Source organism: Puma concolor, chromosome B2 (assembly GCF_028749965.1).
Source record: "Puma concolor isolate L17-30 chromosome B2, mPumCon1.1.hap2, whole genome shotgun sequence".
Lineage (NCBI taxonomy): Eukaryota > Metazoa > Chordata > Mammalia > Carnivora > Felidae > Puma > Puma concolor.
Window position 1 is genome coordinate 13,546,978 of NC_141671.1, and position 121,896 is coordinate 13,668,873.

The 121,896-nt window shown below is 42.6% G+C and overlaps 1 long non-coding RNA gene across 1 annotated transcript; it reads left to right on the forward strand.

The window, feature by feature from the left end:
• Positions 1 to 51,976: 51,976 nt before the first annotated feature.
• Positions 51,977 to 121,418, forward strand: LOC147580741 (uncharacterized). Its single transcript, XR_015250762.1, has 5 exons — positions 51,977 to 52,161; positions 54,004 to 54,080; positions 83,236 to 83,335; positions 99,510 to 99,612; positions 121,314 to 121,418. It is a non-coding gene; the product is annotated as an uncharacterized LOC147580741 (long non-coding RNA).
• The last annotated feature ends 478 nt before the right edge of the window (positions 121,419 to 121,896 follow it).

Consider the following 121,896-nt stretch of genomic DNA (forward strand, 5'->3'; position numbering starts at 1 on the left):
AAGGTTCCAGAAATATAACACTCCCCCCACTAGAACAGAGGGCAAACACATGTGTGAGGGCAGGAAGAGGCCAGGCTGTTCTGTGACAGGCAGTGTTCCCCACAAGGTACCCACAAGCCAGTGTGTACGTGCCTTGCCCCTGACTGTGGATATCACGTGCTTTTTGGAAACCATTATTTGTATGTCTCACGTCGTCTAGCACATAACCTCTCACCCTCCCCGCAAAGCCATTCTGTACTCAGTGCCCTGAAATCTCACAGATGGTGCCAACCACCTTGTGATTTCCATGACCCTCCAGCTGTCTGCTTTGTTTTATTGGCCATAATAGATGGCCTGAACTTGCTACCCCACCGCAACCCAGACAAGCCCTATCCTTCAAATTTCTTCACGGGCACACTGATGGAGAGCCATTCCTGGTCTCTCTGGCTGGACTCTTTGTAAACTACAAGGCCGAGTTTATAGGCTAAATGTTCAGCAGGAATATTCAGCTCAAGCTGAGCCATTTCCCTGCAGGGGCGATTACAGGGAAAGTGAGCATAGTATCTTTTTTTTTTTTTTCTTTTTAACTTTCTGGTCTCGGCAGTTAACATTTAATGCAATACATCACCGTGAGTCGCTGGGGGAGGCTCTCCCACAGTACTCATTAGCTTATTAAAATGAACACAATTGTTCTGGCTCATCTAAATTGTAGAATGATGACAAAAATAACAACGATAATAAATCATATATCCACCTCAGCCTCTCTTCTGTAATATTTCAGCTTGTCCTCCATGGATCCTGCAGAATAGGGATGAGAACTTGTAACTGGAAGGGACACCTGGCACCCCACCCAAGGAATGCCCTTCTCTCAGCTCAGGATATCTCCCACCTGGGATGCTCTGCCCTGTACCTAAGGAGCAGGAAAAGGTTAGTATTCCCCTCTGCATCCCCCAGTCAAGCACTTGGCCTCTATTTTTTTTTAATTGAAGTAGAGTTGACCCGCAATGCTACATTATTCGCAGGTGTGCAATATAGTAATTCACCTTCTCGATACAACACTCACAAGTATAGCCACCATCTGTCGCCATGCAATGCTATTATAATACCATTGACAATAGTCCCTATGCTGTGCCTTTTATTCCCGTGACTTCTTCATGGCATAACTGTAAGCCTGTCCCTCCCACTCTCCTTGCCCTCCTCCACTCTGGAAACCATCAGTTTTTTCTCTGTATCTATGGGGCCATTTCTGCTTTTTGTTTCCTTTGGCTTTTAGATTCCTCCTCTAAGTGAAATCATATGGTATTTGTTTTCCTCTGATTTATTTCACTTAGCATAATTCCCTCAGGGTCCGTCCATGTTGTCTCATTCTCTTTTATGGCCGAGTAATATTCCACTGTGTATAGACAACATCTTCTTTTTTTTTTTTTTTTTCAATGTTTATTCATTTTTGGGACAGAGAGAGACAGAGCATGAACGGGCGAGGGGCAGAGAGAGAGGGAGACACAGAATCGGAAACAGGCTCCAGGCTCTGAGCCATCAGCCCAGAGCCCGACGCGGGGCTCGAACTCACGGACCGTGAGATCGTGACCTGGTTGAAGTCGGACGCTTAACCGACTGCGCCACCCAGGCGCCCCGACAACATCTTCTTTATCCATCCATCTATTGATGGACACTTGGGTGACTTCCATTGGCCCCTACTTTTGAAAAGCAATATAATCTAAGAAGTAGTTCCCAAATTTTGTTGCACATTGGAATCACCTGGGAACCTTTAAACAACACCAACACCTGGCTCCCACCCAAGTATTTGAGGAGATAATCAAGAGGGTATGACCACCAGCTGATCCTTGAGCTGGACCTGGGCCATCAGAGGCTCCCTAACACATTATCCTGTCCTGGTAACAGTATGCTATGCTTACCACTCCCATGGTGGGGGCTGTTCCAAGGACATAACTTTGAGAGAGTATGATGTTGCTGAGACCATCTGGATGATATATATGACTGAACCCAGTTAAGGCCTGTCTAGAAACTTTAAGGACTCGGCTGGTGGATGTGGAGGTCTACTCGGCAGGACGCCCCAGGCAAGCCTCAAATGTAAGTTTCCTTGCTCATTCAACTGGCCACCTACCAATCTGGAGGGTCTGCCTTTTTCTGTGGTTTCTCCCTGGTCTCCCAGGAAGGGGCTGGTTTCAGACGACACCTGAAAACTCCTAAGTAGGTTTTGAACAAACGTCAACACACTCTGATTTCATCGATCTGAGTGTAACGCTGGACCAGGGGGTTTCAAAGTTCCCAAGTGACTCCAATGTGCAGTCGAGTGGAACCACTGGCCTGGTCGTTCAGATAGCCTTCATGTTGGTGCGCCTGCGTGGCTCAGTCAGCTGAGCGTTCAGCTCTTGATTTCAGTTCAGGTCATGATCTTACAGTTGGTGAGTTTGAGCCCAAGTTGGGCTCCAGGCTGACAGCATGGAGCCTGCTTGGGATTCTCTTTCCTTCTCTCTCTGCCCTTCCCCTGATTGTGCTCTCTCTCTCTCAAAATAAATAAACTTAGAAAAGAAAGAAAGAAGCCTCCATGTCAAGGCTTTACCACTTACAGGTGGACCACTTGGAGCAAGTCACTTATTCTTTCTGTACTTCAGTCTCCTAATCTGTAAAATGGATATGATAATGGCACCTACCTCATAGGTATGATTAAGTGAAAGAATGCATGCCTGTAGTTTACCAAGGTGCCAAGCACTATTAAGTAGGCAGCGTGTGTTGATTATTGACATTCTAATTATCATCATCCTTATGATTTCTCTTGGCCTCTCTAGAGATCATAAAACCAGAGAATCTTGTGTTGGCAAAGACTTGAGGGGTCATCCACGTTCAGGAATTGCTTTTTAAAACTCCCGGGCAAATGATCTGGTTTTGACTTTCAAGCACTTTCTCCACCCAATGGAAATTGTCCTGATATTTAAATTCCCACATAGATGTTCTGAAGGCATGGTGTAGGGGGTAAACAAAGTTGGTAGCATAGTAAAGCTTCATCCATTCGACAAGCATTTAGTGAACATCCATGCTAGGCTGAGTACTGTGCTGGGAACACTATGTGAGAGGCACAAACTCATAGTTCACTTAGTACAAACTCCTCACTCTTGGTCACCCCAGAGCCAGTTAAAGCTGAGAAGCCCAGCTGATCACTTGTAAACTGGTTCTTTTGCTCGGGTTTTTCTGGTGCCTGGAACCCTCAGAGCCCATCCGCTGTCTGGACTTCCTCCTCCCCATCCTCCACCTTCTCCCCCTACCTTGGGATCTGTTTCTTCTCACTGCTCTCCCCTGCCCTGCACCTCTCCTTCCTTTGTCCTCAGATCAACTGTGCCATTCAAAAATCCCAACTCTTGTGCCTTTCCCAATATTATTCCTCTGCCTCTCTTCCATTCGGTACCCATACAACTTGTTAATCGTGACCACCCAACACGTACCTGCCTCTTTCAAAACAACTCTTCTGAATGCTGGTCTACGATTTTAATTCTTGTAAATTAATAATCAACATTTGAGGGGGTTCACTATAATTCTGTTCCCCTTCCTAATAAAATGTCCCAGGGCAGTTGTCTATATTTGGCTCTCCACTTTCTTCTTCATATTCTCCTTCTAAACCTTCTACAATCAAGCTTCCCCCCCTACCACACCACCAAACTCCCACTCACCTGTGCTACTAAGGGGCCCCTGCACTATTGCAATCAATTCTGAAACTAACCACATGGAGTTAGTGCAGACCCCACCAGTTAAGGGCTCAGTCCCCCACATGACGGCTGCAGGTCCAGGGGTCCCCGGGACCCCTTTCTGACCAATTTGCTACAAATTCAGATGTTCCACAGTACTCGGTGTTGATAATTCACTAGGACTCACAGAACTCTAGAAAGCACTATACTTCTGATTCCAGTTTTATTGCAAAGGATCCAAGTCGGACAAGCCAAATGAAGAGACACGTAGAGCCAGGCCTGGGAGGGCCCTGAAAGCAAGCTTGTGAGCCCTCGCCTGTAGAATCAGGGTAGGTCAGCTTCCCAGTGCATCGATGCGTTCTCCAACCAGGAAATTCTGCTGAGCCTCAGTGGTAAGCAGGGTTGATTGAATCACTGGCCACATGATTGAAATCAATCTCCAGCCACTCTCCACTCCCCAAGGTCAGGAGATTGGGTTGGTATCATGTGGCTCAAAGCCCCGACTTCTGATCAATGGTTGGCCTTCCAAGCATGGCCAACCCCCATCCTGAGTCATCCTATTAGACTTGGCTGCACATGGCTCTGTTTTCCACAGGGCAGCCAGAGTGATCTTTCTAAAATGGAGTTCAGACCACACCACCACTCTCCCGCCCTAACTTTCCTATGATTTCACATCATACTTAGAACCCCAAGTCCTTCCACCACTGGACCTGGCCCGCTGCCTCTGTCTCCATCCTCATAGCCTAATACTCTGCCCTGTGCTCTCCCTGCTCCAGGGAGACTCCTCCCTCGTGGACTCTGGGCTCGCTGTTCCTTCTGCCGGGAGCACTTCTGCACCTCGGCAATGTCTCACTCCCTTCCCCCCCTCAAGTCTCCGCAAAGTCACCTCTCCGGAAGTTGACATTCCTTCCTCAAGAGCAGACACCACCCCTAGCATCTGCTATCCTCTTGCCCTCACCACTACTTATTTATTCTACGTGTATTCATTTTTGTTGATGTTTGTATTTAGTATTGGGATGTATATGAGTCCACTCAGGCTGCCATAACAAAAAAATACCACGGACTGGGTGGCTTACACGACACATACTTATTTTCTCACAGTTCTGGAGGCTGAAAGTCTGAGATCAGGGTGCCAGCACGGTCAGGGGCTGGTGAGAACACTTTGTCTTGCAGATGGCTACCTTTTTGCAGGTACTACAAGCAAGTACCTGTTTAGCACCTGTTTTCACTTGCTGAAAGATATCCCAAGAGGATTTTCCCTTTTACAAGGAAGGAAGGAAGGAAGGAAGGAAGGAAGGAAGGAAGGAAGGAAGGAAGGAAGGAAGGAAGGAAGGAAAAGAAAGAAAGAAAGAAAGAAAGAAAGAAAGAAAGAAAGAAAGAAAGAAAGAAAGAAAGAAAACAAAAACAAACAAAAAAGACCCAAAAAAACCCCAAAATTAGTTATTGTACTAATAATGTAGGTCTTCCAATTAAAGTGAAGAGGGGAGCGTCCGACTTCAGCTCAGGTCAGGATCTCACGGTTTGTGAGTTCAAGCCCCATGTTGACGGCTCAGAGCCTGGAGCCAGCTTCGGATTCTGTGTCTCCGTCTCTCACTCTGCCCCTCCCCCACTCATGCTCCTTCTCTGTCTCCGAAAAGTAAATAAAAATGTTAAATAAAAAAAAGTTTTAGAATGAAGAGGCGTAATGGAAATTTTTAAAAACAGGATGCCCTTCACTTTTTTTTTTAATGCCTATTTATTTTTGAGAGAGAGAGAGAGACAGAGCACGAGCAGGGGAGAGAGAGAAGGAGACACAGAATCCGAAGCAGGCTCCAGGCTCCGAACTGTCAGCACAGAGCTCGATGTGGCTCGAACTCACGAACCGTAAGATCATGAACTGAGCTGAAGTCAGACGCTTAACCGACGGAGCCACCTGGGCGTCCCAGGATGTCCTTCACTTTGTGCCACTTCAGCTTATGAACGGCTTTAGAGGAATGCTGTACTTTCAGACAGCAGGGGAGCCCTGATCTAGGCGCCCATGGCACCTTCGAGTTGACACCTGCAATTAACCATCGGGGAGGAGAAGGTTTAATCAGCTGCCAAGAATTCTCTTCCCCTTAGCCCCTCTTTCTTCCTGCATCTAAGCTTCTGCAACTATCTTATAAGCCTGAGAACCAAAGCTCTAAGAATAATGGATTAAGAAGCTAGAAAGGGTCTAGGTTTCTGATGCTTCGTAGAGCCTTCAACCGCCTATTTCCAGATTTCTCATTACGAGACACAAAAATGTCTGAACGCTGACGTCCCTGTTTTTCTTTTAATTTTTCTGCGGTATGCAGCCAAACTAAATTGTTCACGTTTATAGGGCTAGACTTTAGGGGCCCGTAACAATAGCCTGGTGTCCTTCTTCTTTACAACTCCGTGAAGTGATCTTCATGCCGCAGGCTGCATTTCACGTCAGCCTAAATGTTCAAAGTGGTAACCAGACATATATCAGCGCTCAACCTGCCAGACAGGTTCCACTCGCTGCGGCTGTAGCTCTTTTGGGCTCCTTCCGAATATTTGTACAACCACAGAGCACTATCAGCCACAGACAAAACTGAGAGGCCACCCAGGGCCCACATAGAAAGAGAACCCCAAATGACTTGTTCAAAAACAGTACGATAGCAAACAAAGATTTGAGACTCCCGTTCCCTGTGACATCCCCAGATTGTTTTGGAATTTATCAGAAGCACTGGAAGATGTAAACACTGGGAGAGCAAAAGCTAAGGACTTGCCCAGCTGGCCAGGGTCTCCTAGAGACAAACCCAAGCTATTTCAATGCTTGCACACGGCTGTCCCCATTTGGGATTTCTGCCCCCCTGGCCAGGGGACTGAATCAGAACTAAAATTATGCTTTGACCTTGACTCTAAGGTGTAAGCTGTGCTACCCACAGCTACTACACGGGCAGAGAGTGACCCTCCCAGTTCTAGTTCTTAAGACACCCTGGGAGGACTGGCGTGGCTTAGAGTCCAATCCACCCTTAGATCTTGCAGGAGCCAGATCTGCCAGTGCAGGGGAAGGGTGCTGGCCCTTTATGCCACAGTCCCCTCCATTCATTCCTGCTGATTCAGGGCTCAGTCAGAGCAGAGCCCCCAGACTATCGACACATGCATACACGCACACACACGTACATTAGCTATAGGAATCTGACCTTACGCAATTGTAGGTGTTGGTGAAATATGTAAAGCTGTTCCTCTGCATCTGATGCTGGAAATTGCAGCTTGCAGCTCAGAGAGCCTGGAAGGGAGAGACGATGCAGAGTGCTATGGACTGAATGTGTGTATCCCTCAAAATGCGTATGTGGAAACCTAATCCCCAATGCTTCCCCTTTGGAAGGTAATTGTGTCAGGAGGGTGGAGCCCTCGTGAATGTGATTAGTGCCCTTGTAAGAAAGGGCACAAGGAAGATGTGAGGACACAACAAGGAGGTGGCTGGCTATGGGCCAGATAGAAGTTCTCACCAGAACCCAGCAATGCTGGTCCCCTGATCTTGGACTTCCAGCCTCCAGAGCTGTAAGAAATACATGTCTGTAGCTTAAAGCCCCCAGTTGATGGCATTCTGTCATAGTAGCCTGAACAACGACAGTGGGGGACATTGAGGACAAGCCAGGAGCCACAGGACAGCTTGAAACGCAACCTCCATGAGGATGGGGTATCCCACAGGACTCAGAAGCTAGGCCCCTTTTTCATGGAGCCACACACCCACCCGTCCCGGTGTTGGAAAAGCTGAGTGAAGTGTCTGCTGGCCACAGTGAGATGAGCCAGCAGGTAACTGATCATGTGGAGGGGTTGTCGTGGCGTTGACTGCCAAGTACAAAGACGATATGGATGCCCCCCAGTCTTATGTAAAATGTCTCTGGGGCCCACCCTAACTGGAAACATGCAAGGAAGGGAATTCTGGGACAGGTAGTACAGCCCAGCCAACCTAACACATGACGAAGCCACCGCACTTGCTGAGAGCATCTCCTCCCTGCAGGACTATGTGGGTCTCCAGCAGAGGCAACCCCCGTGTCCTTGTGTTCACACATTCCTCTCCCATCTGGCTCCCTCTCGCTTCCTCTCCATTTTCTCCATTATCTCTGAAGGCCATGGTGCCAGATGGTGGGAGTGTCTCAGAAATTGTTAGGATCGAGAAGAGGGACACCGTAGACACCCAACTGGGTTGTGGGGACCCGTGCTCTTCGGTGGGATAGAAACCCAGGGTGCAGACCCCGCACCCAGGGCTCTGTACCCTCCCACTCCAGTCTTGAATAGGTTTGAGCTGCTCTTTGTTTCCTTCCTCTGGAGCCCCCCCAAAATGAAAGATAATAATTTTACTTTCTCATATTTGGACACCTGCTTACTCAGCATTGAACAAATATTCTGGAAATGGAGGTGGTTTCTTCCCTTCTTCCCAAAAGGGGGCAAGTATCTTAATATCACCAGAAAACTTTAACAGATTCAGAGAGAGTGCTGTGTCTCCCCTAAGATGAATCGAAATCCAGATCCTATACACATTTTCCATGGATACAAATCTCAATTGTTCACCACCTCTCTCATTGATCATAATCAAAAGATAAAAGGTACAAATTTTCACAAGAAGGGTTGGCCCTCAAGCAGAAAAACCTGTTTTTCATGGTGATGCTCTGTTAAGGCACAGTTCAGAACAGGGACCTAGAGCTGTTGAATTTGAAACCCCTACCACCCATTAGAATGTTGGGGGACTTGGACACCTTTACAACGACTTCAAATGTTGGAGGGGATGAGTCACCCTATTTATTACATAAGTGCCATTTCTAGCCAGGCAGCTAGCTCTATAACTATACCTACCAGGAAGAGTCGAGGAAGTGGACATGAGTTTTATTACTGACCCTGAACTGGGGAAGTAGAACTTTCTTTTCCCAAGTAATTCAAACTTTTCTGAAGCATGACTGAAGAATGAGTTATTCAACACGTGGATTTTCCTCTCCTGGGGTCAATGAAATACTCATTAGAACAATGGTTCACAGCCTTGACCACAAGTTAGAATAACCTGGAGAGCTTCTCAAACAATACTGATGCCAGAGCTCCCCACTCTCCTGACACTCTGATTCTATCCATTTCACCTGGGGCCCAGGCAATGGAAGGTTTTCAAAGCCCCCCAGATGAGTCTAAAGTGCATCCAGCATGGAGAACCATATGCTTGAGTCTCTCTCCTAGTTAAACAGTTTCCACAGGTTGTCTGGTAGGAGGCAGGTCTGCACTGCCCATGCTTCTATTTATTGAGTGTTTGTCAGGAAGCAGCAGACTGAGGACTTTCATTCAGTTATCTGTCTTCATCGGTCAGCAACCCTGTGGAGTAGATGCCATTTCATCCCCGTTTGGTAAATGAGGCAACTGAAATTTACAAAGGTTAAATAGTCGCCCCAGTTTGTACAGCTGAAAAACACGGAGCTGGATGCAAACTCCAACCTGCTCACCCAAACCAAGGCTGTTACCCTGGATTGTAGCGCCCTCCCCATCACTGGGTAGCCCTCCGGCTCCTAAAATGATGCCCGGTTGTCCAATTCTCACCCCCTTCACAGAAGAGGCAGAAGCAAGGACAGAAGATAAATGGACCTCAAAGGCTATACTTTGGAGGTCAGAGGGAAAGTCTGTAGAGTCTCAGTGCTGGTGGAAACCTCCAAGGAGACTCAGTTCAACCACTTCACTTTAGCGATGAGGAAACGTAAATCCAGAAAGATGAAATCCTTTCCGAGGCTAATAGGCAGGTTGACTTCGGAGCGCCATCTCCCAGTTCCAGGTGAGGTGACTTTTCCCTGCATGATTTAATTTCCTATTGGTCAGCTAGTAGAGAGGAAACACGTGCACGAGCCAGGTGAGCTCGAACTTGGTAAATGTGGGCTGTAAGCCGGGAGCTCAGCAGGAAGGGGCTTGCTTGCTTGTGGCTGGTGAGATTGGGCAGAACGTCATGGCAGAAGAGGCTTTCGACGTGAGCCAAAAATCAGGTAGGCTTTCTGTCTGCTGAGCTGAAAGAAGGAACACGCCATAGGGAGGGAAGAGTGTCAGCAAAGGGGCACCTGGGTGGCTCAGTCGGTTAAGCATCCGGCTCTTGGTTTCCCCTCAGGTCATGATCTCACGGTTCAGGAGTTTGAGCCCCGTGTCAGGCTCTGCACTGACAGTGTGGAGCCTGCTTGGGATTCTCTCCCTCTCAAAATAAATAAATTCACTTACGAAAAAAAAAAGAGGGGTGCCTGGGTGGCTCAGTCGGTTAAGCGTCTGATTTCAGCTCAGATCATGATCTCGTGGTTTGTGAGTTCCAGCCCCCGCGTCGGACTCTGTGCTGACAGCTCCGAGCCTGGATCCTGCTTTGGATTCCGTGTCTCCCTCTCTCTCCGCCCCTCCCCTGCTCACACTCTGTCTCTCTCTCTCTCCCTCAAAAATAAATAAACATTAAAAAATTTTTTTAAATGAAAGAGTGTCAGCAAAGGCAGGAAGAGGGGAGATTTGTTCTGGGAACACAGGGTGTGGTCTGCATCATCTCGAGAAGTTACAAGAGACAAGACCGGGAAGACAAGCCAGGGCACCGTCTGAGGGGGCTGTACTCTGATCCACAGGCAATAGGGCCACAGTCACTGTGTTCTATGAGGAATGACAGCTTCAGAAGCAACAGGGCACGGACCGAAGTGGACGAGGACACGGGTCGGAGACAAGGTAGCGGGAAAGGGGAGGCAGTGGGGGTGCAGGGGGTGGGGGGAGATCAAAAAGCCACGATGGGGAACTGGCTGATCATAAAGGAAAGGAACAGACGTGAGAGACAGACACCAACCCCAGGGGCTGATGGAACTTCCTTATGCTGGGCCTCACCCCATAACAGAACCTAGAATAAAAAGAGAGGGTAGGATGACAAGACCCTTCTGCGGTTCACTGAAAATCTACTTTCCAAGGAGAGAGCTCAGTGGGAGAGAAAAGCCCTGCGAGCATGAGAAGCAGGACAGGTTGGGAGGCCGTGAGGCAAGAGGGAAAGACCGCCGGAGATGAGGTGTGAAGGCCGAGGGGCAGCTGTGACTAAACGATCTGCACGGAGACAGTGAAATTTCTGGGGGGAATGTCATGAACTCGGGTATGTGGAACCTTCTTGAATACAGCATATTCCACACCATCGGTTGAGCTCGCAGAAGGAGACAGAATTCCATTCAGGTGGTTTAGCTGGAGAGACTTTGAGGGAGGTGTGGCCAGAGCTAAAGAAACCTGTCTACAGGGACAAGCAAGCACAGACAGGAGCAACATGGTGGCCTGAGGAGAGGGCTGTGGTCACAGAGAGGACGGTCATGTCACAGCACAAGGATGGGCAGAGGAGAAGCGTGCTGACCTCTGTCTTCTGCCCCACTGCCCCGCCCCTGCATGCTTCCCATTGGCTGAACACAACGGGGATTTGGAAGGCGGGGCAGCCCAGGTGAGGCAGTTCTTAGGGGCTGGCCTTCCCAGGCCCAGAGCAAAGCAGAGCAGGGCAAATGGAGAGGGACTAGCACACCCAGAATGATCGTGTCACTCACAAGGCCCTTTAGCACGCGACATGCCAGACGATTCAAAATGTGCAGTGTTGGGAGCAGGAGAAAGGACACCCAGGGGACAACTTCGGATCAAGCCAGAAAGTCACGTAAGACTGGAAAAGACACTTCCGGATGAGATGCAAAGCTGGGATTTGTTCGCATGATCATAGAAGCACCAGGGCCTTCCTTCCAGAGCCCGGCTCACCTCCCCGGGCACCCTGTGTCTGGCACCAGGAGATCAGTACCCTCCTGATGGCCTCTGCCCCTCGGCAGGCCCGACAGCACCTCCCGGGCCTGCTAGCCTCTCATCCTTGCTTGACAGGGTGCTGAGATTCTATCAAAGCAAAACTGCATTGTCAGTTAAAAATAGCTTTTGTTGAAGACAAAAAGACACCACCACATCCTATGTGCACATTGATCGTCAGAAACATAAAATTAGAACAAAATCTTCCATCAGGCTTCAAATCTTCCAACTTCCAGGGTGCCACCTAGAAGTTGTTTCCTTGATGACAGTAATTCTCGTGAAATTGCCGAAGAGTCTGAGTTTGCTCCCGGGAGGATCTTTCTCTTCCCAGGAGTGGCCTGCCAGCCTGAAGCACTCTCCCATTTGTGAAACAGAGAGAAAGAGATACTTTGGGTCCAGAAAAACCAACTTCACACCCCGCTTTGGCATCCTGTTTCCAAATATCATGGCCTCCAAACTTTCATGCCAGGACTTTGAAGCGCTTTACTGAGTCACTAATTGAAGCTTTCATGTGGCCCGTGCTAAGGAGGAGAGGAGTATACAACACCCGGCAGAGGATGAGGGGATGAGGAAGGTCAGGGAAGCATTGACCTCAGATCTGAGGGATAAATAGAAGTCAATTAAGCAGAGAGGGAGAGGAAAGTATGTGCAAAGGCCCTGTGGTAGAAAGGACCATGGGCAAGTAGGAGAGATTGGAAGAAGTTAGATAGAGAAGGGATAGAGAAGGTTAGGAGGTAGAGAGCTTTGGGACCAAGTTCTCAAGGTCAACGCAGAACCTCACAGCCCATGTTCAGGACTTGCCCTTTGTTGGCTTGTGTCTTTGTTTTCTATCATTCAAGCAATTGGGGGGAGGGGGGAGGGGCACGTCCTGAAAAGCAGAAGGATGGCATTAACAGGCTTGCCTTTCGAGACAGTCTCTCTGGCTACAGTATAAAGAATGGAACACGGGGGCAAGATTGACGTGGAAGACCAGTTAAGAGACCATTGCAATAGTACAGGTCAGACTATAAGTTTTTAGGTCTGGGTGACGGGGGAGAAATAATTATATTAATGACAGAAGGAAGGAACAGAACTCATTTCTATAGAGAGATCACTGAAGGCAAAGGACTAAAGTTTAGGAATATCTTAGGAACATTTAGTTGTAGATACAGATTTAGGAGCTATCTGTTTTACTTCAAAAAATATTTTGATTTCAGAAGTAGTACATGTGTTAAAGAAAACATAATTAAGGGGCACCAGGGTGGCTCATTCAGTTGAGTGTCCAACTCTTGATTTCAACTCAGGTCATGATTTCACGGTTTGTGAGATCGAGCCCTGTGTCGGCTCCTCGCTGACCGTGTGGAGCCTGCTTGGGATTCTCTCTCTCTCCCTCTCTCTCCCTGTCCCTCCCCCAGTTGTGCGTGTTCTTTCTCTCTCTCAAAATAAAGACATAAACTTAAAAAAAAACCTGAAAAAATAAATAAAATTTAAAAACATATTTATGAGCTAAAAAAAAATAAAAATCACCTAGGATCTATAGATAGCCACTGATGTTTTAAGTATATCCTCCTAAGTTTGTGTATTTTTTTTTTTTCCAACGTTTATTTTTGGGACAGAGAGAGACAGAGCATGAACGGGGGAGGGGCAGAGAGAGAGGGAGACACAGAATCGGAAACAGGCTCCAGGCTCTGAACCATCAGCCCAGAGCCTGACGCGGGGCTCGAGCTCACGGACCGCGAGATCGTGACCCGGCTGAAGTCGGACGCTTAACCGACTGCGCCACCCAGGCGCCCCAACGTTTATTTATTTTTGAGACAGAGAGAGACAGAGCATGAACGGGCGAGGGGCAGAGAGAGAGGGAGACACAGAATCGGAAACAGGCTCCAGGCTCTGAACCATCAGCCCAGAGCCTGACGCGGGGCTCGAACTCACGGACCGCGAGATCGTGACCTGGCTGAAGTCGGGCGCTTAACCGACTGCGCCACCCAGGCGCCCCAATTTGTGTATTTTTTTGACAAAAATGGTATAGTTCTATAAATACTATCTTCAAAACTTGCTGTTTTCTCCTAACAGTATCTCATGAGCATCTTCCTAGATCATTATAGCATTTTACAACAAAAAAAATTGTTTTTGGATGAAAAATACATGGCCTCAAACATGTGTTTTTCTTGAATTTGCTCTTATAGGAAGAAAAAAAAGTGTGTTCTTTAATGACATAGAATTCATCAGATTGGAGACTTGTAGATAACTTGTGTACGTGGATGAGAGAGAGGAAGGTCTACGCAAAGCTGGTTCCCCACAGCTTCTCACCCAACGTGTTGATTTCCTCGGGCTCCGTGATCAATTACCACACACTGGGTGCCTTCACACAACAGAAGTTTATTCTCACAGTTCTAGAGGCTGGAAGTCCAAAATCAAGGTGTCCATATTGCCACACTCCCTCCAAAAGCTCGAGGCAGGACTCCTTCCTTAATGCTTCCAGCTTCTGGATGCTGAATCCAATCTCTGCTTCTATGATCACACAGTTTTCCCTGGGTTTTCTCTCCTCCTCTACTAAGAACATTTGCCGTTGGACTTAGGGCCTGTTCTAATCCAGGAGGATCTCGCCTAGAGATGCTTAACATAAAGTACATCTGTAAAGACTCTCTTTTTCAAGTAAATTCACGTTCACGGGTTCCGATGGATGTAGCTTCACCCACCGGGCAACTCACTGCGTCCTCCCATTTCCCGTTTCCTCTTACCCAAAAGTCTCCAACCCAAAACTGGAGAGCCAGCAATCCTATCCCTGCCCCCTTTCCACCAGCCCCAGCCTCACTAGGTCCCAACAGCCACCAATCTGACTTAAAGCTGAGTGTCCCCTTTTCCCCACCAAGCCAGTTGATAAGGGAGACTGTTCTTTTTCCAGACCCCAGGTCTCACTGAATCAGGGAAATAATTTTTCTTCGCTGGGTGTATTTCCCCAAACACTCACTACTAAACTGCATCACTAAATTCTATCACCTTCTTTGTTCAGGACTTTGGGCATCTCTCTGGATAAATGGTATTTTATGAATGTGGGGGAGAAGAGGGAAACTGATCGGTTTATTTTATTTTATTTTATTGATATTTATTTTTGAGGAAGAAAGAGAGAGCACAAGCGGGGGAGGGGCAGAGAGAGAAAGAGACACAGAATCCGAAGCAGGCTTCAGAGTCCACACTCTCCGCTCAGAGCCCGACACGGGGCCCGAACCCACGAACTGCGAGATCATGACCTGAGCCAAAGTCAGACACTTAACCGACTGAGCCATGCTGGTGCCCTTCCCAGTTTAAATACCCTGTAGCGGGGCGCCTGGGTGGCGCAGTCGGTTAAGCGTCCGACTTCAGCCAGGTCACGATCTCGCGGTCCGTGAGTTCGAGCCCCGCGTCGGGCTCTGGGCTGATGGCTCAGAGCCTGGAGCCTGTTTCCGATTCTGTGTCTCCCTCTCTCTCTGCCCCTCCCCCGTTCATGCTCTGTCTCTCTCTGTCCTAAAAATAAATAAACGTTGGGAAAAAAAAATTAAAAAAAAAAAAATAAAATAAATAAATAAATACCCTGTAGTTTCCCAAGTTCTAAATGAACTTGAGACAATGTCCATTTCCACACCAGGGACTCTCTTAAGACTTCCCGTACCAGCTTCCTGAGAATTAGGACTGGTTGATAATTGGTCCCTCTAACCACGAGGACAGAGTCAGGGCTACCTAACACGTGTGTGGGGTGGGGGAGGAGTCTGGCCGGCCTCTTTTCCTCTGAGAGCGCAGGAGAATGATGCACATGGTTCAAAGTAATGGTCACATGAATAATTAAAGAGATTTTTTATGGGCTTCATGACTCAAGAGCTGTATCTTCTCAAGATAGTCAAGAACAAAAAAGTGGCACTTCATGTAACGGCTACAGTAAAGTGCTGTTTTAAAAAGAATAGCCGCAGCTTCTCTCCTCCCAAGAGCTCATAGTACTCTGTGCATGTGTTTAATTTCATGCAATGTCAGAAAAGCACTTTCAGACATCCCTTTATTGTGCATTTGGGGAAACTAAGGCACAGAGGTTCTAAATGAGCGCTGTACTGTGTCTTCGCCACCCGTGGGGCAACGTATCCGTTCTCGCCATCACAAAAGACGTTTAAGACTTAAAATTGTCCTTCAGAAGTTAGCCTGCGGCCGAGAAAAAAATCGGATGCAAGTCTCGTTTTCTGAATCTATGGTTTGTCTTGTAAAGCAGTGGGTTTTAGGCAGTGACTGAACCAGCTTGTTAAACTTCACCCTTCTTTTCTGCCTGCGATCCACTGAGTCAGAATCTGCAGAGGGTAAGAATAGCCTGGTGTTGGCTGAAGCCCCACCCCACCTTTTCCGATGCTCAGTCACAGTTGGGACCCCCGTTACGGGCTTCCTGGGGAACTTTGCTTGGCCGTCTCTAAGCACTAATTCCTGACCTTCCAGCACTACCCAGTGCTGTCTGAACACATTTGGTCTTTGGCATCCACATGTGGGTTGGTGTTGCCTCCTGGTGAATAAAGCTGCACTAAAAAACTGTCCCTTGGGTAGGCTTCCCTAGTCACAAAAATTAACAGGTTATTCCTTTAAACCCAGGGCCTCCCTCAGGCCAACTAGTGAAGCCCCTTCTCTGTGTCCCAACCTCCAGTTAGTATAGGGGATAAAGCATGGAGTCTGACAGCCATATGAACCTGACCAAGCCTGTAACCTCTCCTTGGGTCTGAGCCTCAGTTTCCCCATCTGTACAAAAGACACAGGAGGGGAGCAGGAACCAAATTAAATAGAATATGTTAAATGCCTGGCATAGTATTTAACAAATGCCAAATCTCTTTTCTTCTCTCTAGGAGGTCCTCGTTTCTGTTGCGTAAATTCTGGAAATCCGTGTTCCTTCTTTCTGTTAGAAAGGGCACAGCAAAGCATTCTCTGTGTGTGCACAGTTAAGTTAGAGTTTGTACTTTATAATTTTAACTCCCTGACTTTCCCGGCTTGGCTGAGGAGAACCACTAACCGTAGTTCCTGGTTAAATAAGCAGCTCGGAGGTGACTGGGTGGCTCGGTTGGTTAAGCATCCGCTCAGGTCACGATCTCACAGTTGGTGGGTTCGAGTCCTGCATCGGGCTCTGTGCTGGCGGTGTGGAGCCTGCTTGGGATTCTCTCTCTCTCCCTTCTCCACTCATGTGCTCTGGTCTCTCTGTCTCTCAAAATCTCAAACTTAAAAAAATCAAGGACATCCTAGGCAAATTGGGACACGTTGGCCACCGTAGCAGGGAAAGAATGGGGTGAAGAGGAGACCTTCCCCCTCACTTTCAACAGCACTGGCTGGTCACCCACCAGCCCCTATGGGTGAAGCTGGCTCAGGTAAGACGTGCCCCTGACCACCATCTCAGGTACAAGCACATACTCGCTGCATTTGTATGCCAAAGGGTAGAGATACCCAGGCTCTTTGAACACTACACAATGATTGGGAATGGCAAACAAGACAGCTGGGACTTCCTGCTTCCGGAATGATGGGAATTTGCTCGGAATTATCTTTCAGTCAAGTTTGATGCTCAGGACTAGTCCTGCGGTGGACACAGAAAGGGAGTGTGGATAGACTCCGCCCTTTGCTAGCCTTGGGCAAGTCCTAAGCATCAATTTCCTCACCTGTGCATCAGTGATAATATCTCTTTCATAGAACAGTGGTAAGAATCCTGGAGGTAACAAGCACGAACTTAGAAGACACTGAATTCTTGCCCGTTCTTCTCCCCCATCCCCTTGCCCGTGATGAGATGTATATTTAGGGATGGCGCAACGATGCCTCTAAATGTTCCCTCATGAGTTGAGAGTCTAACTCTCACTGTTAGGATCACAAAACATCAGAGTTGGAATTTTTTTTTTCATGTTTTGATTTCCTCTCCTCTAGGATGAATGTTACTAATGATCCATGAGCCTGTGAGTTATAAAAATCCAGATTCTCTGGGGCACCTGGGTGGCTGTCAGTTAAGCATCTGACTTCAGCTCAGGTCATGATCTCGCGGTTCATGGGTTCGAGCCCCGCATCGGGCTCTGTGCTGACAGCTCGGAGCCTGGATCCTGCTTCAGATTCTGTGTCTCCCTCTCTCTCTGCCCCTCTCCTGTTCTCACTCTCTCTCTCAAAAATAAAATAAACATTTAAAAAAATTTTAATGCAGATTCTCCAATCTAGCCATTTGACAGATAAGGAAACTGAGGCTGAGTGGACAGGTGAGTGCCATGCCTCCTAGACAGCAGATCTAAAGTCCAGTCTTCTGGTCCAGTTGCTTCTCCATCACTTTTCTCCCAGCCTTTTCTTCAAGGATGTGGTCTCTGCAGAGTAAAGAGTCAGGACAGAAAGAAGCAAAGCCTTAAGAAGATACTAGCACATTCCTGATGTTTGATTAAAGGGGTCAAGAGCTGGCTTTGCTGAAGGACTTAGGAAGAATATTTAAGTATCAAGTGTCTCAGGGCGGGTAGGGAGGGACAAGAAAATAGGGCTTAGAAGTGCTAACCAGAAAGAAGAGGGCAAACATTACCCAACTAGTTGGTTTCAGGGTGACCCCAGTCAAGAGACTAGGCTTGACGCTTAATGATAGTGACCCAAACTTGGTTACTTTTTTAGGGGGTACAGTTCTAGCTACTGTGATGCTTACTAAGAAATGGGGCTCCCTGACCTAGAAGTATAGAAACAGAAGCCCCCTTAATATAACGGGGTGCTGGAGCCAGCTTTCCCAAGCTATCAGATGAGGATCTTTCCTACAGGTAATAGCGGGCTCACCCAACTTCATTACATCTGTAATTCTGCCATGATTTCGTTTATACCTCAGGGCTGCCTCTATAATTTAGGCTTGTGCCTTAGGATGGCTCTCCCCTTGATGAATCACGCCGCTAATGTGAAATCACTCTGTAAGCTGGGAAGGAACCGAATACATAATCGAAAAGCCGTACCCAAGTTGCTCAACCCAAGAATCTGACAGTTCAAAAGGTAGAAAGTACTTCTTGCCAAGAATGGATCATAAAGTGGATTAGAGAATAAAGTCTTTTATTGTAGCTCTTGAGTATCCCTGAAGACAGTAATGTTACCCCATCATTTTGCCCAAGAGGGAACTATGGGTATGGTTTCAAGTTACTTTAACTGTAGTTTTTCCCCTAAACGGTAGATAAGAATCAGGGTTCAAAGTGGATTCCCTCCTTCTTACTAATCTGTGAAGAAAAATGAGCCTGTTTATCAAGTTCTCAGGGAGCTGTAGATTTAGCTAGATTTCGTAATACCCTATGACAAAGACAAAGTATTTCTGAGAATAATAGAGGCAATGTAGAATGTGAGACTCTAAAAAGTGTGTTCAATTATGCATTAGATTAAAATGGAAAATAAATTACAGGTGAAATTGCACATAACAAAAGAGATTTCTACACTCTATCCCTGGCCCACTTATTAAAAACCATACCCAATGAGTCAGAAGTCCAATATACCAAAAGTATCATAGGATCCCTTGAAGTTTGTCCAAATGGGTTTAACATGGGGAGGGTGGTGCCTGGGTTGTTCGTCCATTGAGCATCTGACTTCAGCTCAGGTCATGATCTCAGGGCTCATGGGTTTGGACCCCGCGTCAGGCTCTGTGCTGACAGCTCGGAGCCTGGAGCCTGCTTCGGATTCTGTGTCTCCCTCTCTCTCTCTGCCCCTTCCCCACTCATGTTCTGTCTCTCTCTCTCTCTCTCTCTCTCTCTCTCTCTCTCTCTCTCTCAAAAATAAAAAAAAATTAAAAACATTTAAAAATTAAAAGAAATGGGTTTAACATGTAATAAGAAAATATGAATAACAGCAACTTATGTAAATGCTTATCTCCCACCAAGGGAGAGGCCAATCACTTCCATGCATCTTATAGTTGACACAAAAATAAGCATTCAATAAACATTAAGTATCATCACAGCACATATAACCAGTACAAACCTATGAGTTATGTACTCTTATTGTCCCCGTTTTATGGACAAGCAAACTGAAATCAAGACATTAGGTATTTTGCTGAAGCTCCAGAAATTGTATGTGTTGGACCCAGGATATCAGCAAATATCTATCTGACCCAGGAGGCCATCCTTTGGTACCTCCCTGCTGTCCACCTTACCCCTGTTCAACGCCTCTGTCCATTTGGCAAAATCAATTATGCAACTAAAGGTAAGAATCACATAGATTATGTATGTGAATTTTTAGCACTATGTAGTGTTAAGTGAATGGGCTTGGGGACCAACTCTTCTACTCGCCAGTTGTGTGACCTTCCACAAGTTATTTAACCTCTCTGTTTCTGTTTCCTTGTCTGTAAAATGGGGATACTAATACCTTATCATAGGGTTGTTGGAAGGAAAAAGTAATTCCAGATAACTTCTCTGTAAGTGTTACCTATTACTATTACTACATGAACCTATATCTTAAATGTAAATAGCCTCTCAGTGACATACTTATCTACACAATATATGTTAAAAGTATAGTCATGTCTTAGGACATTTTTCCAACTTAGGAAGACACCATCATCCTAGCTGATAGCCATAGATTCCAGGAGACTGATCTTGCCCCAGCTCTATGCACAATGGTTTGAGAGCACCTTAAGCCATCAGGAATAGAGAGAGACTCTATTTGTGAAGTAGTTTTTCCCCTCTGGGCTTATGGACATCAAGGATCATACATTGTGTAAAGATGACTAAAATGACCAGCGTCCTTTTCTCATGGACCAAGTATGAAACTGACATTTCAGTCGTGGCCACAGCTACTGTTTTCAGAAGAGCCAGCTCAGTCAGCTTCTAGTTAGAGAAAGCTCCCCATGTAAGCTCTCCCGTCAGAAAGCATGACCCCCACATCTGACCCCCAATTCTCTAACTCCATTCCACCATTACGTCTTCTTCTCTCCAGCTCCAAAAAGCCTCTTCTCCTGAAGAATCCACTAATAGGATTTAAATATGCTCAGAAGGGTCCAAGCTTTATCAGAACCCACCTTGATTGGTTCATTGGTTGATAGCTTCCGCAGGCATCCAGATGAAAAGTGAGATACTTCTAGGGACTGGACCCAGGAGGGTGAGGGAGCAGGTAATGAAGCCAACCTATTGGATGTTGTCCTTTTGTGGGTATCCAAGTCCCTTAAGGTATCAACAGTATGTCTTGCCTATAAAGAGACAATAAGATTGTGCCTTTATCTACAAGATGATGTGGAAAAACTCAATTCTCTAACTCCCACAGTCTTTACATGCTCTCATCAAGGACCCCAGGAATAGTCTAAGGCTTTCTAGAACAAATGAGGGGACTGATGATTAAACATGTCTGTCATTAAGCCATTAGTGATTCATACATTTAAGTCTAATTAAAAAACGGGCTACTCTGCTTAATGATTGTTGAAAAGAGAAAACTGTTCAGCAATTCCAAAGATTTAACCTCCATCTAGCAGGAAATGTGGCTTTACTAAAGGCTGGGCCACCAAGGACTTTCTCATTAAACACAAGTCCCTCTCAGGCAGGTTGCACTATCTTCCTATTGTTAAGGACTCTACCTTCAAATGCTAGATGTTGATGTTATTCAATTATCTCTAAAAGTGAGGAGGCTTTAGGGGCACCTGGGTGGCTCGGGGGTTACGCATCTGACTTTGGCTCAGGTCATGATCTCACGGTTTGGGAGTTCAAGCCCCACATTGGGCTCCGTGCAGACAGCTCAGAGCCTGGAGTCTGCTTTGGATTCTGTGTCTCCCTCTCTCTCTCTCTGCCCATCCCCAGCTTGCACTGTCTCTCCCTCTCTCAAAAATAAATAAACATTAAAAAAAAAAGGTTTTTTGAAGGGAGGAGGCTCTCTCCATTGTTTTGCAGTTGAAATGAAAAACTTTTCTTGCCCAACAAAATATGTTCAAGTTTCATGCTTACATGTTCATTCTAAAAAACAAAATTGTGTATCTTCTAGTGTGTTGTATTTGTTTTTCTTTTTAACCCACCAAAGTATGTATACTCATTTTAAAATCCAAAGTGTCATGATTAGTTTTCATACACACACACACACACACACACGTGCGCGCGCGCAAAATGTATTGCCTTTTGGGCTTTGTTGTGTTTTGTTTTTGATTTATTGAGAAAGAAACGGATTACAAAATTGTCATGCTAATACCTTTATACATCTTCACTCAATCACCTGCCCTGAAAAATCATATTTGGGTATTCCATGCCTGTTCTTCCTGTTCAGTTGCCTAGTTATGGAGATACAATGATAGTAATCATGCATGGATGATGCATGGATGGCACGGAGGAATACTGTTTATAATTATTTCTTTCCTCTCCTATCCTAATACAAAATCTGGGAAGTATTAGCCTAGACCAAGGACCCAACTTTTTGTGAAGGCCCTAAGAGCCTTGCCCTCTTCTCCTCACTAGGGACCCCAGCAGATGGAGCACACAGGCATGTGCCAGTGACAGCTGGCTCAGGGGTCTCAGATGTACCCCAAAACTCCCCCAACATGAGGAAACACATTTGCCAAATAAGAGCCAGGGTTTCACCTTGAATCCTGGTGCTTCCCCTTGTAGCTGGTGGGACTTGGGAATGTTACCCAGCTCCTTGAGCATCCCTGTCCTCAATTACAGAGTATGGGTTAAAATAAGTACATCATAGATTTGTAATGACAATTGAATGAGACCACATTTGAAAGTGAATGACAGAAGATACTTAACCAATGTTAATTTCCTGCCTCTGATCTGACTATTGATTATGAGTTTCTAACTCCCTCTATAAACTATTCTCCTTTTCAGAATTTTAATCTAGTCTTATCTTTGGCAGCTCTCCCCAAAGGAGTTATGATTTATGAAGGCTCGGAATGAATGCTAATTTAAAAGCTGCTAGCAAGACTGACTTAAGGAACACACAGAGATCAATAAATATTTGATGTGTACTGGGTTGAATAGTGGTCCTCCACAAAAGTATGTGCATGCCCTAATCCCAAGAACCTCTGAATGTGACTATATTTGGAAGAAAAGTCTTTGCAGATGCAATAATGAACTTAAGGATCTTGAAATGAGGAGATTCTCTCACTTCATCCTGAATTATGCAGTCATGTGTCCTTATAAGAATGAGGCAGATGGGCAGATAACACAGACAGAAGAGGAGCAAGTAATATGACCATGGAGGCAGAGATTGGAGTATGTGGCCACAAGTCAAAGAATGTTGACAATCACCAGAAATTAGAGGAGACAAAGGACAGATTCTCCCGAGAGTTCCCAGAGGGAGCACAGCCCTGCTAGATTTGGAACTTCTAGTCTCCAAACTGAAGGAGTAAAAAGTCTCTTGTTTGAAGTCACCAAATGTATGGGACCTTGGTACAGCAGTCCTGGGAACCTACTACATGGTGCTATTCTTATTATTGAATACAGATTTCCTTCCTTTCCATTTTGTGATAAACGTAAAACTGCTCTAACAATAACGTGTGTGTGTGTGTGTGTGTGTGTGTGTGTGTGTGTGTGTGTGTGTGTGGAGAGAGAAAGGGATTGGCTTTAACCATTTAAACCATTACTATTTAATTTTTTTAAATTTTTTTTAACATTTATTTATTTTTGAGACAGAGAGAGAGCATGAATAGGGGAGGGTCAGAGAAAGAGGGAGACACAGAATCTGAAACAGGCTCCAGGCTCTGAGCTGCCAGCACAGAGCCCGACGCGGGGCCCGAACCCACGGACCGCGAGATAATGACCTGAGCCAAAGTCGGACGCTTAACCGACTGAGCCACCCAGGCGCCCCAAACCATTACTGTTTAGCCTTGATACAGAGAAGGCAGAGAAGTCCCTACTCTTGCATTTTTGTAACAAGGTTCTTACCAAAACACTGGCAGTCAAGGCTAATGGAAGAGTTCCTCAGCACATTAAAATCATATTAAGTCATTCCATTTTTAATCACCAAAGGTGTCCCCTGAGTACTATGGAGAAATAAGAGGAGAAACCACATTTAAAGAAAGCATTTGCCTTTATACCCTTGCATGTCAGTGTTGATGGTCCTGGGGAGACCTGATTATCCATGCACTTGATATTATTACCAGAGAGTGACTTCCTATCCCCATCCCACAACCAGCCCAAATCTGGTCAACAAGGATAATGAAGACACTTGATGACTCCATCACTCCCTCTTGCATAACTTACGACACTGATAACCCCCTACATTTAAATAACGAAAGTAGAATGTTGGCTCCACCCTCCGATCTCCTTTTTAAAGTCCGTAGATCACCGTTTGGCATCTTCGGGTTGGATTCATTCAGGATATTGTGTTCTTTTCCCGGCTTCGCAAAGGAGCAAAGTTTCTCTCAAAGGTATAGCTATGTGCTTAGGAAGAAAAGTTTATAAGATTTTCTTCTTAACTCTAATAATTGAAAATCAGCTTTCTCATAAAAAACAATTTCCCTTTTTCCCAGGGGTGTAGTATAACCGGAAGTTCAGAGCACATCAAGAACAAAATATTCAAATTGAACGTAAACATGTATTAAAGGTGATTTGGAACTTTGAGCAGCAGTGGGGTACCTGTGGTACCTGTGCTTTTATTAAGATCAGAGTTTGGGGCGATTGTCTCACATCTCAGTTCAAATGAGGTTAATGGGCTTTCAAATCATCACCAGGCAGGGGAGGTTGGGAGGGGACAGAGCGAGCATCTTTTATGTGATGAATATGAGTTCCTTGGCTTGTTTTATAATTCCTTTGGTAAGTCATATTTCACTTTAAGTCTGTGGGAAGTAAGGGACATGATTCATTTTCAGAAATACCACATAAAAGCCGTGCTGTCGGGGCGCCTCGGTGGCGCAGTCGGTTAAGCGTCCGACTTCAGCCAGGTCACGATCTCGCGGTCCGTGAGTTCGAGCCCCGCGTCAGGCTCTGGGCTGATGGCTCAGAGCGTGGAGCCTGTTTCCGATTCTGTGTCTCCCTCTCTCTCTGCCCCTCGCCCGTTCATGCTCTGTCTCTCTCTGTCCCAAAAATAAATAAACGTTGAAAAAAAAATTAAAAAAAAAAAAAAGCCGTGCTGTCAAGTTAACAATAGATTTACAATCTATTGGAAATGTGTACAACCCCTCCCCGCCCCCCACAATGGAGTCCCAAACCCTTAGACACTTCACTTCCTGGTTCTTCTTCCCCTCTCTGTTTCATAGGCTTATTTTCACGGGCTTTGCAATGAGCATGTGCCAAACAACAAAGGGAGGAGGGACTGAAAGCCTCTGCATCACCTCAGGGAATGTACATTTTTCAAATCAGACTACTTTTTGCCTTACATGGGTGTAGATGAGTTCCGGGTAAGGCTGTAACCTCTGTAGTACTCAGCCAATAAGGAACCAGGGGAGGAACTTGCCTGCTAGGAGATAAATTGTCTGCTGTAACTGTCCCGAGTGTGCCCCGAGTGTGCCTGTCTCTCAGACACCTGCTCTTGCAAGAACGTTGATTAGAGCTTCGCTTCACTGTGCTCCGAGTCTCACATCCCTCCTTTGATTGGGTCGATGGGCTTCTTTCTAACAAGTCAGACTCTCTCCTTTTGCTCATTTTTTCCCACATACTTGGTGCATGCTGTTTTTCTCTTCCATGAGAGTCAAGAAAACATCAGATAGAACTTTTACCTATTTTTAATTATTTCTTCAGGAAAAAAAAACTTATATAGACCTTTCCTGCTTTTAAGTACAAGCCATCCTGGAGACTAAGTGGCTCTTTATGGGACAGAATTACTACTTCACAAATTCCCAGCACTACCGTAGGTACTTCAATAAATATTAACTGGCTACTGAATGAGTATGTTCAAATGTACATATTGAGCATCATAAGTAAAAACCATACAGTGAGTAAGTCATGAAGCAAAGAATAAGTCTTTACCAGGTAGCACGGAAAGAGTACCAAAAAGTGGTCCGTATCTAAAGGCACCTATTACATGTTGGGCACTTTTTAGGCACTGGGAATGCACTGAGCAACACAAACCCTTGTTGGACCCTCGCTCCAGCTAGGGGAAAGGACAATAAACAAAGAAACCAATATATGGCAAGGTTAGGAGCTCCACTTGAGACGCCTGTAGACATTCACCCCAAACCAATTGTAAGTGTTGGTTAACGTCCAGATCAACTGACTCCGGTCCTTTTTGATGCCTTATTTTAAATCCCCCCACCCCAGTTTTAATCTTTCACAGTGCAGCATGTTTTAAATGGAAGAGACCCATGTCTGCAAACCAACGTTTAGAGCCACCATTTTAGGAAGGCCTTCTCCAACTCTATACCACAGCTCAGAGCAGGCACCAAACGCCTAAACCAGTTTCTCAATGTGTGTTCTGCAGACCTAAAAATGGGAGTTGTTCCTTAATCAGTTATTCAACAAAACATTTATTGCATACCATATACCTTTCTAAATACTAGTATTGGGGATACAACAGTCTCTTCTCATGGAGCTTATATCCTGGGGAAGGGGGCAGGCAGATAGTAAGCACACACACACACACACACACACACACACACACACACACACTGATAAATGATGTGAAGACACACAAAGGAGATATATTTTAAATAAGATGGTGAGGATGGGGCGCCTGGGTGGCTCAGTGGGTTGAGCGACCGACTTTGGCTTAGGTCATGATCTCACAGTTTGTGAGTTTGAGCCCCGTGTTGGGCTCTGTGCTGACAGCTCAGAGCCTGGAGCCTGCTTCGGATTCTGTGTCTCTCTCTCTCTCTCTGCCCCTTCCCCACTCATGCTCTGTCTCAGAAATAAATAAACATTAAAAAAATTTTTTTAAATAAGATGGTGAGGAAATGCTTATCTAACGGGTGCTCATTTGAGCAAAGGCCCTAATGAAGTGAGGGAGTGAGCCATGCTGATGTCTGAGGAAGAACATTTTAGGCAGAGGAAACAGCAAGAGCAAAGGCCCTGGGGCAGGAGATCAGGGTGACTGGAACACAATGACCAAAGAAGTAAGTGGTGGGAGATGAGGTCAGAGAGGTAACAGAGGGCCAGATCAGATAGGGTCTCAAAGGCCACTGTAAGAGTTTTGGCTTTTATTGTGACTGCCATTGGAAGATTTTGAGGAGAGGAATGACATAGTCATGTCATGTTTCAGGGTAATGGTATTAAGGAGGGCACTTGTGATGAGCACTGCATGTTGAATGTAAGTGATGACGCACTGAATTCTACCCCTGAAACCAATATTTCACTGTATGTTAACTCACTTAAATTTAAATTTTAAAAAAAGTTCATAAAAAAATAAAAGCTGCTGTATGGAGAGCAGACTAGGGAAAGCAAGGACGGAAGTACATGAGTTAAGTGGCTGATACAACAATCCAGGAAGAAGATGGTGACAGTCAGACTAGGATGGCTGAAATAGAACAGGTGAGCAGTGATCAGATTTGGGATATGTTTTCATGGAGCCAATAGGATGTGCTGAGTTTTTGCATGTGACCAATTAGAAACAAGCAAGGAGCTCCCAAGACTTAGGAACCAAGAAACTGGAGAAGGGAGTTGCCACTAAGATAAGGAAGATGAAAGAAGGCTTGGATAGGCAAACATCAAGGGTCTGTTTCTGAATATGTTAAGTCTGACACGTCTTACACATCCAAGAGGGGCTACCAATCATACAGACAGATTATTCCAGGCCAGAAATGAGGGTTTTTGTCACAGGGAGAGAGTTCTATGGACAAAGGATTTGGAAATGATGGGTTAGACGTAACAGGTCACTTTACTCCAGGACTTCTTAACTTTTAACCCAAACGTGTCTTGTGAATCTCCACGAGATTTTAGCAAATCTATTTAACTTACTAAGTTTTATCACTCTTATTTGGGGGAGCCTCCAGATACACTATTATTGTATAGAATTCCCTTTGCTGAAGACTGAAAATACTAGTTTTTTTTACCAGAACTCTCTCCACCTTGAGCCAAGGTAGCACACCAAGCAATGAGTTTAGAATTTATATCCTTTTTTTTTTTTCAACGTTTTTATTTATTTTTGGGACAGAGAGAGACAGAGCATGAACGGGGGAGGGGCAGAGAGAGAGGGAGACACAGAATCGGAAACAGGCTCCAGGCTCTGAGCCATCAGCCCAGAGCCTGATGCGGGGCTCGAACTTCCAGACCGCGAGATCGGGACCTGGCTGAAGTCGGACGCTTAACCGACTGCGCCACCCAGGTGCCCCTAGAATTTATATCCTTTTAATCAGTACTTGAAGACTTTTGTGCCTCTTTGCACTTCCCCTTGTGAATTAATAGAACCCCATTCCAGAGTGGAACCCCAGTTTGAGTTTGGTTGTTTATTTATTTTAAGTTGCTTATTATTTATTTTGAGAGAAAGAGAGCAAGTGGGGAAGGAGCAGAGAGCGAGGGAGAGACAGAATCCCAAGAAGGCTCTAGATCACCAGCGCAGAGCCCAATGTGGGGCTCGCTCAGACTCACAAACCATGAGACTATGACCCAGGCTGAAATCAAGAGTAGGACACTTAACCGACTGAGCCATCCAGGTGCCCCTTGGGTTTGGTTATCTATCTATCTATCTATCTATCTCTCTATCTATCTATCTATCTATCTATCTATTTATTTATTTTTAATATATGAAATTTATTGTCAAATTGGTTTCCATACAACACCCAGTGCTCATCCCAAAAGGTGCCCTCCTCAATACCCATCACCCACCCTCGCCTCCCTCCCACCCCCATCAACCCTCAGTTTGTTCTCAGTTTTTAAGAGTCTCTTATGCTTTGGCTCTCTTCCACTCTAACCTCTTTTTTTTTTTTTTCTTCCCCTCCCCCATGGGTTTCTGTTAAGTTTCTTAGGATCCACATAAGAGTGAAACCATATGGTATCTGTCTTTCTCTGTATGGCTTATTTCACTTAGCATCACACTCTCCAGTTCCATCCACGTTGCTACAAAAGGCCATATTTCATTCTTTCTCATTGCCACGTAGTATTCCATTGTGTATATAAACCACAATTTCTTTATCCATTCATCAGTTGATGGACATTTAGGCTCTTTCCATAATTTGGCTATTGTTGAGAGTGCTGCTATAAACATTGGGGTACAAGTGCCCCTATGCATCAGTACTCCGGGGTTTAGTTATTTAAATTAAACACTAAGAGGGCCGCCTGGGTGGCTCAGCCAGTTAAACGTCCGACTTCAACTCAGGTCATGATCTCGCAGTTCATGGGTTCGAGCCCCGCATTGGGCTCTGTGCTGACAGCTCAGAGCCTGGAGCCCGCTTCGGATTCTGTGTCTCCCTCTTTCTCTGACCCTCCCCCGTTCATTCCCTGTCTCTCTGTGTCTCAAAAATAAATAAACATTAAAAAATTTTTAAAAATAAATTAAACACTAAGATCTCGATCAGTTCACCCCTTGGGTGAAGTAATAAAGTCAAGCTTCTAAACCTGCAGAGCAAAGGGCTCAAGCTCACAAAGCCCAGGCTGAAACAGTTCAACATGCCTCTCTCCATTCCATTTGTTCAATACAATAGGGTCTTACAGATTCCGGCCATCACCTGAGTCACCACCTGATTTTATTCATGTTGATGGGGTTTGGCTGGGACCTCTTGTCCTATCACCATCTCAGACCTCTTCCCTAATGATCCCATGTTTTCCCATGACTTAAACCACATACACACCAATGACCCCCAAAGCCACATCCCCTGCTCCCAGCTCTCTTGAATCCCAGGATGGTATTTCCTACTGCTATCAGCATCTGTACTGTGGTGTCCTAGGCATATCGCCAACTCAATGTTTCCCAAACTGAGGGAAAACTTTTTCTCAAAACTTGTTCTTCCTCCTGAAATGTTTATTTGGGTTTACAGCACCACTGTGCTCCTGCTGCCCTACAGAGAAACCTGGAGTCATCCTGACCTCAGTCTCACCTCACCTCATCCCTGTCATCCTGACCTCCATCTGCCTCCCACCCCCCTCCCCAGACCCCCAACTTGCAGCCATTCATCAGGTCATGTCATTGCTACTCTCTGAATCCTACCCGGGCTTGTTCCTCTTCACCCTCCACTGACATTCCCTCAGTTCAGGGGCTCATCCTGGTGCTTTTGTTTTTTGTTTTTTAACTTTATTTTTTATTTTTTAAAAATTTACATCCAAATTAGTTAGTATATGGTGAAGCAATGATTTCAGTAGATTCCTTAGTGCCCCTTACTCATTTAGCCCATCCCCCCCTCCCACAACCCTTCCAGCAACCCTCAGTTTGTTCTCTGAATTTAAGCGTCTCTTCTGTTTTGTCCCCCTCCCTGTTTTTATATTATTTTTGTTTCCTTTCCCTTATGTTCATCTGTTTTGTCTCATAAAGTCCTCATATGAGTGAAGTCATATGATTTTTGTCTTTCTCTGACTGACTAATTTCACTTAGCATAATACCCTCCAGCTCCGTCCACGTAGTTGCAAATGGCAAGATTTCATTCTTTTTGATTGCCGAGTAATACTCCATTGTATATAAATACCACATCTTTATCCATTCATCCATCGATGGATATTTGGGCTCTTTCCATACTTTGGCTATTGTCGATAGTGCTGCTATAAACATTGGGGTGCATGTGTCCCTTAGAAACAGCACACCTGTATCCAGTGGATAAATGCCTAGTAGGGCAATTGCTGGGTTGGAGAGTAGTTCTATTTCTAGTTTTTGGAGAAACCTCCATACTGTTTTCCAGAGTGGCTGCACCAGCTTGCATTCCCACCAACAATGCAAAAGAGATCCTCTTTCTCCGCATCCTCGCCAATATCTGTTGTTGCCTTAGTTGTTAATGTTAGCTATTCTGACAGGTGTAAGGTGGTATCTCATTGTGATTTTGGTTTGTATTTCCCTGATGATGAATGATGTTGAGCATTTGTCCATGTGTCGGTTGGTCATCTGGATGTCTTCTTTGGAGAAGTGTCTATTCATGTCTTTTGCCCATTTATTCACTGGATTATTTGTTTTTTGGGTGTTGAGTTTGGTAAGTTCTTTGTAGATTTTGGATACTAACCCTTTATCTGATATGTCATTTGCAAATACCTTCTCCCATTCTGTCGGTTGCCTTTTAGTTTTGCTGATTGTTTCCTTCGCTGTGCAGAAGATTTTTATTTTGATGAGGTCCCAGTAGTTCATTTTTGCTTTTGTTTCCCTTGCCTCTGGAGACGTGTTGAGTAAGAAATTGCTGCGGGCAAGATCAAGAGGCTCATCCTGTTTTACTGGAATTGTCTCATGAGCTTCCAAGTGGTCCTCCTGCCTTCCATATGGGGCCACGACCAACAACCAACAGCCAGAGTTGCCTTGCCCTATGGAAAACTCCTCTGACTAAAAGCCGCCCCAGTGTCTCCTTGCCTCCAGAATAAAGCCCACGAGCTCAGGGCCTTTCATAGGTCAGCCCAACCCGCCTTCCCCACCTCACCTCCCACCACACCCCCAACACACACAGAACAGTTCTTTCTCCACACGACATGAGCTCTCCTACCTCCATACCTTTGCACAAGCTGGAGTCCCACCTCACTTCACCACTACCCAAACTAGCATCCCTTGTTGGACTTCTAGAAAATGAAACCTCCTTTGAGAGACTTCCTTCTGGACCTCTCAAGCAGCCAGATCTCTCTGGTACCTAGAACCTTTATATTAACACAGGTTTTCCTGGGCCTTGGCAGCCTGGAGATACACTGGAAGGCTATGGATCGTCTGGGTGAGAGTCACTTGCTCTTACACCTACCAACAAAAGTTAGGCATTGGGGGTTGAGACAAACACTCTGTAGGTGAATGTTTTTAAGGCTATTAACACTGGTAACAATGACTCCCAACATTCCAGACAAAGAACCAAACCCAGAGAGGACTGAGGAGTAGTACAGCCGAGACTTATGGAGACTAGAGCTGAGAGTTTGTTCAGGAACCAATGGGAAATGGGGATGGAGTTGTCTTGTTGTCCCATCAGCACCTAGAGTTCATGAAGCTCATTCTAGAGCTCAGTCATTCTTTCTATGTGTGTTTCTCTCCAGATCTATCCCTATCTGCAGCTCTACCAACTGCCAAATATCTCCCTCGCCCACATTCACACTCTCAGCAACTGAGATTCCAATTGTCAAGCCCAGCCCACCTTGGAGGCCTCTGGAAGGCTTTTAAAATGATTTCCTCAGGTCAGGTACTCTCACCGAGGCCACACAGTTATGGTCATAGGAGTTGTAAGGGCAGAGGCCTCAGCCGTGACTGGAGCCTTGACAAGTACTCCAATGGCTTGTCAAGTTCAAGTACCTTCATTTTGTTTGGAGAAATCCCTAGGGTGTCTACCATGTATACCTGAACCGCCATGACGGTCTTCTGCTTCTGCATTTTATGCCATTTGCTCTTTTCCCCTGTAACCCAGATGCTCGATCCCTGGCCCCCTGGTCACTGCATAGATAGATGTCACTGCTGTTACACAGGTGGTGTGCCCGTGGCCCCACCTTCACCATCCTGAAGGCAGCTTATAGCCTCACTGTTGTTAGCTTAGTCTGCAACCGTGCTTGTGTCAGAGCACAATTGTCCTCCTCTGCCTCTTGCTAAACCCTCTTGGACCACAAAAGGGAGCTTCCAGCAGCACCTCTTGTGATTCAAGTTTTTTCCTTTAATTTCCTTATTTGCCTCCTCACAGCTCAGCCACGCTGGAGGAACCTGACACATTCAGGAGGTGAGGCCAGGGAACACTTTGACCACCACCCTCAGAATCTTTCTTCCTTGTCATCCCTAGCCAGTATCCCAAACCAGACCGTGCCTTTCCACTCTCTCTCTCTCCTCAAGGTGAGCTCCTCCTCCTTTGAGGACACTACCTACCAAGTGAATTGCTTATAAATCTTAGCACGAGGTTGAAGCATCAGTCAGTTTCTCCGCGGACTCATTGTCTGAGCCCAGGAAGCTCATCAAACTCCCGTGGCCATGACATTAGCCCCCTATGGCACACCTACTCACCACCAACCCCCATTGTGACCCTGACTAAGTGGGTGCTCAGAGCCCAAGGCCTCTCTCTTGCTTCAGGGACATGCAACTCTGATTATCCTAACAGTTGCCATGTTACATTATTATAATTATCTGAGAGAGAAGGAAACCAATATTTACTGATACCTAGTATGACCCAGATTTCTGTATTACATGCTTTATATACATGATACTTTTTAAGCTCAATGCCCACCTTCTGAGAGGGGTATAACTCTCTCTCTTTTACACATAAGGAAATAGCTCTGAGAAGTGACATGTCCTGTCACAAGACCACAGGGCTAACGAGGGCCAGAGCAGGAATTCACACCCAGTGGGTCTGACTGACGGGGGATTCTCCCCTCTCCGCCATGCTGCCTCATTTTTATTCATGTCTACCTCCCCCGCTCTGCCCCCACCTACTGTGAGCTCCTCCTTGGCAGTGACTGTCTATAATTTGTCATTGTATCTCCATTGCATCTGTCACACGCTAAGTAGGGGCTCAAACAACATTTTCCGAGGAAAGATGGAAGGGAAGGAGGAAAGAACGAAGGGAAAGTAAAGGCCCTGGATTTTGCCTCGCACTTAGTAAGCACTTAATAGATGCTTATGAATGAATACCAAAGTTTGAGAGAAGCCCTCGAAACCCTCCCCTGAGGCAACCCAAGTGATCTGATTGGCAGGACTCAATTTATCAGCCTCCTCCAGGCAAGCTAGTGAAACAGAGCAGGAATAATGGGGCTGAAGCTAATGCAATTTCAGATGAATCCATTAGAGCCGAGTCCCTGGACTGCTGGAAACCGGGACGCGGAATTAAAGTGCCCTTTATAATTTATACTCAGACACAAATGGCATGTGGGAAGTGGGAGCCTTGCTTTATATTCTGACGCCTTCTCCTCTGGCCCTGAAGCTAGTTATCAAATGACAAGGGCTTCCATAAGGCAAGAAAGCTGGGGATGATTTAGGAGCAAGCCTCACCCCCGTCCCAGGGCCAGGTGAGCCCACTTCTCAAGCTCCCCACCAGTCTTTCAACTTTATGATGCTATTATTTGAGTAATAGGAGACAAGCGAGAGGAGGCAGCCAGACTGGGGGACCGCCTGTCCGATGAGAAGCTGTCAGGTCCCAGAGACAGCACAGTAAGGCTGGGAGTCTATTTCGTAGTGGCCCTGCGCCCTGTCACTGAGACACTGCAATCAATAAATCACTGCCTGTGAAGGTATTGATGTTTCCACAGCCTCTGTGCATAAGAAGGGTCAGCTGGAAAAGTATGAAATTCACATCCACGAAGCTTTGCTTATTTAGCATTCACAGAGAGATAAAAAGGATATTTCAGGAATTTCTGCTTGAAGCAGAAGGGAGGAGAGAGAGAGAGAGAGAGAGAGAGAGAGAGAGAACATTTTAAATTTATACCATTATCTTATCTCTGGGAAGAAATCAGGAGAATCCAAAAGCTAAAGACTGCCAAGGCAGATCTCCATTGGTCAAGACCTTGTGGGTTTTAGGATTTTAAAGGTTTTAGGGTTTTAAAAATCATAAGGATTTGAGAGCCAGAAGGGATCTTTTGTGCATCTCTCCTATTTTGTAGATGATGGAGCTGAGACCCACTGGGCTCATGCTTGCCACCAGTGAGAAGCAGAGCCCAGGCCACATCCGGGTCACGTGAGACCAGCTGCACCTGAAGAGCCAGGTTTGACCATGCTCGCCAGATTCAGCGTCCTCCATAAGGTAAGTATGATGAGGGGCAACTGGGTGGCTCAATCTATCGAGCATCGAACTTCGGTGCAAATCGTGATCTCATGGATTGTGAGTTCAAGCCCCACTTCGGGTTCGCTGCTCAGAACCCACTTAGGATACTCTGCCCCCGACTCTGTCTTTCCCCCACTCTCTATCTCAAAAATGCATAAACATTTTTAAAAAAGTATAATTATACCTAGTCCTTTTAACTCATCAAATGAGATAACAGATGTCAGATGAAAATGTTTTGCAGGTTATAAGCCCCATAAGGTGCTGTAAACCTCTGGGTAACCATAAGCATCATTACCATTGTTGATATTAAAAACCAGTTACCCCCATTATACCATCAGTGTAGATAACAATGACACATTTCCACTCTTCACAGGTGAGTTTTCAGTTGACATTTCCTTTGTCTTTTTAATTTTTTGAAGTGTTTTATTATTTATTTTTTGAGAGAGAAGGAGACACAGCGTGAGCAGGGGAGGGGCAGAGAGAGAGGGAGACACAGAATCCAAGGCAGGCTCCGGGCTCTGAGCTGTCAGCACAGAACCCGACGCGGGGCTTGAACTCACGAACTGTGAGATCATGACCTGAGCCGAAGTCGGACGCTTAACTGACTGAGCCACCCAGGCGCCCTGACATTTTCTTTTGAAGCCTCTAATAACAATTCCTGTACGTTTTCCTTACAAGCTCCAAGCTCTTTTTTCTCATTATACAAATATACACTTATTACAGATAATTTTCAAAATACCAAAGGACATAAGGAAAAAATTGTCACCCATAGTCCCCAAACCCAAAGATAATAACCATTAATCTTTTGACAGATTTCCTTCCAGTTTTTCCCTCTTGCGTATTTTAACAGAGTTACAATCGTATTGGATAGAATATTCTATTTCTTGATTTTTGTTTTTATTTAAAATATATTTTCCCATATCACTAAAATCTGTTTTTAAAATGTCTTGGGGTATCTGGGTGGCTCAGTCGGTTAAGCGTCTGACTTTGGCTCCGGTCCTGATCCTCGTGGTTCTTGAGTTCGTGCCCCGTGTCAGGCTCTATGCTGACAGCTCAGAGCCCGGAGCCTGCTTTGGATTCTGTGTCTCCCTCTCCCTCTGCCCCTCCCCTGCTTGTTCTCTCTCTCTCTCTCAAGGATAAATTTTAAAAAACATTTAAAAAATTGAAGAAAATTTTAATGTATAAATAAATAAAATGTGTTAATGGTTGTATAACGTCTTATCCTATGAACATACCATGGTCTCCTCAATCATTCCTTCTTATTAGCTACTAGGTTGTTTCCTTCGGAAAAATATACAGAATGCAACAACAAATTATAAATAAAGCTTTTCTGCATCTCCATCTATAAACAACATTTTAGGATAGATTGTTAGGGATCCTGAGAATATAAATTTTCAAGGCTTTGATACATTTGGTGAGTGGCTTTCAAGAAGATTTTATCAATTCGCCTGTGCCCGTCAGGGATGCGGTAAGATGACGACGAACTTGGTGACTTAAAAACAACAGAAATATATTCTCTCACAGCACAGGAGGCAAGAAGTCCCAAATCAGGGTGTCTGCAGGGCCGTGTTTCCTCCGACGTCTCCAGGGCAGAAACGTGTCCTTGAGTCTTCTAGCTTCTGCTGGTTGCTGGCAATATTTGGGGTTCCTTGGTTTTTGGAAGCATAAGTGCAATCTCAGCCCCCGCTTCGCACGGCCTTCCTCTGTGTTCCCAAACCTCTCTGAAAAGGACAATAGTCTCTGGATTTGGGGCCTGCTCTAATTCATTGGCACCTCCTCTTAACTTGCCTGCATCTGCAAAAACCCCATTTCCAAACCAGATCACATTCTTGGAGGATGGGACCTCAACATATCTTCTGGGAGGACACAGTTCAACCCATAACCCACATCACGTGGTCCCCAGCAATATATCGCTTCATATTTTAATTGTTTTATGTCTATCCTGCGGGCAGAGATAGAGTTCTAAACATATTTTCACCCATGTTGAGTATGGTGGAGTGATTACTTTTCAGGGATTTTTTAGGTTAGAGTCTTTAAATTTTTTTTTTAACGTTTTTATTTATTTTGAGACAGAGAGAGACAGAGCATGAACGGGGGAGGATCAGAGAGGGAGACACAGAATCGGAAGCAGGCTCCAGGCTCTGAGCCGTCAGCACAGAGCCCGACACAGGGCTTGAACTCACGGACCGCGAGATCGTGACCTGAGCCGAAGTCGGCCGCTTAACCAACTGAGCCACCCAGGCACCCCAGGTTAGAGTCTTTTTTCCATAAGCATTTGGGGATACTTAGGTTAATTTGCGGAGCAGCACTGATCTGCTTTTGCCGTCTACCTGTATGCCATCTCTGCTGTGGCCCCAGGCCGTCACAGAACCTCAGAGAGGGAGCTTCTACGAGGAGCCATCCTGAAGACGGAGAGGCTCATGAGCTCAGGAGTGAGGCGAACCTGAGTTCAAATCCCAGCTCTGCCACTTGGTCCTGTGTCACCTTGACTGTATACTTTGTCCCTCTAGGCCTCCGTACATGGAAGGGTCGAGCAGTTCCCCAGTACATGGTAACAACTCAGTACATGTTAGCTGTGGTTATTCGCGTTGTCGCTATTGGTCCTATTGTCAACTTGCCGCTGAGACTTCTCACTTCTTGTGTCACGGGTTCCGCCCCCGACCTGGGCATGCCACGTCTGCACACTGTCCCTGGAGTGCAGGCACTTCCTGTCTGCCTGTGACTCTCTGGTACCCAGTCATTCATCGTCTGGGTTCCCAACGCACCTTGCATGCCTGGCTTCTCACCCAAGTGTCTTTTGGTCCCTTGCAGGGCCTTGCTCTTCCTCACCAGACCTTCCCCTCGCGTTGGTGGCTGTCCTGCGCCACAGAAACAAGTCGAGGAGGTTTGGTTTCCCCTTGTGCCCAGTCATATCTCATTACACCAAACCTGACCTGAACATCCTGAACTTGCTTTGCATACGAGCCCTCCGGAGGCCCAGACATCAGATACTGCACAGCGTTTCCCTTTAGCCAACCCTTCTCTTCCAACCACTGTGGTATGCTGTGATTTTCCAAAACTCGACGACCTTTTCTGGACAACACCAGGCCCAGCTTTTTTTCTCTTAGCCTGTCTGATCTCTTCTCTGTTCAAGTCGTGCTTTCAAGAATTGACTTGGGGGGCGCCTGGGTGGCACAGTCGGTTAAGCGGCCGACTTCAGCCAGGTCCCAATCTCGCGGTCCGTGAGTTCGAGCCCCGCGTCAGGCTCTGGGCTGATGGCTCAGAGCCTGGAGCCTGTTTCCGATTCTGTGTCTCCCTCTCTCTCTGCCCCTCCCCCGTTCAAGCTCTGTCTCTCTCTGTCCCAAAAAAAATAAATAAACGTTAAAAAAAAAAAAAAAGAATTGACTTGGCTGAGGTCACGATCTCGCGGTCCGTGAGTTCGAGCCCCGCGTCAGGCTCTGAGCTGATGGCTCAGAGCCTGGAGCCTGTTTCCGATTCTGTGTCTCCCTCTCTCTCTGCCCCTCCCCCGTTCATGCTCTGTCTCTCTCTGTCCCAAAAATAAAATAAAAAAAAATAAACGTTGAAAAAAAAAATTTTTTTTTTAAATAAAAAATAAAAATAAAAAAAAGAATTGACTTGGCCGGGGGCGCCTGGGTGGCTCAGTCGGTTGGGCGTCTGACTTTGGCTCAGGTCATGATCTCACGGTCCGTGAGTTCGAGCCCCGCGTCGGGCTCTGTGCTGATGGCTCAGAGCCTGGAGCCTGTTTCAGATTCTGTGTCTCCCTCTCTCTCTGACTTTCCCCCGTTCATGCTCTGTCTCTCTCTGTTTCAAAAATGAATACATGTTAAAAAAAAAAATTAAAAAAAAAAAAAAAAGAATTAACTTGGCTGGAATCATCTACCTTCCCGGGCTTGAAAGGAGTCCTCAGTACCATATACAATAATTCCTAGATTAAAAAACCAAATGACATTTCCCCCAAATTCAGCAGTTTTCAGCTCCTCAACTACTTTATACTCAATAGATCAATCATGGGGAATGGAATGGGAAGAGAGGGAACAGTCAGTGCTTGGGTGGTCTGGGGCCATGCGATAATGCACACATTCTCTCCCACTTCTGTTCAAAAAGCAAATTACTTTTTCCGCTTAACAAGGTGAGGGAATCACAAAACCCATTTATACATATTTTATCCTGTGTATTTATGTTACTTTGGGGTGCCTGCTTACAGTAGCTATAGTCAAATCCATTAAAGATGACTTTTATTTCTTCTTAAATGTCAGACCCATCTGCTTGACCTCCCTTCATGCATATTCATGGTGTCATTAACAGCTAGACCATGCCCCTCAAGATAGCAAGCATAGAACAATGGGTCCTCCATGACCCGGAAGTGCATGGTAAAATATCACACTTTACATGATGTTCCACACAAGCAAGACTTAGTCCTATGAGTCAGAAATAACTTCTTTGCCCTACAACACTATATGTTCTCCTCAATGTTGCCAAACACCTTCAAGCTGGCAGATCCCAGCACCTTCCTTCTTGTCCTCTCCAGAATAAATCTCTCAATTCAACAAAACAGGCAGCGGTTCAATAAATGGTCAGTTATGCCAAGACTTTGGTTCTGATCGAGGCAGATCTCTAGAGGTAAAATAAAAGATGCCACCTTGGGTCTGATCCAGTTTCTCTAGATGTGTAACTCATTCCTGTGATTTGTTGTCAATGTTGTGTTCTATGTCTGTATGTACACCTACATACACACGCATGCCTACTAAAAGCCCTTAGTATGACATTCCCATCCCCAAATACACAAACTGGTAGTGGTGCTGCTCAAGGACTTGACCTTCTCTTACTTGATCAGGAAGAATAGTGGCACAGGGCTAGGGGTGGGAGAGCTTTCCTCCTGGGTCTTTGAAATCACTCAATCTTTTCAATCATAAGAGGACCTTCTCATGGTAGCAACGGACATTTAAGGGTTTGCATACAAGATGGCGCTGAGCGCAAGTTTGGTTTCAGAAGACAACTCCAGGGGTGCCTGGGTGTCTCAGTCAGTTAAGTGTCCGACTTGGGCTCAGGTCATGATCTCGCGGTTTGTGAGTTTGAGCCCCGCATTGGGCTCTGTGCTCAGAGCCTGGAGCCTGCTTCAGATTCTGTGTCTCCCTCTCTCTCTGCCCCTCCCCCGCTCTCAAAAATAAACATTAAAAATATATTTTAAAAAATAAGACAACTCTAGGTTGGAGTTCTAGAAAACTGGGAACTTGACCATTGTTTCTATAGTTGCTTAGTTCTTAAAGGATAGCATCTCGTGGGAAATCAGATGCCGTGGGATATTCACATGACTGAAAACATGATAAGCTGATGAAGGAATGTGAGGCAGTTGGGAACCAAATCACAATCGCCTTAAATCTGACTGAGGTTAACAGCTAAGATTCGAACATTTAAAGAATATTTCTTTTTATTGCCCGAAAGGAAATCAGTTTGTGCTAAAATGTAAGCAGTAAAGAAAAGTCTTATTCACAGAACTTACAGAACTACTTGAACAAGGTGGATGAAGCTGAGCACTTCACTCTTCACAGGATGTAGAACCTCAGAGCGGATCGACATGGCAAAACCCACCTACGCTTTGGCTTCAGGGGTCTAAGACTGGGTATGAGATCTCTGACTCAGGGCTTCAGTCACACATCAAAGGGCATTTTGTTCCCTCCCAACATGCTGATGGCCTCCTAAGTCAGTCACCTTTCACACCCCTCTCTTGGGACAGTCTGGCCCTTAATCCCAGGACTCTCAAGAGCTGGGGTATTGCGGGGGCAACGTCATTCACTGTCAAGTGGGAAACATTATTTTCTCAAATTCCTGGGCCGCTCAGCAAGGGTGACAACATGAAACACGAGTTTCCCTCTGCTCTGGAATAAATAAAAGCCCATTAGTCTGCAATTCTTAATTAGATTTTTTTTTCTACATCTTATCTCCCTACCAGGAATGGAGACTATTTTAATTGCCCCTTTCCTTGAAACCAGCATCCATTCCTTCATTCTCAAGAGTGTTCCTTATGTCAGAGGACCGTTGTAAGGGTGTATCTTCGTATTGTTCAATAACTAGTGTGCATTGACTTAGCTACCCTGCGTGTAGGACTTTGAAAAATGTGTGGCCAGTCCTAACGGTCAGCCCTTATTTATTCATCTGTTCTTTCAGCCAACATTTCTACAGCTCTCTCTCACTGTTCTATGGCTTACCGATTCAGAGCTACAAATATACCATGGATATCTTCAAAGAGTTCAGACTCATACAGAGAGAGTGGGGGCAGAAAAGTTTAAAATAAGTCAGGAAGATTAGCTACAAGTTAGGCAATATAATTTCAGGAGTTGTAGAAACTTTATGAGAGCCTCGATGAAAGGCCTGAAGTGCCTAAATGTCCGTAAAAATATTTTATGCTACAAAAATAGAGAAAATTCCCTAAAGGTGTTCAGAAGGGGAAAAAAGGACAAGTGGACCAAATAAATACAAAAATCAGATTCTGCAGTGCCATTTAGAAAATAATGGTGCATTATTCTCAATTTTGAGAGGCAAAGCCTATAACCCAAGAATTCTATACTCAATTAGTAAATAAAAACATTGATATGACACTCAGTTACATTTGAATTTCAGATAAACAGTGTATATGTTTTTAGGATAAGTATGCTCCATGTAATATTTGGTACTACTCATCCTAAAAAATATATTCATTGTTTATCTGAAATTCAAATGTAACTGAGATCCTGTACTCCAATATAAAAAACATTTGTATTTCAGACATGAAAGACCTATAAGATCTTACCACACCCCATGGTTTTCTAGAACAATGACTTAAGATAGTCACAAAGTAAAAAATGTAAAATTTTGAAAATGAAAGTCATGATTTAAGGGGGCTAAGGATGAGCAGTGAGTAAACTGCATTTAAGAAATTAATGTAAATATGGTTAAAATTTCTAAACGTTGATTCTAAATTTCTCCTAGGAACCACATATTATTCAAACATAATCATTTAAAAGTAATAGAAATACTCACAATTTGGAGTCTATAATCTTGCATTTTGGATGCAGCCAGTGGCTGGGGACAAATTTTCTGCATCTTCAAGAGCACATTTCACACAGCGTCACAAGGTTAGAAAGATGAATGAGAACACACCTCCTTATTTTGTAGAGTGCTATTGCATGTACCATGCCATTTCATTCACCCCGAGCCCTGGGAGAGCGGAGAGAATTAATAAGGCAGACAAGCACACATGTCTCACCTACACAGTTGGAAAATGAGGCTGTGAGGGGCACGCGTAACTCAGTCAGTTACGTGTCTGACTCTTAATTTCGCTTTAGGTCGTGATCTCACAGTCTGGGGGATCGAGCCCTGTGTCGGGCTCTGTGATGACAGCACAGAGCTTGCTTCAGATTCTCTCTCTCTCTCCCTCTCTCTCTGCCCTTCCCCTGCTTGCACACTCCCTCTCTCTCTGTCACTCTCAAAATAAATAAACAACAACAAAAAAGAAAACGAGGCCCAGAGAGCTTTAATGGATCACCCCATGTTTAGTTACTACTGAGTAAGCAGCAAGCTCTTACCTCCAAGTTCAGAGGGTTATTCCAAGCTGAAATGAGATGCTCTGTTGGAGTTAGTCAAATCTCAAATCCAGTTTATTGTTAACCAAGAGGTATGAGAAGCCAATCCCACTTGATAAATATTTGTTGATTAATTAACATTGTTCTGGTCCATTCAAGTGTTTATTGAGTTAGTTCCATATACCCAGCCATATTCTCTGAGGTATGTAGACATAGTATGAAATATGACCTCTGTCTTCTAGGCTTAAAATCTACTTAGAGAAAAAACCAACACGTGTGGCAACCTCAAAACTTCAGGGAAGAACTGTATTTCTGAGCCAAAGCATTACAAAACAGTACTAACAGAATGATTCTAAATTTTAAAAAGATATATATATATATATATATATATATATATATATATATATATATATATATATATTTAATTTTTTTTTAACATTTATTTTTGAGAGAGACAGAGACAGAGCATGAGTAGAGGAGGGGCAGAGAGAGAGGGAGACACAGAATCCAAAGCAGGCTCCAGGCTCTGAGCTGTCAGCACAGAGCCCCATGTGGGGCTGGAACCCACAGACCACAGGATCATGACCTGAGCCTAAGTCAGATGCTTAACTGACTGAGCTACCCAGGCACCCCTAATTTATATATTTTTAGTTATGTTTAGAAATAAAACCCTGGAAGTAGAATACTGTGAAGTTTTGTTTTATTTTTTGTGATTTTCTGCATTTTCCAAGGTTTTTACAGTGAATAGAAAATTCACATCAATAAGAGGTAAACCATAAGAGACTCTTAAATACAGAGAACGAACTGAGAGTTGCTGGAGGGGAGGACTAGATGGGGGATGGGCATTAAGGAGGGCACCTGTTGGGATGAGCACTGGGTGTCATAGGTCAAAGATGAATCACTAGGTTCTACTCCTGAAGCCAAGACTACACTGTATGTTAACTAACCTGAGAATTTGAAAAAAAAAGAAAAGAAAAGAAAAGATGCATGCATCTTGTTCTGTCTTTAAAGAAGTTATTTTATAAAAGAACAGAACTTCGAAATATGGCATTCTAAAAAAAAGTTTTAAGTAATTCTGGAACTGCATTTGCTGATATGTGGCTGTTGAACCCCTGAAATTTGGCTCATCCCAATTTCCATGGAGTGGAAGTATTTCACTCTGTATTTTGAAGACTTGATATAAGAAAAAAAAGTAAGATGTCTCAACAATTTTTATATTGATCCCATGTTGAAATGATTGTATTTTGGATTTACTGGATTAAATAACATTAATCTCACTTGTTTCTTTTTACTTTTTAAATGTGATCACTGGAAAAAAAATTTTAAGGCTTAAAATGTGTTTGAATAAGTTGATGCTGTATTATTGCTGTTTCTCAGAGAACCTCCACAGATATCAGGGACAAATCCAACAAGGTAGACCAATAACAAAAAATGCATAGAATAACTACCTAACATAGTCAAGGCTAAGAGCTAGTGTCCAACCTTCATTACACAGCAACCCTGTCCCCAAGATTGTACGAGGCCTATCAAGAAAAGCTGTGAATAAACCATGTTGCCATGGTTCCGCCCTCCCCTACTCAGGTCCTCAACAATCACATGAGACTTCAGGAATACCCCACACAGAATTGATTAAACAATACACCACATGGAACTGATTTGTTAAATATCACCCTTCCCCTGAGCCAGCCAGGCCTGGGTTTGTATTTTTGAAATCTTTCTCTACTTGGGGGTACCTGGGTGGCTCATTCGATTGAGCGTCTGACTCTTGATTTTGGCTCAGAGCATGATATCAGGGTTTGTGAGTTCGAGCCCCGAACTGGGCTCTGTGCTGACAGCATGGAACCCGCTAACAATTCTCTCTCTCCCTCTCTTTCTACCCCACCCTCAAAATGAGTAAATAAACTTTTAAAATAAAATAAAATAAAATCTTTGTCTACATGGTATATTGTTTTACACTATGGTGTTTTGGCTTTTAAAAACTACAAAGCAGAATCTAATTTCCATAGTTTCTGGAAGAGACTCTACCTACAAGTTCCAGAGAGTTCAGAGCTGGGTGATGGATGGGTGTTTAAGAGAGGTCCCAGGACATGGTGGAACATACACTGAATCTGGAAGGATGGTGAGTATTTGACAAAGAAATGGGGGAACAAGAGTCTCAGCCCCACTAGTGTCCTGGGCAGGGGACATGGACAGAGCACTAGAGCAGGTGGCTGAGAACACAAATGTGCCTGTCTTACTGCCACTCACACAGAGAGACTTTTAACTTCTTTGTGCCCTGGTTTCCTCATCTATAAAGCAAAGGTGCTGTCGGAAGGAGGAAATGTAATACTTTCTGTAAAGTGCTCAGCACGCACAAAAAAGCACTCCACAGACTAGCATTACTATTTTTATTGCGAATGGAAACAAAAGCTGTTTCAATTAGAGAGGACCAAACTTTTATAGAAAGTTTCGAGGGGCGCCTGGGTGGCTCCGTCAGTCGAGCATCTGACTCTTGATTTCGGCTCTGTTTGCAATTCTAGGGTCATGGGATCGAGCCCCACGTTGGGCTCTGTGCTGAGCGTGGAGCCTGCTTAGGGTTCTCTTTCTCCCTCTCCCTCTACCGATCTCCCCCGCTCACACTTGTTCTCTCGCTCTCTCTCTCTAAAAAAAAAAAAAAAAAAAAAAAAAACAAAGCAAAAGCTTTCGAAAACCATGCAAGAACTAGACCCCGAGAAGTCAGTGCCAGGATGACATGAATCAGGTGAGAGGTGGTGTTTCCCCTTTCCTAAAGCTGCTGTAACAAATGACCTCAAACTGGGTGGCTTAAAACAAGAGTAACTTACTATCTCAAAGTTCTTGGGACTAGAGGTCTGAAATCAAGGTGCCAGGAGGACCACACACCATCCAGAGGCTTTAGGGGAAGATCGGTTCCTTGTCTCTCCACTTCCGGTGGCTTGGCTTGCTCTGGCTTGGGGCTACCTTGGACCAAATGTCGAGGCCAGCATCTTCAAATCTCTCCGTTGCCTTCTGATAGTCTCCTCCTGTGACGTCTGTCGAATCTCCTTCTGTCTCCCTTTGATAGGGGTAGGTGTGATCGCTCTTAGTGCCCACCCAGATAATCCAACCAAATCTCCCGATCACAAAGGATTACGTCCTTTGCCAGTCACAGGTCTGCCTCTTAAAGTAAGCTATTTATCACAGACCTCATATCTCTGGGGGATACTTTTCACCCCACCACAGGTAGTAAGGACCCAGATAGAGCAGTCCTAGAGCTCCCAACCACTGGGATATTAACCCATGGTGTGCTGGGTCCCAGTGAGTGGCCAAGGGCTGGCACGGGCTGGGGGAAGTCACCAGTAGCTATTTGCCAGGTGGGATGGCTTTACCCATACAACCTAGTAGAATATTAAACCTGATGGTGAGATAGAAAAGGAGAGAGAGGCAGCTATGAGCGACTTTTTACAGGCAAAATTGCTGGGCCTCTTTATGAAACATGAAGTTCAACAGACACTGTGTAAAGAGAGATATTGATGAGGGACAGAAGCAGAAACAATGTTCACCTTTAGCCCAGAAGGCTGACCGATAGACTGCCTAGTTCCAATACGGATCAACTACATGCTGGTTTCGACATTCTTTTTTTTTTTTTTAATTTTTTTTTTCAACGTTTTATTTATTTTTGGGACAGAGAGAGACAGAGCATGAACGGGGGAGGGGCAGAGAGAGAGGGAGACACAGAATCGGAAACAGGCTCCAGGCTCTGAGCCATCAGCCCAGAGCCCGACTTGGGGCTCGAACTCACGGACCGCGAGATCGTGACCTGGCTGAAGTCGGACGCTTAACCGACAGCGCCACCCAGGCGCCCCTGGTTTCGACATTCTTAAAGGGTCTCATGACTGCCTGTATATCTCACTGATAGTGAATATCGAACTGAATGATAAACAGAGAAATCTCCTGAAAGTGGTTTTATGGGTAGAAATGTGAAGAAGACATTTGTGACCTAATACTCCCTGCACGTCCCCTCCCCCTTGCATATAACCGCAAGCTTCATACAGCAAAAATGCAGCCACTTCTGCCAAAGGTCCTGTCCCTGTGCTACTTAAGTAAACTTACTAAGTTGCACCACACACGTCTCAAAATTCTTTCTCGACCTTTGGGCTCCACGACCCCACAACAATATTCCTGTCAACGAGAAGAATAAGGGCTTGTTTTCCAAGCCATCCAACATTGAGGCTTCCAGGACGTGTTCCAGCATGTTCTAGGGGTCCCAGTACCTGATATCTCTGGACCAGTGCAGGACCCTGCCTGACAGGCGTTAATGAATTCACTTCTCAGTCTGCAGACCTGGTGAGGATCCTGGTGTGAAGCTGCCAGCAGCTGAAGTGCGTCAAAATAGACTGTTTACCAAGCTCCCGCAAACGTGCAAACATCCCTAAATCCAGAGGACAGCTCTGAACCGGGAGAAAACAGGTTCTTTCCAGAAAGTTAGTGCCCTTGCCAGAAACTACTAATAGAGGGTTGCTTTTCAGTACCTCACGAGCTGATTAGGAGGTCGATGGGTCCTAATTAGAATGTGAGGTTTATTCATCTGTAAACTTGCAAAAGGAATGCTCTGGAGGGAATCTGAATCAGAAAGAATTGTTTCCCGTTGGCTTGGCTTAACAAAAAACAAGACAATTTGCCTGTTTCTCCTGGCAGGCAGGTAGACTGGAAGAGAGATTCTTTCCTGATGATCCTTTTCAAATACTTATTAGACATCAGTACAGGCTTCAGTGATGTAGCAAATCAGCTTCTAGGATTTTCAATGAGACAATTATATGAATGCTCACTAAAAGTGCATAATTTGACCGAAGGGCCAGGATATTGAGAACTAAGGTCGGCAAAGCAACTTAGACTCCATTCTTTGCATGGAATGAGAAATCATGATGGGACCGCATGCCTGGTCAGAAAAATCTCGCGTGAACATCACTGAATAAGCATGACATAGGTGCAATTTGCAGTCGGTCCAAAGGTGGAGTTCGTTTGCTATAAACATGAGGTAGTAATAACAGGTTGTGGTAAGGCCAGGCCTCGTTCCACCCACCCCTGCCCCTACTTGGTCAATGCGAATTTATTTACTTTTGCTGTTATGCAAATATGGGGAGGGGGTTAAAAATGTAATAGACTGACCGTCAAAGAGCAACCAACTCCTGTTCTGTACAGACACCCACTAAATGTCATGCAGATTCAGAAAAACAACCCTTGGCTTCTAGGAGTTAACAAGTTAACAATCAACTTTTCATTGCCTAGGCAAAAATTATTTCCCTTTCATTACATTCATTTGTTACAGATGCTTACATTTGATTTCTCAAGAGAATAGGAATAAGCCTGCAGAAAACGCTTCGACCTATATTTTCCGAATCCCTATCACCAGCTAATCCCAGACGTCCCCCTTCACAGCTGAACACTTCATCGGTTGTGGTCTTTCTTAAGATATGTGTAATAAATCCCAAGAATCAGGACTATTTAATACTTAGCCAGACACTTTAATGAAATGCCATCAATTGTATCACCAACCCATCTCCCTGCATGTAGACACCCCAGAATTGCCTTCACCTCCGAACACCCCCAAAATCTGCTCCTGGCAAAGGTTGTCCTGACTGAATGGAAATCAGTCATTGGACAAAAGAGGTGCCAGCAAGAAGGCTCCTGGCCCTAATTTTACTTTTCACACCCCAAAAGAGGAAGGTGGGACTGAGTCTGAGTCTTGACCGAGCAAGAAATGAGAATGAGGCCATGTAGCAGCCATGAGGAAGACCCCCCCCCCCCCCCAAATCTCCCACTGCCTGGAGTGCAGTTGCCCAAGGGCCCCAGGGCTGTGCTATGCAATCACTCACCACACTTCCCTGCAGGCCCCCCTCCCCTGGCTGCTTCTGTGGTCACTAGGCACAGCCGGGGTACTAAGGCAGGCCTTTCTGTGGGAAATGCAGGACTCTTCAGGTTCATCACCCAACCTTCCTTGGAAGTGCATTGCCGTGTGGGTCACTTCCTCCCAACCTTCAGTTCTTCCTTCCCTGGGATCAGACTGGCATCAGGGTCTGATGGCTTTTCAAGCCTCTCCCGGCTTCCTCCCCCTTTCTTTCATAGGCATTTCCCCTAATAAATGTCTTGCACGTTTAAGAGATCTTGGGAACTGCTTCTCAGGGGTCACGGACTAAGGTAATCGGGGACCCTCCAGGAGGAGCAGAAAGCAGCTGGGGGAGGAGGGAACAGGGAACATGGTATTGGTGTAAAGACCAAACTCACTTCCTAAAATATGGGCCACAGTCTGTTGCCTTAACAAGGCTCATTCAGTGCTCACAGTGATGTTTTTGTAAGCTCCCTACTTGGCCAGGCTGGACTACATTTCCCAGGATTCCTTTCCTCCCATGTTTCAGGTTAGGACGGGCTCCAAGGGACGTTCTCTCGCGAGAGTTGGAAGGAGGAAAAGCGGCGGCAACCATCTTGTAGCGTGAAAGCACTTACTGCTGAGCGACTGATTGGGGCTCCGGTGAGGCTGCTGCGGGGCCCTGTCTTCGCCCTGGACCTGCCTTCCTCCAGTTTCTCTGCGCCCTGGGGCGGGTGTATACTTGTGCAACAGTGTGACACAGGGCCTCAGCTTCTGCAGGGTCCCTTCGTCAATCACTAAGGTCGAGGGGAAGGAAAAGGGCATGGGTTTCAGTGTGCCCACGTGGTGTTCCGGCTCCTGCTTGCGGGGTTCTAGCCCGCTTTCGTCAGCTTCCCTTCCTGACTGTCGTAGGGATTTCGGGCGCCAACGTTGGTCAGGACAGCCGTGTGGACAGTGCCTAACCAGCTCCCCTAATTGTGCAAGTCCATTCCTAACAATTCGTATGTATTTTTCTATCGTAGATACGTGTATATACATGGGTGTATGTACTTGATCGTTAAACTCCGAGCGATGCACTCATTGTGTGCCCTCTGGCCAGTTTCCTTCAGGGCAGTGGTACTCGTTAGGGCCTGGAATAGGCACTGGGGCTTCAAAGAAAGCAATGCCAACCCTCTGTGCTGCTGCTTAGACAGACCTGGCCGTCAACAACGTAAAGGAAGGCGGAACTGTGTTAGGAAGACAAGTGCACCTTCACAGCCCACCTGGCAGAGGGGCAGCGTTCATGATTTGGTTTTTGTGTTTTGAACGAAATGAGATCCAGCTTTTTGCCCTCCCCTCCCTGGCTGGGAGGACATCCCAAAGCCGTTTGGGGGACGCTGACCACCACCACCATTACCACTCCTGCCTCCCCATTGTATAGATCGTGAATCGCAGAGCTTATAGCAACGGAGTGGGACCCGGCCCTTAGTTCAGGGTGTTTGCTCTCACTTCCCTTCCTCTTGTTTCCCAGGGCTGAGCCTGATCCTCCGTCATCTGTCAAGCGTAGCTGCCACCAAGAAGCCTCTCAACAGTCCAGGCTGCTTCAGCCTGGGTCACAAGGCTCCGAAGCCAAGAAGTCCAGTGATAAGTTCTAGCCAGCCATATACCACATCATCAGAGGTCGTGACACCTTGAGGCACGCGTGGGGCAGGTACTGTCTCCTCCACTCACAGAACCTTCCATCCTCCAAGTCTCAGAACCCAGTTCTCCTTGGGTCCATCTATGCCTCTGCCCACTCTTTACCTCCTATAACTTTCTGTTATCCAAAATGACAGCCTATATGTCCCCCCACCCCTGCCACCCTGGATTTAGAGAAACCCCCAGGCGGGGGGTGGGGGGGTGTTATTTTTTACTTCCCTCATGATAAATCTGTAAATATATTTCTTTTTAATCTGTGGGATTAAGAGTCAATACTTTTTATGCTAAGTGAAATAAGTCTGACAGAGAAAGACAAATGCCATATGATCTCACTTATATAGGGACTCTAAAAACAAGCAAACAAACAAAAAGAAACCCAGACTCTTAAATCCAGAGAATAAAGTGAGGATTAGCAGCAAGAGGCAGGTTAGGGAAGGTGGGGTGGAGAATGGGTAAAAGGAGTGAAATAAGCAAAAGGGACTTAGCGGTACAGAAAAATTTAGGATATGGGTGACTAGGTGGTTCAGTTGGTTAAGCATCCAACTCTTGATTTCAGCTCAGGTCATGATCTCACAGTCATGAGATCGAGCCCCACATCAGCCTCCATGCTGAGCATGGAGCCTGCTTGGGATTCTCTCTCTCTCTCTCTCTCTCTCTCTCTCTCAAAATAAATAAATAAACATTAAAAATTTAGGATAACTTTGGTTGGAAGGATAGAAGTAGAAACTAGAGGGATCACAAGGTGAGCTTTTGGGATGCAGACAATGTTACTTCTTGATTTGGGTGACAATTATACAGATGAGTTCACTTAAAATTGATTGAGCTGTATATGATTTATGTGCTTATCACCATGTGTTATACTTCAGTCTTTGAAAGTTTAAAAAAACCCAAATGCTAAAAAGGCATACAGTAAAGGGGCGCCTGGGTGGCTCAGTCGGTTAAGCAGCCGACTTCGGCTCAGGTCATGATCTCACGGTCCGTGAGTTCGAGCCCCGCGTCGGGCTGTGTGCTGACAGCTCAGAGCCTGGAGCCTGTTTCAGATTCTGTGTCTCCCTCTCTCTGACCCTCCCCTGTTCATGCTCTGTCTCTCCCTGTCTCAAAAATAAATAAAATGTTAAAAAAAAAAATAAAAAAAAAAAAAAGGCATACAGTAAAAGAAAAAGAAAAATCCCTTTCCCACACTTGGTGTTCTAGGGCCCATTTCCCCTCCCCAGGTGAATAACGTGTTTAGGAGCTACAGCACCTTGTAAGCATTGGTAGTATTTAGTGCTATTCCACTTCTCCTCCTTCCAGGCACATGGTCTCATTGCATTTCCCAGCCCTTCTGGAAACATAAGGAACTTAAACTGGTTGATTGGGGTTGTGTAACTAGTTGTAGCCAGTAAGTTGTAAGCAGAAATGATGCGTGTCACTTCTGGGCCAGAGTGTTTGACTGCTACAGTGAGATCCTGTAGACTTCTCTTTTCCTCCTACCACAGTGACGTGCATGTTTTAGTTAGTGTTCTCCATCTGCTTTGGTCTCCGAGGGATTATGACAAGGAGCCCACTCACAACGGACACAGGCGAGAGGCATGAGCAAGAAATAAATGTTTGATGTTTTAAGCCACTGAGATTTAGAGATTGTTTGATACTGTACTGATTCAGAGTGATACCTCCTGGGAGGTGTGTGTGTGTGTGTGTGTGTGTGTGTGTGTGTGTGGTCTGTATTTCTCTGAAAAGTACACCAAGACAAGAAAGTTGAAGTAGACACAGAAATATGAGGGGAAATATGCATGTAGGTAATATATCTGTATCTGTTCAGGTATTTTCCACTTTATGGAAACCCAAACTGAAAATTGCTTGCACAGTAAGACTACTGCTAATATAAAAGAGGTATGGTGCTTCTAGGATTGCTTAGTTCAGCTGCTCAACTGTGTCCTCAAAGACCCACATTCTTTTCCCTCTGCCATTCTTGGTGTGCTGATGAACTCCTGTGTCGGCTATAGCAGATTCATGTAATTCGTTCCCTCCCTCTCCCTCTCTCTCCCGCACATACTCTTACCCACATACACACACACATCCAGAGACAAATAAGAAACTATCCAACAAAATGCTGAGAGTGACAAAAGAAGCAGATCGAGCTTATTGAGGAGAGTATCGTTTTAGCAATTCCGTGGTGGTGAGCGGAAGTCTTTTAATGGTTGGTGTATTTGTTATTGGAGATTTTAATGCAAGAACACCAAAGTGTTCTTTTGGTGGACAACCCCCAGATCAAGGAAGACCTGTGACAACCAAGGAATGACATTTGCTATTTCCCGGTACCTTGATGTTGCCCAGTGCTAAGCTCTGTAGTTTTGAGCAAGTTACTGACATCTCTCAAGCTCACTCTTCTTCTCGTGCCCATAAAGGGATTCATAGTTGCACCTCCATCACTGCTCTGCCATGAGGCTTAAGTGAATTAATACATATACAGTACTTAACAGTTTCTGGCACATAGTAAATGCTGCGGAGCCAGGAGCCATTATCATTATAATAGGGCTTTGGGGAGAATTAAATAAGTTAATGCATGTAAAGGACTTGAAATCATGTCTGACATGTAGTAAGTACTCAATAAATCTTTGCGGCTGCTACTACAGCTATTATTATCATAGCTTTAAATAAGAAGATTGTAGAAGTTAAGGAGGGTAAAATAGAGCTAATCCTTTAAAAATGAATTTGTCAGTACGAAGTATCATTGTCATGGTATTGGGGGGTTTTTTGACTGTACAAGGTAATTTTAATAAATCAAGATCATTTTCCTTGGTAAAGGTGAAAATACACTTTTGTTTCTTAGAAGCAATGTCTACCATATCGTTTCCATAAGAAATAAGAGCTGGAGAAGTTGCTATTCAGAGATCAAGATCAAGAGAGAGATTCTTCAGGATGTTGGAAGAATGTGAACACCAGTATCATTTCTGCTTGTGACATTGATTTGAGTCTTGGTGGGAACTTTTGGCTCCATTCATGCTGACTAGGTCAGCACATGTAAGTACAGTATGCGCTTTCTCAGATGAGTGGCTTTTATATATGCGTGTGTGTGTGTGTGTGTGTATACACACACTTTGTAAGACAGTGTCTAAAGAATGCCTCAATAGGGGCGCCTGGGTGGCGCAGTCGGTTAAGCGTCCGACTTCAGCCAGGTCACGATCTCCCGGTCCGTGAGTTCGAGCCCCGCGTCGGGCTCTGGGCTGATGGCTCAGAGCCTGGAGCCTGTTTCCGATTCTGTGTCTCCCTCTCTCTCTGCCCCTCCCCCGTTCATGCTATGTCTCTCTCTGTCCCAAAAATAAATAAAAACGTTGAAAAAAATTAAAAAAAAAAAAAAGAATGCCTCAATAGAAGCAGATGCACATTTCCTGTTTTTGAATATGATTCTGAATGGGCATTAATAAACGCTAACTGGCATTGCTTTCGGGTGTAAAACTAATAATGGAGTTGGATCTGATTAGGAAAATGAAATCAGAGCTCTCAGTGTTCTTGTGTCCCACCCTGAGATAGGTAAAAAAAAAAAAAAAAAAAAGGGGGGGGGGTGGGGTGGGGGTCGTCTACCATCCTGTCACCAAAGACTCATTCATTAACCAAATAATGTAACTTAAAATAGGACATGGCATCTAAGGAGTAAACTAGTACAACAAACAAATATACACAAAAACATTTTCTGAGCACTCTGATGTGTTAGCCACTCTCTAGTTTCCCCGGGCTGCTAAGGTTGAGAGTCAGTGTCTCATGGAGCATCGTGGTGGAAAGTGGCAGTGAACTGGTAACAACTATGAAATGGTCCCTTAGAGGCAGGGAGGGCTGTGACTTTGCTTTTATTTTGTTGTTGTCGTTTTGTTTTAATTTTTTACTTTGAAATAACTTGAGACTTAAAAGTCTTTCAAAAATAGGAGCACCTGGGTGGCTCAGTCAGTTGAGCGACTGACTTTTGTTCCCCGCTCGGGTCACGATCTCACAGTTCATGAGTTCCAGCCCCATGTTGGGCTCTTTGCTGACAGTGTAGAGCCTGCTTGAGATTCTCTCTCTCCCTCCCTTCCTCTCCCTCCCTTCCTCTCCCTCCCTTCCTCCCTCTCCCTCCCTCCCTCCCTCCCTCTCCCTCCCTCCCTCCCTCTCCCTCCCTCTCTCCCTCTCCCTTTCCCTCTCCCTCCCTCCCTCCCTCCCTCCCTCCCTCCCTTTCTCCCTTTTTCTCTGCTTCTCTCTCTCTCTCAAAATAAATACACATTTTAAAAAGTCTTTCAAAAATAGTATAGAAAGTTCACATGCTGTCATTGATCCAGAACTTTCTTTAATGTGAACAAATTATGAGACTGTAGCATAAAATTCTCCATCAAAACCAGGAGATTAACATTAGTACAATGCTATTCACTAAACAACAAACTTTATTCCAATTTCACATACTTTTACATAACAAGAAAAATTGCAAGGGCAAGAACTTGAAGAGCAGATCTAAAGATGAAGGCTGCGTGTATTTGAAACGGTCAGTTTAATGCACTGTTTTCTCTTTCCTTGAAAAATTATCTTTAATACATCTATTATATTGTCCAATTTTTAAAAAAAAACTTTAACTGCCAATATTCTTCTCTTTTCTCTTCAGTAGACTCTTTCCCAGGGAAATAGGGTTGTTAAATTTAGCAAAACTTAATTCAGGGTACATAGTTAAATTTGAATTTCAGATATGCAGTGAATATGGCTTTTTTGTTTGTGTGTTTGTTTGTTTTAGTATGACTGTGTCCCATGCAATAGCTGGGACATACTTATGTTTAAAAATTATTCTTATTTCTTGGAAGTTCAAATTTACCTAGGCTTCCTGTATTTTATCTGGCAATCCTACAGGAAAAGAACATAAACGTGGAGAGTGGAGCTTAGTGTACTGCACCTGGGAAGGGTGATGATGGCAGGATGTCTTCAAGGTAAGGAGATGCAAAAATTATTTCTCCAACATTCTTGACCATGTTCTACTAAAGGGACAATTTCTCTATCAGAGAACAGAAAACAGGTGCATGGAAAGGAAACTCATTAAACTATGTCTTAAACTATTTCGAGTTATTTCAGGAAACTGTTTACTGCGGCTGTTACCTGGGCCTGACCCACCTCACCCAGACCTAGTATGTGGGTAAAATAGGGGTGAGTGGGTGGGGCACGTGGACAATAAGCATGGAGGGGCCTGAAAACGCAAAGGGAGAAGCAAAAGCCCTCAGTACCGAAAGCAACATAAAGAGACTGGCCTTTTCCCCATATTGCCCTTAAAAGAAATAAAACTGTGGGCCTATTTCAGGTGGTAATAAAACTGAAAATATGCCAACCAGGCCAGTGCCAATTTCCTATAACTGCCTCTAGGACCAACCTAGAATCTAAAACAGACTACTCAAGATTTTTTTCCAGTGAGCTTGCTGCATGCCTAGCTCCAACATAAAATTTCTAGAATCCAAAGCAGTAATTAAAGAAACACCATAAAAAGCATCCTGAGGCTTTCACCAATGGAAAGCCCATAATCTGACAAGTCTCCTTGCCTGGGAAATGTTGGCTGCTGCCTTAGTTAAACTCTTTCACTAGCAATGTGCAGAGTATCTAGCTCGGTGTCAGGGGCCTCTTCCCCTCCTGCTCCAGTCCCCTGCCCAGCCCCTGTACTGCACCGTCTCTACCCTGGATGGGAGCAGCTGGCCAAGCTCAGAGATTGATCAGAGTGCCCTGAGAGGGCCCGTTAGTACCACGTGGAAGCTGCTGTTGTCACCTGAGAGCTGCCCATCATGGGAGCACCATCCCCTTCAGCGTATTTTTAATTTCCAACAAGGACTTTCCTCAGTGTGCTGCTGTTTTTCATTTCTCTGTATAAATCCTCTCTGTTTTTCCAACTGCTTCTGCTAGTTCCCTTGGAAGGCCTAACTTTTAAGTGATCTGATCCCACCATATGTGTTGACATATGTCGATGATGCAGGCAGGTCGAGTCTAAGGACCCTGAGGGGGTCTCGCAGGACCAGCCAAGAAGGTCCTTGGCTACATGCAGGATAGAAATCAATCACAAACCAATAGGAAGTGAGAGCAGAGCTTATCGAAGCTATAGAGACATCACAGATACAGACAGTGTCTGGGAGACAGAACGGAAAGAAGTGACAGTCTCATCTTTGCTTGGGGTCTCGGGTTTTTATTGAGGGTTGTGGTCTGGCCTGTGCGTCCTCTTGGGCATCCAGGAACCAGTTAGAACAAGGACAGAGGTCCAGGTGTCCTCCATAAGTCACTTATTTCTTAGAGCCAGGGGTCTTGGCGTCCAGCTGTCTAGCACCAGTGGTCTGGAATATGCGCACGATGGCCTCATCCCATCATTCTTCCCAGTCCTTCCTTCAGTGTTCTCTCTCTTGTGCTGGAAGACTCCAAGGAAATCATCAACTTCTCGTCCCTTACAAGAAGGACGTACTGTCTCTGCACTCTGAGCCATGTGGAAAGTGGGGGTGCAGAGCCCAGCAAGAAGAGACGCAGGAAAAGGAGCAAAAAGCAGATTCTTCTGGAGTCTTTCAATCTTCTTGTCTCACCAACCTCTACCTTTGAGAAGAGTCCTTGAAAAGCATTCCTACTGCATAGAGGTTCCCAAGGCATTGTGGGTGGTTGAAGGAACATAGGATCTTGAGGCAGAAAACCTGGACCCAAGCGCTAGCTTTCTCCCTTACTCCCCACATGACTCTGGATGACTTACATAACTAACCTCCTCAGATTTCCTATGTATCAAGATGGGTATGGTTCTTCTGGCTTCTCTCACAGCCTTGTTATATGGAAGAACTAGAAGGAAATGAGAGTGGTTTGTAAACTATAAACCTGCTGTGCTAATAATGGCAAACATTTCTCAGTATTCATCATGTGCTAGGCATTGAGTTTTAGGTGCTTATCTCGTTTAATTTTCACAGTAATCTCACACGCTAAATACTGTTATGCCCATTTTACAGATGATTATACTGAGGCACAGAGAGCTTAAATATCTTGCCAAAGCATCATAGTAAATGGTGGCCTTGGAATTTGAACCCAAGCCATCTGGCAGCCATGCCTACTATGCTGAGAGACTTCCCGGTGTAATTAATGGGTTAAAGTCAATATTAGAAATTGAGGATAAAGGTACTCTTTCCCCGGCATCACTGGTGCCATCACCTTGGGCTCTCCTGTTACCCTTTGCTTCTGTACCTCTAATTGTAGGTCCCATGGTGAGGCTGACTTGGAGGAATCAGAACCACTCCCTGCCTAATAGGTTTTGTCTGTGTCTACCTGTCACATTTTAGGGGACATACCTGGCTAACAGCATATCCCAAATTGCACCCTAATGGGATCTGCCATGATAGTCCCGCTCTCCTAAGACTGACAACAGAACAGAAACAACTGAAAACATCTATGGCTCTGAACCCTCAGACATGCCACTGTAGCTCAGTTCCATGGGGGATTTCTCAAATGTCCAAACAGTAGAGACACGTTCTTGAGGAAAAGCACTCTCGCGGGTTCTGAAGATCACTTCCTCAGAACCCCAGTTTGAAAAATGCCAGTGTGGGCTAGAGAAAACAACGCTGAGCCCTCACTTAGGAAATCCAGGTTCCCATCCTGCCGCCGCCGTGACCCAGCGAGGGCATTACTGTTGCCTCAACCATAAAATGAGGTAGGCCCAATCAGTGCTTCAGGGGCCACAAGCCCAGTGGGGGCAGGCAGCCACCTACAGGAGTGTCCAGACCTGGTGAAAGGCAGTAGTGAGTCACAACCACCTCAGTTCACTATGGCCTTGAGAGATTGCAGGCACCGTCTGTCCTCACCTTCTGAGTTTTTAAGAGGAGCCTGACGTCCGTGACTTTATACACAAATTTATTGACTCTGGTGTTGGAAATGAGTACAGCAATGTTTAAAACATTGAAGAGCCAAACGAAAAACACCTCCGTGAGCCAGAGAGAGCCCTGGCTGGAAAACTGGGTCGATACTCTAAACAAGATCAAGGTTTTCAAGCTGCTTCCACTGAAGAGTTCCATAGAACTTTCCTAAAGGTTCTCTGGAGGTCGGGGGAGGCCAGCTCTTCCCCAATTTCGACCAGAACAGCTCAAACTGCTTTTTTTTTTTTTTTTAATTTTTTTTTTTTTAACGTTTTTATTTTATTTTTGAGACAGAGACAGAGCATGAACGAGGGAGGGGCAGAGAGAGAGGGAGACACACAATCCGAAGCAGGCTCCAGGCTCTGAGCCGTCACCCCAGAGCCCGACGCGGGGCTCGAACTCACGGACCGTGAGATCGTGACCTGAGCTGAAGTCGGATGCTTAACTGACTGAGCCACCCAGGCGCCCCTCAAACTGCTTTTTTTAAAAGATGTTTATTTTTGAGAAAGAGAGCGTGCGCACGCGCGTGAGCAGGGAAGGGGCAGAGAGAGAGGGAGACACAGAATCTGAAACAGGCTCCAGGCTCTGAGCTGTCAGTACAGAACCTGATGCGGGGCTCAAAGTCATAGACCACGAGATCTTGACCTGAGCCAAAGTCAGATGTTCAACCTACCGAGTCACAGGCGCCCCCCATCTGCTTTTCTAGTGATATTCCACAGGTTTAAGAATACTTCCACTGCTAACAACTAAAATAGTTAATATTTAACGGCACTTATCTGCCACTTGGTAAGTGTAGATAGAAAAGTCTTGAGGCTGTGCTTTTTAAAACTCTTCAGTGGGTGCAGACGGCTGGAACAAGGAGATGTCATACCTCTTAGAGGCAGTAGCTCACTGGGTATGTGTCTGGACGCCCTGTTTTGGTGGGCTCAGCGTTACTATGCACCACTATATTTCATTACAACTGAAGCAGGAAATACCAGTGTTAGACCGAAAAGCCTGGCTCTTGAAAAATACCGAGTTCAGCCAGCCAGCCTGTTTCAGTTCCAGTCAGGTTCTTTGAGCTTATTTAGCAGCAAATGGCGGTAGTGTTAACTGTCCCGAAAATGGCTCTCTATAAGGCGATTAGTCTTGAAGGCAATCTCCCCCTGCTTATAAAGCCCTTACTAGACCTTTAACTGCCCATGTGTTTATTCTGTGGAGAAAGAAGCCGGCACGTTCGGGAGAGCATGCGGCAGAGAAGCCAGAAGTGACACAGCGATCTTAGTGTCCAGGAGCCTCCCCTGCAAACGTGGGAGGGAGGTTTCACCACGTGCATTCAGTGGAAAGAACGGAGGGTTGACAATAACGGCAGACCCAACAGATAAAAACTGCTGTGTGGATGCGGCAGGGAACCAGCGTGTGCCTGCGTGTGTGTATGTGAGTGTGTTAGTTACAGACTTAGCTACCTTTATTCTCTTCGTGATGATCCAAGTGGCTCTACAGTTATTCTACTGCATTATCAACCCCCTAAGCTGAGGGCGGGGGATTATTTAGGATAGGTTCACTAAGTGAACCAAAGTGAATGGAGGAAAATGGAGGAAAGAAATACAAAGATAGGAGCAGAAGAGTCTCTTGAGCATTGCAATGTGATTAGCTTAGTAAGTTTCTCAAAGGGAAATCTGGAGGGTCCATCACAGAGGATCTAGAACTGAGATAAAACCATCTCATGGTACTCCGTTTATAAAGGGCGTTATGTGGGAAATGGGAACAGGAAGCAGAGGACTGTGTGATAATTTCCCGAACCTGCACATGCCTCTAACCCTCATACCCACAAATCTGCAAACCTCACTCAGTGAGATTTCCAGGGTTCACTGCACTTCCCATAATACTGCCTTCTTCTCTTGACAGGGAAGATGTGTGGGCTCCATAAATCTTCTTTCGTTTGATCCAGTTTGTGCCATATGTGGCATAAGGTGGACCCTGTTTCAGCCCTGGGCCAGGTCTCCATGCCTTAGCATCTTTCTGTCCGTTTGGCTAAGTAAAGTCTAAAACCTAGGGTGGCACCGATACCACCAAGTTCCCTAGAGGTCTGGCTAGATCATGTTCTCTCTTTTTTTTTCCCTCCCCAGAAGAGTTCATATGGATTTGGGAATGGAGACATCGCAATAATGTTCTGCACAGAAATTCTCTCCCACGCCGTAGCGTACTTTTCCATTCTCAAAGGCTTTGAGACTCTGTTGTGCCTCTAAATGAGATCAGTGGCTTGGCCTTTCTTTGCTTTTGATGCAAACCCGTAATTCTGGGTGGGCTGCAAAGCAGGAGGTATGCTTCTCTTTTCTGTTTGGGATGACAAACAGGCATCTCTGTCTGTTTGGGATGACACGAAGGCAGCACCACTAGTGTCATGAACCGGAGCTCAAATGTGAGAAACACCAGTGGCAGTGCTAAGTCAACCCTCCTCTTTCCTGAGTTTCTAGATATGTGTATTTTAAGTGTAAACCTAAGCACGGAAGTTGCTGAGAAAAGCACTGTTACTGAGATGTTTGTTGACAGGCCCCGTATATCAGATGTTCTTCTGCCATTTCATGCAAATTTATGTTTTGACAGGTGCCAATTCATTTAGTTGGCAGGACTTACTCTATTGTTTTTCTCTTCAGTCCTCTTTGAATTTCCTCTACAAGGTACAGATACCAAGCTGATGTACTAGGTAGATTTGTTGGCCAGAAGTGATCATCAAAAGACAAAATTGACAAGCTCTAAAACAGATCCTAGCTGTCCTTGCACAAGCTAGTCTGTGGTATTTTCTTTTGTAAGGTGGCTTAAATTTAGTTTAATTGTTTAGTTAATTCTTTGTCTTTCCTCTGGTAAATTATTGATTTCTCGGCCTTGAAATGGAGATTCAGATAAATACTTGGCAAAGCAGATCTGATGAGCACATTTGTTTTACCAGAAGGGAAACTTCCATCCTCTCTAATGGCTCTGTGGGCCTCACTCGAGTGTTATTTAAGTAGCCTCTTTGGAGAATCCCAACACTCACTCTCTCCTTGCCTGTAATACCCTGAGGAGAATTCTGTTTCCTTCTTCATGTCAGTATAAGGAGATGAGCTTCGTAGAAGACGACAGTCATTGGGACAAGTCTTGGCCTCCTCACTTGATTTAAAACAAAGATAATGGCTATGTTTCATCAGTAATATCTCCAGAGCCTAAAATTTTCTGAGTTTCCTTTCTAAGGGAGAATGTAGAGAACCCAGCGCCTCCCTCCCCTACTTTTAAAAACTTTTCCTTTGTAAGAAGGTGCTGCCCTTTGCATTCTCCCACTTAATTAACTTCTGTGTGTGAAGCTGGACCCCGAAAGCCTAAGCTACATATGCCCTTCTTGGCTCTCCTAATCTTACGGATATTGGGACAAGGTCATTCCTGTGGAACTTTATGGACTTCACATCTCTCAGAACTTGTGCCTTTTATACATTTTACCCTGTCGGTCGATCTCAACCTTTGCTCAAGTTCTTTTGACAGGGTTGTGTGAAGCCTGCCTGCATCCTGTCCTTCTCACCCGATTAATTTGCATAGAACTTGGAGTTGCTCTTAAACTGAGAACATAGATAACTCCCTCGCCCTTGGAAACAATTGTAAACCCTCCTTACAAATTCTCTCTGCCTTCCCTAGGACTGCTAATAAAAGAATTCAGAGGAACTGGTTAACATTCTCCATGTCTCGCAAGGCAGGAAAGCCACACAAGAGAGAGCTCATCTTCATAGGATGTGGTGCATAGGCAGTGGTGTGCTGCCCAGACCCCCTTCCGTGAAGGAAGGCAGGGATTCGTTGGCTGTGGACAACCCCCTTGACTAAGGTCACTCCCCTACCCACATGCCGCGCTGGCTGATGTGGGAGAATAAAGACCAGGTCGTCTCAGCACAACCTGAGACAGTTCTAAATGGCCGTTCTAGCTCCAGCAGTCCACCGGTAGGCTGAGGCTGCTGAGAGGCCTGCATTGCCGTCAGCTTCTCTCTCAGCCCACAGCTGCTTCCTCCCAGATCCCGATCCCAGAGGCAGTTCCTAATGCATGATTGCTAAAGCATCAGAAGTTGATCAAGAAACAGGTCTATAATTTTCACCGGCTCAGAAGCCCCTTGAAGGCAGAGATGGAGCTACTTCAGCTCTGGCCTCTTGACTAGTGCCTGGCAGTCTCGAATGCACTCTAATGACACGTGACAAAATACATGGGAATCCAGTCAAAGTGGAGTAGGAAGCATGGTGGATCCTGAACTCTGCCAGGAGCCACCCACATGACTGTTGGAAGCTTTGTTGGGTCTCTGTTTCCGCAGAGGTAAAATGAGGAACTTTAACTGGATCATCTCCACAATCTGTCCTAGCTTTAAAGATTATTGGTGTGTGCTTATGACAAATATTTAGTCACAGAGGTGGGTAGAATGGATTAGAGTGACCTCTAATCCATCTCTCTCTCTCTCTCTCTCTCTCTCTCTCTCTCTCTCTCTCTCTCTCTCTCTCTCTTCTCTTTCACATAATGACAGCTGTATACTAACTTGACTTTCCCTAGTACTGCTCTTCCCCCAGCTCTGCAGGAGATGGAAGGGAGCATCCCAGGAGGCAACAACAGAGCTTCATCCTCTATCACCACACCTTTCAAACAGATTACCTTGTTCTTTAGTTCATCGTGGAGGCAGAAAGGGACAGAACGTATGTATTATTCTGGCCAAATTTACCAGCCAAAAGGAAACCTGAAAAACACTGAAAGCTTAGCTTCAAAAAGAAGGGATGCCCCTCTCCTTTCAGTAAAGATGATTGACTTTGAAGATGAGCTTTGTCCATTAGTCCAAAAGTCACAAATATTTTCAGGTTTTGTTTTGTTCTAGCTAAATTCCTATACTGGTAAATCTAACTTCTGGTCAAGTAACACAGATATAAAACACTTAAGAGTTAGGCAGTCTTTTGATAGAGAATATAAAGTAATTGTCATAAAGATATTCACTGGATTTGAGAAAAGAGTGGAGGGACCTCAGTGACACCTTCAACAAAGAGAAAACATGAAAAAGAACCAATCAGAGGCGAAGAATTCAAGAACTGAAATTAAAAATATACAAGAGGGAATAAATAGTAGACCGCAGAAAGCAGAATGGATCAGTGACCTAGAGGACAGAGTAGCAGAAAGCAATCAGGTTGAATGGGAGAAGAGAAAAAAAGAATAATAAAAAATGAAAATAGACTTAGGGAGCTCAACAATGTCAGTAAGCATAACAACATTCACATTAGAGGGACCCCAAAAGGAGAAGAGAGAAAGGGGGCAGAAAATTTATTTGAATAAATGATAGCTGAAAACTTCCTGAATCTAGGAAACAGAAATCCAGATCCATGAGGCACAGAGAGCCCCCAACAAAATCAACCCGAGGAAGTCCACATGAAGACACATAATAATTAACATGGCAGAAAGTAGCGATAAAGAGAGATTTTAAAAGCAACAAGAGAAAAGAAAAGTTAATACTAAAAGTTAACTAAAATACTAAAATAACTAAAAGTTAAAACCCCATAAGGCTACCTACCAGCTGATTTTTCAGCAGAAACTTTACAGGCCAGAAGGGAATGGGATGATGTATTCAAAGTGCTAAAAAAAGCAAGCAAACAAACCCTCTGCAACCAAGAATAGGCTATTCATCAAGGCTATCATTCAGAATAGGAGAGACAAAGAGTGTCCCAGAAAAGGCTTATGGAATTCATCACCACTAAACCAGCCTTTTAAGACATGTTAAAGGAAATCCTTTAAGTGGAAAGGAAAGACCATAAGCAGGTGTAACAAAAGTAGGGAGCACAAAAACAATAAAATTAGGTATATCTGTAAATATCAGTCAAGGGATTCACAAAATAAAAAGGTACAAACTATGACACTCTATACCTAAAATGTGATGGAGGGTGGGGAGTAGGAGTAAGAATTTAGTGCTTTTTGAATGGGTTCAAAGTTAAGTAACCATCAAGTTAATATAGACTGTTCTATGCACAAGATGTTATACATAAACCTAATGGTAACCACAAATCAAAACAAATGGCAATAGATATGCAAAAAATTAAAAAGAATTCAAGTATATCACTAAAGAAAGCCAGAAAACTATGAGAGAAGAGAGCAAGAAGGGAATAGAGAAGAACTACAAAAACACGTGTAAAACAAGTAACAAAATGGCAATAGGTACATACCTATCAATAATTACGTTGAATGTGAATAGACCAAATACTCCAGTCCAAAGACATTAAGCATCCGACTTTGTCTTAGGTCATGATCTCGCAGTTAGTGGGTTCAAGTCCTGCATTGGGCTTTGTGCTGTCAGCACGAGGCCTGCTTTGGATCCTCTGTCCCCCCACTCTACCCCTCCCCCACTCGTTCTCTCCTCCGTGTCTCTCTCTCTCTCTGTCTCTCTCTCTCAGAAATAAACTTAAAAAAAAAAAAGCAAGACCCATTTATATGCTACCTACAAGAGACTCTCTTCAGACCTAAAGGCACATACAGATTTAAAGTGAAGGGATGGAAAAACATTTATCATGCAAATTAAAGCAAAAAAAAAAAAAAAAAAACAAACTGGATAGCAATACTTAGATAAAGAGACAAAGAAAGACACTACATAATCATGAAAGGAACAGTCCAATAAGAATTGTAAATATTTATGTACCCAATGGGAACACCCAAATATATAAAGCAGCTAATAGCAAACATAAAGAAAGTAATGAATAGTAATAAAATAATAGTAAGGGACTTTAACACCCCACTTACACCAATGGATAGATCCTCCAAACAGGAAATCAACAAGGAAACAGTGGATTTGAATAACATACTGGACTAGATGGCTCTAAAAAACGTATTCAGAGCATTCCATTCTAAAACAGCAGAATACCCATTCTTTTCAAGTGCACATGGAACATTCTCCAGAATAGATCACATGTTAGGCCATAAAACAAGTTTCAAAAAATTCAAAAAATTTGAAATATCATACATCCTTTCCAACCACAATACTATGGAACTAGAAGTCAACCATAAGAAAAAATCCAGAAACAACAAACACATGGAGGTTAAATAACATGTCACTGAACAGTGAATGAGGTAACTAAGGAATCAAAGAGGAAATCAAAAAATACATGGAGACAATTGAAAAATGAAAATAGGCCAAAATCTTTGGGATGCAGCAATAGCTGTTTTAGGAGGCAATTTTCTAGCAATACAGGCCTACTTCAATAAGCAAGAAAACTTCCAACCTAACCTTACACCTAAAGGAGCTGGAAAAAGAACAAACAAAATGCCAAACTGGTTGAAGGAAGGAAATACAAAGATTAGAGCAGAAATAAGTGAAATAGAAACTAAAAAAAAAACAATTGAACAGATCAGTGAAACCAGGAACTGGTTCTTTGAAAAGATCAACAAAATTGAGAAGCCTTTAGCTAGACTCATTTAAAAGAAAGATTCAAATAAAATCAGGTATGAAAGAAGGGAAATAAAAACAGATACCTCAGGAATACAAAGAATTACAAGAGAATATTATTAAAAAGTGTATTCCAGCAAATTTGACAATTTAGAAAAAATGTATAGATTCCTAGAAACATACAACCTCCCCAAAATGAGGAAGAAATAGAAAGTTTGAACAGACCAGTTACCAGCGATGAAATTGAATCAGGATTCAAAAAACTCCCAACAAACAGAAGTCCCAGGCCACATGGCTTCACAGGTGAATTCTACCAAATGTTTAAAGAAGAGTTAATACCTATTCTCAAAACTATTCCAAAGAAAAAAAGAAGGGGAAGGATAGCTTTCCAATTCATTCTATGAAGCCAATCTTACCCTGATACCAAAACTGGGTGAAGACACTACACAAAAAGAGAACTAAAGAGCGGTATTTCTAATGAACATAGATTCAGAAACCCTCAACAAAATATTAGCAAACTGCAGACAACAATACATTAAACAAGCATTCACTATAATTAAGTGGGATTTATTCTAAGGATGCAGAGGTAGGTCATTATTCACAAATCGATGGGATACATCACATTAACAAGAGAAAGGATAAAAACCACATATGATCTCTCAATATATGCAGAAAAATCGTTTGGAAAAGTACAACATTCATTTGTGGTAAAAACTCAACAATGTAGGTTTAGAGGGAACATATCTCAACATAATAAGGACCATGTTGAAAAATCTACAGCCAATATCATACTCAACGGTGAAAAACAGAGCTTTTCCACTAAGATCAGGAGTAAGACAAGGATACCCACTCTCACCACTTTTATTCAACATACAACTGGAAGTCATAGCCAGAGGATTCATACAAGAAAAAGAAATAAAAGGCATCCAAATTGGTAAGGAAAAAAATAAAACTTTCACTATTTGCAGATGATATGATACTATATACAGAAAACCCTAGAGATCCCACCAAAAAGCTAGCAGAACTGATAAATGAATTCCATAAAGCCACAGGATACAAAACCAATGTATATAAATCTATTGCATTTCTGTGTACTAATAATGAAGTAGCAGAACATTGAGAAAACAATCCCGTTTACAATTACACCAAAAAGAATAAAATACCTAGGAAGAAACGTAACCAAGAAAATGAAAGACTTGTACTCTGGAAACATAAAACATTGATGAAAGAAAAGGAACATGACACAAACAAATGGAAATACATTCCATGCTCATGGATTGGAAGAAGCAATATTGTTAAAATGTCCATACTACCAAAATCAGTCTAAAGATTTAATGCAATCCCTATCAAAATACCAACATTTTCCACAGAACTAGAACAAAAGTAGTCCTAAAATTTGTATGGAACCACAAAAGATCCCAAATAGCCAAAGCAATCTTGGGAAAGAAGAACAAAGCTGGAGGTATCACAATATCAGATTTCAAAATATATTACAAAGCTATAGTATTCAACACAGTATGGTACATTTTTTAATCCTAGCTTCACTCTTGCAATGTGTGTGACTTCAGATGGGCTAATCACCATCTCTAAGCTTTTATTTTCTCACCTGTTAAGGAGGAGTGTAGAGGTAATAATGCATGTATCTGAGAGTATTGTGGGGGATATGTAAAGTGTCTAGCATATAAACATGTAAGGAAAGACTTAATAGAAATTGTTCTTAATCATAGCAAGCTAGGCCACAATGAAATGGTTGATAAAATAGAAACGTCCTGTCTCTGACAATGTCACAAGATATCCCTACCTCCCATCACCCACTGTACCTCTAAGAGCTCTCACCCATTGGAAAAGGTCAAAATGAATTGGGACATCACAACATGGCACTGAAATGGCCTCCTGGCAGAGTCTGAGAGTTTTCTAATTTATTACTCAGCTTCCTGGATTTTTTAGTTGTTTTCCTTTTATCATTTAGTTGCTCCAAGTTTTGTTCTGCCAGTTTATTTCCAGTGAATTTCTCCCAACCGGGGACACGTGGCAGACCCACTCCTATAAGGAGATAACTGATCAGCAATGGGTGTTGGGGCTGGACTACAATTACACCAAGCTTAAAGTGCCTCCTTATTTTTAGATTCCTAAAAGGGACTCTGAAGAATACCCTCTTACAATGAAGAAGACTCTTTGTTGTAATTAATTGGTTCATTACTGTGTTCCCAAAAGATGTAGTGACAAATATCAGGGACATTAAACCCCATTGTTTTAACTGGCCCAGCAGACTTGGCCTATTTTGTCAACTTATTCTTCTGACAATTCCTTCTTTCACAGTTTTCAAATTAAGACCCCAGCTTGACAAGCAATTGTTTGTCAAGCACTCTGCCTTTTATCTTGTGTGACTTACAGTTCATATGCCTATATGGCTTAATACTAACACTAGGTTTTGGGCTAAAAACTTGACATGTTAATCTTTGCCACATCCCTAGCCATTAGTTACTATTATTATCCCCACTTAACAAATGAGGAATCTGCACTTAGCCCCAAATACATGCAACTTAAGAGACACAGTTGGGTTTTAATCCAGCTCTAACACTACAGCCCAGGGTTACCAACTTGGAGGGCTTCCTGACCTTTTTTGAGACCACCTGTCTGGTAGACTCATGAAATTTATGGACCCCTTCTCAGAATAATGTTTTTAAATTTAAAAAAATAAAAGGAAGAGACAGATTTAAAAGAAAGACATTTAAATTTAGTTATCGGGGCGCCTGGGTGGCGCAGTCGGTTAAGCGTCCGACTTCAGCCAGGTCACGATCTCGCGGTCCGTGAGTTCGAGCCCCGCGTCAGGCTCTGGGCTCATGGCTCAGAGCCTGGAGCCTGTTTCCGATTCTGTGTCTCCCTCTCTCTCTGCCCCTCCCCCGTTCATGCTCTGTCTCTCTCTGTCCCAAAAATAAAATAAACGTTGAAAAAAAAAATTTAAAAAAAAATAAATTTAGTTATCAAAATTAAAAATTTATCATACAATTATTAATACACTAAACATTATCTAGAGGTAAATCTAATAACTACTTAAATTTTGCAGTGATAGTGGGTGTAAACAATATTTTGAGATAGCTGCAACAACCATAATGTGTTACAAAAGTTATCATTGATTTCTATGGGTGACAGGTACTCCAAAAACTACTGGGGATTGTTTTCTATACCCATAACTGAAGGAAATGCTAAATATTTCCACAGAGGTTAGTGGAAATAAAGATGTCATTTTTTTGTCACCGTAGTTTGTGGGCCCCCTGAAATCTCTCCATAGATCCCACAGGAGTCTGTGGATTCCAAGTTAGGATCTCTTAGCAACAGACTCACTCTTAAAAATAATTTAAAACTTTTGTTTCTGCATTATCTTCCATTCATTCTATATATGCTTATTGAGCACCTAGTAAGTGCTAGGCACTGTGCTAAGGACTGGGTATAAAAGCTTTGAGTAAGACTTTGTGCCTACCCTTATTCCCTACTAAGATAAATGTGTAAACTGATAATACACATCACAATATGGTACCAAGATGTAAACAAATTATTGTGGATGTGCTTGTTTGTGATTTCTAAGTATAAACTATAGTCTGTTCATTCCCTCTGGCTAGGCAGTCTGAAATAGACTTCTAAAATTATATTATTTTTCTCTCTCATTTCTCATAAGTGCCTTCCACTATGCATCCATGCCAAATTTGGGGATTTTCCAACTAGTTGCTCTATTAGTCAGAGTCTGATTATCTAAAAACAGAAGATATTTAACGCAGGGAATTGGTCACACAGATGTGAAAAGTTGGAAAGACAATAGGGAATAGTGAGGCAACTGAGAGATTAGAGAAGGAAAGCTTTAACCCTGGGTTGGCTGGAGGAATAAAGGAAGGAGGTCATTTTACCAGAGCCCAGAAACTAGAATAGCCCACTAGAAGTTTGGAAACATGGTGGAACAACATTCAGCAGGAATTACAGCCACAGAAAATGCACAGCCATGGCAGAGAGAGGAGAAGAAATACCTTGGCTTTTTCCTTCCTCCTATCCGCCAGCCTCCCACGGTTGCCTCCCGGTGGACAAATCCAACTGGAACAGCTGATATGAAAGCCTGAGCAGTGCAGGCTATGAGTCAGGCTCTCGCTGTATAGATAAAAGCTGGGAAAAAGCAAGGAATGTTCCAAAGGCAAACATGCCCAAGACCAGCATAGTTGAATTTGTTCTTTACATGCCATCCTCCTTCCTGTCCCTTCTCCTAAATATATGACTCAGATCTACATTCAGTGGCTTCCACAAATATTAACAAACACCAGACTGTGGCTTTTCTTCTTTGGATCTGTAAGAGAATTTCTCAAACTTGTCAGTGCCTATGAATCTTCATTTTCTCCAGAACCTACCTTTTTGTATATCTAAAATAACCCACTATAGGGCAAGGTTCTCATATGTTCTATATGCAAAGGATGTATTCTCAACAGGGGTGATATCACTCCCAAGAGAGCAAAAATTGGTTCTTGGAAGGGGGTAAAGGAATGGGTGAAAAACCTTAGATTTTACAATGGTTTGGGATCCTCTAAAGTTCAACTCTACCTGACAATACCTTATTCCTTAGCATTTACTTTCTCTTATGAGGGAGAAATTTCATTTTGAACATTAAATAATTGATTTTTCATCTTAGAAGGCAATAATGAAAAGCAGGGAAGGATAGCGAAACATTGCCCCAAAAGGTGAAGAGTACTTTCTTCTTAACTTTCATCTCCTGGTCCCACTCTTATACCAATAGAATATTTTCACTTCCACTCTGAATCTTTCTTCATGGACTATTCTTTCTGTTCTGTTAAGAAACTCTACAACCAGAGTTGTAAACAGTAAAAATCAATTTGGGCTGATTTAACCACAACAATTTTTTTTAATTAGTAGGGTATTGGGATCTTAAGAAACATTCCAAGTTACAACAAAATAATTTAAAATAAACTAGAAAGAATGAATTTGATAAAAAAAGCAGGAATTTATGAAAATAAAAATAAACCACAACAACAAAAGTCCAGGTAAATCCAAAAGCTAGTTCTTTGAAAGGAATGATGAAATAAACACTTCTAAACTATAGGTAAAGAAGAAATAATTTATAAGTGAGTACTGCATGCAACTCTATGGCAAACATTTTAAAATCTAGAAGAAATAATTTTATAGGAAAATTAGGAAACTCAAGAAGAAGAAAGCTTCAATAAACCAGTTACCATAACAGATATTAGCAAGTAATTAGAGTCTACCACTGGACAAAATACCAGAACCAGATGGCTTCACAGCTGAGCCTTATCTAACCTCTAAAGAGCAAATTATTCTAATGTTATTTAAAACATTCCAGTCACTGGAAAAAAGATGAAACTCCCTCCAATTTAGTTTATAAAGATAGCATAATTTTAATACCAAATCCAGAAAATCAAAAAAATAAAAATAAAATTTCGGATCAATCTCATGCATGTATAGAAATTTATAAATTCTGAATAAAACTTGAACAAAATCCAGCAAAATGTCAAAGGGATAATACATTATAAAAGTGTGGAGCTAATTTTTAAAAAACTGAAAATAATACAGCAGAACTTGCATAAAGTGCAAATGGATAAAGAAATTGTGGTTTATATACACAATGGAATACTACTTGGCAATGAGAAAGAATGAAATATGATGTTTTGTAGCAACATGGATGGAACTGGAGAGTGTTATGCTAAGTGAAATAAGTCATACAGAGAAATATAGATGCCATATGTTTTCACTCTTATGTGGATCCTGAGAAACTTAAGAGTGTGGGGGAGGGGAAGGGAAAAAAAAAAGAGAGAGGGAGAGAGCCAAACCATAAGAGACTCTTAAAAACTGAAAATAAACTGAGGGTTAATGGAGGATGAGAGGGAGGGGAGAGTGGGTGATGGGCATTGAGGAGGGCACCTATTGGGATGAGCACTGGGTGTTGTATGGAAACCAATTTGACGATAAATTTCATATTTTAAAAAAAGGAATACTGTTAATGTAATTTATTAAATGAGAAAACTAGAGGGAAACAAGCAGATATTAAAGGTCTTCTGATGAAATTTATTGCTTAGCCTTTATAAAGAATCAAAGTTAGATTGCCCTCCCTGATGGAGGATGGCTACAGGGAGCCTGGCACCTCTGCCTACAGGATTAAAAGAAGCCAAAATGTGAGACAAAAACTATTAATCTGCCAGTCTCCTTTTGAAAGGGGAGCACTCATGGACAGCTCTGATGGGACATTGGAGCAAAGGCTAACAATTTTTCACTCACTCATTCATGGATCATTTACTAAAACCTAATATGTGCTAAGTGAAAAGCTAGATACTAAGGAAACAAAGATTAATAAGACCACAAAAAAGTAAGATTGAATTAGAAGGAAATAACTGACATATAATAAAGATTAGTTAACAAATAATAGTTAACAAATAATAAAACAATACTATCACAAATGATAAGACCGTAACAATTTCTGTTAAGGCCAGAAACTAGACTGTTATGTCACCATTGCCATTTTTATTTAACATTGACTTGGAAATTATAACAATTGAAATGAGAATAAAAAATGAGATAAAGAAGAGGTAGAAGTAGAAAACCTAAGAAACCTTGTTACAAAAAAAAAAAATAGGTAAACAAAACAAAACAACTTTATCCTGTAAATAAGCCTAAAAATGAATATGAAAAGAAATTATTCCATTCACAATCATGATAAAAATTACAAAATGCTTAAGAATAAATATAATTTAAAATGCAGAGTATAGGAAACTATGAATGTCTTAATGAAGGATATAAACTAAGATACGCATAAATGGAAAGTTTGGATACACACCAATCATGAGTTTGGATGGAAAAAAAATTTAATACAAAAATCTCTATCCTGCTAAACTAACATATAAATTTAATGAAACTAATTATTCCAATGGAGTTCTTTCATGACAAAAGGAAGGAGAAGGTGAAAAGAGAATTAAATAAATTATTTTAGAGTTTATACCAGTGGATAAATATCTAAGAATAACCAAGAAAAGTATGAAAAATAAGGTTAGTGAAGGGGAGCAGGGGGACATGCTTCAACAGTTAAAAGAATACACTATCATCTGCTTTGACAACATATTATTGGCATATGATAGACAAATCAAAATGCAATAGCACAGACAATCCAATTACATATGAGAATCAATATATTATTAAAGATAGCATTTTCATTTAAGTGGGAAAAGTGAGTTAATAAATGGTGGTGATACAGTTATCTGACTGAAAGAAAATAAAATTGGACCTTCATCTTATACAATATAGAGAAATAAATTCTAGATGGCTAAAAGACTTAAATGTAGAATTAAGGAAAAATTACACAAATTTGAGAGACGATGTGTGGATAAGACTGAAAAAAAGACACTCAAGTAAAACAGACGTTTTTTCATATATAAATTTAAATCTATTTTATAGATAAAACCAAAGTCAATAATAATAAGCTTGGAAAAATAGTTGCAATCCAGAGAATATATGGGAGTTAATTTTAATATACAAGAATCTCTTTCAAGTTGAAAGAAAGAAAGAAAAATATTTAGGCAAAGGATACAAAAGGACCATTCATAAGAGGGAAAATTCAAACGGTCAACAACATATAGAAAGATAAATCTCACTAACTGTTGAGAAAAATGCAAATTAAAGTAATAATAAAGTATCATTTTACACCCACCATAATGGCAAATATTTTCAAGTATTATAACACCTGTTGCTGACAAAAATGCTACAAGAAATATGAATTGTTTTAACCTTTTGGGAAAGCAATCTGACAATATCTGTTCCATTTAAATACATAACAAACACACCCCTTTTGAATATTTAGAGGGAAGAAAGCAGAAAACCACATTTTTAATAGTAAAACATTGAAAGCATTCTCTTTGAGATTAAAAAAAAAAAAAGAATTCCTAATAACACTTATCTAATTTAGCATTATAATGGTCCTAGCCATAGTAGTAAGACAGGTAAAATAAGGAAATTTAGAATTATCAGAGAAGACAGGCATTATTTGTAGATAACAAAACTGTATAGAAAATGTGAAAGAATCCAGAGAAATTATAATAGAGAGTTTAGCAAGTTTGCTTGATACCAAGTTAATATATAATCATATTTCTAAATACTAGCCACCAGGGGTGCCTGGGTGGCTTAGTCGGTTAAGTGCCAACTTCATCTCAGGTCATGATCCCGTGGTTTGTGGGTTGGAGCCCCGCATCAGGCTCTGTGCTGAAAGCTCAGAGCCTAGAGCCTGCTTCTGATGCTGTGTCTCCCCCTCCCTCTGCGCCTCCCCTGCTCATGCTCACTTGCTCTCTCTCAAAAATAAAATAAACATCAAAAAAAATTTTTAATAAATACTAGCCACTAAATAGCTAGAAAATAAACGTTCTTAAAAATTGTATTTATAATAGGGGCGCCTGGGTGGCGCAGTCGGTTAAGCGTCCGACTTCAGCCAGGTCACGATCTCGCGGTCCATGAGTTCGAGCCCCGCGTCGGGCTCTGGGCTGATGGCTCGGAGCCTGGAGCCTGTTTCCGATTCTGTGTCTCCCTCTCTCTCTGCCCCTCCCCCATTCATGCTCTGTCTCTCTCTGTCCCAAAAATAAATAAACGTTGAAAAAAAAAATTTAAAAAAAAAAAAAATTGTATTTATAATAGCAGCAAAAATACCAGACACCAAGGAATAATTTATCAGAAAATATGCAAGACCATTATGGAGAAAACTAAAAATTTTGAGAGAATTTAAAAATTACACAAATGGAGAGACATACTATTTTCATGGATTGGAATCCTTATGCCAATTTTCCCTAGTTCAGTAGATTTAGTGTGATCTCAGTCAAAATTCCAGGAAATCTTTTTTTTCATGGAACTTAGCAAGTTGATTCTAAAATTTATATTAAAATACAAGAATAGTATTTGGCCAAGAATTTATTAAAGCCCTCCTAAAGAACAAGGTTCTTCAAGTCTTGCTCTACTACATATCATGACTTTTATAAACTTATAAAAACCAAAAGAATATAGTACTGACATAGAGATAGACGAATAGACTAAATGGAAAAGGAGAGAGAGCCCAGGAATATACACTGTAACTCAGTGATAAGCTTTTTCCCTTCAAAAGAAGAATTATTACTTGCCTAGAGGAGTGTGGCTTAAAATCCAGGGGTCCTCCACTGTAATTCTCCTAACAGATTTTCCAAAGACTCTGTCCAAAGAATCCATATAATATCTTTTCTGCCACAAGCACTTTGAGCACCACTGGATCTTCTGGTAATAGGGCCAAGGGACAAAATTGCCTGTACCAATGCCTTCCCAAGATGGAAGAATTTGCTCTGGGCCCCAGTCAAAGCTACTGCCTTTCCAATCACCCAATAAATGAATCAATATAACACATTTGTGTCAGTTAGTCATTGTACTAGGGACAAGAAATCCAACCACAGTAGTTGAACCTACTGACGGGTTATTTTTGTTCCATGCTAAGTATGGAGGTGAACAGCCCAGGGCTTGTGCAGTAGCTCCCTAATATCAATAGTGTCACAGGATCCTTCAGTATTTCTTTTTAAATTTTTTTTTTCAACGTTTATTTATTTTTGGGACAGAGAGAGACAGAGCATGAACAGGGGAGGGGCAGAGAGAGAGGGAGACACAGAATCGGAAACAGGCTCCAGGCTCCGAGCCATCAGCCCAGAGCCTGACGCGGGGCTCGAACTCCCAGACCGTGAGATCGTGACCTGGCTGAAGTCGGACGCTTAACCGACTGCGCCACCCAGGCGCCCCGATCCTTCAGTATTTCTGCTCCACCATCCTTCACTTGTGATTTGTGCTCATGCTTATTGTCTTATGGCCATGCCCACAGGTTGTGTACCACAGCTCCAGATAGGAAGAGGGAGGAAAACAGAAAGGGGAACTGCCTTTCTTAGAAATCTGGAGCTTATGCCACATTAGCCATACTCTGATACTTGGTGACTTCTAGTTGCAAGGGACTCCCTGAATATTTTTAACTGAACATATTTCTGGCCAAATAGAATTAGGGTTCCATTAAAAAGAAATCCAGAGGTGCCTGGGTGGCTCAGCCAGTTAAGTGTCTGACTCTTGATTTTGGCTCACATTATGATCTCATGGTTTGTGGGATCTAGCCCCATGTAGGGCTCTTCACTGACAGCACAGAACCTGCTTGGGATTCTCCCTCTCCCTGTCTCTCTGCCCATCGCCCACTCTTGCACATGATCTCTCTTTTAAAATAAATAAACTTGAAAAAAATCCATATTGGTAGATAATTATTAGTGCCTGCCTCAGCATCCAAATGTAGTACATATGATTTCCAAAATTTAAAAAGATCTATAAAGCCTTGTTCCTCTACTTTCTTAGTGGTAAGAAAAGCAATGGACAGCTACCTGTCCTTCATTTTGTGGAAGAATATCCCAACATTCCCCGATTCCCCAGGTCTCTCTGTCTCTGTCACACACACATGCACATGTACCTGGAAGTTTACTAATATAACCCCATAATTATATGTGAATTATTCTTTACCTTCAGACACACAGTTTACCAAGGCAACTAGGCTGCATTCTACTCCCTGTTTCCAAGTTTATCAGTATGATGTTGATATCCAGTTCCATATTCTGCAGACTAAATCTGATACAAACCCAGAGAATTGTCATGCCCGTGAGACACTGTGGTGAGAGAGTATTTCTGACCCTGACAAGTGAAAACACTCCTTCTGATGTCTCTTATTTAAAGGGATAGAGAAAAGCAAAGGATATTCAGTGGGAATTCAAGATTCAGGGAATTCTGAGTAAACCAGGTTAGACTGCAAAGACTGGTCTTGAGGTCAAAAACTAATGAGAATGACTATTTAGATTTGATTTAAATTATTTTAACTTGGTTTAATTATTAACCAGTAAACAGGAGTGCAAAAGAACAAAATAAAAGTTTGCAAAAAGTTGGATAGCTTCAGTAGTCCTCATGGAGTAAGGATTTTGATCTGCCATTTATACTGTTTTGTTCTTGAAGAGGCATAGAGGAATCTATCAGTATTCAAGGGTCCATCACATCAGTGTAGAAGGAAGTTCTTATGTTCAACAATAAGGTAATTGGATCTTCTCAAGAGTTCAATGCAGCGTGCCTGGCCATGACCTCCATGAGTCGTCTAAATCTTCCCATTGAAATTCTCCAGGCCTGCTCTTCCCCAAATCAATGTTTTATCTTTCTCTGAAGAAACCAGCTGAGGACGTGAATTCAGCTTTTCTTTTTTCTTTTACATCTTCGTTTTTGTTCCAAGTTTTTATTTAAATTCCAGCTAGTTAATATACAGTGCAGTGTTAGTTTCAGATGTAGAATTTAGTAATCCATCACCTACATACAACACCCAACGCTTATCACAAGTGCCTTCCCTAATACCCATCACCTGTTTAAGCCATCCTCCCACCCACCTCCCCATCAGTTTGTTCTCTAGAGTGAATTCAACTCTTTAGTTCAGTAATTTTCAGGTTCAAACTGTACATTTGATATTTGGCCTTCTGCATACTTAAGCAGCAAGTGATAAGAAATTCTTTTAACAAAGGCACGGAAGCCTCTGGTTTTCAGCATGTGCTTTGAAGTGAGAATTTGGGAATTTGAGCATGTCTTTCTTTTTATTTAAGCTATCAGTTATCATTAGAAGAAGGCATCTCATCCCATAGTCCTTGAATTCCCTGTGACTTTCATATTATTCAATAGTGTTGATCTCTTGGACTCCTGAAGCTTTGCCTTCAATGGCAATTCAGTCTAGATACACACAGATGATGATCTGATTAACTGCTTCACCAGATCATGACAAGAACCCTTAACAACACCAGCTGGATTTTCATTGCCTTCAGCTTCCACCGAGCCAGATGACACTTTCATGTTTGCACATGCATCCCACATTTCTCTAAGGCTCTATGGCTTGCAGCCTCTCCCTTCCCATTTCTGGATCATCCACAGTTCTTAGTTGCAAAGACGAGACACCAACTCTGTCAGATTGAAGGAGAAAATGAATTTATTAAAGGGCATTGAGGGCTCACGGAATTTCTGTCTAGGAAGGCTACTGAGTTAAGTTTGTGGTGAGGCACCTGGGAAGAACGCTCCTGAGAAGGGACACAAGGACTTGCAGAGGCAAGAGGCTAATGGGACCCTAGGCCCCGCTGGCCCTCCCAGCACCGCTGCCCTAGAAGCTTGATCATTCTGCCGTCTCTGACCCTGAGAGACACTAGGGAGTTTGTTACGGCTCCCCCACATTCATGACTTCATCTCTCTCAAGTGGATGCCATTACTCATACCTGACTAGAAGTGGAGACTGAGAAAGCAAGTATCTGGCATTTCGGTTGCTATAGTGGAAGGTATGCTCTTTTGTGGACACCAGCTGGGAAAATCCAAATGCGGGAAAGAGTTTCAGATACTGAACAACCAAAAAGAAGGACAAACGTTTACCTTCTAATAAACCAGAAGAGGGAGGAATATTCAAGCCTCTTTCCCTTTACCACGAGAGACAAGATCATGTCCAGCAAGAAGACAAATACAGCACACATCCTGGAGGTCATTGAAACACTTCTGTACCTGTGTCTATTTCCAGGGTCTCACATTTTAAAGTCCCTGCTTAGTGTCTGTAGCCGATTCACCTCCTCTCTCCACTAGGGATTTGTCATCACACAAGAGCTTACGTGGCTGCTTCTTCCGTTCATCCAATGCTGACCTATTAACTGTTAGCTTTCACACTGGTTTTTACCACAGCCTTTGTCTTTCTCTGTATTCACAAGGACATAAAGATTCACATTCTATGAGGAAAGAACATAACAAGTAAGAGCAAATTGATGATGAGAAAAATGCCAGTGCTCAGATCCTTGACAGAAATATTGAACATTTAAAGTATCTGAAAACAAAAAACAAAAAACTAACTGAACAAACAAAACCCAAAACCCCAGGGAACTCTCCTTGCACTTGGAATAAGTCCAGACTCCTAACCATGCTGGGCCTCTGGGGCCCTCCAAGATTGGGCCCAGACTTTCACACTGACCTCATCCTCCACTACATGTCTATACTGGCTCTGATCCAGCCCCCTCAGCCTTCTTTCTGTTCCTTGAACAGGCCAAGCTCCCTCTCACCCGAGTGTTCGCATTTGATGTGCCCTATTCTTCACAGTCTTCTCCATGGCTGGCTTCTCAGAGAGGGCATTCCGAGCGCTCTGTAAAATAGGCCCTCTGGTTCCAGTTATCCCACCTGACCACTCACGTTTCCACTAGGTGGTGTGTTCACCATCCCGCTCCCCACCCAATAGCACGTGCTCCCAGAGCAAGGACCTGCCAATGATGTTCGTCGCAATCCTCAGCAGACTGCATAGTGGCCACACGTAGTGAGCTGTTAAGAAAGGTTTAATAGGGGCGCCTGGGTGGCGCAGTCGGTTAAGCATCCGACTTCAACCAGGTCACGATCTCACGGTCCGTGAGTTCGAGCCCCGCGTCGGGCTCTGGGCTGATGGCTCAGAGCCTGGAGCCTGTTTCCGATTCTGTGTCTCCCTCTCTCTCTGCCCCTCGCCCGTTCATGCTCTGTCTCTCTCTGTCCCAAAAATAAATAAACGTTGAAAAAAAAATTAAAAAAAAAAAAAAAAAAAAAAAAGAAAGGTTTAATATATGAATGAAAGCCTAGAGAAAGGAATGGCAAAGTCCAAAGTGATAGCAAGTGCAGCTGTGGGCATGTCAGGGGATCGGGATACTTAATGACACAGGTCTCCAAGGCATGCTAGGATGTCCTAGATTTTCATATTTTCTGCAGATCTTTCTCCCCCTTTATAAGTTTTGTCAGAAGGTAGAAGGGGAAAATGGAACTATCTTTGGTCCGGCCCAGAAGGATCGCACGGGCAGTATGGCATTAGAAGGTGGGAGACCCAAGTTTGGTCATCATTTAAAAAGACAGTCCTTTCCAATGGGAGGAAAGCACTTGTCTGCTCTGTAATCTCACCAAAAGGGCAGCTAACTTGGGAAGGTCTCAGTCTGGCCTTTTCTATGTAGTCAGAGGCGGCAGTACCTGCCCTCTTCTCTGGTCGCGTGAAAACAACAATGTTCTCGGTCTCATTACATTTCAGGGCTAACAGCAGATAGCAGTCCCAGCTCCCAATCAGCTGCTTCTCTCATCAGTGTAGCGATAGCACTGGCAACTTTCACTCTATCTCAGTACCCAAAAGCTATTTATACACTGGCATAGGAAAACATATTATTTGCAGAAATGCCTCCGGATCCTCTGTCATTTATACAGAGACAGAAGATGTTTTCAAAGAACCATATTTCTGTAGTATTTTTGCGACAAAGACTGCAGCACGCTGAACTGCCAGGTTGTGTGGGTGTAAAAACAGCCCCCATTAACTAATCTTCAGTTCTACTTTGGCTGTTTAAATATCTATTCAGGTTTTCCAGTCTGTCCATATTTAGATTTGGGGTTTTGTTCAAGATCAGTTTGCAAGCTTTAAGAGGATACTAAGGTGCCTAGGAGTCCCTTTCTCCATCCTCTCTTCCTCTCTTCTGGGTTTTATTGGAACCACACCAGTATCACTGCACTTTGGAACTCTTGCTTCAGAGAATGTGGAAGTGTGCAACTGGTTTCATTCCCATAGGCTCCTGTGTTAGTTCAGATCCTTCTAGAAGCAGATGCCAGTACAGGATTAGACGTGCAAGACATTTATCCAGGGAAATGCCAGTGAGGGGCAAAGGGGAAGGAGCTGAAGGCAGTAAAGAGAACTAGGAACGTCAAGAGGGAAGTAGTAAGTGGGGCTGGATAGGCCATTTCAGACTGTAGCTCAGTTCTAAGAATTTCTCAGCCAAGTCAATGGAAAGAGTCTTTTGGCCAGAGTCACCGTCAGAGGAGTCCCCCATCTTGCCTGCATAAGCAGCCCTGTCCTATTCCATCACTGGCTAGGATCAGCCCATGGGGAGCTTGGCCTCATCCAAGTGCTATAGGAAATTACCATCTATCACTATGCTCCCCACGGCAAGAGATCTGAGTGGTGCATTTTCATGGCCACCAAAGCCCCCCTCCCCACCCCTCAGTGTTCTTAAAGTAAAAGGCAATGGTTTTCAATTATTTTCTTTAAAGTTCCAGGGTCCTTGGGGCGCCTGGGTGGCGCAGTCGGTTGAGCGTCCGACTTCAGCCAGGTCACGATCTCGCGGTCCGGGAGTTCGAGCCCCGCGTCAGGCTCTGGGCTGATGGCTCAGAGCCTGGAGCCTGTTTCCGATTCTGTGTCTCCCTCTCTCTCTGCCCCTCCCCCGTTCATGCTCTGTCTCTCTCTGTCCCAAAAATAAATAAAACGTTGAAAAAAAAATTTTAAAGTTCCAGGGTCCTAAAGTGGGCCATCAGTCCACACAGGGAGGGAGAACAAGAGGTCAAGAACCTCTGCAGAGACCCCTCCACCTTCTTCTCCCAGAGAGGCTTTTTTCACAGTTTGATACATTGAGGGTTCTACATCAGGTATCTTTTGGGGGAGAAATGTTTCAACTGTGTTCTGAATCGTTTCAGAATAAAGTAATACCACTGGTGGAGAGATTCTTTTTATAACCCAAACCCTTGATGTGTGGGTGCCCAGAGGGGAAAAATATATTTTATGCATGATGTTTATTTCCCCCTACACAATTGTGGCTTTCTGAATGCTGTTCCATATGCCTGGATTGCCTTTCTCCCTCTATTTACCTAGAAAATCCTCATCCTTCAGACCCTTATCCACTGTCATCACGTCTCTGAGGCTTTCACCGACTTCCTTAGGCACAGAAAGCAGTTCCTGCCACCGTGCTCCCCTGGTGCTTTCTATCTTGATTACAGCACTTGTCACATTTTTATAATAATTTATGTGTACGTTCGTGTGCTCCAAGTTGTAAGATTTTTATATTTTATTCTTTCCCTCTTTCTCTAAATAGAAAAACATCGGCATTATTCTACAAACATTCTACAAACGTTAGTAAATTCTCTTGTTTTACAACCACAACCGATACCTCTAGCTGGTTAAGAAAAAGCCATGTACTTTCTTTTTTTTTCAACGTTTATTTATTTTTGGGACAGAGAGAGACAGAGCATGAACGGGGAAGGGGCAGAGAGAGAGGGAGACACAGAATCGGAAACAGGCTCCAGGCTCTGAGCCATCAGCCCAGAGCCCGACGCGGGGCTCGAACTCCCGGACCGCGAGATCGCGAGATATCGCGAGATCGTGACCTGGCTGAAGTCGGACGCTTAACCGACTGCGCCACCCAGGCGCCCCAAAGCCATGTACTTTCTAAGTAATTTTGAATTTCCCCTATATGCTTTTAGAAGGAATAAAACCCTGACTAAAGTAAAGCCACAAAACAAAACAAAAGCGGGCATAGTTACGTAATTATGCTCTAAACTAATTACCAATATGGGATCATTTGCATGACAACTTTGTGAGCATGATGAGAAGCAAATACAACAAGAACATTTCACCTATCATTCATGAGTCCATTCATTCCACAGATACTTATTGAGAATCTATGTGTACCAGGCAATGTTCCAGGTGCTGCCACGATGAAAATAAAACGGTGAAATGGTAAGGAGTGATAGGCTACTCTAGGTCGGGCGATCAGGAAAGGAACTTTCCATAGTGTGTTAGGACCCGAAGGACATGGGGAATTCTTTTTTTTAAATTTTTTTTTTCAACGTTTTTTATTTATTTTTGAGACAGAGAGAGACAGAGTATGAACGGGGGAGGGGCAGAGAGAGAGGGAGACACAGAATCGGAAACAGGCTCCAGGCTCCGAGCCATCAGCCCAGAGCCTGACGCGGGGCTCGAACTCACGGACCGCGAGATCGTGACCTGGCTGGTCGGACGCTTAATGGACTGCGCCACCCAGGCGCCCCAGACATGGGGAATTCTAAGACTGTAGCAAACCTGGCCGAGAACAGCTAGCAGAAAGGTCCTGAGATGGAAACACACCAAAGCCAGGGTGATGAGCCTTCAGTGGGCAAGACAAGGAGTGGTAGAAATTGTCAGAGAGACAGGCAGGAATCAGTTAGGTAGGGCTATGGACAACAGCATAAAGGTTTTATTTAGGTTTTTGTTTTTTTTTCTATGGGGAACAGGAAGTCATTGGAGGATTATAAGCAGACAAATGGTGTGATCTGATTGATCTTTCTCAAGGATCATTGTGGATGCTGTGTATAAAATGGATTGTAGTGGGCTAAGAGTAGAAATAATACTCGCAAGGAGTCAATGGAGTCCAGACAAGGGCTAAGAGGGATTTGGATTAGAGTATAGCAGTACAGTGCAATGTTAAAATATGCAAATAAATACTATCTGTGGACGCAAGTGCACAGAGAAACATACACATCATAGTTAAAGCAGAAAAAAAAAATTACTTCTGTGACCTCAGACCTCTGTAATGTCATCCCAATTATGCTCTTGCAAGAAACAATTAAACACAACTTGTAAACCCACTTCTACCCCTGCTCTCTGCTCTCTGTTCTCTAATTATTAAGGGAAATGATTAAACTGAGTTGAGAGGGTAGGAATTTCCGTTTGAGGGTCTGGAAGGATACAGGTTATAGAAACACGGAGTCTAATCTGTAAGACTGCTTTTCTTTTTTATTATCCAAGTCTGCACTCATGAATTCAAGGAGATGTATAGTTGTGTCCCCTGAGCAAATGGACTAGTTACAATATTCTGAATTAATAAGGGGAAGGGGGCTTGGTGTTTAATTAGTTGACCATCTGTTCTATTAAATCATCTCTTACCTTCATGAGGCACAGGTCCTTAATTGAGCTCCCTTTCTCCCAAATCCGTTCACCATATTGTTTCCAGAGTGCTGGAGCTAACAGACAACTCTAATTATGTTGGCACCCCCCCCCCCCGCCCCGCTATATAAAACCTTCAAGAACTCTCCACCACCCGAAGAATGAAGGTTCAGCTCCTTCCATGCACACGGGGCCATCTCTATCTCTTGCTACCTCAGCTCTGACCTCGCCCTCACTGCACCTTTTGCTTGCCTGAAACTGAGGAAGGGAGCCCTGCCATTCACACTTTGTACCTTTGCTTGTGCTGTTCCCTGTATCCAGACGGCCAACCTTTTCTTACATACGTGTCCACTGAGCGTCCACTCAGGCTTCACTCTTGCAACAAAGCCTCCAGCATCCTTCCAGGTTGTATTAAATGCTCCTTTGTGTTCTGAAAGCAATGGTTCTTAAAGTGTGGCCCATGGAACCCTAGGGGAGAAGGGGTTTCCTAAATTATTATGGGGGGGCTCCACAAATTAATTTCATAATAATACCAGGATGTTACCTGCTTTTCCACTGTGTTGACATTGGTGATAACGGTGCAAAAGCAGTGGTGAGCAAAACTGCCAGCATCATAACACAAATCAAAGCTGTGGCACCAAATTACACTGGTAGTCACTCTCCACAAATTACACTGGTAGTCACTCTCCACACACTACGAAGGAAGGAAGGAAGGGAGGGAGGGAGGGAGGGAGGGAGGGAGGAAGGAAGGAAGGAAGGAAGGAAGGAAGGAAGGAAGGAAGGAAGGAAGGAAGGGGAAAGAGAGAGAGAAAGAAAGAAAGAAACCAGTTGCCTTTAACAACGTCCTTAATGAAGCAGTAAAAATGAGCTCACTTTATTAAATCTCAATCCCTGAATACACAACTCTTTAATATTCTACATGATGACATGAGAAATACAAATAAAGCACGTGGGCTGCACGCGAAACCACAGTGGTTGTCACAAGAGGCACCTGTGTTTGAGTTGCAGGCTGAGCTCACCGGGTTTGTTTTTGGCTTTTTTCATACAACACCATTTTTGTCTGAAGGAGCGACTGACAGACAACTAGGATGATTCAGACTTGGGCATTTGGCAGACATTTTTTGAAAAAGGAACCAAGCGAGCCTGTCACTTCAAGGAAAACAACTGTAAGTACTTGTTGCCAAAGATAAAATTTGAGCTTTCCAGCAAAAATGAGTATTTTTGGAAAGCATGTATCTGCCACTGTGAACTTGACAGCTTCCCAGTACTTAGAGACATTTCTGAGATCGGTGGAGATATTAATGAATATGTTTTTAAAATATATTGTATAATAAAATGTGTAAACATTTGGAAGATCTGCATGACTCAGTGAACCAATATTTTCCAAGGGACCAAGACATGATGTTACAAAGTCATGTCTGGTTAAATCCATTCACACTGAGAAAGAGCCAATGTATTGTAATGTAGCAAACTATAAAATGTTTATTGCTATCACCCCAAATGGATTTATAGAATCAATGCAATCCCAATCAGAATCCCAACAGGCTTTATTTTTTTTTTTTAACTTGGCAAGCTAATTCTAAAATGTATATGGAAATGCAAAGAAACTAGAGAAGCCAAAGCAATTTGGAAAAGAAGTTGGAAGAAATTTCTACCTGATTTCAAGACTTACTATTAGTCTACAGTAATCAAGATAATGTGATACTGGTACAGAGATAGACATATAGATTAATACAATAGAGACTCTAGAAACAATTCTATATATATGTGATGAATATATTTTTAGTAAATATGCCAAAACAATTCAATGGTAAAGATAATCCTTTCAGCAAATGATTCTAGAACACTTGGATAGTCATTACCAAAGAGGGGTATAGTCATTAAAAAAGAAGGACCTCAATCTTTATCTCATAAAATATACAAAAAACTAAACTGTATCCTTGTCTTAAATGTAGGAGTCAAAACTATAAAAATTTCTAAAAGAATACATAGAAGAATTTAGTGACCCAGGGTTTGGCAAAGATTTCTTTAAAAAAGCACAAAGTATAAAAAGAAAAAATCAATAAATTAATCAAAATTTAGAACTTTTGCTCTCAAAATGCCAAGAATATGGAAAGTAAGCCATGGCTTATGAGAAAATATTTGCAAAACATATATTTCACAAGGCTGATGTCTAGAATTGATAAATAGCTCTTACAACAATAAGAAGACAAGTTACATAACAAAAAGTGGGCAAATGATTTGTAGGCATATCACCAAAAAAGATCTATGAAAGGGAAATAATACATGACAAGATGCTCAACATAACTGATCATTATGGAAATTAAAATAAAAGCCACAATGAGCTATCACTACATATCTGGTAGAATGGCCAAAATTGAAAAAGCCAACAATGCCACTCATTGAAGTCTCATAAATGCTGATGGGAATGTTAAACAGTACAGCCACTGTGGAAAACAGTTTGACAGTTTTATAAAAGCTTAACGTACACTGTATGGCCCAGCCATTCCACTCATAGGTATTTTCTCAAGTGAAATGAAAATATATGTCCACACAAAGACTTGAACTTAAATATTTATAGCAGACTTATTTATAATAGCCAAAACCTTGGTATGGTGGAGGGTGGGGGTGGGGGGACAAATGTCTACCAGCAGGGGGAAAGGATAAATAGTGTCACATCCAAACAATTAAATACTCTCAGCAATAAAAAAGAACAAACTCCTGATACATTATAAGACGGGGATACATTTCAACATAATTATGTGAATGAAAGAAGCAAGTCAAAAAAGACTACATACTTTATAATTCCATTTAGATACAATTTTAGACCTTCAAGATCAAATGATGTAGCCACTAACCACATATGACTATTGAACACTTGAAATGTGATTAGTTCAAATTGAGTGATGCTCTAAGTATGAAATACCAGATTTTGAAGACTTACTATGAAAAAAAAGAGAATATAAAATATGTCTGGCTTAGTCCACTGGGGCTGCTTAATAAAAATACTGACCATTGTGTGGGGGCTTATAAATAATAGGAATTTTTTTCTCACAGTCTGAAGACTGGTATGTCCAGGATTGAGGTGCTGGCAGATTTTTTTTGTCTAGCAAAGGCCTTCATCCTGGCTCATAGATGATCATCTTCTTGCTATGGCCCACGTGGTACAAGGGGCAAGGAAGCTCTCTGGGGTCTTTCTTATAAGGGCACTAATCCTGAGGCACCTGGGGGGCTTAGTCAGTTGAGCATCTGACTCTTGATTTTGGTTCAGGTCATGATCTCACGGTTCATGAGTTTGAGCCCCATATCAGGTTCTGTGCTGACAGTGTGAAGCCTGCTTGGGATTCTCTCTCTCCTCCTCTCTCTCTCTCTGCTTCTCCCCTGCTCATTCTCTCACTCTCTCTCAAACTAAATGAACTTAAAAAACAAGGGCATTAATGTGGGCTCCACCCTCATGACCCAATCACCTCCCAAAAGCCTCACCTGACATATTGGGGATTAGGTTTCAATGTGAGACTTTTTTGGAGGAAACAAAAACATTTAGCCTATGGCAATAATGTTATTAATAATTTTATATTATTATATGCCAAAATGATAATATTTTGATATGTTAAGTGAAATAAACTACTGGAAAAATTATAATTACATATGTGGCTCACATTTGTAACTCCTGTTTTATTTCTGTTGGGCAATCTTACAGAAGAATGCAAAGTAATCTATAGGGACAGAAAACACTGCTTGGGAACAGTTTCGGGCACATGGGAAGGAGGAATGGATTACAAGGAGGCACAAGGGCACTTTTGAGAGTAATAGAAATGTTTATCATCTTGACTTTAGTGATACATACACGAATGTATCCATGTGAAAACTCATTAAATTGTACATTTCAAATATGTGTGATTTATTGTATGTCAGTTATATCTCAACAAATCTGTAAAAAAAATATAAGTTTTTTGGTGTTTTCAGATTGAACATTGCAAACAACTTTTAAGAAACTATCATTTTCAAGAGAATGATCTTTTCTCAAGTTTTTGTGTAATAGTAAAGAAGAATATCCAGAACTATTTGAAAAATAGTAAAATATTATTCCCTCTTCAAACCATATATCTATACATAAAATGTGGGGGGAGTGAGTAAAAATTGGGGGCTTTTAAAATGGGTTCAAACATAAGCCACAATCAACTGAATATAGACTGCTACAGACATACAGTGTTAGCATAAACCTAATGGTAACCACAAATCAAATAAAAACCTAAACTTATACCTAAAGGAGCTAGAACAAAAAAAAAAAAAGTTTAAAGCCATGGAAGGGAGGAAATAATAAAGATTAGAGCAGATAAATGAAATAGAGGCTAAAATGACAATACAAAAGATCAATGAAACCAGGAGCTGCTTCTTTGAACAGATCAATAAAATGGATAAACCAGCCAGATTCATCAAGAAAAAAAAAGGACCCAAATAAATAAAATCAGAAATAAAAAAAGAGACATAATAATCAACACTATAGAAATACAAAGGATTATAGAAGACTATTGTGAAAAATGAGATGCTGGGTGCCTCAGTGGCTCAGTCAAACTCTTGATTTTGGCTCAGGTCATGATCTCATGATCTCATGGGATCAAGCCCCACATCGGGCTCTTGTGCCGACAGAGCCTGCTTGGGATTCTCTCTCTCTCTCTCTCTCTCTCTCTTTCTTTCTCTCTGCCCTTCCCCTGCTTGTGCTCTAAATAAATAAATAAATATTTATTTATTTATAAATATGTCAACAAATTGGACAAGAAGTGGAGAGAAGAAGTGGAGAGATTGGTAGAAGCATATAACTTTCCAAAACGGAATCAGGAAGAAATAGAACATTTGAACAGGCCAATTACTAGCGATGAAATTGAATCAGTAATAAAAAAAAAACAACAAACAAAAGGCTTGGGTCAGATGGCTTCACAGATAAATTCTACCAAATATTTAAAAAAGGGTTAAGACCAATTCTTCTCAAACTATTCCAAAAACCAGAAGAGGAAGGATAGCTTCCAAATTCATTCTACAAGGCCAACAGTACTCTGATACCAAAGCAGACAAAGACATTACAAAAACAGAAAGCCATAGGCCAATATCTCTGGTGAACATAGATGCAAAAATCTTCAACAAAATATTAGCAAACAGTGTATAACAATAATTAGAAAATAATGCACCATGATCAAATGAGAAATTCTAGGGATACAAGGTTCAATATTCACAAATCAATCAACAAGATATATCATTTTAACAAGAGAAAGGAAAAAAAAAACATGTGATCATCACAATAGATGTAGACAAAGCATTTGACAAAGTGCAATATCCATTCACGATAAAAACTCTCAAAAGTGTAGATTTAGAGGGAATATACCTCAACATAATAAAGACCATATATGAAAAACCCACAGCTAATATTATATTCAATGGTGAAAAACTGGGAGCTTTTCCTCTAAGATCAGGAATATCCACTCTCACCACTTTTATTAAATGTACAACTGGAAGTCCTGGCCATAGCAGTTGAAAGAAAGAAAGAAAGAAAGAAAGAAAGAAAGAAAGAAAGAAAGAAAGAAAGAAAGAAAGAAAGAAAGAAAGAAAGAAAGAAAGAAGAAGGAAGGAAGGAAGGAAGGAAGGAAGGAAGGAAGGAAGGAAGGAAGGAAGGAAGGAAGAAGAAAGAGGGAGGGAGGGAAGGAAGGAAGGAAGGAAGGAAGGAAGGAAGGAAGGAAGGAAGACAAGGTATCCAAATTGGTAAGGAAAAATGAAAACATTCACTATTTGCATATGACCTGATACTATATACAGAAAACCCTAAAGATTCTACCAAAAAAGTTGTGTAACTGATAAATGAATTTAGTAAAGCCACAGGACACAAATTAATATACAGAAATCTGTTGCATTTCTTTTTCTTTATTTTTTAATTTACATCCAAGTTAGTTAGCATATAGTGCAACAATGATTTCAGGAGTGGATTCCAGTGATTCATGCCCTATGTATAAAGCCCAGTGCTCATCCCAACAAGTGTCTTCCATAATGCCCCTTACTCATATAGCCCAACCCCCTGCCCACAACCCCTCCAGCAACCCTCTGTTCTCTGTTTTTAAGAGTCTCTTATGTTTTGTCCCCTTCCTTGTTTTTATATTATTTTTGCTTCCCTTCCCTTATGTTCATCTGTTTTGTATCTTAAATTCCTCATATGAGTGAAGTCATATGATATTTGTCTTTCTCTGATGGACTAATTTTGTTTAGCATAATACCCTCTAGTTCCATCCACATTGTTGCAAATGGCAAGATTTCATTCTTTTTGATTGCCGAGTAATACTCCAGTGTGTGTGTGTGTGTGTGTGTGTGTGTGTGTACACCACAACTTCTTTATCCATTCATCAGTCAGTGGACATTTGGGCTCTTTCCATACTTTGGCTATTGTTGATAGTGCTGCTATAAACATGGGGTGCATGTGCCCCTTCCAAACAGCACACCTGTATCCCTTGGATAAATACCTAGTAGTGCAATTGCTGGGTCGTAGGGTAGTTCTATTTTTAATTTTTTGAAGAACCTCCACACTGTTTTCCAGAGTGGCTGCACCAGTTTGCATTCCCACCAGCAGTGCAAAAGAGCTCCACTTTCTCTGCATCCTCACCAACATCTGTTGTTGCCTGAGTTGTTAATGTTAGCCATTCTGACAGGTGTGAGGTGGTATCTCATTGTGGGTTTGATTTGTATTTCCCTGATGATGAGTGATGTTGAACTTTTTTTCATGTGTCGGTTGGCTATCTGGATGTCTTCTTTGGAAAAGTGTCTCTTCATGTCTTTTGCCCATTTCTTCACTGGATTATTTGTTTTCTGAGTGTTGAGCTTGATAAGTTCTTTATAGATTTTGGATACTAACCCTTTGTCTGATGTCATTTGCAAATATCTTCTCCCATTCCGTTGGGTGCCTTTTAGTTTTGCTGATTGTTTCCTTTGCCGTGCAGAAGCTTTTTATCTTGATGAGGTCCCAATAGTTCATTTTTGCTTTTGTTTCTCTTGCCTCTGGAGACGTGTTAAGTAAGAAGTTGTTACAGCCGAGGTCAAAGAGTTTTTTGCCTGCTTTCTCCTCGAGGATTTTGATGGCTTCCTGTCTTACATTGAGGTCTTTCATCCATTTTGAGTTTATTTTTTGTGTCTGGTGTAAGAAAGTGGTCCAGGTTCATTTTTCTGCATGTTGCTGTCCAGTCTTCCTAGCACCACTTGCTGAAGAGACTGTCTTTATTCCATTGGATATTCTTTCCTGCTTTGTCAGAGATTAGTTGGCCATACATTTGTGGGTCCATTTCTGGGTTCTCTGTTCTGTGCCATTGATCTGAGTGACTGTTTTTGTGCCAATACCATACTGTTTTGATGATTACAGCTTTGTAATACAGGTTGAAGTCCAGGATTGTCATGCCTCCAGCTTTGATTTTCTTTTTCAGGATTGCTTTGGCTATTCAGGGTCTTTGTGATTCCATATAAATTTTAGGATCCTTTGTTCTAGCTCTTTGAAGAATGCTGGTGTTCTTTTGGTAGGGATTGTGTTGAATATGTATATTGCTTTGGGTAGTATCGACATTTTAACAATATTTGTTCTTCCAACCCAGGAGCATGGAGTATTTTCCATTTTTTTTGTGTGTGTCTTCTTCAATTTCTTTCATAAGCTTTCTATAGTTTTCAGTGTATAGATTTTTCACCTCTTTGGTTAGGTTTATTCCTAGGTATTTTATGGGTTTTGGTGCAATTGTAAATGGGATCAATTCCTTGATTTCCTTGATTTCTGTTGCTTTATTATGGTGTTTAGGAATGCAACCAATTTATGTGCATTGATTTTATATCCTGCGACTTTGCTGAATTCATAGATCAGTTCTAGCAGTTTTTTGGTTGGTGGAATCTTTTGGGTTTTCCATATAGAATATCATGTCATCTGTGAAAAGTGAAAGTTTGACTTCCTCCTTGCCAATTTGGATGTCTTTTATTCCTTTGTGTTGTCTGATTGCTGAGGCTAGGACTTCCAATACTATGTTGAATAACAGTGGTGAGAGTGGACATGCCTGTCATGTTCCTGATCTTAAGGGGGAAGCTCTCAGTTTTTCCCCATTGAGGATGATGTTAGGGGTGGGTCTTTCATATATGGCTTTTATGATCTTGAGGCATGATCCTTTTATCCCTACTTTCTTAAGGTTTTTTTTATCAAGAAAGGATGCTGTATTTTGCCAAATGGTTTCTCTGCATCTGTTGAGAGGATCATGTAGTTTTTGTCCTTTCTTTTATTGATATGATGTATCACATTGATTGTTTTGCGGATATTGAACCAGCCCTACATCCCAGGTATAAATCCCACTTGGTTGTGGTGAATAATTCTTTTTACGTATTATTGGATCCAGTTGGCTAGTATCTTCTTGAGGATTTTTGCATCCATTTTCATCAGGGAAATTGGTCTGTAGCTTTCCTTTTTAGTGGGGTCTTTGTCTGGTTTTGGAATCAAGGTAATGCTGGCTTCATAGAATCAGTTTGGAAGTTTTTCTTCCATTTCTATTTTTTGGAACAGCTTCAAAAGAATAGGTATTAACTCTTCTTTAAATGTTTGGATTTAACATTTAGAATGTTAGAATTCCCCTGGAAAGCTATCTGGCCCTGGACTCTTGTTTTTGTTGTTGTTGTTGTTGTTTTGTTTTGTTTTGTTTAGATTTTTGATCACTAATTTGATTTCTTTACGGGTTATGGGGCTGTTCAAATTCTCTATTTCTTCTTGTTTCAGTTTAGTAATTTATATGTTTCCAGTAATTTGTCCATTTCTTCCAGATTGCCCAAATTATTGGCATATAATTGCTCATAATATTCTCTTATTATTGTTTGTATTTCAGAAGTGTTGGTTGTGATCTCTCCTCTTTCATTCTTGATTTTATTTGGGTCCTTTCCTTTTTCTTTTTGATCAAACTGGCTAGGGGTTTACCAATTTTGTTAATTCTTTCAAAGAACCAGCTCCTGGTTTCTTTGATCTATTCTACTGGGTTTTTTGTTTCGATAGCATTGATTTCTGCTCTAATCGTTATTATTTCCCGTCTTCTTCTGGTTTTTGGTTTTATTTGCTATTCTTTTTCCAGCTCTTTAAGGTGTAAGGTTAGGTTGTGTATCTGAGACCTTTCTTCCTTCTTTAGGAAGGCCTGGATTGCTATATACTTCCCTCTTATGACCGCCTTTGCTGTGTCCCAGAGGTTTGGGGCTGTGGTGTTATCATTTCACTGGCTTCCATGTACTTTTTAATTTCTTCTTCAACGTCTTAGTTAGTCCATTTATTCTTTAGTAGGATGTTCTTTAGTCTCCAAGTATTTGTTATCTTTCCAAATTTTTTCTGTGGTTGATTTCAAATTCCATAGCGTCATGGCCTGAAAATATGCATGGTATGATCTTGATCTTTTTGTAGTTGTTGAGGACTGATTTGTGTCCCAGTATGTGATCTATTCTGGAGAATGTTCCATGTGCACTCAAGAAGAATGTGTGTTCTGCTGCTTTAGGATGAAATGTTCTGAATATATCTTTAAGTCCATCCAGTTCAGTGTGTCATTCAAAGCCATTATTTCCTTGTTGATTTTCTGCTTAGATGATCTGTCCATTGTTGTAAGTGGAGTGTTGAAGTCCCATACTATTATGGTATTATTATCAATGAGTTTCTGTATGTTTGTGATTAACTGATTTATATATTTGGGTGCTTTCACATTTGGAGCATAAATGTTTACAATTGTTAGATCTTCTTGGTGTATAGACTGCTTAAATTTGATATGATGCCCTTCTTCATCTCTTGTTACAGTATTTATCTTAAAATCTAGATTGTCTGATATAAGTATGGCTACTCCAGCTTTCTTTTGGTGGCCGTTAGCATGATAGATGGTTCTCCATCCCTGTACTTTCAATCTGAAGGTGTCTTTAGGTCTAAAATGGGTCTCTTGTAAACAGTATATAGATGGATCTTGTTTTCGAAGATGGCAGAACAGCATGGAAGTTCTTTGTGTGTCTCGCATCCATGAAATACAACCAGATCAACACTAAACCATCCTGCACACCTAGAAAACTGATCTGAGGATTAACACAACAATCTGCACAACCCGAACCACAGAACTCAGCCAGTACGGGGTGCGGAGAGGTGAACTTGGGGAGCAAGAAGCCGCAAAGGGCTGGGAGCTGTTTTTGCATGCAGAGAGAGGACTGAGACAGGAGAAGAACACCGGAAAAGCACCCCCCTGAAGAGCAGCTGGAGAGAAAGTGGAAAAGTGGAAACAACCGCAGGGACTGAACTAGATGGATCTTGTTTTCTTATCCATTCTGTTACTCTGTGTCTTTTGATTGGAGATTTAGTCCGTTGACATTTAGAGTGAGTACTGACAGATATGAATTTATTGCCATTATGTTTCCTATAGAGTTGGAGTTTCTTTTTTTTTTAATTTTTATTTTTTATTTTTTATTTTTTTAAATTTACATCCAAATTAGTTAGCATATAGCGAAACAATGATTTCAGGAGTAGATTCCTTAATGCCCCTTACCCATTATTTGGAGTTTCTGATAGTGTTCTCTGGTTCCTTCTAGTCTTTGTTGCTTTTGGTCTTTTTTTTGTTTTGTCTTGTTTTGTTTTTTTCTCCCCTCAGAAAGTGCCCCTTGGGGCGCCTGGGTGGCGCAGTCGGTTAAGCGTCCGACTTCAACCAGGTCACGATCTCACGGTCCGTGAGTTCGAGCCCCGCGTCGGGCTCTGGGCTGATGGCTCAGAGCCTGGAGCCTGTTTCCGATTCTGTGTCTCCCTCTCTCTCTGCCCCTCGCCCGTTCATGCTCTGTCTCTCTCTGTCCCAAAAATAAATAAACGTTGAAAAAAAAATTTTTTTAAAAAGAAAGTGCCCCTTAAATTTTTTTTTTTCAACGTTTATTTATTTTTGGGACAGAGAGAGACAGAGCATGAACGGGGGAGGGGCAGAGAGAGAGGGAGACACAGAATCGGAAACAGGCTCCAGGCTCTGAGCCATCAGCCCAGAGCCTGACGCGGGGCTCGAACTCACGGACCGCGACATTGTGACCTGGCTGAAGTCGGACGCTTAACCGACTGCGCCACCCAGGCGCCCCGAAAGTGCCCCTTAAAATTTCTTGCAGGGCTTGTTTAGTGGTCAGGAACTCCTTTATTTTTGTTTGTCTGGGAGGCTTATCCCCCAGATCCTTTGGAATGCCTCTCATGGAGCCTATTTGTCAAATAAACTACTAATTAAATAAAAACAGCAAAGAAGTGCATGCTGTTAGATTCAGAGTTTAAAGTTTAGCAGGGGGAGGGGCACCTGGGTGGCTCAGTCAATTGAGCCTCCGACTTCAGCTCAGGTCATGATCTCATGGTTCTTGAGTTCGAGCCCCGCGTCGGGCTCTGTGCTGACAGCTCAGAGCCTGGAGTCTGCTTCGGATTCTGTGTCTCCCTCTCTCTGCCCCTTCCCCGCTCATGCTCTGTCTCTCTCTGTCTCTCAAAGATGAATAACGTTAAAAAAATTTTTTTTAAGTTTAGCAGGGTGAAATTCTGTCTGAAGAATTGACAGAAGTAGGGGTTATCTTTTCAGAAGGAATTTTGAGATGTTTGCTCTTGGGGTCTAAATTTAATGGTAGCTTAAAATGATGATCATCATGGGCCATGATGTATGATATAAGTGATTGATTCTGAAATGATCTCCTACCAGTACTTGGGAAGAGAGGCCATGAACTCCGTTATTTGACATTAGCTTTATGTGAAGGAATAAGGAATAAGAAACTCATAGGGTTTGCACGTGGTGGATTTGATTAATTTCAAAATTAAAAGCCCCAAAGGATTAAGAATACGAGATAGAGTCTTTCCCTTTTTTATACTCGATAAGAATGTTAGACTGCACTACAAATATGAATGCATCAATACCAGAACTTAATAAAGTCATCATTTACTTTAAAAAATTTTTTTAACATGTATTTATTTTTGAGAGAGAGAGAGAAACAGAGTGTGAGCAGAGGAGGGGCAGAGAGAGAGGGAGACAGAGAATCCGAAGCAGGCTCCAGGTTCTGAGCTGTCAGCACAGAGCCCCACGCAGGGCTCGAACTCACGAACCATGAGATCATGACCTGAGCCGAAGTCAGATGCTTAACCGACTGAGCCACCCAGGTGCCCCATAAAGTCTTCATTTACTTAACGTGAGGGAGCCATACCCAACAAAAAAGTCAGACACAGCCCCCTGAAAGCCAAACAGAGCCACACTTGTGCAGGGTTCTCCCCAGGGGGAGGCATGGTGCAGGGGTTTCCAGACCTCAGCCTTCAAGTCTGACCTTACATCTTTATTTTAGGCTATGGATTTCCTGCTTTACCCCATCCCTACCACGAAATTTCTAACAGAGAGAGAGAGATCAATGCCCAAATTTGGAAATTTAGAGCTTGTTTAAGCCATATAAATTCATTAATTAATGTTCTGTAAACATACTCCTTTCTCAGGAAAATTACTTCAGAATAGCAATGCTGTAGTCCATGGCTATCACCAGAAAATGTCAGAGGGTTTGAAACACTTGGCTTCTCCTCCCTCTGTAATCAGCCAACTTCATTATGCTTTCTACTTAATAATTATAGATCTTATTACCAGAGATGGGTTTAATAACATAAAAATAATAGGCATTACAAATTGCATGCGCTCCCAAAGGACTAGAGATTTGTGTCATTTCATACACCAACATGAAAACGGGCCTTTTGTTTAAGCCATGCCCTGGGGTTCCCTAAATATAGTGAAATGATAAGATTTAACAATAATGTGAGCTACACAAATCCTTTCTGAGAAAAATGCCATTTTATCCCTGCTTGGAGGAACTGAAAATGATACATCATACCTGTGCCATTAGATTTCTTTCTCTCTGCACACGAGCCAATTCATGTATAATGAATATAAAAATATGCTACCACTTTGGAATTTTTTAAATATCTTTTGTTTTTTACTATAGTGGTAATAGTACTCATTGTAGAAAATTTGGAAAATAACGAAAAGTATAGAGAAAGAAACAAAAATCACTTACAATCCCACAGTCTGAAAATTACCACTTGTTAGGATTTTGGTTTATTTATTCCAATATTTTTCTAGATACATATTTTACGTAGTCGAGATAATGTACTACTTCATACTGCTGTTTTATTTAATATAACCTTGTGAGCATTTTTTCTTTTCATAAAGATCTTGGTAAACATGCTTTTTATGCATTTATCCTCCATGATATGAGCACACAAGTTACTCCAGTTGTCCCCTGTTGATGAGCATTTAGATACCTTACTTTTTCAGCATTATCCGAAACACTTGATAAATATGCATGCATATTTGTTCCATGAACTGGGACCCAAGCCTTTGAGGAAGGGAAGAGGGAGGTCCCTGTTGACTGAGGCCATGTCTCTGAGAGTTTTGAAGGAAACAGTCCTAGTAGAATTATAAGGTCAAAGAATATAAACATATTGAGAGTTCTTGATATATACTAACACACTGCTTGCTTTCCAGAAAATTGTCCCAGTTTACACTCCACTGTGCGTACAAGAATTCCCATTTCACTGTATCTTTGGCAGCATTGAGTATTAATATTTTCATACATTTTTTAAAGTTTACTTATTTGTTTTGAGAGAGAGAGAGAGTGAGCAAGCAAGTACAAGCAGGAGAGGGGCAGAGAGAGAGGGAGCGACAGGGAATCCCAAGCAGGCTTCAGACTGTCAGGGCAGAGCCCAGTGCACGGCTCAAACTCACAAACTGTGAGATCGTGACCTGAGCCAAGATCAATAGTTGGACCTTTAACCGAGTGAGCCACCCAGGCACCCCAAATACTAGTATTTTTTTTAAGGTGGAATGGTATATCAATGGATTATTAGTGAATTTGAACATTTTAGTTCCGAGGTATTTTAACTCAATGCAAGAAGCATAAAAATAAATTTTTGTAGAATACTTCCTGCTAAATTGATATAGTGAACACCCCTCTCAGCCAATTCCGAATACTTACAAGAAAAATACTTTGATTATCATTCTAAATGTGAAGGTTCTCTTCCTCTGGTTAAATAAAGGCAGCTTTATTTAACATTAATTCATGGCTTAAAGCAAAATCTTTGGTTAAGGACAGTTGGGCGTTTTCCTTGGTTCTTTTTTTAATTTTTATTTTAAGTAGGCTCCACACCCAACATGGGGCTTGAACTCCTGACCCTGAGATCAAGAATCACATGCTCTGCTGAATGAACCAGCCAGGCACCCCAAAGTTGGGCTTTTTTCAAGCCAGAAAGACTTCAATATATTAGGGAATATGGAAGTTAATATTAGTTGGAAATTAAAAAAGAAAAAAGTTCAGAATTTTGCCCAAAAAAATGTATTTTTCCAGTGGTAGGAATAATTTTAATGTCAAGGGAAAGACTTCTGAGAGTATGCAGTTAAGAAAAATACTTGCTTTTTGCACGTCCGTGGCAAATGATTGCCTGTTCCAATCAGAAGACTCTCCTCATTGATCTCTCTACGTGTCTCCTGTGCTTTGAAGCTAGAACTTAGCATTAACAGGGAATTGACTTTTCTTTTTAACTCTTCTAGTTACAGACACCCACAAATCTACTTCTTAAAGGGCTGAGGTTCATTTTTCAGAAGTATCTCAACCTCCAAAATTATGTAAAGTGTCAAGCAATTTCTCGAGCACTTAAATATGCACGAACAAAGAGTTTTAGGTAAGAACACAACAGCCAGCAGAAGACAAGACAGTTTCTGACCCAAGTTTACACGGTGGGATGCAGAAACCCTTGCACAGTCTTCTTCTATTCCCCCCCTGCCTCCCCATAGACTTGATCGATAATAAAGTTTCCCAAGGACATGCTGGTTACACTCTGTTCCTTGGTACGTTATATCTGAACCACACAACAGATGCTGCCAACTAGGAATAATTACTCCCATACTATAGATGAAGGAAGTAAAGCTCAGAGAGGCTAAAGTTGGGAACCTACGCCTCTCTCATCCCAGAACCCAGGCTTGCTTTCACTTTATTTTTAACAATATATAACATACGTGTGAAGAGGGCATAGAAACACATCACACCAAAAAATAAAATAACCACCATTGCACTCACTGTCAATGTACCTTTAGCTCAGCAGCCCCCACCCCTGAATTTCACGCTACTACTAATTTGCTTTCTTTCCTTTATAATTTGTCTTTATATGTCTGTAGGCCTAAACACTATATTTTCAAGTTCTGCCTGTTTTATATTTAATCTGTACAGAAGTGATGAATCATGTCTTTCTTTTGTTATTGTTCATTTATTTTTTTTTTTAATGCTTATTTATCTTTGAGAGAGAGAGAGTGCAAGCAGGGGAGGGGCAGAGAAAGAGGGAAACACAGAATCCGAAAGCAGGCTCCAGGCTCTGAGCTGTCAGCACAGAACCCGATGTGGGGCTCAAACCCACAAAACCTGAGATCATGGCCTGAGCTGAAGCTGGATGCTTAACTAACTGGACACCCCGGTGCCCCCAATGTCTATCTTTCTAAGAAAAATTCCTTTGTCATGAATTAATCACAGACCTCTTGCTATGTCTCTAGTCCTAGGCTTTGAAAACCAAAGAGGCCTAGATTCACAGTTTTAAGGTAGGCTTGCCAGATTTAGCAAATAAAAGTGTAAATAACATTTCAGCATGTAGATCCCATACAATTCTGGGGACACACTTACACTTAAAAAGCATTTGCTCGTTATCTGAAATTCAAATGTAACTGGGCATCTTGTATTCTGTCTTGCAACTGTTTTAAAGAGACTTATTATATCAATCTTGATACCTGAATGCCGAGTGCTAACGACACTGGAGGATAATCAGCATCTTTCTAGTGACCCCCACAACACAGTGGTGGAAATTACGTGGATTCTGAACTTAGAAATGCAGATCCCAATTTCCATTCCATTGGCTTTTGGTTATGTGGTCTTGGACAAGTCCCTTAAACTTCCTGAGCTCTGGTTTGTTCAGGATCAGGAGAGACTTCCTCAAAAAAAAAAAGCTAGATCAAATGCTAACATCCAGACTTAGAAACCAAGAAATAATAGCATAAGCACATTCCTTAGAGATATGCAGGGACCCCTAGAAATCCTGAAAACACTAACAGTTAAAACTCCAAATGTTCGCCTCTGAGATGCAGAACCATGAATGGAGTGTGGGCAGGAGTAGAGCAGGAAATGCTCCTTCTTAAGATAAGTGCTCTAGTGGCATTTCATGTTTTTAGCATCAATTTACTTCGAAAAATTTTCAGTCGTTAAAATAGAAATTGAATGGGGGTTAAAAAGAAAAAAACAACGCTGTGAGAATGAGTTTTAAAATGATAATAAATTGGGATAGTCATAATGCCTCCCTCGAAGAGTTAAGGATGAAACAGGAACATGTGTATAAGAATTCTAAGAAAATACCAAAGTTGATCTCATGCCCATCATTTCAGATAAGGGAAAGGAATGGTAATACCCTGCCGTCTTTGAAGAAATTGAGAGCAGAATTTCCCCCCAGCATTGTTTTATAGGTCACTCAACCTTGACAGGCCAGCGTCTGTTTAGTCTTTTCTAGTTCAACGCTCATAAGAGTACAGCGCTCCTGAAGGGCTTTGTAAATATTTTCCACTGTCAATGATGAATTCAAGTTTTAATTCCAAAAAAGGAGAACTCCTCCCGGGCTCCTGGTGGAGGGCAGCGTCTTGAAGAAGGCGAGGTGCCCCTCCCAGCTTATCTGTGAAGTAGGTAGATTCCCACCACTCCAGTGAGGAGCCAACTGCCCGGAGCCCTGGAGTTGACCGCAGCTTCTGCGAGCAGCAGCGCCTTCTGGGGACGCGCCGGGGAGATGCAGCGAGGGGCTGCGGCAAGCGCATCCTCAGGCTGCGCTCTGCCCTCTAGTGGCAGCAGGTGCTAGTTACTCTTCGAAAGTACTCACTCCCCTCCAGCGCGTCTTCTCCCTCCTACAGAGCAGAGAATTTTGAGTCCGGAACACCCAACGCCTGAGAGAACTAACTAGGGAGAGAGACAAATGAGAAACAGTGCAGAGGGCACGTGTTGTTGAGATGTGGATGAGAGACTGGGTTTCCACTTCCTTGAGTGTCCTCTGAGCTAGCGTGGTTCCCTGGAAATTAGAAAAATAAGGCCAATGCACACAGCAACAATGCATTTAAGTCACAGGACTTGCATTCTGAGATTTTTGTTCTGCCAAAATTTGGGGGCTTTATGAAATGATGATGACAGTAAATGGTGATTTTTTTTTCCTTTAAGGTCCCATGTCGTCTCCCAAATGCTTTGCAAATGTTTACCCGTTTGTTATATCTCCACTTCTAGGAACCACTGTTCCAATCCACCATGGCAACCTTTCACATCATAACCACAGAATTATTTTCAGTTTGAGTGGACGTCTACAGTTGTCATATCCTGGGAAAATAAGGTATTCTCTCCATGTTACTGATTTGAGACCTAGGCAGGATAAGCCATCTGTCTGCCATAATTCAAGGCTTTGCATATAACAGGTTTTCAGAAGGAGTAGGCCTTCAGAGTCTCTTTAGTGAGCATTAGACTGAACACGGGGAGTTTGGGACAGTTGTTATCGCTCCTGATGGCTTTCCTCCTGGCTGGCATATGACTCAGACTAGGGTTGGAGAGGAATTACTGGGTGGGGTGGGGAGGAAGGCCGCGGGATGCTGCCTTAAAACTAGCTGTGAGGTCAAATACATGTGGTTCCCAGAATAACCAGGTGCTCTGAGTACCGGGAAGAGCTAGATAACCCCGCGCTGCTAACACAAAATCCAAGCAGTGTGGCAAAGTGACCTTCAAAACGTTCTATAAATTTCACCTTCCACAAACTCTGTTTTACCGTTCCAGAAAAACTGTTTCCATGTAATGATGTTAGTGAGGACATAGAGAGATCGGAACCCTCCTGCATTGTTGATTGGAACACAAAACAATGCAGTTTCTATGGAAATCAGTGTTATCACTTCCTCAAAAAGTTAAACATGGTATTACTATATAAATCATCAATTGTATTCCTAAGGATATACCTCCAAAGAACTGAAAAACAATGCTCTATTCATAATAACCAAAAGAAACAACCCAAATGTCTTTCAACCGGTACATGGATAAACCAACTGTGGTATATCCATGTAATGGAATATTATTCAGCCCAGAACAGGAATGAAGTACTGACACGTGCTACCATGTGGATGAACCTCAAAAATGCTATGCTAAGGAAAGAAGCCAGACACCAAAGGTCATATATCCCATGATTCCATTTATATGAAATAGCCAGAATAAGATCTGCCTGTGGATTGTTCTGTGGATTCACAGAAACAGAAAGCACATTAGTGGTCACTAGGGGCTGGGGACAGCAGAAAACAGGGAGGAGACTGCTTAGCAGGTACACAATGTCACTTTAGGGTGATGATCATGTTTTAGAATCAGATGTGATGGCTTTACAACATTGTCAATGGACTAAATGCCATTGAACTGTATACTTTTAAATGCTAAACTTTATCTTATGTGACTTACCTCAATAAAAGTGAAATAAATTATAATGGTTTAAGAATCTATTTAATGACTAGTTACTTTAGTTACTAAAGAGATAATGAGAAGATAATGAGAGAAATCTAAGTAATTTTCATGAGTTCTGCCTGAATTTAAATAATCAAATTTAAAGGGTTCTCTTTTTTTCAACTGGTTGTATATTTAAATACACTACACTACTACTAAATACAATCACTACCAAACTTTAATAATTTTATGATCATGGTGCACCTGGGTGGCTCAGTCAGTTAAGCATCCAACAGTCTCACAGTCTGAGAGTTCGAGCCCTGCACTGGGCTCTCTGCTGTCAGCACAGAGCCCGCTTCAGATCCTCGGTCTCTCTTTCTTTCTGTGCCTCTCACACTCATTCTCTCTCTCTCAAAATAAATAAATAAACTTAAAAAAAAATTTACGATCACCCCTGAAGTTCACTTTCATGACCTTTGATTATCATTGTGCAAGTAACATCAGGATGAATGTGAATGAAAGGATTTCTGGACTCCATGCGCTGTAGTCAAATTGCCATAGTTTATAAAGCTTACCTACTCCACCACAGTAGAGAGAAAGAAGTTAGAATTGGTTAAAAATTGGTTAAAAAAATTGGTTAAAAAAATCATTAAGACCTTTGGAAATGGGTGTGTCATTGAATGCCTTATTTCACTGATTTGAAGCTGCACATTTTTTCCATATTTTAATATTGCTGAAACTGAGATGCCTCTTAACACCCACCGAGGCCAGGTGGCTGTCATGATGTAGCTGTCATTGCTACATTGTAGCCTAGTGCTAACTAGGCATCAGAACATTCTTTTTGATTTTGGAGATTTTATTTTATTTTTTATTCAAGAATAATCAACATACAGTATTATGTTAGTTTCAGGTGTACAATATAATGATACAACAGCTCTATACATTACTCAGGGCTCTTCACAATAATTGTGCCCTTAATCCCGATCACCTGTTTCGCCCATCCTCCCATCAAACTCCTCTCTGGAGACTATCAGTTTGTTCTCTGTATTTAAAAGTCTGGCTTGTTTGTCTCTTTTTCCTTTGTCTGTTTTGTTTCTTAAATTCCACATATGAAGGAAATCATATGGTATTTGTCTTTCTCTAGCTGGCTTATTTCACTTAGCATAATACCCTCTAGGTCCATTCATGTTGCTGCAAATGGCAACATCTCATTCCTTTTTATGGCTGAGTGATTAATATTCCATTGTATATATATCACCTCTTCTCTGTCCATCCATTTATCAATGGACACTTGGGCTGCTTCCATATTGTGGCTATTGTAAATAAAGTGCAAAAAAAATATCATTTGCAAATATCTGCTCCCATTCAGTAGGTTGCCTTGATATTTTGTTGATGGTTTCCTTCACTGTGCAAAAGCTTTTTATTTTTGTGTAGTCCCCCTAAGTTTATTCTTGCTTTTCTCTTGCCAGTGGAGACATAGCTACAAAAATGCTTCCATAGCTGATGCCTATGTTTTCTTTTTTTTTTTTTTAAGATGATACAGTTTCTTTTTTTTTTTTTAATGTTTACTGATTTTTGAGAGAGAGAGAGACAGAACACAAGTAGGGGAGGGGCAGAGAGAGAGGGAGACATAGAATCCGAACCAGGTCCTAGGCTCTGAGCTGTCAGAACAGAGCCTGATGCGGGGCTCAAACCCACAAGCTGTGAGATCATGACCTGATCTGAAGTCGGTCACTTAACCAACTGAGCCACCCAGGCGCCCCACCTGTTTTCTTCTAGGACTTTTATGGTTTCAGGTCTCATATTTACATCTTTAGTCCATTTTAGTGTCTTTTTGTGTATAGTGTAATAAAGTGGTTTCATTCTTTTGTGTATAGCTGTCCAGTATTCCCAGCACCATTTGTTGGAGAGACTGTTTTCCCTGTTGTATATCTTGCCTCCTTTATCGAAGATTATTTGACCTGACAGGTGTGGTTCGTTTCTGGGCTCTCTATTCTGTTCTGTTGATCTGAATATCTACTTTTGTGCCAATACCATTCAGTTTTGATTACTACAGCTTTTTAGTATATCTTGAAATGAGGGATTGTGATTCTTTCCCCAGCTTTGTTCTTCTTTCCCCCAGATTTCTGTGGCTGTTTGGAATCTTCTGTGGTTGCATTCAAATTTTAGGACTATTTGTTCTAATTCTGTGAAAAATATTGTTGGCAATTTGATAGGGATTACATTAAATCTGTAGATTGCTTTTGGTAGTATGGACATTTTAACAGTATTGCTTCTTCTGATCCATGAGCACAGAATATCTTTTTGTTTGTGGCATGTTCAATTTCTTTCATCAGTGTTTTATAGTTTTCAGGGTACTGTCTTTCACCTTCCTCGGTTATGTTTCTTCCTAGGTATTTTATTCTTTTTGCTGCCATTGTAAATGGGATTGTTTTGTGAATTTCTCCTTCTGCTACTTCATTATTAGTGTTTAGAAATGCAACAGATTTCTGTATGTTAATTTTGTATCCTGAGATATTACTGAATTTATTTTTTCAGGTCTAGAAGTTTCTTGGTGGAAGCTTTAAAGTTTTCTGTATATAGTATCAGGTCATCTGCAAATAGTGAAAGTTTTATTTTTTCCTTGACAGTTTGGATGCCTTTATTTATTTTTCTTGTCTGATTGCTATGGCTAGGACTTCCAGTTGTCTATTGAATAAAAGTGGTGAGTGTGGATATCCTTGTTCCTGATCTTAGAGAAAACACTCTCAGTTTTTCACCACTGAGTATGACATTAAGCTGTGAGTTTTTCACATATGGCCTTTATTATGTTGAGGTATGTTCCCTCTAAACCTACATTGTTGAGAGTTTTTATCATGAATGGATGTTGCACTTTATCAAATGTTTTTTCTGCATCTATTGAGATGATTGTATGGTTTTTATCATTTCTCTTGTTTTTTAAAACTTTTTTAATGTTTGTTTTTTATTTGTGTGTGTGTGAGAGAGAGAGAGATAGAGCATGAGTTGGAGAGGAGCAGAGAGAGAGTGGGAGACACAGAATCTGAAGCAGGCTCCAGGCTCTGAGCTGTCAGCACAGAGCCCAATGTGGGGCTCAAACGCACAAGCCATGAGGTCATGACCTGAGTTGAAGTTGGCCGCTTAACCGACTGAACCACCCAAGCACCCCTATCATTTCTCTTATTAATGTGATGCATCACATTGGTTGACTTGCAAATACTGAACCACCCTTGCATCCCTTGAATAAATCCCACTTAATCATAGTGAATGATTTTTTTTCAAATTTTTATTTAAATTCTAGTTAGTTAACATTTACTGTGATATAGGTTTCAGAAATGAATTTAGTAATTCATCACTTATAAATAACATCCAGTGCTCATCGTAACAAGTGCCCTTCTTAATATCTATCACCGATTTAGCCCATCCCCTACCACCTCCCTCCATCAACCCTCAGTTTGTTCTCTATCATTGAGTCTCATTGTTTGGGGGAGCCTGGCTGGCTTAGTCAGTTGAGTATCCGATTCCTGGTTTCAGTTGGGTTCATGATCCCAGGATTGAGCCCAGCATTGGGCTGCATGCTGAGCCTGCTTTGATTCTATCTCTCCTCTCCCTCTACCCCACCCCCACTCAAACTCACACATGCACTCTTTCTCTCTCAAAATATAAAAAATAAAAATGGGGCGCCTAGGTGGCTCAGTTGTTTGAGCTTCCGACTTCAGCTCCGGTCATGATCTCATGGTTCGTGAGTTTGAGTCCCACAACAGGCTTGCTACTGTCAGTGCAGAGCCTGCTTTGGATCCTCTGTCCTTCTCTCTCTGCCCCTTCCCCCTCTCAAAAATAAATAAACATTTAAAAATATAAAACCAAAAAGAGTCTCATGGTTTGCTTCCCTGTCTTTTTTTCCTTCCCGTATATTCATTTGTTTTGTTTCTTAAATTCCACATAGGAGTGAAATAATATGGTATTTGTCTTTCTTCGACTGACTTATTTCACTTAGCATAATACTCTCTAGCTCCATCCACATCCTTGCAAGGGCAAGATTTCACTCTTTTGGATGGCTGAGTAATACACATACCACATCTTTTTTATCAGTTCATCAGTTGATGGACATTAGGGCTCTCTCCATAGTTTAGCTATTATTGATATCGCTGCTGTAAACACTGGGTTGCATGTACCCATTCAAATCTGTATTTTTGAATCCTTAGAGTAAATACCTAGAAGTACAGTTGTTGAATCATAGGGCAGTTCTGTTTTTAACTTTTTGAGGAACCTCCATTATATTTTCCAGAGTGGCTACACCAGTTTGCATTCCCACCAACAGTGTAACAGGGTGGCCCTTTCTCAACATCCTCACCACCATCTTTTGTTTCCTGTGTTGTTAAGTGAATGATTTTTTAATGTATTGTTGTACACAGATTGCTAATATTTTTTGATGATTTTTGCGTCTATTTTTTATCAGAGATGTTGGCCTATAGTTTTGTTTTTTTGTTTTTTTTTTTTTTTTGGTAGTGTCTTTATCTGATTTTGGTATCAGAGTAATGTTGGCCTTGTTTAGAATGAATTGGGAAGCTATCCTTCCTCTTCTATTGTTTGGAATAGTTTGAGAAGAATAAAGATGAACTCTTCTTTAAATGTTTGGCAGAACTCACCTGTGAAACTATCTGGTCCTGGACTTTTGTTGGGAGTTTTTTAATTAGGGATTCAATTTCATTGCTAGTAATCAGTCTGTTCAAATTTTCTATTTCTTCCTGATTCAGTTTTGGAAGGTTATGTTTCTATCAGTCGATCTATCCTTTTCTTCTAGGTTGTCCAATTATTGGCATATAAGTTTTCATAATGTTCCCTTGTAATCTTTGTATTTCTGTGGTGTTGATTGTCATTTCTCCTCATTAATTTCTGATTTTATTTAGAGTCTTTCTTTCTTTTTCTTTCTTTCTTTCTTTCTTTCTTTCTTTCTTTCTTTCTTCTTTCTTTCTTTCTTTCTTTCTTTCTTTCTTTCTTTCTTTCTTTCTATGAGTCTGGATAAAGGTTTATCAATTTTGTTTATCTTTTCAAAGAACCAGCTACCAGTTTCATTGATCTGCTCTATTGTCATTTTGGTCTCCGTGTCATTTATTTCAGCTCTAACTTTTATTATTTCTTTCTTCTATTGTCTTTAGGCTTTGTTTTTTCTTCTTTCATTGGCTCCTTTAGGTGTAAGATTAAGTTATTTGAGATTTTTCTTGCTTCTTGCTGTAGGCCTGTATTGCTATAATCTTCTCCCTTAAAACAGTTTTGCTTCATCCCCAAGATTTTGGACTATTGTGTTTTCATTTTCATTTGCTCCCATGTTGTTTTTGATTTCCTCTTTGATCTCTTGGTTGACCCATTCTTTATTTAGTAGCATGTTATTTAGCCTCCATGTATTTGTGTTCTTTCCAGACTTTTTCTTGTGATCAATTTCTAGTTTCATACTGTTGTGGTTGAAAAAGATGTTTGATATGATTTCAATCTTTTTTGACTTATTGTGATTTGTTTTATGGCCTAACATGTGATCCATTTTGAAGAATGTTCCATATGCACTTGAAAAGAATGTGTACTCCACTGTTTCTGGATGAAATATTCTGAACATATCTGTTAGGTCCATTTGGTCCAATGTGTCATTCAAAGCCACTGTTTCCTTATTGATTTTCTGTCTGGGTGATATGTCCATTGATGTAAATGGAGTATTGAAGTTTCCTACTATTTTTTAAATAAAGTTTATTTATTTATTTGGAGAAAGAGAGAGAGACGTGGGGGGGATAAGCTGGGGAGGGGCTGAGAGGAAGAGAGAGAGAATCCCAAGCAGCCTCCACACCCCATGCTACAGCCAACATGGGCCTTGATCTCATGACCACGAGATCATGAGCTGAGCTGAAATCAAGAGTCAAATGCTTTGGGCTCCTGGGTGGCTCAGTCAATTAAGTGTCTGACTTCAGCTCAGGTCATGATCTCGCAGCTCATGAATTCGAGCCCTGCATCAGGCTCTGTTGACAGCTTGGAGCCTGGAGCCTGCCTCAGATTCTGTGTCTCCTTCTTTCTCTGCCCCTCCCCCACTCACACACACACACACACACACACACACACACACACACACACAGACGTTCTCCCTCTCTCTCTCTCAAAAATAAAATAAACATTAACAAAAAAATTTAAAAGAGTCGGATGCTTAACCAACTGAGCCATCCAGGCACCCCAAGTCCCCTACTATTGTATTACTGTCAATTTCTCCCTTTATTTGTTAACAGTTGTTTTATATATTTAGGTGTTCTCATGTTGGGCGCATAAATATTTACAATTGTTATATCCTATTGTTGGACTATTCCCTTTATCATTATGTGATGTCCTTCTTTGTCTCTTGTTACAATTTTTATTTTAAGTCTATTTTGTCCAATAAAACTACTGTTCCTCTAGCTCTCTGCTTGCATTTGCATGGTAAATGACTTTCCATCCTGTCACTTTCAAACTGCTTGTATCTTTCAGCCTGAAGTGAGTCTCCTATAGGCAACATATAGATCGATCTTTTTTATCCATTCAGTCACCCTATGTCTTTGGATGGAACATTTAGTCCATTTACATTCAAAGTAATTAATGATAGGTATGTTATGTATTTATTGCTATTTTCTTACTCATTTTACAGTTGTGTTTGCAGTTTTTGTCCATTTGCTTCTTCTGCTCTCTTCCCTTGTGGCTTGATGGCTTTCTTTAGTCATATGCTTGGGTTCCTTTCTCTTTATTTTATTTAATTTTATTTGAGAGAGAGGGATGGGGGAGAGGGGCAGAAGGAGAGAGAGAGAGAGAGAGAGAGAATAAATCTTAAGCAGGCTCCACACTCAGCATGGAGCCTGACATGGAGTTTGATCCCAGGATCATAGAATCATGAGATACTTGTCTTCATGACATAAGCCAAAATCCAGAGTCAGATGCTCAACCAACTAAGCCACCGTTTCTCTTAAGTTTTTGCATATCATTACAGGTTTTTGATTTGTGGTTACCAGTAGGCTCACATATAACATCTTATGCATATAACAGTCTGTATTAACTTGATGGTCACTTAAGTTTGAACTCATTCTAAAAGCACTACATTGGGGCGCCTGGGTGGCGCAGTCGGTTGGCGTCCGACTTCAGCCAGGTCACGATCTCGCGGTCCGTGAGTTCGAGCCCCGCGTCGGGCTCTGGGCTGATGGCTCAGAGCCTGGAGCCTGTTTCCGATTCTGTGTCTCCCTCTCTCTCTGCCCCTCCCCCGTTCATGCTCTGTCTCTCTCTGTCCCAAAAATAAATAAACGTTGAAAAAAAAAAATTAAAAAAATAAAAATAAAAAATAAAAGCACTACATTTTTACTCCCCCTCCCACACTGTTTTATGTATATGATGTCATACTTTGCATCCTTTTATTTTGTGAATTCCTTAATTGACTTTTATAGATTTTAAATTGATGTTACTTATTTTGTGCTTTAACCCCTGTACTGGTTCTATAAGTAATCAATCTACTATTTTTTATCATGTTTGTATTTACCCGTGAAATCTTTTCCATTCATAATTTTCTTACACCTGATTATGGCCTTTTCTTTCCATTCAAAAAATCCCTTTAACATTTCTTGTAAGGCTGCTCTAGTGATGATTAATTACTTTAACTTTCATTTGTCTGGGAAACTCTTTATCTCTCCTTTTATTCTCAATGATAGCTTTGCTGGATATTTTTGGCTGCAGATTTTTTCCTGTCAGCGCTCTGAATACATCATGCCACTCCCTGCTGGCCTGCAAAGTTTCTGCTGAAAAATCGCTGGTGCCCTTGTATGTAACTGTCCTCTTTTCTCTTGCTGCTTTTAAAATCACGTGTTATCACTACTTTATGCCATTTTAATTATTGTCTGTCTTGGTGTGGACCTCCCTGGGTTGATATTGTTGGGGACTCTCTTGTTTCTTAGATATAGAGGCCTTTTTCCTTAGCCAGAATCAGGAAGTTTTCAGCTATTATGTCTTCAAATAAATGTTCTGTTCACTGACCCATCCTTCTGCTTCCTCTACTCTACTCTTTGTTCCCTCTAGTGCATTTTTAATTTCACTTATTGAGTTCTTCATCTCTGATTAGTTCTTTTTTTATATTTTTTATCTCTTTGAGGGTCTCCTGGCAATCTCCACTCTTTTCTGAAGTCCTTAAAGTTCGAATTCTTTATCAGGTATATTGCTTATCTCCGTTCATTTACCACTTTGGCTGTGGTTTTGTCCTATTCTTTCGTTTGAGACATATTCCTCTGTCCCCTCATTTTGTCTCACTCTCTGTTTGTTTCTGTATATTAGGAAAGTCATTTACATCTCCTGGTCTTGAAAGTAGTGGAGTGGCCTTATGAAGAAGGGATCTTGTGATGCCTTGTGGCACAATGTCCCCTGTTCACCGCTTCAGGGGTGTCTTCTACGTGGGCTACATGCACCCTACGGTTGTGGCTGGGCTGTGTTTGCCTTTAGTCCAGTCAGCTGCAATGGTCCCCTTGGCCTGTTGTGGGCCTGGTTTGGTCCCTGTGTTGTTGGGGGGCCAATCTGGGGCCACTGTCGCTTATAGCTGGGCAGGGTAAGTACTTAGACCAGATGCCTGCCCTCAGCCCATTTGCAGCTGCACTGAACTGCAGGGTGCTCTCCCTGCCTTGTTCCCTAAGAGGCTTTTGTTGGTGGCCAGGGCCTGCAGTCAGGCTGCCCCCAGATGCCTGCCCCCAGGCTGTCTGCTGGGGCTGCTGTCCATCGATCAGCAGGGCACTCTCTCCGCACTGCCATTTATAAGGTTTCGCTGCTAGAGCTGCAGTTGAACCGGTGTGTGTGGTCATGTGCCTCTCTCTCCAGGGCAGGAGTCATTTGGGAGTGGCCTAGACCCTGCTGGGCTGCTTATGGCATGAGAGGTGGCAGGAAGTGCTTTTTAAACTGCTGCTTCTGGGGCGCCTGGGTTGCTCAGTCGGTTAAGTGTCCGACTTTGGCTCAGGTCATGATCTCACGGTCCGTGAGTTCGGGCCCCGCGTCGGGCTCTGTGCTGACAGCTCAGAGCCTGGAGCCTGTTTCAGATTCTGTGTCTCCCTCTCTCTGACCCTACCCCGTTCATGCTCTGTCTCTCTCTGTCTCAAAAATAAATAAAGGTTAAAAAAAATAAATAAAATAAAAATAAATAAATAAACTGCTGTTTCTATGCTGTATCTACGTGGGGTTGTTTGTTAGGCTGTCTCTGTAAGGGCAGGGACTCCGTTTCCCATTAACCTCTGGCTCTCCGAGAGCCAAGCTTGATTTTAAAGTACAACCCGCTGGTTGTAAAAGCCTCACGAAGGGAAGCCCCACTGGTTTTCAAAGCCAGATTTATGGGGACTCATCTTCTCAGTGCAGGCCCTCCACTCTGGCTTGCCTGCTGTGGGTTCTGTGCCTCTCTCCCCTCTGGGCTTGTGGCGTCCCTCCCATTTGTAGTTAGTGTCACAGGGAGTTTGGTTCCCAACCGTGTCTCCATCCCTCCTGCCTGTTTCAATGTGGCCTCCTCTTGGGATTAACTGTGGAGAGTCTGACATGCCTGTTATCTCGGGATCTGCCTAGTCGGCCATCTTCCGGATATTCTTGATCAGAAACACGGATATTAATGATTCCATTCATGCTCTGTCTCTCTCTGTCCCAAAAATAAATAAACGTTGAAAAAAAAAAATTAAAAAAAAAAAAAACAAAAAAAAAAACAAAAAATGATTCCAAAGAGTTGGATTCTGAATATGAAAAAGTTTTAGGGATGCTTAACAAATTCATTTCAGTTCTGTTTTCCTTTTCACATCGTATGAACATGATATAAAATATCTTGGCTAAATAAGTCTTTAAAAGTTCTTACAATGAGTGTAACATAAAAATTCAAGTGATAAATCACTTGGTCATAGTTTGACAGCATTTTTTTTCTGCCTCCATAGAACATAAAACAGTGAACGATGTGTCATATATTCAGTGATGTCTTAGATGTAATCAAATGTGATAATCATTTTCTGTAAAAATCTTAAACCCTTGGATTATCTTAGAAAATTATCCATAGTTCCAAATATTAACACTAGTGTACCTTCTTATTTATGAGGAAGCATATTTTTTAGTTCAGTAGAGCTTACCTCTTTCTATAAATGTTTACTGAAAATCTGGAAAAAGGAAGAACTATGTTAGGTACAATGTGGAATATCAAAATAAGTAAGACAGCCCCAGTCACCAAAGAATCTACAATCTAGTGGATAATTGATATTACTACTCTGGTGTGTTTCACTCATGTATTCATTCAAAAATATTTACCGAGCAATCCACCTAGGACTGTACCCTTGCCTTGCTTTCTATCCTTTGTATCCCCCTCCTCCTTGCCAGTCTGCCCTGGGAGCACCTCTTTACTAAATCATTTGCACACAAATCCTTGCCTCAGGGTCTGCATCCAGGGCATCCAACCTAAGACAAACACAGAAGTGATATTTGAAGCCAGGATCTAGGTAAACTATAAGATATCAAGAGACGTGATGTTCATAATTACTGTCTGTGTTTGATGTTTTAAGAGATTTGGGTGTTACCCTTTTTTTGTGGAACAAAGGCAGTTCTGAACGTTTCCAAGTGTAGTTAACCCTTGACCAACATGGTTTTGAACTGTGCAGGCCCACGTGTCTGCAGATTTCAAAAGTGTAAATATAGCACAGTAGTGTAAATGTATTTTCTCTTCCTTATTTTCTTAATAACATTTTCTTTTTCCTAGTTACTTTATTATAAGAATACAGTATATAATACAGTATACACAGTATATAATACATATACAAAATATGTGTTAATAGACTGTTTATGTAAGCCTTCTGGTCAACAGTAAGGCTGTTAGTAAAGTTTTAGGGACATTACATGTGGATTTTTGACTACCTGGGGGGTTGGTGCCAAACCCCCGCATTGTTCCAGGGTCAGCTGTATAAAGTCTGCCCTTAGATTGCTGACTTCATATAAAAACATTCAAGACTCAGCTGGAATAGCATTTCCTACCTAGGTCATCCCCTTGATATATACATATTGGCTTCTGGATGCAAGCACAAAAATGCACAGAGGTATATGAGTGTGTGTGTGTGTGTGTGTGTACAGGCCAAGGACAAAGCAATCCTATGTGTGTTGTTGGCTATCAAGGCAAGGTGAAGAACAATCTCAAACTAGACTAGAGAATACATCCCGGGTTCTCGAATTGTTTTGCCAAATATTTACGAGTAATATGGTCACATTCTGAAAAGGAAAAGTGACCATAAATGCATATCATTATTCACTCAGAAATACTTATTTTAGGTCACTTGCTACATGTCAGGCATTGCGCTGGGTGAACTGGCAGACCTAAGCCTGGTCTCACTGCACTGAAATTTTGAAGGAGAAGGAGAGCCAAACACGAACTAATGACCTAAGTAATTCTTTATTTACAATTATTTGTGTTAGGAAAAAAAGGACACGGCATTATGGGAGTAAATAAGTGCGAACTAAAGTAATAAGAAAGGCCTCTCTGAAGAAGCGCTCCCCAGGCTGAGCCAGGACAAATGGAATCACACAGACATAGAGGGTGTGTGTTCTGGACGTGGGGCCCCAGACGGTGTTGGCCTCAAGCTCAAGCCCTTAATGATATTGCAGCTGTGCTCCAGCCACAAGAACTACCCCGGCAGCTTTGCCCTCCCAGGCCCTTCTTTTTCCGAATGTGGATTTTGTCCTTGTCTGAGGTTCCCTACCCGGAAGCCATCTGCTCACCTCTCAAGATGCAGTTCATGCTACTTCCTCTTGGAAGCTTTTTCTGACTCCAAGGAATGTCAGACACCCCTGTTGCCACGTGCTTTGTGCATTCCTGGCACGTCACAGGTACTTGTAGAACATTCGTTAGGTAGTTAGTGAATAAGTATGATAGCACCTTATTAGGTGGCCTTTTTTTACCTGGTATTCCCACCCCAAGACTCTGAGCTCCCTGGAAGTTAGGACGATAACTCCGTCAGCAGAGCGCGCAACAGGCAGATGTGGGGAGAGACTGGGAGCTGGCGGGCCACGCAGGAAGTTACCTTTCCCGAGGGGAGCGGTAGGAGGAAGGGATTGGGGAGGAGATGCTGGGCAGGGAGAACCGGCCGCGTCAGGACCTGACTTCCCGTGGGGGATTCACGCTGGGGCACCTGCCCCCAGAGGCTGCAATTTTCACAAAATCTCTGTGATGTTTCCCTAGAACTCTCCAGGGGCACATGAGTTTCCTAGTTAGGTAATTAAGAAATAGTGACATTCTCCAGAGAATAGCTAAATGCCCTAGATGCTTTCTCCAATTCTGATTTAGCGAAAGGGTGAGGTGGCTATGCCCAAATTCCTTTTCGGTTAATTGCCACTAGTTTCGAAATAAATGACCATCGAATAGCACCCCAGCAGCATCAATAACCTAAGCTTTTCCTAGAAATTCCACCATATCTTCTCCTAGATTCTGGACTTTCCTCGAATAACTCGAGTTATAACTCGAGTTAATGTTTCATTTTTACTGCTCCGTCCCCCTGCTGCTGCAGCTTTAATTACCAATAAGGTAGACAATGCTATGGGTTTACTTGTTCGTTAAAAGTTAGTAAAATGAAAAAAATGGGGAGTGTATAAAAACTTAGACTGTATTACAAATTTTATACCACAAGTCAGGAACTAGAAAACTTAAGACATCCGAGGCACATGAATGTTAATTTATCTTCCCGGCATATGTCTTAAAAGATGTTTCAAATCTAATCCTGAATCCAAACTAATCATCTATAATGTGGGTGGGTTAGCATTCGTGTACTTTATCTTTTGGTGTTTTTAATTCCATGAACCATATTTATGAGTGACCGTTCTAGGTATATACTAAGCATTTATGAGGGCCATTCTATGCCAAGAACTGTATTTTATATCCTTATGTATCTAAAACTTTAATCTTTGCAAAACTCCTGCAAGGTGTTGTATTACCATATCTATTTTATACCTGAAGAAACAGGCTTAGGGTGGCTCAGTGACTTGCCTGAGGCCACACGGTTCATCAGCAGTGGAGCCTGTTGGGAATTCAAATCCACTTGGCTCCAAAGCCTCCCCACCATGCTGCCTGTCGCTAAGATTGAACCACACTGCAGGTCAGCTCCAACATAGCAACACATTCAATGAAAACACTGAAAATATTCCCTAAAACAGGCAAGTAGAATTAAACCTGTCTTTCATGCTGGCTGTGGTCAAAGCAGAGAATAAGCCCCAGTGAACTGAACAGTTTCAATGAGCAAAAAAAAAAAAAAAAAAGCTGATTCCCAACAAGAAATAGTGTAAGATGTAAGCACCACAAAGATATATACTTGCTTTAAAATGGGTTTCTCGGGGCGCCTGGGGGGCTCAGTCGGTTAAGCGTCCGACTTCAGCTCAGGTCACAATCTCGCGGTCCGTGAGTTCGAGCCCCGCATCAGGCTCTCTGGCCTGATGGCTCAGAGCCTAGAGCCTGCTCCCCATTCTGTGTCTCCCTCTCTCTCTGCCCCTCCCCCGTTCATGTTCTATCTCTGTCTCAAAAATGAATAAAACGTTAAAAAAAAAATGGGTTTCTCTTTCAAATGTAACTGTCTTCCCAGAAGGTCATGACCCTGTGTTAGATGCCACCAGAGAATACAATTGTAACAACATTGCAGGCTTCAGTGGGAGGTCTCTTTACAAGTCTCACCGTCTGTGAGCATCTTTCCTCTGTATGTAATGATGCTTTGTTATTGTGTGGAACTGTTCTCCAAAGCATTTAAAGGTAATTGATTGCTTATTAATATTTACAATAGCCCTACCGGTCGTTTGAAGCTGAATGCTGCTTTTTTCTTCCTTCCTTCCTTCCTTCCTTCCTTCCTTCCTTCCTTCCCTCCTTCCCTCCTTCCCTCCCTCCCTCCCTCCCTCCCTCCCTCCCTCCTTCCCTCCTTCCCTCCTTCCTTCCTTCCTTCCTTCCTTCCTTTTGTTCCCTGGAAGAACTGATGTGTAGAAAAGTCAGGGAGACCCACTGGATGCTGAAATTAAGTACTCTTCCCTGGCTCTGAGTCCAGTGTGATTTGTGCCCTTGAAGATTATCATTTATTGGTTAATCTGAGAAAATAATAAGGATAGATACTTTCCTTAAGACTGCAAGATAGAAATAGTACCCTTGGGGTCCCTTTGTGGCTCAGTCAATGAGTGACTCTTGATTTTGGCTCAGGTCATGATCCCAGGCTCACGGAATTGAGCCCCACATGGGGCTCCATGCTGAGTGTGGAGCCTGCTTAAGATTCTCTCTCCTTCTGGCCCTCCCCCAGCAAATAAAAATTTAAAAGTAAAAAAAAGAGTAAATTTCAGCTATCATAATTTTACATTTTTAATAGTAAATTCATAGTATCACTAAGAAGCAACTTCAGTATATATTTTTATCATGGAAGTTCAGGATGAATGTTTTGAATCATCATTACAGACTCAAATTTCTCATTTTTCTCTCAAAGCATACTTGCTTTATAATACAAATGTGACAGGAAAATACTAAATGTCCCTTTAAAATTTTTTTTTAATGTTTATTTATTTTTGAGAGCCAGAGAGACAGAGCGTGAATGGCAAGGGGTAGAGACAGAGAAAGAGAGAGGGAGACACAGAATCTGAAGCAGGCTCCAGGCTCCGAGCTGTCAGCACAGGGACTCAAACTCATGAACCACAAGATCATGACTTGAGCCGAAGCCAGATGCTTAACTGACTGAGCCACCCAGGCACCCCTCTAAATGTCCCTTTTTAAAGGAAGATTTATACAGAGGTGATAAGGAAAGGTTAGTTCTCAAAAAGAGAGAGAAAGGACCCCCTAGTCTGGGCCTGCTCCAGCTCTGGCCATCCTGATAAGGTGGCCCGATGCAGTGCACCCTGGGACTCCATGCCCACACCCACTCCAGCTCCAGCTGGCCTGCCAAAGCCACCGGGCACACACAGTCTACACAGGGGATGCTCCTATACAAGGCGACTCCTTCAAGACTGGGAGAGGTAGCCATTCTGCCTGATTAATAGAAACAGACACAGTAAGTCAAACAAAATGAGGAGACAGAATATGCTCCAAACAAAAGAACAAGGTAAAACCCCAGGAAAAAACCCTAATGAAGTGGACATAAGTAATTTAATAAAGAGTTCAAAGTAATGGTCATAAAGATGCTCACTGAATTCAGGAGAAGAATAGAGGAACACTGTACAAACTTGAATAAAGTATTAGAAAGTAAAAGAAAGAACCAATCAGAGGTAAAGAATACAACACCTGAAATGAAAAATACACTAGAGGGAATCAGCTGCAGATTAGAAGATGTGGAAGAACAGATCAGTGATCTGAAAGACAGGGTAGTAGAAATCACCCAATCAGAACAGGAAAAAAGAAAAAAAGAATAAAAAAGTATAGTTTAAAGAACCTCTGGGACAACATCAAGCATACTACCATTTGCATGTGGAGGATCATAAGACTACTAGGAACAATTGTACACCAACAAATGGGAAAACCTTGAAGAAGTGGATACATTTTTAGAAACACACAACCTTCCAAGACTGAAGAAATAGAAAATCTGAATAAACCAATTATAAGTAATTTAAATATCCCCAAAACAAAAGTCTAGGACCAGATGGCTTCACGGGTGAATTCTACCGAACATTTAAAGAAGTTAATGACTATCCATCTCAAATTATTCAAAAACAATGAGGAAGAAGGAACACTTTCAAACATATTTTATGAGGCCTGATACCAAAACTAGACAAAAACATCACAAGAGAAAAATCACAGGCCAATATCCCTGATGAACGTAGATTTTTAAATCCTCAATAAAATATTAGCAAACCAAATCAATAAGACATTAAAAGGACCATATACCATGATCAAGTGGAATTTATTCCAGGGATGCAAGGATGGTTCAACATCCACAAATCAACCAGCATGATGCATGATATTAATAAAATGAAAGGTAAAAATCATATCATCACAATAGATGCAAAAAAATCATTTGACAAAATTCAACATCCATCTATGATAAAAACTCTCAACATGGTATAAAAGGAACATATTTCAACATAATAAAAGCCATATATGACAAACCCACAGCTAACATCATACTGAATGGTAAAAAGCTGAAGCCTTTTCCTCTAAGATCAGGAACAAGACAAGGGTGTCTACTCTTGCCACTTTATTCAACAGAATACTAAAAGTCATAATCACAGCAATTACAAAAGAAAAAGAAAGAAAAGGCATCCAAATTGAAAAGGAGGAAGTAAAACTGTCACTATTTGCAGATGACATGATACTATGTGTATATAACCCTAAAGACTCCAACCAAAAAACTATTTGAACTAATAAGTGAATTCAGTAGTCACAGGATACAAAAATTAACATGAACATTCTCCACCCTTCCTTCCTTTTTCTGTCCCTTCCACTTCACCCCCCACCACCTATCCACTCCATCTCTTCCCCAGTCTTTACTGCAAAATGATTCAGTCTCTTACAGAAAGTCCTCTCTTCAACTCTAGTCGCTCCAATTCTGTTTCTCTGGCCATCCTGCATGACAGGCTTAGAGAGACCATTCTGAGATGGGAAGCCCAGTTGTTTGTTTTGGGAAGTGAAGGTTGGCAGATAAGGAGGTTTAAACTGAACTGGAAAGTATAATCTTTTTCCTTGTCAGTGTAGGAGGGTGACGTGGCGGAACATCTGCCCACCCTTCATGTTGCTATTTTTCACCCCAGGAGATATGTTAAGACAATAGCACAGGGGCTGGCACAAAGTGAAATCTCAGTATTTGTCGGTGCCTCTGTTCCAGACACCTATCGCTGCATTACACACTATGCCAAAATGAAGTCGCTTAAAAAAATAATTACTGTCTCTCATGGTTCTATGGTTAACTGAGCTCACCTGGCCAGTTCTCACTTGGGGTCTCTAATGTGACTGCAGTCACGTGGCATCTGGGCCCAGAGTTATCAGAAATCTCAACTGGACGGGGCACCTAGGTGGTTCAGTCAGTTGAGTGTCAGACTTCAGCTCAGGTCACAATCTCGTGTCCGTGGGTTTGAGCCCCACATCGGGCTCTGTGCTGACAGCTCAGAGCCTGGAGTCTGCTTTGGATTCTGTGTCTCCCTTTCTGTCTTCCCCTTTCCCCCTCTCTCTTTCTCTCTCTCAATAATAAACATTAAAAAAATTTCAGGGGCATCTGGGTGGCTCGGGTGGTTAAGCATCCGACTTTGGCTCAGGTCATGATCTCACGGCTCCTGAGTTTGAGCCCTGTGTTGGCTCTGTGCTGACAGCTCAGATCCTGGAGCCTGCTTCATATTCTGTCTCCCTTTCCCTCTCTGCCCCTCCTCAGCTCGTACTCTGTCTCTCTGTATCTCAAAAAATAAAATAAAACGTTAACAAAATTAAAAGAAAAAAAAAGAAATATCAACTGGACAGTCCAGTGTCTTGACCGGGATGAGTTGAAGAGCTGGGGACTGGCTTCTCTGTCCTTCTCCCTCTCCTGCTCTCTGTCTCCATATGGTCTTTCTGTGTGACTGATGTGGGCTTCCTCCTGGGATGGCAGTCACAGGGTGGTCAGACTTCTTATGCTCTATCTGGCTTCTTCAGAGTGAGCATTTCAAGAGATGTAGGTAGAAGCTCCTTATGAAGTAGCCTCAGAACTTACAAAGACATCACTTCTGCAAGTTAAAAGCAAGTCCAAGGGACAGCCCAGATTCAAGGGGAGGAAACACATAAGGACATGAAAACTGGGATGGATAGCTGATTGGGGCCATCTTTGGAGACCGCCTATTACATAGCTCACCCAACTCGCCCAAAAGCATTTCCTCCCCATTTTGGAAATTTTGAAATAATAAAAATAATTTATAGTTAATTTTTAAAAACATTTATTTTTTAAGTTTATTTATTTTAGTAATCTCTACATTCAATATGGGGCTCTAACTCATGACTCCAAGATCAAGAGTCACATGCTCTCCTGGCTGAGCCAGCCAGGCGACCCTAATTTTTAGGTAATTTTTGCTGAAGAATAAAAAATGTGGGTCTTATTGGCAGCCTCTTACATTAAGCCACAAAGTTCAATATCAGGGCGCCTGGGTGGCTTGGTCAGTTGAGTGTCCAACTCTTCATTTCAGCTCAAGTCATGATTTCATGGTTTGTGAGATCAAGTCCCGCATTAGGCTCTGTGCTGACAGTGTAGAGCCTGCTTGGGATTCTCCCTCTCTCTCTGCCCCTCCCTCTCTCTCCCTCTCTCCCTTTTTTCTCTCTCAAAATAAATAAATAAACTTAAACAAAAGCCAACAAAGTGCAAGACTCCTGACATTCCTTCTTGGAGAAGCAGTGTAACCCAAAAATCAGACTTCCTGAATTTGCCTCTGGACCTCACTCTCCTCTGCCTCTTAGAGCTTGAGCCGGTTCTGAATCCCAGCACTTCCAAGAGAATTTTGCATCCCAGCATTTTTGGCCTGTGGCTGCAACAAGACACGCTGGTCAGGAGACACCTTAAGCTCACCCAGGGATTCCAGGCAGTCAACACTAGTGTCAAAGGGTACAGGTAATGTGCTCTGTGACACGAACACGCTGAATAACTGACAGGTTGCTGGCAAGCATGTTTATGGAGAGATGCCAATGAAACTTGCACTTGCTTGGATTTGTCATTTTGTCTTCAGCTCCATTGGGAAACAATGCAAAACAGCATCTTAACGTGGCCTTAACTTTTTCAGTTGATTTCATTATCCTAGTAGGAATTTAACTAATGACAGATTTCACTTGGGTGAACAAATAAAAGCAGAAGTTTTGCAGACAAATGCAATAAAACCTGCCAAGTAATCCCAGGAAGCATGGCCAGCTAATAAACGTGAGGAGACCGATTTCAAGATGGGTAGGAGGGGACGGGGGACTGTCCTTGCGGTCCCTTAGGAGGAAGGCAGACCAGGCTCCACTGATCTTCCAACAGACACTTAGAAACCAACCGACAGAAGCACCAAAAGTGCCCAAAGCCTTTCTAGGTTTGACTGTGGGGTCGGGGTATGAGGACAAGTTTTGGGGTAGGAGTGAGTTCCTTCAGGGGAATAAGAGGTCTGTCGTCCCTTTGAGATCTTGTCCCGCCTTCGTGGTACAGATAGAGCAAGGGAGGGAGGGCAGAGCTGCCATCCAGTAGGGTGTTTTGGGTCAAGCAACAGAAACCAATTATGGCCAACTTGAACAAAAAAGGAGTTCACTTAGAAGGATATTGGGACACAGAAGGAGAAAGGCAGTTTCACAATGGACAGGCCGAGGCATCTCCAAAGCCCTCAGTAGCGGGAATTACTAAATGGTCTTGTCCAGACATCCCTACTAGAAAGGATGAACCACCCCAGCCACGCTGTCTTTTTGTCACTAAATTTAAAGAGGAAGACAGCAATTAGCCTGGCAGGGGTTGTTTGCTCAGCCATTGGCTACAGACAGGATGATCACCGTGTTGGAAAATCCCATTCGATACATCCGGTAGAGAGGGGTAATCCCTCCAAATGAGTGCCCAAAGAAAGTTAAAGGATAGTAGACCGCCCAAAGCAACATGTCTCTGTTACAGAAGTCAGTATCAACATGCATTCCAGGGTTGGAAGACCAGCCAGGTGAATGGTCCTTCCTCAACAAGACAGAATCATCAAGCACGGGGCTGGGGGGTGGGGTGGACAGTCATGTGCGGCTATAAGGCCAGAAACAGCTGGTTTTACCCCAAGAGGCTAAGAGTTGAGAACAAAGGATAATTACAGTCTGAGGCAACCTTTCAGCAAAATAGATCTATTGTTCTCTTGTGCCCTATTCCATCCTCCAAACTCCTGGAGCCAGGTGAAATCCCAAACACAGAAGCATTTTTTTCCAAAGACCTAAGCACTTAAAGGAAGGGGCTACTAGACAATCACATGTTAGTTTGGACTAATTAATTGTCTGCTGTTCTGTTAATCTTAGTGAGGGATCGGGGTTTGAGCAGAGAGGTGGAGAAGGAGGTTGGATTCCCTACAGAAGTCGGGCTGACCCCGGTGAAGTGTAAGAGTTCAGAGCAAATGCAAGTTCAGATCCCTGGAGCAAGGGGATCTGCTGTGGAGGAGGGCAGTCAGGGCTGGCCTTGGACCCTGGGAAGGGGTAAGAGCAGTTCTTTCTCTTACTCTCCCCAGAGGATGTGGTTCCCATCCCCAGACCCAGAACTCTGGCTCCTGTTGTCATGTGGCCACATTGAGGGTTAAACTGCCTTCTGTAGAAAAGGCTTTGCAACCAGGGCGAGGGGGGTGGCTGAATCGGCTAAGTGTGTGGCCTGGTTTGGGCTCAGGTCATGATTTCACAGTTCATGAGTTCAAGCCCCACGTCGGGCTCCCTGCTGACAGTGTGGAGCCTGCTTGGGATTCTGTCTCTCCCTCTCTCGCTGCTCCTCCCCCACTCGTGCTGTCTCTGTCTCTCTCAAAATAAAGGAACTTAAAAAAAAAGAAAAGAAAAGGTTTTGCAACCAAATCACCATTTATAACCTTGTGATTGGGAGGGAAGATGCACCTTGAGTTTCTAGGCACTGACATATACTTTGGGAGCTCAGCCTTTGCATAGATTGGGCACTGTCTATAACATGTCATTTATATGCTCTGTGATTTTGTTGGCAGGATTTACGCTGAGCCATCCGGCCTGGAGAGTTCCATCACCAAGCAAACATTTATCTCACACGCATGTAATTTAGTTAAGCCCATAATGATGCACAATGGCTTTTATCGTGTCTGCCTCGCGTCTTTATTTAGTCTGACTGATTAACTGGCCCAAATCCTGTGCCTCTGTGGGAACAGATAAACAAGGGCTTAACAAACTCAAGGGTACCTTAGAGTCTCCTGGGGGGCAATGAGAGACTTGGGGAGCTCCTCAGAGCACTGTCTGTGGGCAGGGCGGGGCAAGGGCACCTCAGTAACCAGAGGCTAAGGGGGAGAGAGGAGTCCGATTGCCCGTGTCAGAACACAGCAGGGGCCAAGGGAGGCAGACACAGACCCCAGGCTCTCTTTAGAGGATTATATCCGTGCCTAGTTCAGGGAAACGTCTTCCCCCTTAACCTGGGGATGTCCTCATACTCCCTGCCCTGCCCAGGAAAACCTAAAACCACAAGACAGAGGAAGAGCAAAAGCGAGCACAGACCAGGCCTTAGTCTTCTCACACTCCACGAGGCTCTACTGAGCCCAGACCCGGTCTGCACCTCAGGAG